At 40.6% G+C, this 133,294-nt stretch overlaps 3 protein-coding genes across 7 annotated transcripts in view; 1 reads left to right on the top strand and 2 right to left on the bottom strand.

The window, feature by feature from the left end:
- Positions 1-32,047: 32,047 nt before the first annotated feature.
- On the top strand, positions 32,048-73,203 carry LOC146371168 (radixin). Of its 4 annotated transcripts, none has more exons than XM_084954810.1 (15): positions 32,048-32,157; positions 44,536-44,633; positions 58,524-58,607; positions 62,810-62,905; positions 63,221-63,343; positions 64,961-65,112; positions 65,324-65,407; positions 65,496-65,642; positions 66,271-66,367; positions 66,473-66,636; positions 67,414-67,544; positions 69,379-69,539; positions 69,930-70,022; positions 70,125-70,334; positions 72,294-73,203. In XM_084954810.1, exons 2-15 carry the CDS (start codon positions 44,622-44,624, stop codon positions 72,456-72,458), a joined length of 1,719 nt encoding a protein of 572 aa, XP_084810936.1. In that variant the 5' UTR covers positions 32,048-32,157; positions 44,536-44,621; the 3' UTR covers positions 72,459-73,203. The 4 variants fall into 4 exon arrangements, with proteins under 4 accessions (XP_084810936.1, XP_084810938.1, XP_084810934.1 ...); XM_084954812.1 differs by having other exon boundaries at positions 32,049-32,152; XM_084954808.1 differs by lacking the exon at positions 32,048-32,157 and adding an exon at positions 32,164-32,382.
- A 1,047-nt stretch (positions 73,204-74,250) lies between these two features.
- On the bottom strand, positions 74,251-100,780 carry LOC146371169 (putative ribonuclease ZC3H12C). Its single transcript, XM_084954807.1, has 6 exons — positions 100,601-100,780; positions 82,520-83,345; positions 81,438-81,577; positions 81,050-81,284; positions 80,728-80,834; positions 74,251-80,555 (listed from the first exon to the last, which is right to left on the bottom strand). The coding sequence occupies exons 2-6, from the start codon at positions 83,230-83,232 to the stop codon at positions 79,039-79,041; spliced, it is 2,712 nt and encodes a 903-aa protein (XP_084810933.1). The 5' UTR covers positions 83,233-83,345; positions 100,601-100,780; the 3' UTR covers positions 74,251-79,038.
- Positions 100,781-122,242: 21,462 nt separating this feature from the next.
- Positions 122,243-133,294, bottom strand: part of LOC146371170 (interleukin-1 receptor type 1-like) — an 18,463-nt gene continuing 7,411 nt past the window's right edge. For both annotated transcript variants that reach the window (XM_084908420.1, XM_084908421.1), the window contains 11 exons: positions 132,654-132,720; positions 132,023-132,272; positions 131,681-131,870; positions 129,777-129,927; positions 129,459-129,527; positions 128,416-128,542; positions 127,969-128,117; positions 127,722-127,859; positions 126,322-126,483; positions 125,967-126,112; positions 122,243-123,123 (listed from right to left, as the gene is read on the bottom strand). In XM_084908420.1, coding sequence (XP_084764546.1) covers positions 122,875-123,123; positions 125,967-126,112; positions 126,322-126,483; positions 127,722-127,859; positions 127,969-128,117; positions 128,416-128,542; positions 129,459-129,527; positions 129,777-129,927; positions 131,681-131,870; positions 132,023-132,272; positions 132,654-132,717 — 1,695 coding nt within the window. In that variant the 5' untranslated portion in view covers positions 132,718-132,720 and the 3' untranslated portion in view covers positions 122,243-122,874. The remainder of the gene's footprint in view (positions 123,124-125,966; positions 126,113-126,321; positions 126,484-127,721; positions 127,860-127,968; positions 128,118-128,415; positions 128,543-129,458; positions 129,528-129,776; positions 129,928-131,680; positions 131,871-132,022; positions 132,273-132,653; positions 132,721-133,294) is intronic.

Consider the following 133,294-nt stretch of genomic DNA (forward strand, 5'->3'; position numbering starts at 1 on the left):
AGCCACGGTTGACTCATATATTTGCAAGAAAACTTTGTAAGACGTCAACACCAAAAGAAATATAGACAGAATCATCAAAACCTTTCACATCTGTACACTTATGGGCCACATGTTTTCCACTAATGCATGATGTGGAGATATACAGGCACAAGCTGATGTTGCTAGGGAGACAGGTTGCACAGCAGGTTGGGAGAATTAGTCAAAACACAGCTTTGTCGGACAAACAGAGAGGTTCAGCTCAGTGTTAGAGGAACTACAGGCAAAAACGGGTTTTCTTACTATGAGTTCTTAAAGAACTCATGAGTGGCTGATCTCTCTCAGCCATATCTAACAACCAGCAGGCACCCTAACACCTGCTGGCCCCCTGATTTTTGCAAACTTCTGTTATGGGGGTAACAGAGCAAAATAGAGGAACATGTTCAGAGCAGCAAAATCTTCTAAAGATATAATAAATCAACTTGTTTGATGCTGTGCAAAAGTCTTGAGCAACCCCTGTCACTGTCACTGTCTTTATGTGTCAGTAGAAAAATGAGAAATGGGTGCATTTATAGCATTTATTGAAATATGTGCAAGCACACATTGAAAGGACATTTAGAGCTTTTTTTGGGATGTTGGCTGCCTTTTGTTCTGTTTGATCCCGATGATCCCACACTGCTTCAGTAATGTTGAGGTCCAATGTGGAATTCATTGTGTGTTTTTCTATCCAGGTATGCTTTTACTGCACTGGCGTTGTGTCTGCGATCATTGTCGCACTGAAAGTGAAGCCTTTACCAACCAGATACTTCCAGCCTTTATTGCACGGATCAAAATCTGACAGCAATTTTCTGTGTTTATAATTCAAACTGATCGAGTAGTATTTGAAATTGCCTTTGTTCTTGTTTTTTCCTGCTGCTGCTGCTTTGTATTTTTATGCAATGCTGTTGTTCTCTATAATGGATTGGTCTACAAACTTTTAAGGGCAAGAATGCAGGTATTCTTGAGGTTTGTACTCTATTTTAGGTCTCTTGCTGGTTTTACAGGTGCAGTTTGTGCTCTCAGACCTTAAGTTGCTCCCGTAGCAACAGAAAGATTTGCTTTTATTTTCAGAAGGATGATAAAGGTTGTTTAACAGACGCTTGGCTTCTCCATGAGATTCCTCAGCCAACGCCGAACTCGATGCACAGTGAGGTCACACTTGATCCCAGTCATGAATTTCAGACAAATCAGCAATCAGTATGCTTTCCCTCCCTTTGCTATACTGTTGACCCACTCTGAAAAGCATGCAACTCCCTGGGCAGTAACCCTGGTGTTATTCCCACATATTGTTTTTCTGACACACATTCTCCAGTTTTGGTGAAGCAGTAACGCTGCAGTGAAAAGCAGGCGTGAGTGGACTCCCATTCGCTAAGACCCGCTGGACCCTGAATGTGATGTTGATTAATTTTCTAAAGGCAAAATACAGGATCACAACACAACTGCACTAACACAGCAATACAACTGTAGAAACCTTCACAATGCTTTATAGAAGCTGCTGTAAAGAACCAAGCATGTTATGGCATTGTTTCTCCCTAGCTGAAAATCATAAAATAAGATTGTGTGATGGTTTATGGGGCTAGGTAGATGTACACAAGCACAGGAAAACATTTTTGTTTGACATTTGTACATATAAATACAGCAAATTATAGGAGTAGCTTAGAAGAATGTAAGACCTCCGACAAAGCTTAGTTACATAATAGGAGAGAAGATTTATGGGGTCGGATACGGAGGGCTGAAAAAATGTGGTCAAGAGAGCCTGGTAAAAACACCTGGTAAGAAGTCAGTGAGGGAAAGGACTGGATATGTGAAGGCATTTGAGCATATTAATGTGTATTCCCACTGAAATACTGTACGCAAAGCTATTTCTCAAACTTAATATTTCATGCGGTCAGTGTTAATGACATTAGCCATTTTCTGCATGTTGCTGCGTGCTCAGCTAGCTAATGAGCTTGATTATGTCAGATTTGACTCAAACTGTGTATAAAAAATATACTTAGTCTCCAAAAAGCGTAAAGCAAGAGGGAAGATTCAAGGGTTAACTATGATAGGGTTAAAGTTGGAGTTTTCAGTGGCAAGAAGGTGGCTTTCCTTTTACCAGTGACAAGAAGCGTGATGCAAAGATGACAAGTGTTGGTGTGATTATTTGGAAATAGAAGAAATATAAAATCATGTTGGTCTGGAGCTCCAGGCAAAATGTTGCCTCGTGGAGTAAGGACTCGGAGGGCCATGAGAAAGGTGGTGGATTGCTCCAAAACTACACGGATAGAGCTTGTTTGTGATTTGAAGGCAGTTAGGACCACAGTCACCAAGAACACCATTGGTAACTCACTATTCTATAATGGACTTAAATGTTGCAGTGCCCAAAAGGTCCCAGTGCTCAAGAAGGCACATGTACAAGCCTGTCTTAAGTTTACCATCTACCTGGGAGAAAGGGCTTGACCTTCCATTGTTGGAGGAAAAGAAATGCTGAGTATGACCCAAGGAACACCATCCCCACAGTCAAGCACACAGGTGGAAACATTAAACTTTGGGCTGTTTATCTGCTAAGGGTGGACACTTGTTATTAATCTCTGGCTCTCTTCCACAGCATGTCTTTTATCCTGTTTTCCTTCTCTCACCCCAACCGGTCGCAGCAGATGGCCGCCCCTCCCTGAGCCTGGTTCTGCCGGAGGTTTCTTCCTGTTAAAAGGGAGTTTTTCCTTCACACTGTCGCCAAAGTGCTTGCTCATAGGGGTCATATGATTGTTCGTTTTTTTTTCTCTGTGTGTATTACTGTAGGGTCAACCTTGAAATATAAAGCGCCTTGAGGCGACTGTTGTTGTGATTTGGCACTATATAAATAAAATTGAATTGAATAAGGGTACAGGACGACTTCACTGCATTGAGGGTCAAATACATACCGTCAAGACTACAGCGGAGCGGTTAAAGAAGAATCACATTAAGGTCATGGAGTGGTCTAGTCAGTCTCCAGACCTCAGTGTTATAGAAAATCTTTGGAAGGAGCTGAAGCTTCGAGTTGCCAAGTGGCACCCAAGAAACCTAAAAGATTTAAATAGTTTCAGTAAAGAGGAGTGGGTCAAAATCCTTCCTAAGATGTGTTCAAACCTGGTGACCAACTGCAACAAATGTCTTACTGCTGTGCTTGCCAACAAAGGTTTCTCAACCAAGTACTAAGTCGTGTTTTGCTTGGAGATCAAATATTCTGTCTCCCAAAACAATGAAAGTACCTTAAGAATAAGACTGTTCATTAAAACTTCAGCAGGGGATCAAAAAAGTGCTTCTTCCATTCTAAATGGGATGCATTGCAAAAGGCAAATTATCCTACTGCTTATTAAAAGTAAACAGTTGTGTGATGTGTTTATGCGCTCAATCCCTAGTTTCATACAGTTTGATACAGTTCGTAAGTAATGGTCCTATCCAGAGTAATAATAAAATAAATCATGGGTGTTATGTTGGATTTGGGGGTTTTATTTGCAATCCGGTCTTTAAGTCTGATGTCGTTAGCAATGTCTGGGCCCAAACTCTGCTGCAGGTCCCTAAGTCACACGATCACTGCGGGATCACTGAGAGTTGAAAAACTGTCTAAATTCTTTCATCTGTAATAAAATGATCAGTGTGGCTGCTCTACCAGGTGTAACAATTAAGTTAAACATCCAGGCATCCATGAAAACGGAATTTATTAAATTTAACGGAGTTAGAAGTTAGCAGGAAGCTAGCTCGCTAGTTTCCATCTAAATATAATATAGCATGTTCTGACTGAGGGATTTCTGAAACAAATTCAAACATACAGCTCTGCTATCACTTCCAAGATAAATGAAGACAAAGTAAACAGCAGTGACGTTTGTAGGGTTACTGAAGTTTGGCTAGCTGGTATATAACAATGTGCTACGTGATCGCTAGCGACACAGCTATGTTAGCATAATATAAACAGTGAAGCTGGAGGATGAACACTAATTTTTTCCACTTGATAAAAGTTAACACGAGGGCTCCCGATGGTCAGGGACAAATGCAGTCACATGGCAAGGTGGCAGGCTGTAAACGGACCATTCTTCGGCCAGGAGAACAACTGAGATAATCCATCCAGAATACGAGGTTAGTCATTAATATACTGCTGCATGGGCTGGGCTGTAGTTACATCTAAGGTCTTAAAAACTGAGCTTTAAAATGATTAGCGGTAATAAAAACCGAGAGGAAACCGAGTGAAAAACAGTCACTGACTGTTTTTAGGGGCTTTTTGAGATTAAATAGAATAAGATACAAAGCATTAAAACATGTTAAAAACAGTCTTATTAAACGCAGGGTAGTTTGGGCCCGGAAGCAGGATTCATCACGTCATCACTTAAAGACCGGATTGACAATTTGCTACTGTATGCTGAGTCAGCACTACCTTGCATGTCGCTTCCATTTAAAACAAACCAACCAACCAACAACCAAACAAACAAAAAGCAAAATTATGACCTTTAATTCAGAAGTCCTAAATAAAATGGTTGAAGTCCCCCCTTGGCTGTGTGTGTTTTATATACACCCGTAGTCAAGCCCAAATGTGAAATAAAGAGCTAAAACATCTGTGATATTTGATTCTTGACATGCCACCCCCTCATTGTTGTGAGGCACCTCGGATGAAAGGCTCCATCATTAAATGGCTAAAAATGACCCTGCATCATTTTCCCTTTCATCTACAAAGAGTTACGTCTCTATTGCTGTCCTGTCTACAGCTCCCTTTAAGCAAGTCATCCTCATCCTCCCCGTCTCTTCTATTATTCTCAAGGAAGCACACATGTCCACTTATTGATAACTAACACTTTTTTCATATCCACAAACAACAAATAGTAAATCTGTTATTTGTCTGTGATATGCAGAAACCTCAGTACAAATCCTGTGCTGTTTTCCACATGCTGGGGTATGCATTTGTGTATTCCTGTACCCTTTATGTGGGTGCCAGGGGAGGTGGGTGGAAAGGCACATGAGTCTGACCTTTGCTGGCATTAAAAGAAACAGATTAAGCCCAACTTTCATCTGCCTCTTTGTCCACACCAACGCTCCCATCCGTGTTCCCCCATGAAATCAATAAAAAATGCTTTGAAGGCCTTTTTTTAAACTGCTATTGGAGGGGAAACCCCAGAATATTCTTTGTGAACCACTCTGTAAGGTGATCTTACTGTACATCATACAAGTAGCCTTCCACAGAAATGCTAAAGTTCTTCTTCACATATAGTTAGCTGTAGCTGTAGTCCATATGGAGTACAGAGCGTGACCCTAATATATAACATAGAGCAGTTATCTAAGTGCTTAGATAGTGCTTAGATATCCATGTCCCCTCTCTCTATAGATAACTGATAACTGATATTTATCAGGAGAGAGGGGGAAAGCTTGAGAATAGCCCTCTTTCTACATGCAGCATTTAAAATAAGCAAAGTTATTCAAAAATACTACAGTATACACTGTAACCTACAGCCTTCATGTGGTGTGCCTGGGGGATTCCCAAGTGAGTTTTTGAGAGAGCACCCAGAGCCTTAGCACACATTAAAAACTCAGTATTCAGATAAACTACTTGGTCAGTCCCAAATTTCAGTATTTTGCCGTCTGGATAACTTTGCTCCCAGCAGAACATAGTGGTCAAACCTGTAGGCCAGCCTGGCACCAGTTACATCAACACGTAGGGGTAGCCTAAGAAAAATAGCGGTCTGGTGGTTTGCATGAACAGGGTGGCCTGGTATGGACTCAAAATTCCCAGCCTTAATTATTGTTTTTGTCTGCCCCTGCGTGGAAACCTGAAGCTTTCGTTGTACATGCGCGGAAGCAGGGTATGGTTAGTGAAGGAAAAGTTTTGAAATGAAAAATTAGCATGACATTATTTATTTATTCTTCTTTTCTTTTTTTTGCATCTTCAAGCGCACCTTAAGGAGAAATCATTTATTTAGTTTTTCAACCTCAGTCAAAACAAATGTGAAATAAAGCAATTGTTAAAAATAAAACAACATTATCAAGCCAGAAAACCACATTAAAGGTTAAGTCACTGTCATTATCAGCAGCTATTATGACTTAACTATTTCAGAACACCAGCACAGCTGATGGGAAGCCTAACAACCAAAGGTGGCATCACAAAACTTTTCCAGAGGACAGCTGATTTCTCCTTTTAGTAATAAGCTCGCCAGCTTTGTTTTGCAGTTTCTATTTTTAACTTTTAACTGATCCTTCAACTCTTTGTTTTGGCTGGCAGCGAACACTGAAACATGAAACATGAGAGGGGGAGAAAAAGGGCAGGTGAGGTGGGGGTGCTGCGATGACCTATGAGTAAAACTGAGCACATCAAGAACCACTGATTTCTCCTGCCAAACATCAAGGTCTTAAAAGCACATTGTCCTCCCCTCTTCAACACCTACACCCCATGTTCCTCTCTGATGACTGACACACACGTGACTGATGTTTGTTGGCTGGTCAGTGCTACTCCTGTTGAAGGTATAAAGTGTGTTTTTATGGATTCACCTCAGGTATCAACCATCTTGCTTCTTTGACCCTCTGTCTGTTTTGGCCTTCCTGTAGCAGACTTCAGTGACCTCAAGCTGCTGCATGAGTTAACAAATGCCTTACAGTTGGGTCAATGATTTGTTGGGCACATTGTTTAGAGGTTTGGCTTTTGGACACCACCACGGTAGATTTTAAACAATCTACTGTGCAGTCTTTCAGCATTAATTCAATTTTAATTAAAAGGAAATTCAACACCTTGAATCTACTTCAGATGTCTGCATCATTTTTATAACATAACAAGGAAATGCTTTATCTCATGGCATCAATCCAGTTACTTTTGAGTTTCTAAAAGTTGGGGACTGTCTATCAAAATGTCTTTGATTCCTAAATGGTTATTCCAAAAACTGTTCAGGAATACATTTGGGCATTTATTTTCATTCATATTGTTCATCTTCTCTCCTTTTTCTTCTTCATCTATATCTTCCTCTCTTATAATTGCTACTTCACACGGAGCAACAAATTCAGGTAATGTATAGAGATACAGTGTTTTGTTTTGTTTTTTGGCTTGGGAAATCTTTTTGTAGCTTAAGCCTGCTTTAAATTTCTCAATAACTTTATCCCTGACCTGTCTGGTGTGTTCTTTTGACTTCATGGCGTTGTTGCTCCCAATATTCTCTTAGGCTACGTCCACACGTACCCGGGTATTTTTGAAAACGCAGATTTTTCTATGCGTTTGCACCTTTCGTCCACAAGTAAACGGCGTTTTTGGTCACTGAAAACGGAGATTTTTAAAAACTCCGGCCAGGGTGGATATTTTTGAAAACTCAGTTTTTGCATTTACGTGTGGACGAGAAAAACGGAGAAAATGCAGAAAACGCAGCGTCAAAGGTGTGCGCATTTTTTGACGTCACACTGTGCGCCACGTTATTGTTTCGGTTTAATGAATTTCTACAATACTGTTACTGTTAATTGTACTCTCTGCAGTGTTTAAATGCTTACATATACACACACAGTTACTGTCCCTCCACACATACGACTCGGTTCTGTTTCTATGCCCCATTTTTGTTTACTTTTTCCCACCGAGGCTTCTAGACTTCTGATTGGCCAACATTTCTGCACGGTTAGGAATATATCGCCACCTGTTGCTTTGGCATGTTCCTAGCAGCGTTTTCCTTCATTTCTGCCTTTACGTGTGGACGGGATTATTTTTTAAAACGAAAACGGAAAATCTTTGTTTTCAAAAATACCCGTGCACATGTGGACGTAGCCTTAGACAACCTCTGAGGCCGTCACAGAGCAGCTGTATTTGTACTGACATTAGATTACACACAGGTGCACTCTATTTAGTCATTAGCACTCATCAGGCAATGTCTATGGGCAACTGACTGCACTCAGACCAAAGGGGGCTGAATAATTACGCACACCCCACTTTGCAGTTATTTATTTGTAAAAAATGTTTGGAATCATGTATGATTTTCGTTCCACTTCTCACGTGTTCACCACTTTGTGTTGGTCTTTCACAATAAAATTGATTCATTTTTGTGGCTGTAATGTGACAAAATGTGGGAAAGTTCAAGGGGGCCGAATACTTTTGCAAACCACTGTACCTTTGTTCGACACCTAAGTGCTTTCTAACCAACATTCACACTATGATGGATGCATCAGACCTCCTGAGCTACAGCAACCCAAGATACAGTCAGGTATACATATGTGTGCATAGGTGTTTGTGTGGACCAAGCATCCCCATAGAGAACTTGGCTGTCAGGTGAGATGCAGATGAAGTGTGTATGTGTTTTATATGCCTTTACCTGCCCGCTATATTCATAACTTACAACCCCCTTACATAACCCTTCTTGTTTACTGCACCCAGGACTTTTCACAGACTGTAAAATGTCCAAAATATGAATGTGTTTCAGGCTACTTCCCAAGAAGTGACTCAGAGCTGGCTTTAAGGTGACATAAAACACCTTCTGAACCCCTTTTGGAGGTCTCCAGCTCTGTTGAAAGAGTATTTTTGTACAGGTAATTGAGTTTGAGAACCTCTAACATCACCCACAGTCATATCTGTTGAGTTCTGACCAAAAGAATAAGTTTACAGATATAAAGGTGAGGCTCTTTGTACTGCAAAATACTGTAGAAACAACCAGGATAAGTACTTACATCCCAACTATACGGAAAGGGGAACAAATGTTCAAGTTAGTAGAGCTGAAAAACATAATTTATAATGGTAGACGGCATATATGTAGGGATAGTAAGATGGATATTTAAGGCGAATATTCAGAAACTGTCTCTGTGCACAAAATCAAAGCAACTAAAAGCGACCAGTTTGAGCCTAGTAAACATCATTCTTTGCACAACAAGTAATTCCAACTTGAATTTGGAGACTTTAATGTCTTGTTGCAACATGACATCACTCCTGTGTATAAAGCCAGATCCTCAAATAAAAGTTTTCCCAGTTCTGTGTGGATGAACCTGACTGGTTGGCCCTCAGCTTTAGGCAGAACTCAAACCTCATCACTCAACGTCTGTGTTAGACCTCACCAACTCTTTCTGAAATAAATGATGGCTGATGAACAAGTTCAGCACCTGGGGGAATGCTGCTTGGATGTCGCCATATGTGATCACATTTTTCCAGGTTGTAAAATTGGTAATTTCCAAATCTAAAAAAGCTGAGCATAGAATTTCTCAAATAAGTTCAATGTGAGCTTTTATTTCCGGATTCACCCTGGTGTCTAGATGATGACTTCACTGTTTCTTCTCCTTCTCTGCATCCAAACTTCCAACATTTCCAATTTTATAAAAGATAACAGAAGAAAGTGCACACACAGCTGAAAAAAATCAAATGAAAAAACTGAAACCCGTACTGTCCATATCAGGGCATGCTGTGACTCCATGCTACATTTTGCTGGCATGGTTTGGATCTACTTGAGGCAGTGGGTCACTCCAAATCAGCACTAATTCTAAGATTTTTGTTTGTTTTTATTCTAGGACATGTTATACAGTGACTCGCATTTTTTAATCAGGACCAAAGCCCCAGCCAACACTTCACTTATCTCCTGTCTTAAATTTGACCTTTACCCTGCACCCAGTAGGATTATCCTTTGTCAACTTTGCTTCACTTTTCATTATTCCTCCCATGAGTATCACATCCAGGAAAGTTCGTCATATTCTTGCCTGTTTTTCGCAATCTATCAGGAAAAAATCACGGATGCTGTCGCTGCCTAAATGTTGCTTCTGGTAGAGTGTAAATGCCTAAGCTGCGTAACACACTAAACGGGTCCAGTTCAGGCTCACATTACATTCATAACTGAAAAGAAAGCACAGTACACACCCCCACCCCAGTCAAAATAACCAGCATTTGTAGTAACCAGTATAGATGACATCATGGTTGCATAACAGTAGTCAGCACAAAGGGGAAGTTGGTTGTGTAACCATAAATGTTTGTCAGTCCTGCAGCGAATAGAATGCAAATATGCTGGTTTATTTCAATGGGATTTGCCCAACACCTAAAAGCTGCTGCGCCTGTTCAAATATCATCATCACTCCTGTTTGTGGCCAATATGCTGAAAGAATGATTTTCTCTGCGCTTGGTCAATAGCAAATTGGTCTCAATCCCAAGTTGTTGCTCAATAATAATCGGGACCCTGGGTGTTGTAGGAACTGCTCTTTTAATGTGTGCTTATCACTGTAAAGCAGGGCTGTCTAATTTTCTATCGTGGGCCACATACAGGCCGGCCCAGTTTAATTCACTTTGTCGCAACCCACTAAACAGCAAAAAAATCTTATCTGGCACATCGCACACAAAAACAATTAACCACCAGATAGTTAGTGTCAGTAGAAAACAAGTATTTATTTTACAGTTAAGGCAAACCAACCAATTACAGGACAAAAATAAACAAACACAGGGAAGCTTTAAGCTTCAGGGTCTCAAAATGTTTTTCAAAAGTGGTTTCATGAAAATCTGTATAACGGTTTTAAGTGTGGACAAAACCTCCTGCATCCTCAAACACACTTTATAAGATGAGTCCCAAAGTGATGGAGCGCGAGAACAACTCTAACTACTTTTTATCATAGTGAGTATAAAAGAGAACTATTCCACACATCCTTTGTGTTAAGGTCACATTCATGAAGTAAAGAACTCAGGAAGTTATCAACAGTGGACCGAACCACTGCAAGGCGTACAAGGGGGGAGTCCATTTAGAAACCTTTGCTCTTTTAACCAGTATGAAAAGCAGTGCATGTTATTATTGTATTAGCATCCTCTCTCTTATCCAGATAACTTTGTTACCTTTCCACATAACTGAATGATTTAACCTAATCAAATAGAGACAGAAAAGTTAACTAAGCAAATTTTAAAAAACAAACAAACTTAAACTGACACTGAAAAAATGGTAAAAATCAAAATCTCCTTCCCAGTGTGTCAGAGGGGAGAGGGAATACCGATGTCTGATTTGTTTTTGTAGTTCTTCAATATTTTTTATGGCAAAACAAAGGACTACAATTTAGTTTATTGCAATAACACGCTTATCTTATCAGAACTGTCTAAACTTCTACCGTTTACATCATATAATGTGACGGTAATAGTTTTATTTATCAAAATGTCAGTCCATATCAGTATATTGATTTATTGCTTTCTTACAGCTCTCCCACATTAGGCATTGATACTGTATTTCAACAACAGTTACAGGACATCTTTAGCAGATGCCACAATAAGATGAACAGTTTTGAGTTTTCAGCAGCTCGTTAAATCCCTCAGAGGGATTTGTTTTACAATATACAAAAAAATAAAAACCATTCCGATCTGATTCATATCATCATCATTAAGTAAAAAGCTTTGGTCCAATTTGGTTTATATGACAAGCTGAACAATAAGAGGAGGAAAACTAATATTCAGGCACATATCCATCACTGATGGGAGTATAATCTACCATGCTGACCCACTTTCTGGTTTTTGCTTTTCTATTGGCTCACAGCCCAGCAGTTGTCGGGGGAGACAGAGTTCACCAGCTGTCATTCACCGGCCTGTTTGCTGGGACACAGTTCAGATTATCCAGTTTATCCCTCGCAATACTTATTTTGAAAGGACGTAAATCTGTCCTCGTAAAATTTTAGTGTGAAGACTTTGTTTGAGGTTAGCTCCAGGTTAAGGCTGGGATAAAAGGTTAAGACAATTAATGTAAATAATGTAATGTCTACTTAATTTATGAATGCTGTGTGTGTGTGTCTGAGAGAGAGATTTCAAAGGCAGAGGTCCTGTAGGTCTACCTCATTAACCCTGCGCTCCGTTTGGCTGTGCACATTCTTTTCCAAATATGTATTTTGAGACCAAAGAAGAATCTTGTAACAAAGTTATATTTAATTATATAATTGTAAAGTTTTGTAAATTTAAAGTCTTAATGCAATTTGCAGTTGATAACAGCAATGACAGCTACACAAACCTGAAGATTTATCACTAAAGCACACAAAAAGAGTCACCATTCACCCCCTTTGACAGGTTTCTTTTGACATGGCTGCTTTTTCACTTGTTTTTAATCTAATCATAGTACCTATGAATGACTCAAGCAGAAAAAAGGTACCGAACTCAAAGCATGAACCAGTGAGTTGCTAAAGCACATCATGTGTTTCCATTTCTTTTGCTGAAATGAAAAATGCCAAAGATAACACAATTTGACATAAAAGAGTATTTCTGCAACAACAAGATCATTCCCAAGGTGCTATTAGCTAAAAACCTGGCATGTCTCAGTATGCTTTTCATGTGTGTCCTTAAAAATTGTGAGGAAAGTGGACATGTGCAGGATAAAAGAAGAAGCAGACCTTAAATAATATCTACAGTAGATTAAGAGTGACTGAAAGTCATGTCCTTATGAAATAGGGAACAGTCCAGTAAAGACCTGATGCAAGAACTGAGAAATGCATCTGGTGCTTCAGTTGATCCATCTACTGTTCGCCAAAGCCTCATCAGTCTCAGTCTCAGTGGATGGGTGGTTTTCAGAAAGCCATAGCTCAGAAAGAGAATGTTAAATTGCACAAGAACTGGACTGAAACTCAGTGGCAACAGGTCTGATGGAGTGGATGAAACAAAATTAGGAGTTTTTCCATTCAAAACATTGTCAATATGGGATGACCACAGTTCAGGGGGATGGGAAGCTCATCTTGTAACCGGAAGGTTGCCGGTTCGATCCCCAGCTCTGTCTGTCTTGGTCGTTGTGTTCTTGGGCAAGACACTTCACCTTCCGCCTACTGGTGATGGCCAGAGGGGGCAATGCCACGATATGGCAGCCTTGCTTCTGTCACTCTGCCCCAGGGCAGCTGTGGCTACAACTGTAGCTTGCCTCCACTAGTGTGTGAATGTGAGAGTGAATGAACAATGGAATTGTAAAGTGTTATATAAATGCAATCCATTATCATTATTATCAATATGTATGAAGAAGGTCAGGGGAGAGGTACAACAATGAGTGTTTTCAGCCATCTGTAAAACACAGCAGAGGCTCTGTTAAATCAGTCTTGCCTGAGGCGTGTGCTTAAAAGACAATAGCAATGCAACATGAGCGTGCTGTTCTTCTCCTTCAAACATGCAGTGTGCAAAAATCTAAAAAGCAAACAGACAAGTGAGGGCACCTCTGCTATCTGTTGTAAGCCCCTCCCAACAAACAAAGACATGACCACCTCTCCTATGTACTACAACCATGCTGATTTCTCACAAAGACACATCTATTCCAGGTGAAAGTCCTCAGCAGACTGTGCAAAAGTCCTATGTGGACTGCTTTTTCTACCATTTTAGTCTCGTTGATCTGATCTGTGATTGCCCCCCCTGTGACTGGCTGATTTTCTAAAGCCTTAAAAAACAAGCTCACTGGAACGCTTGAAGTACAAATCTGCTGATATGTGACTGTGGGCTTTTTTCCTGAACTGGATAGGTGAACATGATGGATGGATGAATGGATGAATGGATGGATGGATGGATGGATGGATGGCTGATGGATGGATGGATGGATGGATGATGGATGATGGATGGATGGATGGATGGATGGATGGATGGATGATGGATGGATGGATGGATGGATGATGGATGGATGATGGATGGATGGATGGATGGATGGATGGATGATGGATGGATGATGGATGGATGGATGGATGATGGATGGATGGATGGATGGATGGATGGATGATGGATGGATGATGGATGGATGATGGATGATGGATGGATGGATGGATGGATGGATGGATGGATGATGGATGGATGATGGATGGATGGATGGATGGATGGATGGACCCTTTTTGGTGCAGTATTGTGTAGAAAAATAGTTATTTACTTCCATTAAACTGAGCTGATGGCAAACATTTATACAGCTGATGCCTTGAGGCAATTTGCACACAGTAATCAATATGAACAAATAAAAGGCAGAAGTAAAAAAAGATACAGCTTAATTTGAGGAAAATTATCCCTTCAGATCTATTGATATGTGTATTCTCTAATATCTTTTATTAGAATGTCAGTCATATTAAAGTCTTATTTGACATAAGAATGAATTTTTCTCCCAAAATGAAACTTAAAGCAGTCAGTAGAGACAATGAAGATGTGAATATTGTGCTTTGGTAGTGATGTTCTGTAGATTCATCGATTTTGAGGATTTGGACATAAGTGAAGATCGACTGATTGTAGATATTTTTGCGCTTAATGAGAGGATTTAGTGGAGGCATCGCATGACAAGTTGTTTCCTAGTTTTGCAGCAGCCAGACACTTTGATAGGTCAGTGGCAAAATAAATAAATATTTGATCCAGTTATGCAAATCATCTTGGCCCGGGACCAGAATGCAGCTCACATGACTTGTTTTATATCCAGCACACGGAAGGAGCCAAATGAGGCCCCATTCAACTGCAACCATCGCTGCTGAACATCTGCCATCTTGGATCGAATAGAAGCACAGGCCGTATGCATCACCTCCCACTTCGCTCTCTTGACAAAAAATTGGATGCCGCATTGTAAAAATGGAAAATAAGACAAAGCAGGTCAAGGCGAAAAGACAATTTCAGCGTTCTGTGAAATACATTCCTGATTAATCGGAGCACCTGTTGTGTTTGAGGAGAAGTCAGAATGGCAACTGAGGATAATTTCAAAGTAAGCAACACAAAATCAGAGCTAGAAGAGAAAGAGCAAGTGGAAAAGGGAAATCTGAGGTGTAAATGAAGACATAGAGCCAAAGAGCTGCCAAGATCAGAAAGTTCTACATTTACTTTGGTAAGAGCGTGATGAATTTGAGTCCTTTCATTGAGGTCTTAGGGTGAAATCACTGAAGTTAGAATTCTTTTTCCTTCTGAGGCAAAGTATCATCCTTCACTCTGAAAGTTATCCTCTCATAACACAACCACATTAAAATGAGAACATCATTATGGACTTGAGATGAAGATTCCTTTTCAAACTAGTGTTTTGATATCAGCTCCTCAGCTGAAAGCGCTTTGTAATGAAGTGAAAGGGGAAGACAAAGACAAACAGAGGGAACAGAGTAAACACTGTAACAGGCTTAATCGTGATCCTGATTAGATTCTGTTTTAAGAACAGAGCCAGAGAGGGAATCAAACCATCTGAAAGCAAATGTTGTTTTTGGCAGACGGAACAATGGTTATAGGTTTCCAAAGAGCGGTGAGAGAGGGGACTGTTTATTTCACACAACTTAAAGGAAAAAAGCTCAGATTTTTGTTGTATAGAACCTGGAAAACTTCAGCATTTGTGTTTGCATTTTTGTACAAAGTGTGGTTCTTACTCTTGTAATATTTTGCAGTTATGCTTCATATATTTGAGAGTTCAAACTCTCATAAAATGTCTTTTATCTTTAAAACTTTGTTTAAAATTCTGCTGCCTTTGTTTTTATCGGTAGCATTTAGTACGTGATACTGGTATATGGGGACTATATAAGCGTCACATTATAGTTTGCATCCAAATATCAGGTCACATTTGACCTGCTGCTCATTCCTGTGCAATATCCCATCTGCCCTCCCGTCATATTTCTTTTCAAGATTTTCTTATTTAATCACTAGTGTACATATATTTATATTTATAGATACATATATATTTAGTCATCTTTTCTCTTTTACCACGTCTCTCTAATATTTTGCTCTTTACTATTTTTCTATTTTTTTATTATTTTATTTTATTTTATTATATTTTAATATATTTTCTTCTACTGTACCATGCTGCTGAGTGACTGCTGCTCGTCAAACACATTTCATTGCAATGTTGACCCTGTGCTAACTTGCATATGACAAATAAAACTGAAAACTGAACTGAACTGTCTGACCCCACTTTTACATTTCACAGCTGTTGTCCCCAAAGTGCATTATTTTTACTGCACTACAGACGTCCTAAAGTAGGTTTAAATAGATCAAAGAAAAGAAAACGAATATATACAAAAATAACGCTTTGTTCCCTTAAAAGTAAATACTGCCCTGAGATTGAGCTGGCTTGGCCGAGGTTTGTGCTCATCATCTTTCCTGGTATTGTTCATTATTACCTTCCCAGTGGCCTGTTTGTATTTTGGCTTACTTAAAGTCTGTCATTTTAGCTTTTCCTTGGATTGAGTTTCCATATTTCTTGGTTAGCTGATGTTTAGTATTAAGTTTCTGTTGCTAATCCACTCTGTATGTAGTTCTATTTATATCATATTTTGCATTTGGTTCTCAATGGCTAAATTCCTAGTATTATTTGTCTTATTTTCTTTGTTTTGTTACTCTCAGATCATCCTTTAGTTGGTCCCTTTTGAGTTTCCATTCAGTTCCTCCATCTGTTCCATCTTTGTATTTCTATGTGTCCCTGTCTTGTGCTCCTCTCTTTCCTATGTGTCACATTAATTCTGTTTCCCCTCATTCTGCTGTTTCGTGCTTCCTGTTTTATTTTGGTAAGGGTTTTGCTCTGTTTAATTTTTTGTGCCTAATATTTCCAGTAATGTGTCCCACCTGTTATCCCCTCATTATCTAATGAGTGCATTCATTGTCTCTGTGTTTGTTATTGCATCATCCTCCATAAGTGCATGAACCCCAGCTCTTGATTCTGTATTTCCTGGCGATTTCTTATGTTTTGGTTTCCCTAGCTCCATTCCTGTATTTTGATCTAATCACCAAACCCTGTTTTGTGTTGGACTTCTGCCTCGTGTGCCCTGCATATGAGTCTGCAATAAACAGGTCACACAGCCCACTTATGACAGCAGAAGTGGAGTTATTCATGAGGAACTCATAAAAACGCCAACAGAACCAAAAAGCAACACACTCTGTCATCCAAGTCTCTGTTAGCAATGATTTGGCAACTGATTTAATCTGCCTCATCATCCATCCATCATCACTTTACGCTTTTAGACATTTTGATTCATACTTAGCATATAATGCTTGGGTTATGACCTAAAATATACATTGGAAGTCACAGAATGCTGGAACATTAAGATTTAACCACCTAGATTTAATAAGGTCATTTCAGGTTCAAGTGAATGTCTTTTGAAGAAATACCCTCAAGGCGTCCCGAATATATCACAGTCACAAGATCATAACGCCTCCACTTGTTGCTGCTGGAAGCATGGAGGCATAAAAAAAAGCCCTCTGTAAAGCTGGATCCACATATTATTCATCAGAGTTAGTGGAAACTGGGAACAACCCCAGATTTCTTTTTAACATTGTAGCCAGGCTGACAATGACTCAGAGCTCTGCTCAGCTTTTTATTCCCTACTAGCGATGACTTAATAACCTTTTCTCCAAAAATCTTTAAGAGAAGACAAGTTTTGAGATGAGAGGCTGGCAGCATGCGTTTACTTGATCAACATGTCTTTTAGACTGGAGTGCTCAGTGATGTTTTAACCTGCATAACCACTTTCACATTAAATCTGATTGATCACTTTCATTAACAGTCCTCTGATTATCTTGATGCATGCTTCCAGTAAGAAAATCACTTCCAATTCTCCCACTGAAAATGCTACGTCCACATGAACAGAATCAACTTTTTGAGAGTCCTCTGATTAACCTCTGATTCAAAATCCTGCAGCATGTCCTCGTGTTTCAGCCTGGTGCCTGACTCTATTTGTAAAATGCATGAAAATGCTGTTGCAAACCAGCTGAGTTTGCTTTGTGATTTGTTTGAAAGGTTTCAGAGCAGAACATAGGCCAGAATCAGCCCTGCTTTAAGTCACCAGAGGTCTTTTGAAGGCCTCACACAATTTGTCTCTGTATTTGTTCTGCTAGATCTCAGTGTTTCATTTGACAACATTTTATTACAGCGACTGGAGGTTATAATCAGGCTGAAAGGAATGGCACTACGCTGCTCGAAGACTAGAGTAGAAGCACAATCATATACACCTTCCTTAAATTAACCCAGCCTAAGCAAAGTTACTGGCTCACAGCAATAGTGAAAACATGGAGGTGAGTTAAGTGCCTAAACCTAACAGGAGCAGATAAATTCCCTCCTGGTTCTCTATCATGGCTTAAAATTGGATTGCATGGTTTTTTTTGCTTAAATGGAAAAATGACACAAAGTCTTTTTAAGGTAAATTGAGTGTTCATGATCATCATGTGTTCTTCCACAGCATGTCTTCTATCCTGTCTTCCTTCTCTCACCCCAACCGGTTGCAGCAGATGGCCCCGCCCCTCCCTGAGCCTGGTTCTGCCGGAGGTTTCTTCCTGTTAAAAGGGAGTTTTTCCTTCCCACTGTCGCCAAAGTGCTTGCTCATAGGGGGTCATATGATTGTTGGGTTTTTCCTCTGTATGTATTATTGTAGGGTCAACCTTAAAATATAAAGCACCTTGAGGTGACTGTTGTTGTGATTTGGCGCTGTATAAATAAAATTGAATTGAATTGAATAGTTTAGATACTTCTGTTTAACCAAACAGCCAATCACAGGGCTCCAACTTAATGTATTAAGCCTTGTAGATACAGTGAAGAAAAACCTGATGGAGTTCCAACTGAGCACAAAACATGGATAAAGAAAAGTGAATACAGTAACTTTGAATGGCACGGTTGAGAGAGTGATCTAAGTGTTTCAGAAGCTGCTGTACTACCTGGATTTCCCAACACAACTGGGGTTTACTGTGAATTATCCCAAAATATCATCACTGAACAACTGAACAACCCAGCGAGCAACAGCTCTCTGGGGGAAAATGCCTTGTTGATGTCAAAGGTCAGAGGAAAGTGGCCAGACTATGTGACAGCGAGTTCACTGTGCTCAGATGTTCTCCACAGTCAGCAGATCTCAGTTCCAGAGAGCACCTTTGGAATGCGGTGGGATGTGAGGTTCACCTGAGGGATGTGCAGCTGACAAACTGGATGATGTTGTCATGATATTTATTAAAAATCTCTTAAAAATATTTCCAGCATCTTGAATCCATGCCATGAAAGATTAAGCCAGCTCCGAAGATGAAAGGTCTACCAAGAAACTCCCATGGTCTAACTAATGACGAGTTTATCCCTGATTAATCATGGAACCTGCTGGATTTGAGGGAGAAGACAAACAACAACTGAGGAAAATTTCAAACAAAGTAAGCACAACAAAATCTGAGGAGGACGAACGACCTAGAGGAAAAAGAGGAAAAGAAAAAGGCACATGATGAATGGATGAAAGGAAAACTTATGCTCAACTCTGGCTCCTATAATTACTGTGGCAGCGACTGATGGTTTTAAATCACTGGAATTAAAATCAGGTTCTCTTTTTTTAGATCTATTTTTTTTTAGTAGCGAATAGCTTTGGAAAAATACAAACAATGGCATGAAATCTGACCAGACTTTAGCAATCTCCACTCACAAACGCTCCCACAAAGAAATGCTATTTTAAAGCAACTCTAAACAAAAATACTGCTGTTTACAACTGCAGTCACAATTCTGAGGAGGTTTACCGGCAGTCTGAGCTCACAATCAAAGTGTTAAAGCGTATGTTTACAAGAGTGAAATATCATCTTTCAAGCTGTGTATGGCTGTTTACATCTTAATACTGTGAGCATGAATATCCCTGTTCACAAAAGTCAACAAACACAATAATCGAATCAAAACGGGGGCACAACAGAGCTAAAACACGCTCATCGCCACTGACTACTCAGTTAAAATTTCCCTAGACAGCCACTAGTAATTTAACACGTGATGTTATATATTTAACTTTAATAATTCCACATAGATGTTAAGAAGGTGAAAATTTTGCATTTGTCAGTTAACACTGGGTAAGAGACGGTATTCTAGACACTTTACTGACCTACATCAGGGCAGTATGACGACATGTTTCTGCCTCTATCTAATATGCATATACACAAACCCATTCACACTCATGGTTCAAGCAAAGTGCTGACTTTACTGGGAAACACACACACACAGCCCCAACTCGTCTGAAGATTCCCAGAAGAGAAGACGCTAACACTGCAATACCAAAATAGGTCAGAGATTCGGGGCAGCGGGGATGAGTAAAGTGTGAGAGCATGACAAGCTGTCAAAAATCAAAAATGGGGACGTGTTTCATCTGGACTGTTTTCTTAGTTACAGGTCATTCTGGGATAATTATATTTTGACTGTGACTGGATTGTAAAACAAACTGAACTCACTGTCGGGTCTTCAGAGGGTAACTTCAGACAGCCTGTGTGCTATTAGTAATGCACTAATGTTACACTAACCACAGACTGTATATAAAAGATAGACGTAGCCAATTGGGGTGTCCGACACTGGTCAGTGAACTCTTGTATTGATACCTCGGGCAGAGAGTGAAGATTTTGGTGTTTGGAAGTGAGTGACTGAGCACTGCATACTGACAAAGCAGCAGCTAATCAGTTACAATGCATACTCTTCTTTGTTGTCCTGCTTTGACAGGATAACAAAGTAAATAATATGGACAAATATTATGATCATCTGAGGCCATGGACCCATTAGGAACGTGTTTCGTGAGATAGCAGATCAATGGAGATGAAGGGCTGTTTTCTCGCAGGCTTCTATACAGTTCTTTTTGTAATTGGAGGGGTCGCCCCCTAGTGCCCATTGGAAGAAATGTTTAGGGTACTTCCAACCTAGGAGGCCATGCATCTTTTGTATATGTTTCAGGATACCTACTGAGTGCATTCCTTAGGCCTTCAATTGTTACACTCTTACCAAGATAAACAGCAAAACAGAAACTTCCAGGTTAGCCAAATTAAAATGAAGAGAAAACTGAGGCCACATACAACAATAAAATATTGCCTGTCACTGTTTTCCTTTTTTTTTTTTTTTTTAATTTTTTGTTACAGCGATCAAAGTTTGCTTGGTTATACATATGGGTATTACTGTTATCTACTGAAAGACAGGGTTTCCTCTCAAGCTTCTTCCTTAGTAGGGAAACTCTGAGTTACACCTCTCAAAAAGAGTCGTGTTGAATTATTTCTCCTCTTCTTTACTTGCTTATCTCCGTGTCTATTTCACTCTGCTGCTATGTGTTTCTCTTCTCTCCTGCTTCTTGTCACTGTGAGTTTTTATTTTATCCTCACTTTATCTTCATTCTCACAGCCCACTACTCAGCCCCCTCACTCCTCTTCCCAGTTTCTGGCATGCACTCTTTGATGTTCTCATTCCTCCATATAAAGCAATGGAAACACTGAGGGTCTCGGGCTGATGATGACACATGCCACTTGTCACTGTGACTGGCTGCATGGGAAAGTGCTCCTCCGGAGAAAACTGAGACACTAACGTTGCTATACCAATATGTTGGGTCCATAGTGTAGCTCACAAAGTATACACTTGTAGTTTAAAACTTATGATGTTATCATTCTGCTGCAGAAACAGATCCACAATCCTGACAGCCTGCTGTAAAACAATGCCTTCATGGTTGGATTGCACTAATTTCATTCATTTTGCAACATGCTGACTGCTGAGAAATACAGACCAAATATTTACTAAGTGAGTTTATGTCCTTATTGCACATTATAATCTGCATCTGTATGGGACAGTACTGAAGAGCAGCCACGTCAACGAGAACCAGCTCAGCACCTTTTGCTGCATTCAAAAAAAATAAAAGCTCTCATTAGCTTTCAGATATGGATCAGATCTCACAGTCCTGATTAAGAGAAGATGCTAAATTCACTCATTAGATACACCGGTTCAACTGCCTGTTAATGCAAATATCTAATCAATGATCTGCTGGGATTTTCCTGCACAACCGAGGGCAGCATTTCTCTGGATGTAAATGCCATCTTCACGCTTTTAACTGATAGGAAGGCAACAGAACTCAAACAACCCCCCAGCTACATGTAATGTTCAACATGTCGAACCTTGAAGCAGAAGCATCAGAAGCAGGAAAAACAGGAAAGATTAGACACTAGAAGATCGGAAAAGTGTTGAGTCTGATGAGTCTGAATTTCTGCTTTAATAGTTGGATCACAGGGCCAGAGTTAGTAAACATGAAATCATGCATCTATCCTGTCTTGTGTCAGTGCAGATGTAATGGTGTGGGGGGCATTTTCTTGGCACACTTTGGCCCCATTAGCACCAACTGAGCATTGTTTAAACCTAGTTTTGAGCCTAATCTTAAAAGTAGAGAGGGTGTCTTTCCAGACTGAGAGCTGGTACCACAGAAGAGCGTCCTGAAAGCTGAAGGCGCTGTCTCCCATTCTACTAAAGATTGATCGATCTAATAATCAATAGTATTAAAGGTGTAACATTTGTTCAGTTTAGCCTATTTTTTTAGTGAAACTATAACATCTATTTTACAACTTTTCACAACGTTTAATGCAGGTTATGAAGCTGAAAGAAGGTATGTGAGACATCTGTGTAGCAAATTTTTAAAAACCACTCTGTCTACAGGAAGGGCAGGGTCTACTTTAATACACTTCATTTCAGCCTTATTTACCTATTTATAATAATTTCTTATATTATTGCTCATTTTTCTGTTTATAGTATAAATAGGTGCTGGTGGAAACTATGCTACTGTTGGGCACAGGAGAGGAAAAAGGTGTGTTCACAGGCAGAAAGGGAGAAAGAAAGCAGCAAAGCGTATGCAAGATTGAGGTGCCAGAAAAGGAAGAAAAGAGGAAGACCACATGTAAAGAAGATGAAGAACATGCAGAGGGTTGGTGTGACAGAAGATGATGCAAGGGATAAGATGAGATGGAGGCAGGTGGTCGACCTCATGGTCTTATTATCTTTTGCTGTCAGTGTTCCAACAGTGGGTTTGTTTCCCTGAAGAGACACAACTGTCTCCCTCTCTTTTGCCTTTCTCTTTGAGTTTTACTATGTTGCTAATTAAGGCAGTTAACCCACACTGACTGCTCTCTCATTTTTCGTAGTCCCGGTGTTTCAACTTAATGGTAAATTTGCTGTTACTAGGCGATTCAGTTTAGAAAACTACAGTAATTATTCTTATTGCAGTTAAGCCCACAATTTGATTAATCCACCACTTTTCCAGCCAGAATCCCATTATTCCACCTGCATAATATTGCTTTTGGCATTCATCTTTACACTGCTGAAAACACTGAGTCACCTTGCTGGCAAAGTCAAACTCTGTGTTTAGTATCCAAGTCTATGTCGCCCGAGCTCGACACCCCAACTAACTTGAAGGTTGTGTATATCTGATGAGAGTGGAGGAAAAGTAAGAAAATACATTTATTTTCGTGGCCTCTTTTCTGTGAGGTGGTGCGTGGTGTTGTGGTCTACAGCGACTAGCAACTAAAATGTTGTAAACGCCAGAATCAGGCTTCTTCTCGCAAATGCAAAGTGGTCCTGTTGTGTTACTTAAATAAATCTAGTTAAATTGGTCAATTTTGTAAGATTAACATATTCTAATTCTTTGTCATAACTTCTTGAAGGCATGAATACTTCAGTGCAATTTTTGGCAGTAGAGCAGTGCTCCAACATGGTATCTCACCAGATGAGGAAATAAAAAACATTGGGTTTGGGAGGGGTTTCAGTGGCTAACTACCAGAACTCTTAGCTAGAGGTTTGCTTTTGTTGTAGGGCGTTTATTTACTTTCTCTTTTTGAAATTCTATTTTTTACTTTGTGATTGCTTAGATTTAAGATAAGAGGAGTGTAGGTTAAAATGCACCGTTTCACGACATTAAGCACATGTTGCAAAGTTATCTTGTTCCAATATTTAACAAACTTTTTCACTAGTGGTTTGTTATGGACACAATACCAAGTAAATACAGGGCCAGTACTGCTGATGCTGATACTTTTAACCTATAAAGGCAGCTGTAGGGAAGAGCAATGTGTCATGCTTTATGAGATGAATCATCATCAATTTGCAGGTTTTTATGACCACTAATTGACTTTTTACTTTCCACAATACTGAGTTAGCATAATAAAAAGACACCTTTCAGTTTTTTTATGTATTTTGAAACCAGGAATTTAAACCTCCCTGTCTGTAAAGAACGATAACACAAATGTGTTATCGAGTATAAATAAAACAGACGTGACGGTGACCACAAAAGGCTCAGTCCTTTTTCATGTTGTGCGTTTGAGGTGTTATGGCACTATATAGATCCAATATCAATTCCAGTGTTCATATTGATATTATTGATATTTAGATCGATCCACACACATTTTCATTTATTTCCCACAGTCTACTTTTTTGCCACTAAGATAAGTCCTGCAAAAGTGATGACAACAGCTGAGTGCATTTGTTTAGGGTCCTGATGCTGCCGAACTCAGATACTGCTACTGTCCATCGGACAACTCTTAAAGTCAAACAATAAAACAAGCATGACACCCAGCTCGTTCACTGGGACACTATGGCCCTGAACGAGTTGTGCTATTTGGAGAGTCCTGGCAAAGTAGCCACACGTTTCAAGGCAACAGTGTTCAAACATGAGTGCATTTTAAATTATTGTATTTTGTTTTGTGTATTTATTCAGTTTTCACTTTCTATAGTCGACATTTCTTCACTCATACTTGGTTACTTCTGCACACAAATTTAAATTAAATTCATATACATGAGATAAATTCCAATTTGTTCAGGTAAAAAAATCAGTCTTTCATGTACATACTGTAAAAACATTAATAATGGAGTTCCACAGGGTTCTGCACTAGTACCTATATACTTTTTACTTTAAACATGCATTCCCTGGGAGATATTATTAGGAAAAGAGCATAAATAATAAAAGATTCAAAAATACTTTGATTTTAGGTGGTAAACCATAAGAAATGAGAAACATAAATGCCTGTATGATTAGAAATGTTCTACTCCTCAGTCCCCAGTACAGAGAAAAATGGAAAATTAACATGAATTAGCCCTATAAACACTTTAGAAACACATTATATAATTTATTCACAGTGTTTTCGGTTTCTGTAAACTTTACCTGCTGCATAAATGCCAGAAAAATAAATCCTGGTGAGAGAGCATTCAGTCCCATCAACTTACAAGGGCAAACCACCTCCATGTGTAAACACACTGGTTTGTTATACTGTACTCTTAGGTAACATAATGAGGACATGATGGAACTGTATGCTGTGTTGACTCTCATATCAAACAAGTCAAACCTGTGTTTGCTTTAAACTTCAAGGAATCAATAGTAAAGGAATGCCAAATGCAAACATAAAAAGTAAACTGCTCAGCACCATTTATTTTATAGGGCAGAAAGACCCACACTAATACTGTATGTGACATCAGATGGTGATATGCTGCTCCCAAGTGGTCATGGGAAAATTCACTGGGCAGATTTCAAACCAGTGTTTCCTTCTGAAATGACTGAAAGAAGAATGTTTTAATGCAAAAGCACCTTATAGTGCTGTGAAAAAATATTCCTGATTTCTTGCTTTTTTACATATCTATCATGCCATATGTGACAAATCTGAACTTGTTTAATGATCTAAAATTTTGCCTTTACTCAGGTATCTTTGCCTAATGTTAAAATTTGTTTGATGATCTGAAACAAATATACAAAAGACTAAGAAATCAAGAAAGGACAAATACTTTTTCACAGCACTGTGTGTAGTCCACTTTTACTGAGGTAATACATTTAATTTTCCAGCAAAATTAATATCCCAATAACTCTGGCCTGTGTTTAGTTCAAGAGTTTAAAATTAGGTCTCATTTGATAAGTCAGCTGTTGGAGACATTTGCCCTGACATTATTTTTTGTAATTTCTTTCAGTTAGTATGTCAAACTCTATGAATATGCAAATTATCCACCTTCTCTCTTCTGACAGGGCTCTAGACTAACTTTTTGCCATGGGCGTGCCGGTACGCCTAACTTTTTAAAGTTAGGCGTACCGGCACAAAAGTTAGGCGCACACAAATTTTATAATAATTTATATAATATAATGTGTTTTTCTGGATACACTGTGCTTTTTCAGCTTTCAAAGATTCATCAATCTTTCACCGTGTCAGAGCACTGGCTATGAATTTCAGAAGGACCAGGCCTTAACTTAACAGAAAAGTTAGCAATAGTTCTTTTCCTATTACAGCTACATCCACTTCTGTCGTGCCTAGGCTGCTCACTAGGGCTGGGTATCATCACTGATTTCTATAATCCATTCGATTCCGGTTTTCAAAGTCCCGATTCGATTCAACTTAGCCTCAGACAGTCAGAAATATTATAATTCTGATCACTTATCAGTACTGACTTCATCAGAATTGTGAACATCACAGCAGATGCCTTTGTGTGAAAGTAACTGAGAATAAAACAGAAAAACATGAAGGAGATTTTCCTGGTCTGGCTTTTTATAGCAGATAACCTTAAAAATATTCTACAATGTTCTGCATATAAAGTTTAAATTTCTTCAGTATTGAACAACAGAAAAAATAGGCTTTCTTGTCCGAGGTCATTTAAGTGAAAAAAAAGAAAAAGAAAAGAAAAAGACAGCAGCCGACAGCGCTGTAAACAACGGTAGACTGGTGGGTAATAAGCGAATGAATAATACAGAAAACAGAGATTGGAGACGGGAAACTGTTCTTGAAGTACAGAGAGAGATAGAGAGAGAGCTGTGCATGAAGTGTGATTTTAATAGTCGTGGAAGCAAAACAGCAAAATTCATGACGACATTGATCAAATGTGAAGCGCAGTTTGCTGCTTCTTTTGCTGCTGGCTCGGTGAATTTTGGTTGGAGAGAGACAAAACCTGCAGCTCAGAATCAGCGCAAGAAGACGTAATCACAGCGCGGACCGGACGCATCAGATTCGCTAAGCTCCGACAGCGTGTCCGTCTACGGGCCGTCGGGTGAGAAAGCGGAGAAAGACAAAGTTGATTCTGATGCGTCGGGTCCGCTCCGTGTTTACGTCTTTGTGTGGAATCCGTGTATCTGCTCTCATCTGCTGTTTGGTTGTTGTTGAAATGGTTTTGTGAGCTTTGATCTGAGAATCTGGCGTTTCTGGCAAAACACAGTTATATTTAAAAGTCGATTCAGGATTTAATGAATTGATATCGCTTTATTCAAGCTACTCACCTCCCACTTCCACCTGCACTTTCAACTGGACCACGGCCAATCAGAGAGGTCCCGCCCCTTACTATCTCTGATTGGTTTAGTCCACGATAGGGGCATAATGTGTGTCTGTTGTTGACCACAGGGAAGGTTGCAGATTTTTTTTTTTTTTTTTTTGCTACCCGAACAGTTGGTCGCACAGGTGCAACCAAATATTTTTTTTTTAGTCGCACCACTGAAAAATTTGGTCGCATTTGCGACCAAATTGGTCGCACTCTAGAGCCCTGTCTGATAATTGCTTTTGATTGCCAACCCCACAAAAGTTACCGTGCTTCATTAAGGGTCAATGTCAATCCACAGCCTTAAAGGAAACAACGGCAGGAGAGGAAGGGCTCATAGTTTGCAAACCACAAAATACAGAACATAGAGTGAAAATAGAGTTTGAAGAGAGGAGGCTCCAGCCTGCAAAATGCACAGTCACACAGTTGTGGTGCCAACAAAGCTTGCCCTTTAGTGAACATTTCACATAGACTGTATCACTCAGAGGGACATTGGGAATGACACCAGCTAACTAATCTTCCAACAGATCAGTCAATGTGGGGATTTATGATGTTCAAAAAGGGGTGCCCAAAAGCTGGAATGAGTGAGATGCAAATCAAGAAATTCCTAACTTGTATGAGTTACAGGAGGTAGGAATTTGAAGCAATTCAACACATTTGCTAGCTGGATAATTTGGATTAATGATGAGAATACTCATCTCCACTATGTCTCCAGTACTAACGAGGACAAGAGTTGATTATCAAATCAAGAGGATGCATGCATGCTAAGCTTGAGCTGCTTAAAGATAAAAGGGGTTAATCAACTAGCACTCCCTGCACTGCTCATAAGCTGTGTCTTTTGGCTGAATGGGACATAACTAAATTCCTATGTTCACCACAATGTATGCACCTACTAGCACTCGTTCCTAGCAGAGTTTTGGTGGGGAAAAGTGCATTGAGCACACTGGAAACTTGCACCAGTTCTTTCAGGAGTTAGAGAATGGTGAATGGACTGGTTCTTATATAAGGCCTTTCTGCTCTACCTGAGCACTCAAAGCACACGCCCATTCATACAAGCACTTTGTGATACAGTTAAGTGCTTTCTATCTAACATTCACGCTAATGGTGGTGTCAGAGACCATGGCATGCAGACTGGACTGAACCACCAACCTTTTGATCAGCTGATAACCTGCTCTACCTCCTGAGCCGCAACTGTTCCTGTACAGAAGAACTGCAAGAAATGGGCAAAGAATATAGGTAAGGACAGTGGCCAAAGTTTGTTTTAAGTCGACACTCTTCAGTAGTTTTTAAATGGGTTAGCTGTGAGAGGCTCCAATAGTTTAGGCTCATGTTCTTTCCTTACAAAGTCAGCAGTAAAGGTTCTGACCATGATGGAATATTCCAATACACTATAGAAGGCTTTGCCTAAAGAAATGAGCTGCTTAGCTTGCTTTGAGTGGGATGGTCAGACACTTTCACACCTAGAAAAGCAGTAAAAGATGATAAGTGTCCTCGGCTGTTGCCCAGGAAAAAGTTTTGCCCCAACAAGAATTAAGGTAAAATGTTTTGGCTTGGTCTAAAGCATTATAGTCACTGATCAAGCAGTAGGGAATGCTGAGTGGTAAGTTTCTGGATCATGGGAATTGTATGTGGAGATAGCAGAGGAGCAGGCACTGACTGAGTGAGGAAACATGCTTAGTTTGGGTACGGACCCTCTGCGCTGTGACTCTCTGAATCCTTGCAATTAGAGTCTTTTCAAAACACAATAATACTTGGGGGGAAAAAATTAAATATTTGAAAGACATAGTTGATATTTTCTCCCTCATTGGGGTATTAAATGAACCAACAAAGACTGCTGGTGAGTGTGTAATCAGTGAAAGGCCTGTTCTAACGTACACTGTACTTCAAACTTTGAAGCACATTTAACTTGTCTCTGAAGTGCTGATATGAATGATTGTGTTCTGTATGCGCAATCTAGTCTGTGTGATTGAATTTGAGTAAGACTGTAAGATCCTGCTATATTCTATAGTCTTCCAGCCTTGTTAATCAGTCATGCTTTTAAAAGCCTTTCATAATCTCAGCGAGAGTTAAATATTTGAGCAGAAGTTTTACTTTGTTCTTTTAGATTAACCTTATTGAGCAGAGAGGCTCATGAATGGATCGGCACCTATGGATCTTACTGGATTTTTTTCCCTGCAGGTAAATTTCCTGCACATTCTGCAGTAATCCTCACAAAGGAAAATTAGGCCCTTGAGTGAACCTCGTCTTGTAGGCTTAGTAATAAAAGTAAGAGGTTAATGCAGAAATGTAACACCACAGTTTTAACTCAGGATTTAAACGGGGTTACTAAGGAGGGAATTTATTAATTCATTTGATATTTTTTGGATTTTTTAGAGTTCGAGAGCGAAGAACACTTGGGTACATGAGGACAGGATTTTTGAAATTCCTGTCATTATATATTGTTCTGTGTTTGCAAACACCTAAACATTTGTATTAATAAGAATGCAGTAAGTTCTTCACTGCAAATAATATAATGTATACTAACCAAGGTCTGCTTTCCATGTGTGAATTCAATGCACATTTTTCATTTATTACTAATTATTTTTTCTTGTCTTAGTTTTTCCAGTGTCCTTTTCTCCACTTTTTGCAAAAAAATATGGGAAATTGTAGAACCTATAGGTTTACTCAAATTATTTAATTAATTAATTAATTTTTTTCTCTTGGTCTACTGATGCAACTAGATTGTGGCTCTCCATCTGAGCTTTATAAACAATCTGTTCATTTTTCTATTAAGTGTGTTTTATTTCTCTTCCACCTTTAAATGGAGATCCAGATTATATACATGTAAACAAAGGTTTATGCTATATTAGCCTTCATCTGTTACCAAACACAGCAACAGGAGCACCCTTTAAAACAGATGTTTCCCTGGAGACTAACAACTTGTGCTCATAAACGTACGCAACCATCGGGTGTCAGTGTTGTACAATAAAAAAAAAAAATCTCAGTAGTCCCTTAAACTCTTGTCTCTTTAACAATTAAAACAAGCAAAGGACACCTAAATAACAATTGCACAATCAATGTGTTACATAAATGACATTTTAAATAATCAGTCAGGTAAATTATGTTTCCTTAAGTTGTGCAATTTATGTTAAATGCAGGCTGGGTGCTATATATGCATTAAATTAAAAAAAAAATGCAAAAAAGTAAAGGATTTCAAATTCTGAGTTAAAAACTGAATCATTCAGCCAACAAACTTTTAAACATGGCTAACAAAGAGATGAATCATAGACTGATTTTGAATAGAATAGAGCTGCATGTCAGATATTTATGAGAAGCCTATTGTAGTTTTGGATCGAAAGGTTTGATTATCTGTGTTCCAGACTCATTAGTTCAGTTTGCAGAAGACCTTAATTCACATGTTACTGGAAGAGAATCACACTGTGTCATGGAGCGCACTCATGAGATTACTGTAATCCCATTTAATGTACTACATTACTTCCTAAAACTGCCGAGTGAACAAAACAAAACCGTGGTGAGTGAAAGCGAGAGGACACGGCCTTGAAGAGGTGAGAACAAAAAAGAGGAACCATATGTGGGAGGAATGTGAGCGCCATCACAATGTTAAAAGTATTGAACCTCTAATGCAGAAGAACCAAAGACCATTTGTTCTTCGGTTCTCCCTTTATGACCACCCATTTTTGACAGAGATGCTGAAATAGGCCAAAGATGCAAACTGATGAATCAGCCCCCCTAGAGATATGCAATTATAATCTGGCCTCCATATTCAAGCAGTTTCTTTCACTTTCTCCTTGAGGCTGACATCTGACACAGCCGTGATAGCACACATTATAAACTTAATGAGCAAATCCGTCAGATCAGAGGCTCCTAATAGCAAAAATGTACACCACTTCCAGAAAGCCATTAGTCAGGCTCTAATTGGATGTAAACAGCAATTGATATCTGCTGATATTATCCTTGTGTGGGGTTTTTTCTTTTCCTTATTACAACTTCAAGTTTAGGCAACCGAGAATGCCAGTGACTCACAGCTCAAAGATGACACATCTCTCCTCTTCATAACCACATGGACTGTTTCACAACACGGCTATTTTCATAAAGCCTTCATTTCCAGGCGGGGATGGATGAATGGTGAGCTTTTTCAGGAGATGCAGATGGGCACTACCGCCTGCTGAGGTGGAAGGAAAACTCGACAGACAAGTGTCAACGATATTGTTCTACTTTCACTGAAGGCACGTATCTGTGAGGTCAAATGTTTTACGAGTGTCTGTGATACCACTGCAGCTCTGGAGTGAATCTGCTACTTCATATGGGTAATATAGGGACTAAACAACTAAGGAGGCATATGTGTTGTAAAGCAGTCCCACCGCCTGCCTTGTGCCTTCAGTCTTACTCCAACACATTCAGCATGAATCCAGCACTTATTTTTGACACTAAGGTCCGCCAGCAGTGTCCTGTTTCGTGTTTGATGTAAATTAATGTGTGCCCCTTGGTCATCCTCAACAGACTCCTTTCATGACCACACCTTAAAAATACCGCCTTAAAAACCAACCTGTTAGACTGATTTATGTAGAAGAATTACATGAAAATGTAAAATTGCTGATCATTGGCCAACTGATGTGCCTTAAAGTGAGTTTTTCATCACTTTAGCTCACCAGCAAGGGTCAGCAGGGCACTGCAAAAATAAATAAATAAATAAATAAATAAATAAAAATACAGGTGATGTAAAGAACCAGAACCACTATTTGCTGAATGCATGCTACACTAGCCATTTCACTTTGCCATTACTCTGCCACTGTCTCAATCTGAAGTTGATTTCTAACGGATCTGGAGCACTGTGAAGGAGTTAGAGCTGCATGCTCTTCTTCTTTTCATGTTTCTAATTTAATGACCATGCCTGCAAGATTTACACAAACACTGAGGGTTCCCATAGCAAACTGTTAGCACGTTTAAAAAAAAAATAAAAATAAAAAATGAGTCTACATTCGTTAAAGCTTTTACTGCTTTGGTGCTTTTAGCTGAATGTCTATACAAACACTTTTACGGTCACACACTTGCCACATTACATAGCAGCAGGGGGGCACTTCTCAAAATAAAACGTGACCCAACACATTTATCAGAAGGGTCTGTGAGGTAATAAAACGTCTCCTTTTTTGGAGGGTGGGGTGATAAGCTCCTGAACCCCAGTCCTACATCCCACAGCTGGGCTGCTCTGCAGAGTTTCAGTCGCACGGTGTGAGGAGGAGGGGTGGGTGAATCTGCAGGACTCTGCTCACCACGCCTCGGTACGGTGAGTTTGTCAGCCATATTGACTACCTCTTCTCCGGTCGTGGGAGACTGGCGGAGGAGTCTCCCTCCAATGAAGCCTGTATCACTATAGCTACACTCTCAGTACGCACCGTGTCCGGGAACGTGAAACGGTCTATTTTTAATCGCTGTGGATATATAAAGTACTGCTGCCTGCTGGAGGGGGTGACAGTTGGGACACATCCTCGAGCGCAGCTAGGCGTTAGAGGTGAGTTTGACCGTCTTCATCTTTGCCTGTCGTCCTTCTTTTCCTTTAAGCCGTCCAAATGAGAAGGGATTTATTTTCTTCTCTGGGCTGCAGAGCGGCAGCTGTGTCTTTATTTGAACACTCTGGGCCGCTGAGGAGCGGCACAACTTATTTTCTAGCGCACTTTGACTGGCAGGTTAAAGGCGGCGTGCCCCCGGTTTGGCTTCACCTCGGTTTCTAACAGGCTTCGTGCACGTTTTAGGACGGGAGGACGGGTGAGTAAGCCCGTGTCGCTTTCCTCTGAAGGGCTCAGTGTCAGTCGGTGTTAGGCAACAGAAGAGGGTAGTCATGGCAATTAGTTGTCATGTCTACTTTGAGATTCAAGCGGAATATATATGTGAGCTTTCACGAGCTCCTCTGAGCGCTTCGATAATGATTTCAACAGCTACCCGGGAGAGCTTGAACGTGCCCGCCTTTGCTGTTGAAATTCAGGCGAGGTCCTGTTCATGTGCTGGAAGGGACTGATGCTCTGGTGGGGAAGAGGAAAAAAACGCTCGCAGCGGAAACAATGTTTCTTGCGCCGTTTGCAACTTTTGTGGTGCTGACAACGCGCCTTTCTTTCTGTAACAATGTCGAAAACAGCCGCTGCTGAAACACGATTAGCACATCGTTGACACTGAACTGTTAGCAGGTGCAGATACAGCATTCGGGGACTCGTGTGTTGCGGTCACCGCACTTTGAGATACTTGCGGTCGATTTAAATTCCGCTGTTTTAGCGCTGCCTCCAAGATTATACAGGCGATACTGTAACGTAAAAACAAATAACAACTTCGATTTAAGTCTGACTTTTTTGTTTATCAGCAAGATGAGGATATGTTAACGTTGGCAACCTTGGCCTTAGTTTATCATTTTCAAGTTTAGGCGCTAAGCTTGAAGCACGCGGACCAGTATGGCTTTTGCACATAAATAACGGTTTTCAATTCAGTCACGGTAGCGCGCGCGCACACACATATACAGGACGCTAGCGGTCCATCTGGCACAAACAGATGCTCTGTCGGCGTCAGGCAAATTACGAGCTGCTGATAGGCACAGCGAGTGAATTTATTGGCCATTATTCCCATCGCTCAAATTCTCCTGTTGCTCTCGAGCCCGCCCACTCGTGGGACCGAATTACAACTCATTTGAGAAGGAGGCTCTCCGCACCATGACATCAGATACCCTTGACTGCTGGTTTTAGATTTCTCTCGGCTGCGCTATTTTTTTGTAACCTGCTGAATAATCCCACGGCACAAGGCCACAAAAAGAGAATGCTAACGCTTGTCCTGACCACACGTCCATATAGCTGTTAATTCCTGAGAAATGTTGCTGTAGGACCACTTAAATGCAGAAGAAGAAAGCTTTACAGCAGAAGTTATTAATGAAGGCTTGAAAGTACATGCTTACTCATTGGCTAATTAAAGAGACTTGTCATTACGATTAAACTTCGTATTTGTAAATAAACCCTCACTGTATCAAAAATGGTAACAGTGAGATAAATGTAAAGACACTAAAATGGCAATAACAGCAGTATCCCTCCGCTATTTTAAGAAACAGAATAGGCCCTGGTTTTCTTTATTCTTAAAAAATTTAAACCAACTTGCACCAACCAAAAGAATGTTCATAATAAGACAATTTGCCAGCTGGAAGAATTTAGACAGAGTATTCACACACCAGCTGTCAATGTGAAACTCCTCTACTATGTTATGGCTATGGCTGTGTTCGTACTTAGTGCAGTTTTCCCTTATCAGCCTTGTTAATGAAAATTTAGACTTTTCTGGTGTTTTGTTGCTATTTCCATTCTATCGTAGTTTATGTAAGCACTTTAAAAGTTTAGAGACAGTATTTACATTGGCTGTTTACATTTCTTCTGTTAATTATAGATGCAGGCATCTATAATCAAGTCTAGTTACATCTAAAACAAAGGAGAAATGTGCCAGAAACATCTATTATTGTCATTCAGTGCATTGTGAAGGTGCATTCATGCATGGGTAACAAGTTCAAATGGTCAGAGTTGAACCAGGAACATGCTTTGCATTGCAGCTGGAATTTAAGTTTAACACTAAGCAACAAAAGTAATGGTGACTCTTTAACTGTTCAAGTGGAAAAAGAGATCAAAAATATAAAACACAGTGAGTTATTACTGTTGTTCTACTTTTTTCACAAACATAAGGCTGACAGCTTGCAACATCTTAAGTAATATGCCAGAAATATGCCTTTCTGTCTCATGTATGTTGGTGTAATTTGTCACATCAGTTGTTACGTTGGAGCATATGTAGTAGTATCAGCTGGGAACAGGGAGCCAATACTTTAGCTTCAGAGGCCTGTCGCAGACTGATGCTATCTAGTTTCTCTCATTTCTCCCTTATTTATTGTGCCTCAATCTCATGTCCTCTCTTTCACTTTCTTTGCCTTTATCTGCTCTGTTTCCTGCACACTTTAATAAAGCTGGTTTAAGTAACTCAGTGCGTGAAGAATTCTGACACAGAGGTTACGGTTTTGGAGGGACAATAAATGCAAACGTCCTTCATGCACCTCTGTAAATAAAACGGGCTGGTTTCAAATTCAGCCATAGTCATTACACATGCATCTGGAGCTAGTCTTTGTTTTTGGCTGATTAGCGTGGTCTTCTGCGGTTGGCTGTCGAGATTCAGTGTTATACTCCATCCCGTCCCCCAATCCTACCCATTCTCTGCCTCCCATTTCCTCCAACTGAGAGGAAAAAAAAAAAGTCAGCATGTAAGTTTGGAGCGCTTGGAGTTGATTCCAAAAAAGCTGCTGTATGTGCCATAAATTTTATTAGATTTGACAAACTCATGAAAATTCACACCTTTTCAGTGGCTTGAAAGGAGTTTGTGTTAGCTCAGTTAGTTTCAGAGGTCACACCTGGGACAAGCCATTTGCGTTTTATCGCAAAGTCTCCCCTCCTGACATTCACAGAGGGGTCAATTGGCTCTTTGGTGGTTTAAGTAAAGCTTTGTTTTCTAAGCAGTTGGTGCCGATTCCTGCTGTTGTAACAGCTGCTCAAAGTTATGAGTGTGTCAGCCCTGGCACTTAACAGCAGGACATTTTGTGGCTTCTGCAAACACACATGTAATGACAGAGATTTACCAACAGCAAGTATTTCACAGCAACAGTCGCCCTTTGTTTTTTATGTTTAAGCTATCACTATGTAAATTGACAGAATAAAGGAAACCGGTGATGTTGTTAAGAACCGTTGAAAATAATTGAACGAGATCCAGCTCCACATTTCTGAATGAGGTTTCATTACCCCCCCTCCCCCCACCACCACATATTTTATTTTATTTTATTGCCATTTTTAAATGGCAAAGAAAGTCAGAACAGTATTTCCCAATATGAATCACAGCCCAACTTAACATGATTAAATAGCAAAGGAGGGACAAGTAACAGAGGTCTGTAAAGGCGACTGGAAAATCTATAAAAGTCTGTAAATTTTTTTGATATTAACAGTTAGGGCTGTGCGATCTCACCAAAATCTCATATCCCGATATAAGAATTCTATCGTCCGATAACGATATAAATCACAAAAATGTAACATTTTCTGTAAATTCTGTGAATCTCGGGCAGCTCGACTTGCGTGAAGTGTTTCCAGCTGCGCGTCATGTAGCTGGAGTCGAGTGTTTTAACCGATGCATGAAACTATACATTTTTAGACGGCCGCCGTTTTCTTTGTTACACGGCGTGCTGCAGGGAAAAGCATGTTCTAACGTTTGAGTCTAAGGTTTATTTTTTAGCACCTGGCAGCTCTTTTTTACTTCTCATCCGTAAATAATCTGCTCTTTCACGTGATTCAGTTTATTTTGAAAAGTCTCAACAGGATCTTGAGCTTTATTGTGAAAGGTTTATGTGGAACATAAACAAGCGGACACGCGATGGTGTTACCGTCGTTGTTGCTAACCACAACGCGTAAAAACAGGCGCTTGTCCGTCCATAGTGTGGTTATATTAAATGTAAGAGAAAGAGAGAACTTTAAGAAATTAATATAGCCACTACAGTGACCATCAAAACGGTGAAAAAATATTGCCGTAAACGGTTTATTTTGCGACACCACGAAACAAACGATAGATGTTTTTATATCGTCATCCGATATATATCGTTATATCGAACAGTCCTATTAACAGTGTTGATATCAACTGAGAAAACGAGAGAGATGAAAGAAAGCAATGTTCACGTTGAGAGAGGTTTCTTTTTGCATGAATGGGGACCTGAAAGCTATATCTTTTTTTAAGTGACCCTGTGGTTTCACTAAATATATTGCATCACTTTTTTCTAAGCCTGTCTACACAGTGCAGACCTGCGTGTGCTGTGGGTTTTTTCTTTTTTCGAATGACTGGCTTTATACTGTTTCACAGAACACAGAAGTAAAACCACTTCAACTCTCTTAGCATTCAGTGTCTTCACTTATCTGCTGGCTGCAGGTATATGGGTCAAGTGAAGCTTTGAATTCTTACCGACTTTCTCTCTCTTTTTTTTTTTTTCTTCCATCAATTCACTGTTGTAGTCCTTCCTCACTGTCTCTCAACCTCGATGTGAAATAGAAAGACACAGAGCAAGCAGAAGGTGTTACAGGGTTGGAAGAAAATTGCACAAGGTGACTCAGCTGATAAACTCATCCCAGGCTTTAGATTTTGCAGTCTACCTGCTTTAAATTTAAGTTTTCCAGGCAAGGGACTTACGCTGATAATGGTTCAGTTTCTTCTGGTTCAGTCTAGCTGTTATTAAATTGTAGATGAAGTTATTTTAGATCTACGAGACACTTTCTCATCTTTCCTACCTACAGCTGAAAATAGTTTCAACAATGAATTTGTTGCATTGATTGTAATAGGGTTTCCAGTGAAAAAGCTGTTAAGGCCAGCAGGAGCGGTGGGACTGTCTGAGTTGTTTATGCATTTGTGGTGCTGATACTGATATCTGTTTTTAGGGTGCTTAAAAAAAATCCAACATCAATACAAATTGGTCAGTATTTATATATCAGTGCTTCCCACAAGTAGAGCTCTGTTGGATCTGGTTTGCACTGTATGTTAACAGCTGCCCAAGTTTGTTTGGTAGATAATTAATCTCACTGTTATTTAGAAAGTTCAGTTGCTGCTAGCCTGCTATCACCTGTACTTTCTATCTTGTGATTTCCATAGCTCTCTAGTTAAGTGGCTGTTCTGGTGTTAGTTTGTGCATATACACTACTTACATATAGATAATTCATAGGTCCAATAAATATATAATTTCAGCATATCTGGTATGCTTAAGAACCAATATTGGAAGTAAGTAACATTTATTAAGAGCTGTACACAAAAAAGTAAAATTAAAAACATTAAGTGCCATAATAGCCAATAAAAAGATAAAATAAGACACAATTAAGAAAAAGATTTCTAAAAGACAAACAAATTAATAATAATAATAATAACAATGACGATGATGATGATAATAATAATAATAATAATAATAATAATAATAATAATAATAATAATAATACAATAAAATCAACACAAAGCCTGTTTTAATAAAAGTTTTTACTGCTTTTTAAAAGCGCCCACAGGATCAACTAGATGTAGTTGTGGTGGTAGACTCTTCCATTGCCTCGGTCCCACAGACTTAAAGGCTCATTCTCCCCAGTCTTTAGTTGTGTACAGCAAACAACTAACAGATTCTGAACCTGTGAAGATGGCGAGGAGCAGTGTATATAATCTGGACCTTGGCCGTGTCTTATTTCGTATGTTAATACAAGGATTTTAGAATGAATCTTAACCCTGTTGGGAGCCAGTGTAAAGAGTATGAATGCTAGTGATGTGGACTTGCTTTCTAGAAGATGTTACTAGCCTGGCCGCAGCATTTTGTATTGCTTGGAAGTGTGAAAGTAAAACTTTGTCCAAGCTGGTAAGCAGGCCATTACAGTAATCTAAATGAAAAAACAAAAACGATAAACATTATTTTTCATTTCAACTAAGGAGAACATAAGTCACAGTTTAGAAATGTTCTTTAAATGAAAGAAACAGGACTCGAGACAAAGATTTTATATGCAAGTCGAACCCCAAAGAAGAATCAAACATTACACTAAGATTCTGAATGCTGGACTTAGCCGTTGAACAAAAAACGTACGAGTCTGACTCATTTTAGGTTATAGTTCACAAGGAGCTATAATTATGGTCTCAGCATTGTTGGTGTTCAAAGCAAGGTAATTGATAGCGAGCTTATACTAATCTGGGTTAAATAAGATGGACTAGGGTGGATAAAGCTGAATGTCATTGGCATCGAAATGATACGAAACGTAATTAAAAGATTTTAGATTTCCACATAATGACTGCGAGCTACGCTAGAGTTTCCTCTGACTCCACCCTGCCTAACCATAGTTCACCATCTTTTGCTATCCCAAAAGTGGTAGAGATATATCCCGGACAGGCAAGTGTACTCAGTTACATGTCCTACAGATAGTGCAGTATTGTAGATAATGGAGATCAACATTCTCTTCTGGAGAAATTATGAAATGACACAATTTCTTAATTACAAAAGATTTTTATCGGCACAAACTGGAAACCCTGATGTATCTTTGATGGGCAAATATCAGCTGATATCAGGAAACCAATGTACACTACCAGTCAAAAGTTTGGACACACCTTCTTATATAATGATTTTCCTTTATTTTATTTACATTGTAGATTCTCACTGAAGGCATCAAAACTATGAATGAACACGTACGGAATTATGTAGTAAACAAAAAAGAGTGAAATAACTTAAAACATGTTTTATATTTTAGATTATTCAAAATAGCCAGCCTTTGCTTTGATCACTGCTTTGCACATTTTTGGCATTCTCTTGATGACCTTCATGAGGTCGTCACCTGAAATAGTTTTCAACACTCTTGAAGGAGTTCCCAGGGATGCTGAGCACTGATTGGACCTTTTGCCTTCACTCTCCATCTCCATCTCCATCTCATCCCAAATCATCTTGACTGGGTTTAGGTCAGGTGACTGTGAAGGTCAGGATATCTGGTGCAGAGATCCATCACTCTCCTTCTTGATCAAATAACCCTTGCACAGCCTGGAGGTGTGTTTGACTTCTTTGTCCTGTTGAAAAATAAATGTTGGTCCAACTAAATGCAAACTGGATGGGATTGCATGTCGCTGCTGGATGCTGGGGTAGCCATGCTGGTTCCATGTGATTTCAATTGTGAATAAATCCCCAACAGTGTCACCAGTAATGCACCCTCACCATCACACCTCCTCCTCCATGCTTCACGGTGACTATCTAAAAGACATGGTGGGTCGAACCAAAAATCTCAAATTTGGACTCTTCAGACCAAAGATTTTCATCAGATGTCCATTCCTTGGGTCTTTTGGTCCAAACAAACTCTTCTGATTGTTGCTTTTTCTTAGTAGTGGTTTCTTAGCAGCTATCTGACCATAAAGGCCTGATTCACACCAGTCTCCTCTGAACAGTTGATGTAGAGATGCTACTGGAACTCTGTGTGGCATTTATCTGGGCTCTAATCTGAGGTGCTGGGAACTTGTGTTTTCTGAGTCTGGTGACTCGGATGGATTTATCCTCAGCAGCAGAGGTGACTCTTGGTCGTCCTTTCTTGGGGCGATCCTCATGTGAGCCAGTTTCGCCATAGTATTTGATGGTTTTTGCGACTGCACTTGGGGACACATTCAAAGTTTTAGCAATTGTCTGGACTGACTGACCTTCAGTTCTTAAAGTCATGATGGACTGTTGTGTCTCTTTACTTATGAAATCTAAAATTTGTCAAACAGGGTTGTCAGCTGTGTACAAACCTGACTTCTGCACAATGCAATTGATTATCCCAACCCCATTAAGAAGGCAAGAAATTCCACAAATAAACTCTGACATGGCACACCTGTGAAGTGAAACCATTTCAGGCGACTACATCATGAAGCTCACTGAGAGCACATTCAGAGTTTACAGTGCTGTCATCATGGCAAAGGGTGGCTTCTTTCAGGAATCTAAAATATAAGACAGAGTGATTTATCAATTTTTTCTTTGCTGCATAATTCCATATATCTTTCTTCATATATTTGATGTCTTCAGTATGTATCTACAATGTAGAAAGTAGTTAAAATAAAGAAAAACCATTAAATGGGAAGGTGTGTCCAAACTTTTGACTGGCAGTGTATCTGTGAGCCTCAGTTAGCCACACAGTCTTAGTGACTGATCAGCAAAACCACACATTGACCTCCTGTGACTAAAGATAAAATGTATATTTCCTGACCAGCTGGCGATTGATTGAATTTTATTTTATTTTAATGTTTTCAATGTTGAAATCTGTTGCAAAGATGGTGCTCCACCAGAAACCTTTTGTTTGCTTTAGTCACTAGCAGACTTGTGCGGTCACTCCGTTTGTATCGATGACACCAACTTACATGCAGACCATATCATCATCATTTGCTCTCTGACCTGTAATGAAACTTGAAAATGTGCAACGCAAACTGGAAATGGAACATTTGCCTTCAAAGTAAAAGTTGCAGTGGTAAGGCGCAACTTTTACTTTAAAGCTGGTAAGCAGATACAATTACCAGCTAGTTTCCATTTGGGATTTTGTGATATCAGGGGTCACCGACCTGTCTCTAGGCCTGCGTAATTGGGGCTTTAGGAGTCGATGTCAATGCTATCAATCACTTGCCAAACGTGGAATACTGAATTTTTCCTCAGGACTGAAAATGCCAGATTTTCACTTGGTGGCTTCTAGTATTGTGACTGAGCCTTTGTACGGGATGCTCTTTCAGTCTATTTACCTGCTAGAAGATGACCTCACTCAGCAGTATTGTGTAATAGAAACCTGAAACTGGTCCTGTCAGAATAGAGCTTTTTTGTGATATGAAACTTTGGCTTGGGGGTGCGTTCAGTTGCTGTCACAACTGTCAGTAATAGTATTGTCCTAGTTGATGTGGCCAAACTACAGCTGCTGCTACTGCTGACAGTACAATCAATCTTTAGTAGTCTTAAATATGTTCCTGCCCTCTGAAGTTGCCAGTGTTTCAAACAGTAACATTAGTTTTGCTCACTCTTCTTCTAGAATAATGATTTAAACATGATTCAGTCCTACATCTTCCTATTTTAACTAGTATTTTTTCAAGCGGTAGTCTAGAGGTCACTCGTATTACAATCTTGGCTTAGTTGAGATGCTTCTGCACCTGAAGAAAGAAGCTCATCTGGCTTCCAAAGCTCTCTTTGAACGAAAATGTATTCCGAGCCAGGTAGACCTTTAGGATTTGGGCCTCATAAGACGCTGATGTGATTATGGAAGGCTTGACTGAGACTGAGCAGTGCATTGATTTGCAGGTCATGTTGTACAGTTTTCTGACACATCAAAGGGACTTTTTAAAAGTGAGAATTTGTAAATTTACAATGCTCTCAGATGTGACTATAAAATTTTCAGTTTGCCTCAAGACTATTCAAATATGTAGAAATCCTTCTGCCAGCCTTCTAATAGGATGGAAATATGTAGGGCAGTTATTGACCACATTAAATGGATCTGCAGTGACTTCTGTAAAGTATTTAACTGAGGTTAGTTAGCAGTTCAATGTAGTTATCCAAGTTAAATATTCTTTAAATAATTTTGTACAGTTTTCTGTTCAATAGCCTAATCCTTTAAATGTGATTATTGTAAAGAATGTTTTATGCAGAGACATGTAAATTCTTGGCTGAAGTCCTCACAATAATTTTCTTTTAGTCTTGAAGGCGTAGGTTTGTTTAAATTCACTCACTAATAGTTAGACAAACAAAGCATAGCAGAGGCTGACTGCACTGATAAGTCAATTTGAGAACACACACTTTGAAAGCAATTTCTTTTAGAGCTAAACACCATCTTTATGATATACTGAATGTTTTATTTGTCCCAGTTTACAAACCAAACCTAGTTTCCATCATTATTTCGAAAATAAAAACAAAATGAAGAATTCTTCCATAATTCTTCTTGGATGGCTTCTTGTGGTCATATTAATGAGTGTAAACCTTTCCAGTAACTCTGAGATATTTAGAGAACCAAAATCTTTCACTTTGTTTTTCTTGTCAGACCGAGCCTAAGCCTGTGTCTGAGCCTGGTTTAATGCTATGTGCTGACACTTGTGGAAGGTCTATTTCTAGCCCCACACATCACAAAGATCTGGCACCTACGGGACACCTACTAACTGCTCTCCTTACATTCTAATCATTTTAGGTAACAAGATGTACTAGATAAACCCACACTGTCCAGAGAACATAACATTTGTCAGTAAGCAAGTTATGATTTGTCATAGAGATCATGCAAAGGGCTTTGTAAACCCCCACCACCCTTTTTGTCCCCACTTACTGGATTGTTTCTGTTTCTTCTTTCTTTCCCTGATTTTCTCTATAACTAACCACTGTCCTCTACCTACTCTATGGTTCTCATTTGTTTTTTATGCTGAGTTTAGGACTGCTCCTCTGTTACAGCTTCATCTGAACACTGAGGAATTCTGCTGTAGTCAAAGGATCTCAGTAACATCTGTGTGTGTACAGTATGGTTGTTTGCTAAGTGTTGCTAGTTTAGTTTGTCCCTTTTTCATTCCGTACTTGCAGTAAAACATGAAGTTAATAGTGGTTCAGTGATTTTTGTGATGTAATCTTATATCAAATGGCCAGTTTGTCCTGTTTTGACAGTGTGACCATGTCAGCAGTGTTCTGTTTGGAAAGGTTTGCATTTCCCCTTATTCCTTATTAGCCCGCAGCAACTGATAAATCTGTTTTGTCAGGGCTATTTTCAGTCAGCACACACATGGTTTAGAAAGAGATGTACGTAAAGGATTATTGAAGAGGCCTAATCCCACCTTTGCAGGTAATATAACAGTTCAGTCACACAGTTATATTGTGTGACTGACTGCGGTGTAATGAAACATCACATAGTCGGACACACAAAGTAAATATGTTACAATAAAGAATTGTAACATCACATTAAACAGTAACAGATTGTTTGATAGACTGTTAGACAGCTATGTGCTATATAGTTGTCCAGATAACAGTTCAAATATATAGGTTAGGAAACTCCAGTGAAGACTGATCTGTACACAAGGTCTAAGTTTTAAAGTGGGGAAAAATAAATATGTGCAGTAGTGCATGCAGCACCGTAGCAGCAGAGAGTAGTGAACTGACTACAGCTCGTTCGTCTGCAACGAAGTTTCCTAACCAGTAGGAATTCAGAGGAACACGGCGGTGTGGAAGGTAGCACTGATGCCTTACAGCAAGAAGGTTCTGGGTTTGAATCCAGAATCCAGTCTGGGCCTTTCTGTTGATACAGCCGTGCAGCACGTTTCACTTAACTGATGACAGGATTTCTCATTCGGCAGCTTCCTCATAGCTCTCACACATCCTTGCTAGGAGGAGTTTACATGCCTGAGCATAATGAAAAGCACCTTGCGTACATGCAGGAAACTCACTTCAGTTGCTGACTTTTAGAGAGCAAAAAAATTCTTGAGTTGGAGGAAACCCCGTAGGAACAGGGAGCACATGCACACCCCACACAGAAAAGCCACCCTCAGAAGCCTGGGTATCTGAACCCAGAACTCTGTTGCTGCAAGGTGGCAGTACTAGACCCGTGTATTGGTCGGGCTCTAGCATCGAGTGTGTGTCAGCAGTGTTTTTGTAGCCGCGGTATTAAAAATGACTAGGTATGTACATTTATAGTGAGGAGATGTGAATTCAGTTAGTTTATGTATGCACAGTGTGACTAAAATGTGGGAGGTTTATCTGTTACAGCAGATGCTGTGAAATCATCCATCCATCCGTTTATCCATCGTCTTCCACCTATCTAATTCAGGGTCGTGGGGGAGCTGGAGTCTATCCCAGCTGTCACAGGGCTGTGAAGTGTATATTAGAAAAATGACCACGTAAGGAAGTGGTTGGTATAGTGAAAGGAAACGCAGTGCAAACTGTTGTCAGCATGAACCCAATCAGCAGATCCTTTGTTTTTATCTTTCTGTTTTCTAATCATAGCACTGTTCTGTCTTCAGCACAAATGTATAATTGCACTATAAGAGAACCAAGAAATATAGAAGAAACACACTACAGCACAGCCCTGGGGCTACGTCTACCTTATGTTGTTTTTTTCTCTTATTTGTTGACATTTGCTTTCATTGTTGCTTTGTGTCTCAGGCGCTGGTGCCCCGGAGTGAGGCAGGAAGACGGAGGACGACTTCTTTCTGTTTCATCAGCAGCAGGGGACAGGAGAGCGGAGAAAGATGCCCAAACCGGTTAGTACCTACATCAGGAATTAATGGTTCACTTACAAGAGTCATGTCATAGTTACTCCCTGTATTGCTATTCTTAAGTCCTGCAAGGTTTTCCCAATCATCAGATTGCAGGGTTTTGGGGGAGTTGTTGCATTGATTTAGATTTGTATCTTTTATTTTTTTAAATTCTGTGCTATGGGCAAAGCAAGGATCTAATTGCTCATGTCTGCAGCATGTAAGGTTCCTGAAGGTTTGGATTTGCATTTTGCAAATGATTATAAAAGAAATGAATGACTTGAGGATGTTAGAAGATGGCAGCCCATTCAGTTAGCTCTAAATTTGCCTAGCTAATGCATTTGCTGGACAGTGGGTTTGTCTGGGTTGTTTCACACTTATGCACACTTCTGATTTCTGGGGCTAGAATAAAGACAATGCAAAATGTAGGTTTCCTGTATATGTGAACAACCTTGAAGTTTCAGGGGCTTTCACACATAAACACCAATTAGTTTGTTTGTTTTTATCACAGCGAGTCAATTCGTCTCTTACAAATATAACATTCAAGAAGATATTAACCACACAACCTGAGGATCATCAATTTATATACAGTATCTGCTGAGCTCTTGGTTTTTCCTCTATTGAATACTCAGGCTAAAGCTTCTGTCTGAGAAAAATGGTTGGCTGTAAGCTCAGGATGGGTTTTGGGTTCTGGTTGGAAAACCGAAACCATTGTTCTTTTCCTTTTCCTCAAGTGTAGCTGGAGGCAGTAGTACTGGTGACATGAATTACATGAGTCTAGACTTTCTTTTCAGCTCTACTAGTCAGAAGTAATGCTTTGTAGGACAACAGAGTTTTGGGATAACACACACGCATGCACAGAAGCACAACAGTCGTCCACTTTGTGGGATTGTCCTGTCTGTTGAGGGGGAAAAAACCCACAAAGAGGGCTTTCTCTGCTCTATTTTTAGACTGAAGGACACTGGGAGCTTTCATTTTGCTGTGACACAAACGTGTAGAGGCTGAGATTGCACTGCCGCTTAAATAACAGGATTATATTTTGATGGCTGTGATGTATTTTCTGTCTATTACTTTAATATTACTTTAGAAACACAATGTAAACTCGTCAGCATGATATAAACAAAATTAAAGGCGGTGATTATGAAGAAATATAGAATTTTATTCCAGATTTAAATACTAACCAAGATCTAACAGAACCAGATGTTTAGTAAAAGTCAATTGTGGTTTTCCAGCCTTAGTTTGGTGAACCAGCTCAATGCATCACTATAAACCACAAGCAAATAATAATAATAATAATAATAATAATAATAATAATAATAATAATAATGGGTTCAAAGCAGATTACAGATGGAGCAGATAGTGATCATTAAAAACTAAAGCAAAGGCAGGAAGCTGGACGTTACGGGGCTTTTATGATCCTGCTGCACGTACACGCTGGCTGCTTACACGGTTTCCTTGAGCCAGAGAGCGACAGGACTGAACCCTTGGCCCATCAATCTCGGTAATGGGGAATTAGGCCAGACACAATTCCTGGAAAGAGGAGATTGTGGGGGGGAAGCAGCAAGAGGATGGGAGGTGAAGCATGAGACACAAGGTAATAGAATAGAAAGATGATGAAGAGATGCAAAAAGATGAAACGGCTCATAAGAAAAAGGATAAAAATGACAGAAGAGCAGAAGACGATAAAATGTTCCTGTCCATAAAGATGCCTTCGGAGGGTTTGTGATATGAAATAATTTGGGGTAGTGTTACAGGCTTTTACAACAAATTTGAATACTTACGTAAAGAGGTTAGCTCTGCGAAACAATCAGAGATGGTGCTGAGCCAGATCAGATGGGAATTGCTGGAGAAATTGTGTGGTGGGAGGATGGAGACAGCGCTATGGACAGATAGATGGGGGGGAGGGGTGCAGGAGTGAAGGAGAAATTTGTAATGAAAGTGCAGATTATTGAAATTGACCATCGGGAGTGAAAACAAAGGGATAAAAGAGGATTTGGGAGAGGACTGAGTGATGGGCACTTTGTTCACCTCCAGTCTAGAAAAACGACACCCAAGCTACCCTTGAGGGGAACTCCCACTCTGGTTACATTACAATGCACTTTGACATTAAGCCTAGCGGTTGAATAGTAAACACATCAGCCCTTTCACTGCTTCATTTATGCATTCTGGTTTCCTGAAAATGCTTAAATGTCACTTTGGATTACAAGCTAAAGCTGAGTTCCCCCTGAAGGCATACCTATAACCATTGAGCACATAAGCTAGCCTGACTCCATCAGCTCCAAGCTAATAAGCAACAAAAGAAGAAACTGTAGACGGGAAAAACGCATCAACAACTGAGGTGACCCGAAAGGTCTGCAAAGCATTTGTCTTGTTGGGGCACAAAGAAAGACCCTCAAAAGGCAAGACAGGCTATAAGCTAGCTAGCCCCAGGAAAGCCATTAAAAAGTGAGTTTGCACTAGATCGTAATCCTCCCTTAAGCAGTGTTTTAATGGCAAGTACACACCCCTAACCCAACATGGACGACCCCTGCTACTGACTGCTTCCTTCCTGCTTCTTTCATGTAGGTCAAAGGGGGTTGTACAAAACAAGTCTGTGTTAGGAAGCAGCGCAGAAATTGATTGCTGTAAAAACAGAGGGTGAATTCTTCAAAAACAGTAAAGAGTATGCCATGAAATTTTCTTTTTTCTTTTCTCACATTTTCACATGTTGTACTGTGACTGAGAATTTTATATTCCCTCATCAGATAACCTTGATAATGAAACACAATACCACACCCTACCTTCACAATAATCTTGAGCTTGGATTTGGTTGGATCTTGACTATAAGGACACTTGAACTAAAGTAGGGCTGCCACAAATGATTATTTTGATAGGCGACTGGTCACCGATTATTTTTTCAATTGGACGACTAATCAGATCATGCATCCATTGAACGTAAAACGTACAGCTTATTGCACCAGCACGCATCTGCTGTTATATAACTATCATTAGCTTACAGCTTTAAGTGTTTAAGGTATGTGCTAACTAAAAATAAAGACAAGATGATAGTTTATTAAATTTTAATGAAATTTGCAGATTGTTTCAGTGAAGTTTAATAAACTCCTTGCTGCCTAAAATATAACAGGACACCGGAGTATATTCTTGAGCATCTCACACTTCTGATAATCAGCTGTCTGCTTGACGTTTATTCAGCTGTGTAAAAACTTTAACTTTAATCTCAGCCAAACCGATTTACTCAGGAACAAATAAAATACTGAAAAAAGCCAAACAATAACATTTTTAAGTTATCTAAGTGACTTATATATATTTAACCTGAGTAGCGAAAGACGGCGATGGGTTTAAAAACGATTTGCCGGGAGTCCGGTGTTCTCACTGGCTCTAGTGAGCCTTGCCCCCGGCTAACTATCGAGCTAGTGGGTAACAGACGTCTCCGAAAACGTTGGAGCGCTTTTGAAAATATGTGGTGTCTTGATAAACTGAGCAGATATTTGAGGTTTACACAGCTACATTCTCGCCTGAAAATATGTTAAATGTTTATTTTGTGACCCAGAAAGAATAATAAGAGTAATATTAAAACTAACTAGCTGCTGCCATTGTTGGAAACTGAGCTGGGCCACGCTGTGAATTCTGGATAGGTTGGGCCACGAAGTATACACCCGACCCATCCTTCAAATCTGGGGAAATGAAGGACGCATTTGTCGGAGTCACAGGAGGATGCGGTTCCTGAATTTGGACACAGCTACGATACCGGACACTGCTTCTTCTTCGGGGTTTAACGGCAGCTGGCATCCTTGTACATGCAGTGTTGCCATCTTCTGTTTCAGTCCGTTATTACACTCTTAAATCCTACTACTTATTCCTGCGTCTTTTGTGATCTTACAAAGCTTCAAACGATGCGTCGACTACTAAATTAGCTGTCGACGATTTTGATAGTCGACGTAATTGTGACTAGTCGACTAATCGTGGCAGCCCTAGACTAAAGCAACATCTGAGATCAAGCTGAATGCGACCTTGCATAATGTAAGTTATTACTGTTCAAATCCCAAGAACTTTTATGCAGCTTTTAACAGAACTTGACAAACTTCTTATGTTCTGCAAAATCACTTTTCTGGTGATTGCCTAATGCTAAAACTCAGAAACTAAATGTTCTACATTTAGAGACATTAATCTTTGGCCGCCAATGCCAACTTCTATTTCTTGCAGTACATATAACCATCAGGAGTCTAGACAATGATGTAAGCTTGATTTGTTGGTGGTAGGGCTGTTCGATATAACGATATATATCAGATGACGATATAAAAACGTCTATCGTTTCATTTTACGCTATCGTTTGTTTCGTGGTGTCGCAAAATAAACTGTTTACGGCAATATTTTTTCATCGTTTTGATGGTCACTGTAGTTTTTATTAATTTCTTAAAGTTCTCTCTTTCTCTTATATTTAATATAACCACACTAGGGACGGACAAGCGCCTGTTTTTATGCGTTATCGTTAGCAACAACGACGGTAACACCATCGCGTGTCCGCTTGTTTATGTTCCACATAAACCTTTCACAATAAAGCTCAAGATCCTGTTGAGATTTTTCACATGAATCACGTGAAAGAGCAGATTATTTACGGACGTAAAAAAAAAAAGAGCCGCCAGGTGCTAAAAAATAGGCCTTAGACTCAAACGTTAGAACAGGCTTTTCCCCGCAGCACGCCGTGTAATAAATACTCATAAATAAAACAGCGGCCGTTACAACTTATGTCTAAAAATGTATCGTTTCATGCATCTGTTAAAACATTCGACTCCAGCTACATGACACGCAGCTGGAAACACTTCACGCAAGTCGAGCTGCCCGAGATTCACATAATTTACAGAAAATGTTACATTTTTGTGATTTATATCGTTATCGGGATGATAGATGTCTTATATCGGGATATGAGATTTTGGTCATATCGCACAGCCCTAGTTGGTGGAGGCTTGCAGTCCCATGGCAGTAAATCAGTTAAAAAATGTCTACCCTTTGTTTTAATATACTGTGTGCATGTGTCATTATTTATGACACATGTTTGATTGTTTGCTGCCCACTTAAAATTAAAAAATGAATTAAAGGGAAAAGACTCCCTTTCGAGGTTGCCGGGTTGAGGTCTTGATCAGTTAGACTGTAGCCACTTTGACATTTCAGATGTTGGGAGCCTGGCTTGACTGTGATGTGCGTATCGTGTATCATTACAGTCGACATGTTTGTTTTACCCATCCTCATCTGCCGGGTCGAAGCCAAAAGTTTAGCTGCTCACAGAGGCCACACGCAAAGCCAGCGTTTGTAGAGAGAGTCACTTCTCTCTACTCATTTCACTTGATGATCATTTTAATGAAAATATTTGAAGTTTCAGCGACATGTCTGCCTGGGTGAATGCAGAATGTGTTGTTTACTTGTTTGCTGTGTGTGTGTTTGTAGGAATGAGCAGGCATCAGGCCTTTTAATCTAGGGTGTGAGATGCAGCAGGGGATCGTACATTATTGATTTATTGCGGCGTTTTGCACATGTTGCCCCTCCTGGCGTTGGTGTCCCTGAGGGCTAGGGGCTTGTAGAGAGGGGGCAGTGAGCCCTCGCTGGAGGCTATAAATATTTTACACAGCCATTTTCATTTATATAATGGGAATTATCAAGTCACTAAATCTAATTAGAGGGAGGGTGTGAAGATCAGCACTACTTCCACCTCCTCTCCCCACCCTACATTCAGTCACTGTTTCAGTGCATTTACCAGCTATATTTTCAAAATTTGTAGATAAAACATTAACATTTTAATTGTAAACTTTTATTTATTGTGATCTACAACTTAGTGATTTGCAGAAATAATCATAAGATGTGATTTTAACCATCCAAACGATTCAGTTGTATTTCAATGGAAGCTTGGTGTGGTGTAAAAACGGCAACGTTCCATTCAGCAGTTTTATGTATGGACCTCTCTAATGTTGCTGGGACTGAATGGGAGGAAATCTCTGCAACCAGTTTCCAGAATCTGGAAATCTTGCAATCACTCGACAAAGCTGGATGCCATCATACTGATGGTCATCATTAGTGATGCACTGATATACAGTATCTGTATCGGCCAATACTGACGATGTTGACTGACACCAGTGGCAGATAGTTTGTGTCACATTTATTGTGAGCTGGCAAAAAGTAAAAAAAATTCTCAAAATTGATGCATATAATGGTTTCAAATAACTTTCAGCTCATCCACAGACTGATGAGCTAACACTGTGGCAAGATGTATATCTGTCTATTTGCAATTCACAAGAATTACTACTACAATAGTAATACAATAATACTACTATAGTATTGATCAGAAATCCATCAAACTTACTTTACAGTAAATTCTCACTGCCTCTCCACTGATTAGTACTCAGATCTAACACTTTCGAAAACACATTCTCAATATTGATACATTTATTTATACATAAAATAATAAAGAAAGAACTTCATGATATAAGTGAAATACATTAAGTGGGGCCTTCCAATCCCCATTATGTTACCATTAGTAATATAGTTAACGCTCACTTTCACATGGTTTTGAACAAGGTTAATTTGTCCCAGCTGTGACTGTTAGTGAGCCTCCTTCTCAGGGGTTAGTTTGTGCCGCACAGCCAACCAAATGAAGCTTACTGTAGGGCCAACCAATCAGGTTTTACAAAGAAACCAGTAAGAGGCGGGCAGTATAGCCTCAACATTTTACAGACTACATTTTAAGAAAATTTGCAGTTATATTTCTGACAGTGTAGGAAAAAAATACTGAATGCTTTTATTGACACTCAGCTTTCAGGCAGCAGCATTTATAAGTAAATGAAGGATTACTTTTCCATCCTTGTTACTGAGCTACTGTTACTGATGGCATACTGCCTCATATAAAGTGTAAATCTAATGAAACAAGGTGCCTGTAGCTTTATTTTATTATAGTAATATAATGCTCTGTCAGTAGTATTGCAAGTGACACAGCACAAGTCAAATATAAGCACAAACTGTTAACTGGAAGGTTTTAAGTAGAAGCACAAAATAGCTGCTGAACACTGTTATATACTGCCTAAATTCATACTGGTTATCACAGAAGGTATGATATGGGATGACCCTATAAAGGATATATGTGATGGAAAAAATTGTATGTTGTGGCTCCACCACAAATTTTGTTTGTATTGGTAACCGATGGTAACCAAAGTATAATAATAATTTGAGGGAAAAGGAAGAAAAATCCACCTTTTATTTTCTCGCTGTTTCCTGAGCTGGAGGAAAGTATTAGATTTGTGCTGCCCTTCACTTTTTATTCTTGCTTGGATGTATTGTTTTTTTTCTGCATCACTGCAGGCAAAGCGATATCTTCCATGCTATCCTCTCCCACTTAAGACCACATCAGCCCTCATTACTGTGTAATTTCCCAGCGCTGATGTATGGATTTTTACTGTGAATCCATAATACCTGACTTTGAGAGCGAAAATACAAACAGCCATTTGAACAAACCCGAAGCAAAACACACTAGTCATTAATGTGCTGAATAAAAAGAGGTGTGGAAGAACAATGGGTCTAGGAAAGCAGAACGATGAATGGAAAATGGGTGAGGCAGAGGTGAGGAGATGAAGCTTGACAGAGGGCAGGTGTTAGATGAGATAAGTGGAAAGATCATGCATGATGATGAAGCGCTGAAGGTGGCAGCATAGCCCCCGGTTGCCTTTAAAGCCTCTGTTAACCAGCTTAGCTACCAACAGCTTTTAATTATGGCTGTCTGAGAGTGTTCCTCCCTCACACACACTAACAGTCAACAGGTGGGCTGTATTGCGTGGGCAGCCTGAGCCTGTACACACTAGCCTACTATTTAGCTGTCACTACTTGTTATGAATAACATGCAGGGACTGGAGGATGCTGGTAAACACTGGAGCTACAGGCACACGGGATCCATTTCTCCAGAGTCTCCTTAGATGGAATCTTATTACAAAAACTGATATAGTATATAGTGTTTCGGCTCATCTGCAATGCAAATAAATATTTCTGCTCTCTGTAGCTCCACTCAACTTTATGGATCTTTCTCTTCATGGCTGTTTTCACACATGCCCTGCAGACCTTTACTTTTCTGTATAGTACCTGACAGAGATGCCCCCGAGAAGACAGATGCCCTGTGTATCCAGATTGGACAATAAACTGTCTTTAACCTTCTTTAAAAAGCCACATGAACCCCATAGTTTTCTGTTCTTGCTCAACTCCTAAAGCTAGGAGATATACATTTTTTCGGTAATATGATTTTTTTCAAGTGTTGTAACAGATTGCCGCTGTTACCTTATGCAGTTTTCTGTGTTCTTCTTTTTTTTGTTTGATGTTGTCTTTACTAAAGTATGTCCAAATAACAGACACGCAATTTTTATTTGGTACAAGCTAGTAGAGCTCAGTATTTGACTTTTCCTCCATGATGTTTGCATGTTAAAGCCTGGAACCATGTGACGACACACACATGCTAGTGTGTTTTGAAGCAGACAGTACATAGTGAGGAAGTATTAACAGAAGTTAAAACAAAACAAAAAAGCAGAAATAACAAACATGGGAACAATTAGTTCGATTAGAGGATCTCAGTGTTGGTTTTGATTCAAGCCCTAGTGCAGGTAATTCTAAATTCGCAGCTGAATACCAAACAGACTATTTCTAGTAGTGTCATGTGGACTCTATACTGGTCTGTGCTACATTAGAGAATTTCCATGTTTGGTCAATGTCACAACCTGATTCTCCAGGCAAAGTCCAGTGTTCATTTGTGGTAACGGTGTCTGGTCCCATATTAATGGCTGTCAGTCAAGATATCATAAAAAGCTGTCCCCAGAGACATGCTGATCATGTGGATGGAAGTCATAAGGTTAATATTGTTAACAGTCTACGTCAACATAAACAAATCCATGAGGTGTCATGTTGCAGTCAGGCATGATTTTCTACAAAGAGCTACTTTTGTTGTCGACCAAGTGAAAGCAAAGGGATCTTCCTGTGCCATCACTCAAAGCTGTGCTTGTGAAATTTACTCATGAATTTTGTAAAGTTTACATTAATAATGTATTTATTTATCATAGCTATTTAACTTTAAACATGTTTGTGTCGTAACAGGTTCAAGCTGTGTTTCAACATGTTGTCTGACTACAACAAGCTATGTGACTGTTAGCGCACACACTTGTGTGTACTTAACGGGAGTCCTGTTTAGAATAGAATATAATGAGTTTATGACATAGACAGTAGAAAAACTGACACGCTGATTGCATAAGTCTAATTTTGATGCCATGACCTGAGCGTTGTTGTTGCTGCGTGTATGTGGAACAAAAAGATGTTATGTGTTTCTCTAAGTTTTATCAGCTGGAGTGAGTCAACAGTAACAGAATAGACTGTGGTCAGTAAACGGCTGAGACCGCCTGTTTTATCTGTTAACATAGCTATCAGCAAGAAGACATGGCATGGTTCTTCATCAGTTTGTCCCACTCTCTCTCTGTCACACACAGACACACACAAATACAAATGTTAAAACAGCTCTTGCTCACATGCATACACACAAATCTACAGCTGGAGTCTCATGTACAATATAGTGAGCACTTTATATAAAGAGTTGTTTCAGGTATTTTTTTTTCTTTGCAACTAAAAATGGCAAAACATACATCGTAGCGATTTCTCTACAAGTCAGCCTGTTAGAATGTGGTGGTGTTGGGCTGTTGTTGTTTTGTTTTTTACTGTAACTTCATGTCTTTGGACTACTGGTCAGACACAACTTAAAAAAAAACCCATATTAGTCAGTGATAACTTGAAGTTGATATCTGCACAATGCATTTTCTGAACTAAAACATGTGGGAGAAATAACACAAACAATCATTTTTAGCGTCGCTTGTTTAACGTCGGTTTAGCGTTTTCCTCTTTTACTGTTGCCTGTCTGTTGAACCGATGAGCTTTTCTTTCATCTCAAGAGAGGACGATCCTTTCTAGGCCACCCTGTCAAGTGTTAAAATCCCTCATTAGGACGCCCACATGGCTTTTTAGAAAATTACATTAAAATGTGCCACTGGGATGTTGCTGTGAGGTATTATCATGTGGAATACATGGTGTACAGTGTGTGCACGTCATATGCCCCATATGGCTGCACTCTCATACATACGCACAGATGTCAGTCTTGTTGTTAAACGCATGCACACACACATATATACACACCACCATATGGTAGTGTTCCCATGCTGTCCCCGCATCTACTGCACAAACACTGTCCCCTCTTCAGACTTCAAACACACTTCATTTTTCACAAGCACATTATCAATACATTAACATGAGTAATTATATTTAAAGTAACAGCTACACAGTAACAGTGTGAAAAGCTATTTGGGTCTGAATTCCTGTTTATCCAGTTTAATGACAGAAACTTGATCAAAAATGATTGTGGTGATCAATAACAGTTGAGTAAGGGTTTGGTGTTAAAACTGTGAGGCCCAGTCAGTGTAGCAAACATCCACAATCTTGTGCTGCGGTCAGCCCGACAAAAATGAGGTAGCTGGTTATGTGTCGCAGCTGTGTGCGTAGGAACAGCCCCCTAGCAGCTGTTGGGTAACGAGTCTCGTAAGATCAACCTTGGATGCAATGTCAGACCAAGAACATTAAATGATGCCCTCATTTTCAAAATTATTTGAATTGGGACCTTTTTTTATTTCTTTCTGCATGTGATAGGAAATTCATTGACATTAAGAGTCAGTAACCCACGCCCAGTCTTTGTGTGTACTGCTTTCAAACTGGCACTTTCACAGTTTCTGATCCATCAGCAGTGTGGTTGGGACATAGTTCTGGCATGTGGACAAGGCTTACGGGAGTGTTAGCTGCTGTGACTGTGCAACATGCTGATGCAAAGGATTCTCCTGGTTTTGGTGGGGGTGTTGCCATCGACAAGAAAAGTAATTCAGTTGTTCAGATGCCAGAAGTGCACAGAGGCTATTGGGTTATTTATCATGCTTGTAGCTGAGACATTGTAGAGTCAGAAATGGAGTGTGTAAATAGTGAGTAATTAAATAAAAAAATAAAAATAAAATAAATCCATACAGTGAAGCAGCTGCTCATTCTGTCCTACCTCCGTATGTTATGAGTATGGTCCGTACTGTCTTAGAGGAGTCGCCTAAAAAGTGTGGACTGCGGCTGAGTGGTATGTAGTTTAGCACAGTGTGGGGTTTTTTGTTTTTTTCAAAAGAGGAACTCACTTTGGTGTGGAACTTATTGGGAATTTATTAGTATCTTTGCAGACAAAAAGATGCAACACATTACAGGACGAGAGGGAAAAATATAGAGAATAATATACACACTTTATTGTGTGTGTGTGTGTGTGATAGAGGTTGGGTAGAGTGCTTTTGGTTTTATCTGCAGAACAAGTGTGTGTGTGTGTGTGTGTGTGTGCCCACTGTCTGTCGAATATTTTTCAGGTCAGTAGAGCTGTCTGTGATTTCTTATGATTGATGCACTCAGTTCACCGTAGGCATCATCTCTTTGTCTTTGTGTGTCTCTAAATATTTACACACACACACACACACACACACACACACACACACACACACACACACACACACACACACACACACACACACACACACACACACACACACACACACACACACCTTACTAGTTCCTTATGCAGCAATTTTATACTTGAAGTGCATTTTATTGCTTTCGTTGTATTCATTTATACTTCAGAGCTGATGCAGGATTGACAGAACTATGACAATAAGAAAAACTCCATATGTCCACACTGGCAGATTACAGTAGGAGTTATTGGATAGCATAGTGAGCAAGCTAGATACAGTTACATTCTATTACATGTAGTTTCACAGGGGTTACTGCAAAGCAGACAGTTGTTAAGGTGGCTGCAGTGTTTGCATTTCTGGGAAGGTATAAGTTAAGCGATTGCATAGATTTCTTATAGTAGTATAAAACGGCATAAGACTGGTAGTTTTTACTGTATCATTGTTATCGCTTTCTCATCTCCTCTGTGCCTCTCTCACTCCCCTCTCACTTTCTGCCAGGGTTACTTGAGGACAGTGCCAGTTGGTGGTTGGTTTCACTGCAGAGAGGGTTTCATACTGCGGCACAGGGCATTATAATGTATTGCACCTCGAGTGGGAAGAGAGGAATAGATGCACACCAAGAGAAATGTGCGATTGCATATTTATGTACTGCATATGAGTATGAGTTCATTACTATTAAAAGTGTCTGGAAAGGATTACTGTAGGGCAGAGTTGTGGTTTTGAAGGCTGATCTGATCTCTGGATTTCTTAGTCTTTTAAAACATGTTACTGTGTTAAAATTTAAAATGAGGTGAAATTTCCTGAATTCACACAGAGACGGCGTGTTTTCCTGAGATATCTGTCTGGGCTTTTCTTATGAATAGCACTACATCATAACTCATTGAGGAAGTGACGCATTCTCCAAATTATTATGGTTGTTTCTTGTGCAAACTTCCACTCTTCTACGCTGAAGCACAGATGTCCAGTGAACCCCAAAGATCCAGGAGAAATGGTTCTTATTGTAGTTTGAGTCATTGTAGTTTTCACTGAGTACCCCCCTTTTTTATTTTTATTTACGTTACAGTTAAATCGGAAACCTAGTGACAGGTCTTGGTAAAAGTGGAGTGAAAACTTCCTCTAGTCAGTTTACGGGAAGCAGCGTAAACATGCTGCACCTAATATGGAAGCTGGCTCTGTGTGTGTGTGTGTGTGTGTGTGTGTGTGTGTGTGTGTGTGTGTGTGTGTGTGTGTGTGTGTGTGTGTGTTGGGAATATTTATAGAAGTCTGACAGGGACTCACACACAGCTGCACAGGCAGTCCCACCAGCAGACTGTGGAGCCTCAGATCAGTCCAGTTTACCCAAACTGCTTATATTTGCTTTCTTTCAATACAGTCTTTAGATTTTCACACGTTGTTAGGAACTTTCACATCCTGTTTTTAGCAGTTCTGCTTCCTCCACACATTTATTTATATATATATTTAGGTTTTTTTTTTTTTTTAAATTTACACTTAGGGTTCCCTTTTTTTCTAAATGTAATATATTAATTTCTATTACATTTCATTTAACCTGTTAAATGTGTTGCAGCTTCCTGTACACGCTTCCTTCTCCTTCCCAGTTATATAGCACTTGTGTTGGTTATTTAAAATCACTGATTCTGTAGAGTGACCTCTCGACAGTTTCTAGATCTCCTTTGCCACCTCTTATTTCAACTCAATGATCTCAAATTAGAATTTACTGAAGGGGTTTTCCAACACTCTGCATTGCTGTCAGTGTCACAATGGTTACAAGGTGTGGATCATCTTTGACCAAATACAGTGGCCATCACTGCCTTTATGCTGCATCATGGTCGTCTGTGGGAAACATTCAAACCACATAAATCAGGTTTTACATTTTCTACAGTATAAGTCTTCAGCTGACACTCGCAGAACATGCTGGCAAGCTGCACAGCTATAGAAACCCATGCCATGAAGCTTCTGGTGCACGTTTTTTCTGCTGATGTTAATGCCATCAACAATGTCACTATGCAACTTCACGTGGTCTACCGCGTCATATCTGAGTTATTGTGGTTCCTAAACACTTCCACTTTGCAATCGCACCACTTACAGTGGAATATCTGAAAGGGAGGAAATTTCACAAACTGACTTGTTGCAATGCTGGCGTCCTATTACAGTACCACACTCGAGCTCTGTGAGCTCCTGAAAACGACCCAATCTTTCAAAAATGTTCGTAAAGGCTGACTGCATGGCTAGATGCTCGAAAACTATATCCCTGAGGGTAACATCCCACTGAGTATGTCTGTCTTTTATATATCGTCCGTGTTCAACAAGTAGAATTAAGTAAACCATTTACTGATCCATTATTTGTGTTTCACAGATCAATGTGCGCGTCACCACCATGGACGCTGAGCTGGAGTTTGCCATCCAGCCCAACACAACAGGCAAACAGCTCTTCGATCAGGTAAGAGTCGCATACTGTAAACACAAAGATGTAAGTGTCGTATTTTTAATTTATTCCGTTTTGATCTCAGATTGTGAGGACCAAATCTTCTTCTGCAGCTAGAAGGGTTCAAAATGACTTTTACTGTTAGAATAGACACTACAGGTATTTTAGACTATGTGACCTACTGAAAGACTCATGGATTACTAATGAAATGCAACACTGAAACTAAGTGCTGGTGCGTGTACCAGGGCGTGCTTGGCTGGGTTCGGGTTGGTACTGGTTCTGTACAAAGAAAACATATAAAGCACTCTTTGTTCAAAAGAGGAGCTTTCAGGAGTCAGCAGATGGGTGGAAGTATTGTGTGGATGGTGTGCATAACTGTGTACATGTGTACACTGTCTGGGAAGTAAAAGGGCAGCTTTCAGTGTCGTTTCATGTCAGACTACAAAGGGTTGTTGGGGTTGCGGTGGAATACTGTGAAGACAAAATGCGAGAGAGACACATTTGTTTTCTGCTTTTGTTGTCGCTTTTGTTTTCATCTTCTGTACAGCATGAGGGGAGTAAGGCTGTGTGTTTGTAATAGATCTGTTTTAATAGCAGAAATCAGGACTTGTTGCAGTCTAAAGCTGCAGATCATATCTGTAGTATTTGTGCAATATACACACTCAGTGAAACTGTGGTTTTGTTTTTGTATTTGTGTGTTCTGCTTCCTGCTGTGGATAGCTGAGCAACCACGTTTTGTTTCAGAGCTGTCTATGAACGTGCCTTTGACCTTTGGGTACCAGGATCCATAGAGAAATCAGACACATAAACGGATTTTCCTAACATTTGTTATGCAGTTATTTTTTACTCATTCATATTCTGACTCTGATCAGCTCATCTGATTGTTTGAAAGGATGATGACAGTTGGTGGTTGTAGCTGACTCGTGGAAACCACTGCCAGCTTCTGTTGACACTAAACATTTTAATCTTGCAGGAAATGCAGGTGTAAAACTGCGTGACGTTGGAATATTAACACATTAGTTAATTTTGTAGTTAACATGAATTGGCTCTTTTTTTGGTGACTTCACCAAATATCTAATATCGCTTTTCTTTCTATGAAACGCACAGACGCACCAAATCTGAACGTTTCAGCTGCCTGTGCCTATGCATCGCCATAGCAACCAACTGTCAAATGCCCAGTGATTTGTGTGTGTGCGTGCACTTGTGCTGCATAGTACCGAATCTGCCAGAGGATGCTTGTTTACAGTCAGCGTACAGTGATATGTGTGTTCAGTGTGTTTGTGTTATATTCACGCTCATAAAAAGAATACCAAATATTCATTTGTTTGAGGTTATTTTGGTTTTAAAAGCGACCGAAAGTAAGCAATAGACGGGACGCCTTGTAGCTTATAAATGAACAAGCCAGTGGGGATAAAGTATTGAATGATGAGATCTTGTAGCATGTGAGTGGCTTATATAGCATTGGTGTGGGATATTTTGGCAGGTTTCAGACATGTGAATGAAGACACTGATTCTTTGTTCTACATGACTCAACAGAGACCAAACAATGACAGGTCTCCACAGGGCTACATTCAGTAGCCATACAGATGAGCTCCTTGTTGTCTGTGTGCCTTTCAACTCTAAAAAAGGAGGTAGCACCACCTTGTGGTGATTTTGAGCATTTCACTAGAGCTACTTTGAGAAGGCTTCAAACCAACATCGGCAAATTCTTATTAGTACACACTTAAAAAAGCTTTAAAAATCAGTTATTTACCTGACCCGAATTCTTAATATCAGTGAAAATTCGACCCTTCACACATTATAGCACTCATTCAGCTAGAAATAGATAAGATGGTGGATATTTGGAGTAGTTATTGTGATTATGTTACATGAAAATACAAATCTTAATTGTTCCAAAATGAAGATAGCTCCTGTCTTTTCTCTTTGTTTTCCTCCCTTTATTATTTCAAGGCTTGTTATCGCCGTGTTGTCTGTTCTGGTAATTCCCATCATTAAGGGCAAAGCTGTTACGCAGGCAGCCAAGGTATTACAGGTGTATGGATTTAGCCAATGTACAGTCAGAATTCCTAGAAAGAATTCTGCTAGTTTGATAAAATAGGTTTGTTCAGTCCAGAGATGCCCAATTTCTGCTGTAACTTTGCTATATGTAGGAAACTACCTTAATCTTTATTTGATGGATTTGTTTTGGTGATATTTCTAAACTTTTTTTTTTTTTTTTTGTTAATAAGAAGAAATATCCCAAAAGTTTGAAAATTACAGTGTTACAGTAACCAAAGTGTGGAAAAACAACTTTGCACAATAAAAAGAAAACCAAACCTCAACTGGTACTAAAAATGTTTTTGTTTTTTTGGTTTTTTTTAAACTATTAAAAAGGAGCTTTTTTTGTGATCTTCAAAAGAAAAAAAAAAACAGGTTTAAAGTGGAAAAGACTTTGTATCTGTTGCTGTGGGAGCGGAGCTGAAATGAATGTTAGACAAAGTGTTCAGCTGCTTGTTGTAAATGGTGCAGAGCGTGGTCTGGATCCACTAAATATCCACAGCCACAGTCATTCCAGGAGTCCAAACAGTGTGATGATTCAGACTGGATTGGACCCATAATGACGGCAAATTCCCTCATGAGGATATGAATGCATTCAAACAGCTAAAAGGACATTCCTTCATGTTAGACCACCTCTCAATTACAGCTAGTACAGTCCCTGCACATTTCAAATTAGCATCCACAAGAAGTCCTGAAGCCACACTGTGGTCCAGGAGTGTGGCAGCATCTCACTACAGTGCTCCATGAAGCACACCAGTCTACACACTGTAGTACTGTGCAGTATTATAGTCCTCGCTGCAGACAGCAGAACTGTCAGAGGCGATCAGCTGATAAAGATTGTCTGTACCAACCTCGGTCATGGAGATGCTGACATGGTTGTCTTTTTGTAGGACTCAGATGTTGTTCTTTTTAAACCGTCCGTCATATAAAGTGTGATTGATATGCATAGCAACAACTGACGTGCTTCAGGAGCTATATTTCTTCTGCATCCTTTATAATCTTGTGCTATGAAAACTGTCCAGTCTCCCTGAGATCAATGAAATGCAGTGTGGCTATGTTACCTACAGTACAGGAAGTCACATGTCCAGGAGGCAAACGGAGGCAAAGGCAAATGACATGCAGCACAGGGAAAAACTGTGCTGCATGTCCTGATTCATTCGCAGTGGTCCAGATTCGCATGAATGAAGTGAGGGCTTCATTGATAAAGAGGCTGCAGAGCTCACTATAAATGGCTCACTCAAACACACACACAGGATGATAAAAGGCCACATCATGATGGAAAAGCTTTTCAGACAAACTAACCCAAACATGTAAGCCTGTGATGGGTGATGATCACACTCGCTTGTAAAACTGCCTGTGTGAGCAAATGTCTTTATCTAGCCTGAAAGTATGAGAGTCCTGCTCAGAGGTCCAGGCAGCTTGATCGTCTTTCCCCGTCTCTGCTACACTCATCATTCCTCACCTCTCATCCTGAAGTCTCTTATCCACATAGCTGTCTCCTCGTACCGCAGTCCCACTGGAGGCCCGCTCTGTGTAGGCGTATGTGTGTGTGTGTGTGTGTGTGTGTGTGTGTGTTTGCAAATGTAATTGATTGTACCGTTACCATCGCAACGATGTGGGTTTTTTTTTTTTTTTTTTTTTTTGGATGGGCGTTTGTGGGGGCTTTCGCTGTTGTGTGTGCATGCGACATGGGTATTTTGCTTGTTTATGTCAGCATCTCTTTTATTCTCTGTGCGTGAGAAAGAGTTAATTACATGGTAGAAGTGGCGTGCTATTGACTGTGTAAATCACCTTAACATCTGAGAGAGTGTCTACAATCCCCTCTGGGATCATCTGTGTCTCTTTCTCACGCTTCCTCTCTGTGTGTATGTGAGACAATAGTTTGTGAATGACAAACAGAGAATTGTGTTTGAGAACAGGGAGGAAAGACGAGGGAAAATATTCAGTTTCACTTTTTAATGATGCATCGATTTGGTAAGATTGCCGTCGGTACATGATACCAGTGAGATGACAGAGCACTTTTACTTTATCTGACGTAGTGTGTACAATTTGTGGTCTCAAATCCTGAAAGAACTGAAACTGCAAGTACAGATAACAGTCATGCTGACTACAGGTGTCGGGGAAATTTTGAGACTTTTTGAAGAGGAAGTGGAAAACATAAGATATATTTGTGGTTTCAGGTGGTGAAAACAGTCGGTCTGAGGGAGGTCTGGTTCTTCGGCCTGCAGTACACAGACAGCAAAGGCTACGTGACGTGGCTCAAGCTCAATAAGAAGGTGAGAGGCCCTAAGAGAGGCTGCTCAAAACACAGGAAGAAATCCATCACTCAGCGTAGCTTAAGCATGCTTATGTTTATATTCTTTGTAACAACTGAATTTATTCTCACATTAAGAAAACATTTTAATCTTATGACTCCTTGTAAATGGTAAACATTCATCATCCTGTTGTTAATACTTTATAAAACGACGTAGAGGATGGACCATGAACACTGAGATCTGTTTTTAATGTATTTTCAGTTTAGTTTTCTCAGGACTTTCATGTCACATGCAAAGGGCAGATGATGAAGGCTTGTGTTTGGGTGTTCCTTCCAGGTGACCCAGCAGGATGTCAAGAAGGAGAATCCGCTGCAGTTCAAGTTCAGAGCAAAGTTCTTCCCGGAGGATGTTTCTGAGGAGCTCATCCAGGAGATCACACAGAAACTTTTCTTCCTGCAGGTACTGTGAACTGCTCAGGCTGCCAAGCTCATGTACGGGGTAAACCTGCATGAAAACTGAGCTGGATTTACAGCTGTAAAGAGCCTTTCTCATCTAAGACAATAATTACACCTTTTTTGAGCTGGTGTCCAATAATGTGGCTATTGTGGTTAGTATAGATCATACTTACCGGTATATTTGCTTTCTACATCAATTATGGCAGTAGATGGATCAACATATCAGCAAATAAAAGAGTACGTATGGTTGCCGCTGGCTTACATTTATTAAATATAATATTGAAAGGTGGTTTGATGACGAGCTGAAATACTTGGAACGTTTCAGATATGATTTCTTTGTTTTCCTGGAGTTTTAAATCATTATTTATTTCCCTATCTGCATCGCCAATGTCTGTCAGCTAAATTGGGGGTTTTTGTTTTTGTTTTAATAACCATGTTTAATGTGCATCCCCCGCTGTTGAATAATATTGACAGAAACACTATTCTCTGAATCCTGCTGTTTAGTGAAAATCCCTTTAATTCCTCTACATTCATATAACTATAGCCCACCCACTGACTGTTGTCACCTCCAGTTTTCTGATATATCAGTACAAGGCCTCAATTATACCCTGTTGTGGTGCACTTGCCTGCCAGTTTTTCGAGACTTCACTTTACAATGCACCAACTGTTCATGCAGCCTAGGCAGTGTACTTCCATCCAGGTGAAACAGGAATGATTACTCAGCTGTGATGTTTCCGTGTCCGCAACAGAGTCCTGTGTTCCATTTGCATCGTAAGTTGGAAGGCGGAACTGGGAAGTGACATTACTCCCAAGTTCAGCACATTCCATTAGGAATGTCAGAAAAGCAAGAATAAACAAGGTTTGTTTCAGTGCTTAGCAAAGGTAAAGGTAGAGCCATTAATGAGGCACATGCATGGATAGAACCTGGCCAGTGTTCTGCATATGACTTATTTAATTTATTAATTTATTATGGCTTATGTCTCAAACACACATATGTAGTAGTGCAGGTTACAAGTCACAAATGTTTACATACACTGCCGCCATTTGGACTGTTAAGTTAGGGTTGGTGGGGGATCACCAACTTCTGAGTTGGAAGTCCGACTAGAAAAGTTTACAGCAAATTCTGACTGGGAACTCAGAAATTCCTTCTTTGGACTTAAGATGGAATGCTTTGCATTGGCTTACATCTGCCAAAGATGATTTGGCTTGTAGCGCCAAAACACAACAGCAGTCTGCTCAAGGCGCTTTATGTTGTAGGTTACAAACCCTACGAGACACCCTAACAATCAGATGACCCCATATGAACAAGCCCTTGGCAACAGCGGGAAGGAAAAACTCCCCTTTAACAGGACAAAACCTCCAGCAGAACCAGGCTCAGGGAGGCGTAGCCATCTGTTGGGGTTAAACAGAGAGGGACAAGATACATGGGAGAAAGCCAGAGTGTGAAATGAATGACTAATTAATGATATAAATGTATTTTAAAAAATCTTTGGACTGCATTACTATTTTAGTTCAACTCAGTTCTGCTGGAAAAGCAGAATTTTCTTTTTTTACCCATGAATCATGGAGTTAGAAGATATTGACGTTTGTGTGTTTTTGCTTATATGTGTCCTCTGAGCAGGTAAAGGAGGCCATTCTGAATGATGAGAACTACTGTCCTCCAGAGACAGCCGTGCTGCTGGCCTCGTATGCCGTTCAGGCCAAATACGGAGACTATAACAACGATATTCACAAGCCTGGCTACCTGGCATCTGACCGGCTACTGCCACAGAGGTAAAATCAGTAGACATAATATGGTACTCCATGTGGGTCTAATGAAGTCCCACATTGAAATATCTGATTCCAGAGTCTCTCTTTGTTAAGAGTAAAAATGTGTACATTTTAGCATGATTCAAAGCCCAGGAGTGCTTGTTGTGTTATTGTTTTCACTGTTAACTCTTGCGTTGTGTCTCTTGTGTCCTTTTCTCCTCGGCGTGTCCTGTAGAGTTCTGGAGCAGCACAAGTTGACAAAGGAGCAGTGGGAGGACAGAATACAGACGTGGCACGAGGAGCACAGAAGCATGCTCAGGTGAGTGTATTGTGAAAGTTTCATGGTTTTAAGGCCACTGGCTCCTGCATGTTTCTCTGCTAACTGTTTTCTCCTATTGTGTGTGCAGGGAGGACGCGATGATGGAGTATCTGAAGATCGCCCAGGACTTGGAGATGTACGGCGTCAACTACTTTGAAATTAAAAACAAGAAGGGCACAGAGCTGTGGCTCGGGGTCGACGCCCTGGGACTCAACATCTACGAGCATGAAGACAAGTAATAAATCTACACATTTACATGGATGTATACTTGTTGTGTTATTCGTGGATATCATCATTGTTTCTTGTGATCAGTGACTCAGCTCAGTATTTGTTTGACGGGCATCTTTGGTTGTTAAATTTTGCTCCAGAATAATAAGGGGTTTTTAAGTAAGTGATCATGGGGAGAGAATGTTTGAAATCATTCATGTAGCGGATGAAAACCAATACGTCATTTTAACCAAAGAAGGAGCTAAATGGAACAAAAAGAGACGTTTTCTGTTCGACACCTGCTCTGTTTCATTTGGGAAAAAAGTGGAACAGAGATTGATGGCTGGCATACATACACTAATGCAGTTTAGAACTTAATTACACAAGAAAACTTGATTCAGTCGTTTGTTTAAATCATTAAATCCACCTTCTAACACTTTTTTGATATTTAGTCCGAGTATGTAAATGAGGCCTGGGATGCACTGACATTATTTCCCTCTAATGGTTGTGAACAGTGGTACACAACTGATTGTTGAATCAAAACCAGGATTTTAATGGGCACCCATCGTCTGAAAGCCACTGTTGTTTTGAAGTTTTATGTTTACCAGCTCATGCGTTTATCTTAAGTGGAGTAAAATCTCTCTCTGCTGCCTCAGGTTGTCACCAAAGATCGGTTTCCCCTGGAGCGAGATCAGAAACATTTCCTTCAATGACAAGAAGTTTGTCATCAAGCCCATTGACAAGAAGGCTCCAGTAAGTGCTGATGAATTCATACACGGTTTAATGTTTTGTTTTTTTCCCCCCCACAGAAGAATAAAATTTTTACTTACTAACCTTTCTTATGCCGGCTTCCCCCAGGACTTTGTGTTCTACGCCCCACGGTTGAGGATCAACAAGCGTATCCTGGCGTTGTGTATGGGAAACCATGAGCTGTACATGAGGAGGAGGAAGCCTGATACTATTGAGGTGCAGCAGATGAAGGCTCAGGCCAGGGAGGAGAAGCACCACAAGCAGATGGAGAGGTGTGGAGCAAAAAGACCTATTAATGGATTTATTGCATGAAGTTTATATCTAAATACATACCAGCAGTTTTAAATGGTAGTCATTTCCCACCAGTCTATCCTGTATTTCTCCTAGTACTGCACGCTTTGTATGACAACTACATAAGTGACAGTACGCTACTAACCCTTTCTGACCACTAGGGGGCAGTGCTGCTTTGAAGAAAATCACAAGGCTGAACTTTACTTTTTTCTGTTAACTGTAAATTTCCACATATTTCTATTTGGTAGCAGGTGATGTGGTGATTTTTATAAATGCCATCAATGTGTCCAGCATTGGTTTCACTTTGTGCTGAGTTTTTGTGTGTGTAGGTAGGTTTTACTTCACAAATTGGTAAAAGTGTCTTTTATTGACTACATTAGGATTTTTGGGTTTTTTTTGTAAGTGATTCTAAAACATATTGTTTTATCATCTTCAGTCTGTGTGTGACAATATTATGTGGTTGTTATGGATAAACCGGTAAATTTGGCATAATATTGCAAGAATGATGTAAGCTGAGTAGTCAGTCGATCTGAGTGTGCACGCAGTGCCTGAAAAAACATGTTTTTGTGTGTGTCAGCGGGTTCACATGAACAAAGGAACCACAGCTTTCTGTGGGAAACTGGGTTAAATGGTTAATTGATATGAAGCTGGAGACACAGCAGCAGGGAGCCAGACTCAACACAAACCTTTAAAACCTTCCTCTTGAGTTTTGTCCGTACACAATCATGTGACGTTTGCTTTCTTTGTGGTCTGGACAGGGCACAGCTGGAGAATGAGAAGAAAAAGCGAGAGCTTGCAGAGAAAGAGAAGGAGCGAATAGAGCGAGAGAAGGAGGAGCTGATCGAGAGGCTGAGGCAGATCGAAGAGCAAACTCAGAGAGCTCAGAAAGGTACGTCTCCACCCACTTCACTAGTGTGTGCGCGCGCGCGTGTGACAGTGGGGTGTACTACAAACGAAGCTCAAGGAAGTATTACGGCTGTGCTTTGTTTGCTTTAGCTGGCTCAGTAAAACCTAAGCCCCACTCGGAGATAACGGCTGTCATGGTGATGGTTATCAGCTTTCTCTGTTTAGCTCTCTGTCTCAGGCTCTGTGCACGCTCGCATTAAAGGGGGGCCTTTCACCTCCTACACTGATCACAGATGAAGATGGTAAAATGGTGATTAAAAAACTTTAGAGAACAGAAAACACTAAAATTTCAGACTGCTGCAGATCAGACAAAAGATCTGGTGATTTAGCTCACAGAGAACTTAGATAACATAACGTAAAAAAGTGTATGCATTTAAATTATAAAGCTTGCTGACCCACAGTCAGAGGACAGTTTGTTGGCACATCAAAGTGAAATTAATTTGATTGATTTAACAGGTACTCTTGGTGACAGTCTGATCAACTTTCTAAGCTGTGGTCTAGCAGCTGCAGTTCCAGCTGTGTAAAAGACACATAGTAGCAGATTAGAGTCGAGTATAATTATATTTGGACATTTCCTTAGTATTACGTCACAACAATGTGATTGGTCACATGCAATGTTGAACCTGGAACAATATTTATTATGATGATGTGGGAACAACACCAACTCGACGATATCAGATCATCTGATGTAGCCAGGTAAAAACAAACCGACCAGTCACTCTCACCTCGTACTGCAGCCCCTTTGTTCGTCAGCCTGTGAGACGTAGATATTTCCTTTAGTCCTGGGAGTCATTACATGTTTGTAGCCACAAGTCTTTTATAGTGACATAATTTATATTTATTTATGTCATTTCACACATAACTTTAATTGTGGTTTCAGTACTGAACTGATAAGAGACATTTGGTAATAATGTTTTAATCACTGAACAGGGAGCTGTTTTTCATTCCCTGGAGGTCAAATGCAGTTTCCCATCCTGAAGTGAGGGTTATTGTGAAGTGTATCTAATCTGATAATCTGCACACCTACCCACAAATTTGCGTTACTTGGCTGATGTTTAACATTTGGGAACTGCTATCTAAGACGGATCAGCATCTGTGGTTCATCATCTTATTACTAATTTTCTGAATTTGCATAACATAGAAGCTGCAGTGCAGACCGCAGGCAGCAGCAGGCTGTACTGGCGCAGATCCCAGAAGATTAAGAACAATTCACACCTGGAGTGTTTTTAATCTAAGAAATGCTTGAAGCATTGGATTCACCACTCTGTATCTGGACTGTACAGGTACAAATGTGGAAGTTTAAAAAATGAAAAATAAACACATTTTAAAGAACTCGTGATGTGACGTTTGAAAATATTGGTCTGCTGCAGTTCTTTAACTTGGATTTTTTTTTTTTTACCGGGTAAACATAAAATGTTTTCGGTTCATCATTAAAAATACATGTTATTTAAAAAAAACTTTATATTTGTTGACGACTTTACATCCAGGGTTGCAAGTAAAGCTTAAAAGTAGATGTGAGAAACATTTTAGTTAACTCATGTTGACTTCAGTTTTTTTTTTTTTTTTAATAAATGGATTTCTGTATTAAGACTTTAGATGCCTGCATAAGCTGAAAGGTGACTCCATTTAAAACACTAAAACTAACCCTGGACCAAATAAAAACTAAATAATCTGAGAGCAAAAAGGGGCTAAACTGACACGATCAAATCCACTCTGGAAACTGAACTGAATAGAAAACAAAAACTCAACAAATCTGAAACTGTGGTCACTGCATGTTAGCGATGCATATTGAGACGCTGATATGCGTGTGCCTGCAGAGCTGGAGGAGCAGACCCGCAGAGCGCTAGAGTTGGAGCAGGAGAGGAAGCGGGCGAAGGAAGAAGCAGAGCGGCTGGAGAGGGAGAGGCAGGTGGCGGAGGAGGCCAAGGCAGCGCTGGCTCAGCAGGCCGCTGACCAGATGAAGACCCAGGAACAACTGGTACCTGCACACGCACGTGGATATTCATTCATTTATACTGGTGCTGTGGTCCAGGTGTAGATGCCACCAGATCTGTGAAAAACCACGTAACAGTTTTTTGTTATAGATTCATGTTTGACCAGTTCAGTGATTATTCATCATTTTCCTCTTTTATTCACATTTAGGAATTTTTTTTTTTTTTTTTTTTTTAACAAATAAATACATAATGTAAAAAAAATTGTAACCATGTAGCAAAGGCTGTGTTTCTCCACCAGAACTATCCCTAAAATATGAGAATTGCATCATTATTTCTGCTTCATATTATTTTGCATTGCAAATAGCATTGTGTGCTTGAAATGTCAGTTATGTTTGTGATAAGTTTTTGCTTGGATGTGTTATTATTTTCAACAGGCTGCTGAGTTAGCAGAGTTCACTGCCAAAATCGCTCTGCTTGAGGACGCAAAGAGAAAAAAAGAAGAGGAAGCAACAGAATGGCAACACAAAGTAATGTAACCCCTGCCTGTGTTTGTGTGTGTGTGTGTGTGTGTGTGTGTGTTTGTGTGGTTTTCATTACTCTTTCTAAGTATGCATGTATGTTCTTTCCAGGCTCTGTCAGCGCAAGAAGACCTCGAGAAGACCAGGGAAGAACTTAAGACGGCCATGACATCTCCACCGGCGCCAGAAAACGACGAGCAGGATGAAACGAACGCCGAGGCCAGTGCCGAGCTTCTCAGCGACGGCGTCACCAGCCACCGCAGCGAGGAGGAACGAATCACTGAGGCGCAGAAGAACGAACGTGTTAAGAAACAGCTACAGGTAGAAATGAGCCTGAGTTTCTGGGGGAGGGATTCTTCCAAAGGTACCCACTCACTGGTTACTTTGTTAGGTCCCACTTGCTGGGCAACTGCTTTAATCCTGCACGGCAAAGATTAAACAAAGACCTCGAAAAATGCTCAGAGATTTCTGTCCATATCGACGAGACAGCATCACACAGTTGCTGCATGCATTAATGATGTGCGTCTCCTGTTCCACAACATCCCAAAGGTGCCCAGTTGGATTGAGAGCAGCTGGTGACCATTTGAGCTCAGATATCTTCTTGTCGTGGTCATTGTTAGTTTCCTGATCTTAGCTCACAGGAGTGTCACCCGGTGTGGTGTAGCCCATCTGCTTCAAGGTGTGAGTTGGCTGTGTTCAGAGATGCTCTTGTGCATACCTTGATTGTAACAAGAGGTTATTTGAGTTACTGTTGCCTTTCTAGCAGTTTCCAGCAGCAGGCCATTGTCTGCAGGCATCAACAAGCTGTTTTCACCCAGAGAAAATGCCGCTCACTTGATATTTTCTTTTTTGCTTTTAAGAAGAGAAAATATTTTTCTGTAAACCCTAGAGATGGGTGTGTGGGGAAAATCCCAGTAGATCAGCAGTTTCTGAAAGGCAGACAGCCCACCAACAACCGTTTAATGTTCAAAGTCACTCAAAGTCCCTTTTCTCTCCCATTCTGATGCTCAGTTTAAATTTAGGCAGGTCATCTTGATCATGCCTAAATGCACTGAGTTGCTGAGATGTGGTTAGCTGATTAGCTATTTGCACGTAGTAGTTGAGTAGATGTACCTAATAAAGTGTCCATTGAGCTGTTTTAGATGCACACAACAAAAACTGTATGTGTGTGTGTTTTCTCTGCATTAATGAGAACTCCTTTCATCAAACATCCAAGCTGGCAGACACGTACACACTTGCTGCCAGTTTGCTACAACAGAAACACCACCTGAGAAAACGGGTTTCTACAAGACCGGCACATCAGTCGAGTTTGTCAGTGCAAATGCAAAGCCTCCAATCCCACTTTTCAACATAATCTGTGTATCTGGCATCATTTGCAACTTCAGGACTGTCCCAAAGCTGAAAGGACTAAATAAATAATGCTTCTTTCAGTTTATTAGACAAAAGCCAAGAATCGTACAATTTGATGGGGTTTTTTTGTTGTTATTAATAAATTTCTGCAAAACTTTGAATGGACTTCTTTATTCAGTGTGGTGAAGAAAGCGAGGAAGTACTGTGTATCAGTCGGTCGAGTTTTTGATGTTTCTCAACACATGCAATCATTGGAAAAACAAAGATTGCACTAATTTTCTGTCCTCATTGGCACTATCGTACGATCTGTGCATCTTACGGTGAAGCGTTGGTGGAAGGACTGCATCCTTTCTGAAACCACTGCTGCGTAGACACTGTGGCAAAGTTATTTTCCGGTAAAGCTGCTAAAAAGATCTGTCTGAATTTTGTAGTTTAATCCGCAGAAAGTAGCCTGTGCAGTGAAAAGCTCGTAAGTTTTCCTGCTGCACATTAGAATATACGACAGATTTGATTGCAGCTTCAGTTACAGCGGCGGTTTGTCTGAATCCAGAGCAGCTGTGAAAATTAACACTGCCTTTTATCTGCAAATCAGGTGGAGCATAAGCCAGCCTGGCAGGTTGTTTTCTTTTATCACTCAGATGTACCGATGTCCTGTTGAACGGCAGCTGTTAAAAGCTTTTCATGCTTATTATGATATGGGAGCAACCACAAGCTGACGGCTGTCAGAATTCTGCATTTCTTGGCCGTTTGTTGATCTTTACAACAATGTGTCTTTGTGTTTCTGGTCTTTAAAACTTGACTGAATAAACAAAAGCCAAAATTCCCTGTAGGAGTTGATATAAATTTAAGCAAATATTTATTCGAGCAACGATGGAGTCTATCTTAAGTGAATTGTGTCTCACCACCTCCCTCCCTTTGTCTTCCGTCCAGGCTTTGAGTTCGGAGTTGGCGGAAGCTCGGGACGACACCAAGAAAACGCAGAACGACATGCTACATGCCGAGAACGTCAAAGCGGGCAGAGACAAGTACAAAACCCTACGGCAGATCCGCCAGGGCAATACCAAGCAGCGTATAGATGAGTTTGAGTCCATGTGAGCCAGAAACGTGGATGGACACGACACTGAAAAGAGACCGTTTGGTCTCATTGCCATGTCAACGCCTCACTCTCCTTGTAAAGCCCAAAACCTGCTGCCACTGCAGGATATCTTACCTTTTCTCTACCCCGGAGAAAGATGGGATAGCGGGCTTCGTAGCTTCAACCTCGCCAAAGCTCTGCCTAGCAGCGGCTGGCCAGCCACATACTCAGCTTTCTGCTTTTTAGAGCTCTGCCCTCGCCTCGATGAAGCACACGTCTTTTAATCAATCTGGACAAATAGCAAGCAACGTGTCGTCTCCCTGTACATTACTAGCAATTTAAAATGCTTGCATGTTTGATAATTAAACAATATCGCAACCTTTAGACAAAACGTGACTGTTCTGAAATGGTTTCTTTTATTCAACAAAATAAAATGATCATTTGTAGCTATAGCTTATTGATGTTGGGAGTTCGCTTTAATCTGTACCTTTATTTTGTCTTCAGCAGAACAATTTAAATTTTTTTTAAACTGCTTTACTCGTGTCATTTCTTTCCCTTTCACTGTTGTCATTTTGTTTTGGTACAGTTACGCTGTCGTCCACATTCAGCAGTTAACTTGTTCTTTAACAGCTTGCGTGCTCACAGAGAGCCGTTAGCAGGCAGATAAGCAAACTAGATTTGCTTGGCGTTCTCTTTCCATTGAGGCAGTTGTTTCAATATATATTTTGTCTCACAATAAAGAATGAATTTATATTTCCAATAATACACCTATGGTATGATCTTGGTCCTGACTCTTCCGTCAAACAGAATGAGTCTCAGATTTGCACCTTCAGTTATTTTGGGTTGCCATAATACTCAAGAACATTTAAATTTGCTGCTTAAAGCCTATGTGTCATGTATGCCACTGAATTCAAAGGAACATGGCATCATACTGTCATGTGGAAAACTTATTAATTGGTGATCAGCAGGATGTGGCCTGAGCACCTCTATAGAAGCAGAAGTGTTGGGAGTTCGCTGCTGTGGTGCATTTAGCTGTGGTTTAACACAGTACCATAATCTTCCCATGAGTGGATGTCCCAGCAAAGTGAAAGCCAAATATGGTTCATATCATATCACCATAAACACGTCATGCCAACTGTCAAGCATGGTGGTGGAGGTGTCATGATTTGGGTTTCATTTGCAGCTACAGGAGCTGAACACCTCGCAGTCATGAATCATGAAGTCAAACTAGGTCATCAAGACAATGATCCAAAGCACACCAACAAATCTGTAACAGAATGGCAAAAAAATGAGTAAACTAATGTCTGCAAACCTCAATGGATTGAAGCTGTAAAGAAATCCTCCACAATATGACAGAAATTTATACAGAAAACAGATCAGTTATTGCTACCACAGGTGGTTTTACAGATACTGAATCATGGAATTCACTTAATTTTTTCACGGGGTCGCAAAGTGGAAAGTTTCTTTTTCATAACTTAATGGAAACATTTCGCAGCACTTTTTATTGCTTCCTGCCACAGCTGATAGATCATCAAAAAACAGGAAGAGTGATGCAAGTAAACACAACTGCAGTAGAGCAGTGATGTCACTTCTCTCGCTGTGTCCAAAATACCCAAAAGAAAAACACTCTTCTAAAATCGGTGTGATAAGGTCCATCCAAAAGCGATCATGCAGGTTTCTGTGGCATCTGTGGTTCAGTGTAGGCACATTACATTTAATACAAATAAAAATGTTCATAAAGGAAAATTAAAAGATTCTTATTTCAAATCACACTATACCAAAATACAGCATGTACACAGACCAGGCAGGATGTGAAAGCTTTAAGTGAGGCTTTTATTGGTCACTTTTACATCACTCACAAGAACAGTCAACATGTCTCATTCAGCCACATTTTCCCTGATCCTGTAGGTATGTCACATTTGTTTTATGTGCTCTTGTTTTGGGTTTCAATCTCTAAAGCTTAATCGAGCACAACAAATGTTTGGTGAAACCGACTCTGCAATGGTGGTTTTATAGAATAAAAAGTTAAACTCATACAGGGGCGAAAAAGTGAAAGTACTGTACATTAAACCAAAAATCAAAAAAGTTGTTGTGAAGCACAATTTTAATCACCTTAATCAATATAGTGATGAGTGACAACATACAGCGCTGGTCCACCAAATACAAACAAAACAGCTTCGATGTCAATTTTCCACGTCTCTGACACTCATCTGGAAGGATAGTAAGGATAGTTTCATTCTTCCATCAGATATTCCCGCATTTAGTGTTTTGATGATGGTGGTGGGAAGCATTGTTTAACATGCAGGTGGGGTTGGAATCAGGTGATCAACTCATCAATGCCATCTGAACTGAAATGTTTTGTCACAGGATAAATATGACGCCCCAGAACAACTGACGCTTCCCTCCAAGGGGACAAATGCAACCCAGAAATTCCCTCCTCCCCTCCTTTTAGGTTTTCCTTTTAATTTGTTAACTCTATGTATGAATCAATACTGTGATTTACCACCATAATCCTGGATCACATTATAAGAAAGAACCACTTTATTCCCTAGCAGAATATACAGTGAAACAGCAGCAATGGTCTAACACTTTTTTTCCTTTTTAATTTTGGTTTAATAAAAGCACCACTAGCCCGAGAGATGAGCAACAAACAGCCTTTTCCTTGGCTGTGGTCCCTGAAGAGATGGCACTTACTTATTTCTGTAGCAGAAATGAAGCTGTAGTAAAGCACACTAAAAATAAACATGTGAATAAACTGTGATAAACAGGGACTGTCGGCATTTTACATTTTTCCTATCGATAAAACACCTAATAAAATACAAACACACATCATGATTTTAGTCAAATGAGCAACAAATGACAAGTTGCTCGTCATCGGTTAATACAAACCCCACATGCAAATTCAAAATGCAAATAAAGCGCATTCAGACTGAACAGGAGGCAAATCTGAGTTCACTACGCACATACAAATCTCCTATTATTACTTTGGTTGTCAGCAGATTGGTACTATTGTGTAGTTTGCAGGGAAAATGCTAACTACCACCTATGGCATAGAAAAACTGCAACCGAAGTTGGTGTGTTCCATGCTTACTGCTACCAACCTGATAGGAACCAAAGCAGTCGCAAGGAGGTTTTTGCCAGCCAGTGGTGGAATATTTATTATGCCCTGGTATCACTTGCTGATCTCTAGGCCTGTTTGACTGGGGCTTTAGCAATCCATTTGCATCCTCCTTCAGAAGCTACTTGCCAACTGGTCAAGGACTACTCATTGCTCCCACACAACCTGTGGTTGCCAGAAGTTGCAAACCAGTTCCAAGGACTGTGTGACTGGGCCTAGAGAGCCAAAATTGGGACTAATCATGGCTATAATTGATGGTAAAATTGTCTCCATGATTGTCATATATAGATGACCATTTCAGAAATAACAGGGCAGCTTAAAGTACTTTATTACAGTAATGATAATCCAGGATATGCTAGTTGTCGAGTCCAGATTCAAAACACTAAGATGGTGCAAGAAAACGCTTGTGCTTTTCAATGGGGTTTTGCTACTCAATGCTTGACGTCACGGTGGCTAGGTCCATCTCTGATACTGTCTATTATTTCAGATCTTTTCCCCATGAACTGATATGAACCATCTTAGTTGTTGCAGAATTCTCCAACATATTTAAATTCAGGATTCTTGAGAGCCAGGTTCTTCTTTTTGATCACTGCTAGCTAAAGAGACAGAATTAAAATGGACATATGCATAAGATGGAAAAAAGAAGAGATTTAACTGTAGTCATTCCAAATGTGGCCTGTATGTTGCTAGCTAAAGAACATTTACATCTGTGTAGTCAGCACATTAGCTATACTTAAATTTAAGTATATAATTCAAGACAGAAATTTGCTTCATGTTCAGTCGGAATTCACTTTTTCAAGCAACAGCTATGAAGAAATCCATTCACAGCATGATGTCACGACATGATTTAACACACACTTACTGGGAAATTTTTTTTGAGAAAAAAAAATACACACATTTAGAAAAATACCTTTTTAAAAAGTTTGTAATACTAGAAAAATATTTATTTGTACACTGAATAAAGTTGTTAATATTTATCAGAATGTAAACACAATAACTTTAGAAGTTTGTTAAATTATACTGTAGGGTGTCTTAACCCATTTAGCAAACACTAGCACATAGTGCCAGACTAGCAGGGTTACCACAGACTTAGCCTTTAGCATCATAGCGGATAACAATGTAATGATAAGAGAAAAAAATGTAAAAAAACAAAACAAAAACCTGACAGACTGTTACTCACATTTGTTCATGCCTTGCATACGACTCTCCAGGGTTTGAGAATAAAGTTTTTTGATGTTAGAAAGCTCCACAGAAATAAAGAAATACATTTTCTGGAAAGTGTTTAAGAAACATTTGTAACATTCAAGCTAGCTACAGCGTTTGCTGCTCCCATGGAGTGTGATGCCAGGAAACTTTAATAACAGCCAATCACATTACAAAACAACTTTAACAAGCTCTTTCTGTTATAACACTTTTAACCCTGATCACTTTTACTGTTTTATGAGCGTGTGCCAACTTAGCCTCTAGCTAACCAGTGTTAGAGGTTTCACCATTTCTGAGCTAGACTCCACCTTGCTTTCCGTTCACCGACAATACACACAACTATATCCAAAAAGTGCACTTGAGACTTTACTGCACCCGGAAACAGGGAACAAGAATCCCCCTTACATAAAAGCCGAACTACCACGGGCGACATATTTTGCCACATGAAAATATTCAACTGAAAACTTGTTCTCACATTTTCATATAAAACAATGTTTATTTTAACCATATAGGATACAATTTGTATCAACTAAGAGAGGTGTCATCAGGCTACTTGAAATTAAGCTAACCAGGCGAGAGAGTTAGCTTTCCAAACAGTTCCTCAGGTAATAAAAATAACCTCACTGGCAGAGATAGTAAAAATAAATTATCATAATTTCATTCAAAAACACACAGCTCCAAGCAAGCTGCATTAAGAAGACACAACTTAAAAATAATTTTAAAACACTAAAAATATATTTTAAATCCCCCCCGCCCCCCGATTTTTGGGAGAAAACAGGCAATTCACAGAAGTCACCTTGGGCACTGCAAAATTATTATGAGTATAAATATATAAATAAAAAAAATATGGTTAAAAAAGTAAGGATAACTTATTTTAGACTGACAAATGATGCTAAAATAGCTGAACAATCACTGGAAGCCTATTTGAGCCCTGCTGGCATTTAAGGAGGTCTGTGATGGTCAGGATCAGTTGAAGTTATTAAAAACTATTTTTATTGTCTTTTTTTAACAGAACCACAGACTTTGAAACCAAACATGAATATCTCCTGAGAAAAAACCCCTGCAAAGTAAAAAACTACCACGGTCCACCATGTAGTTTAGTGGTGATGTAGTGATTTTAAGGTTATGATTTTTACCCGGTGCCTGTTTTGTTTTTTTATTCAATGTCCCATAAACTAAAAAAAACAAAAAAAAAAAAACTGTGGATCTGTGCAGTTAACACAACTGTATGCAAAGCATCAGAGGCAGATAAACCCTCCACCACTGATAAACGAGACCCCGTGTCTCACATTCACACACATTAAGTATAATAAATTAACACATAATTTAAATTAAACCAATACCAACAATCTCTGTTCCCCATAAACATTTCCAGTTGCCACACTTTGAACCTGATTTAGCACACTGATATTGTTTAGTGATGGAAAGGAACAGCGCGTGATGAACCGTGAAGTCAGCTGACAGGGCTATCCTAACAGAGGAAATAACTCTCATTCAAAAGTGAACAACAGCTTGGGGTTTTCAAGTGGAGTTTTTGCTATCTTCTTTTGTGGGTGCTGGTTAAGTTTCACTTCCTTGTTGGGGGAAATCCACAAAATCTCGCAACAACTGATCTGCCACCTGTCAGCACAGAAAGAAAGCCGTTTGTTGGGCTTACTTGAGCGTCAACTATGGTCGGGCTGTATTTGCAATGTGGCAAATACATGCGTGCCACGTTAATGCTGAAAATGTTAGAGCTACATACCCGATGTTGTCATCTCAGTGACTAAAAAAAAATTAGAAACAGAGAAACAGCGCAAACGGCTATAATTATACCCTGATATGATTGCCAAAAGAAATGATCTGAAGAAAGCAAAAAAAAAAATAACAAAAAGTGCAATAAAACTAAAATAATTTTAAAATTATATAAATAACTTAAATGTAACCAATAAATAAGTTTAAAATCAACAATACTGCCACCCTTGAAACACCTTAAAAGCTTCCCTAAATACAGTGCTGTTTTGACTCATAACAAAAAAGATGAAACATGCAAATGCCCCCCTACCTTTTCCTATGTTACGTTCAGAAGTAGCAGGCATATTTCTAGAAAAAAATTATGGCAATTTTGGTATTTCTCTGTATAATAATAGCATTAAAAAGGCAGGGTGTTAACAGCTGAAGGAGTCTCGTATCTTGTGATTTTGGTTTCTGTATGCCCAACCTGACTTTTTTTATTAAGCTTACAGAGGATATACCCGCAAATACGAGTTTAGTTAAGATGAAAACTTCACTGTGTTTATTCAAGAACTGTGCTGTGACTTCTCCATTAAAATGGCAGCTGCAAGCTCCTGAGCATCCGTCACATGTGGGTTCCTGGTCATTACCATCCTCACCAAATCTGGAGGGAAGATGCCGCACAAGTTAACAAACACCCTCTCCCTAAGGTCCTGGTATCGACCAAAGGCAGTTGGCTTTGCGTGCTGGGTTGCTGAGGGCATGTGGCTCTTGTGGGTAGGGACAGATGGAAGAGACTGCTGTGAAAGCGATGGAAGACCTGGTATTAAAAGGCCATGTGGTGATGAATGAACTTGCTGGCCCCAAGGAGAGTGTCCTTGGACTTGTGGAAAACTCTTATAGGAAAACAGATCATAGTAAGGCTTAGGGGGTGGCTCATAATTAGGGTCCCAGTTCTGCTGGTGCTGAGGTTGTTGGGTTCGCACAGAGTAGTTTCTTCTAGAATGAACTGGTGAGCCTTCACACACTCTGTCCTGAAGCCCATGTTCCGGCCAAAGGGAGCCCACCATATTGCGGCCTCGAGGGAAGCTCTGAGACTGGGCGTGAGTAGTGGGTGTTTGGGGTGGATGTTGTGGATGAGGTGGTTCACCTGGAAAATTGGCGAGCAGCTGAAGCTGTTGCTGGGGTTGGATGTAGACGGAAGCGGTGTTGACGCGATGTGGCGAAATGCGAGAGGCGACAGATGCTGGAGTATCTTCTATGCCAAAATCACGTTGTCTCCAAAGTCCTTGAGGATGGACATAGCCACGAGGAGAATGCTGGCTCAGACTAGGAGAAACACGGCTTGCCTGGTGGGGGTACTGGCCAGAGTAGTGATGATGATGGTGGTGGTGGGGATGATGGTGATGGCACTTGGGGCTATCATCTAACACGGGGTCAGGAGAGAAAGAATCTGAGCTGACACTGCTTTCACTGCTACAATCTGAAGCCAGTGAACTTGTGCCGAGCTCACCTGGAAAGAAGCATTCAGGAGTCTGTGGCACTACAAGACTGAGTCCCGAATAAGCCTTTACCACAGAGTTGTAGCCCACCACTGGAGAACTGCATCTGTAATAAGATTCAGCTTTGTTTGGTCCTGAAGCCCCGGCAATACCCAAGCTGCATCCAGTACTTCCAGCAGGGTGTTCCCATCTTTCCAGATGTCCCGATGAAGGCGGTCCCCCTGGAGCAGGATGTCCTACAATGTTATTGCTACAGCTGCCACTACTGCTGCTGTTTCTCCTCTGTTCCTCCACTTTGGAACTGACCTGAGTTTTGTCCTCCGAGAGCTCACTGAAGGAGCTCTGAAGGCTCCGATTTGGCTGTTTCTTTCCGGTATCCCGAATCAGCGGGGCCTCAGCCATTCCATCTGATTGACCATTTTTTTGGCTCTTCGCCATCAGGGCATGTTCCAGCAGGCCTCTTGAAGCTACTGATGAAATTTTGGCACTGGCACGGAGTTCATCTGCCACAGCTCGCTGGGGCTGACTACCCCTTTCAGGGTGATAAAACTTGCACTTGTGGCCATATGTGCACTTTTTTCCTAATGGAAGAAAAAATATGAAGATTTTTTTGTCATTGTACTGGAATAAAAAGCATTTATTCTCGTACAATTTTTTTTATCTAATTCCACTATGCAAGAGCAGACATCTTCTGCAGCATAGCTGATAAGCATGCATTTGATAAGAAACATAACTAAACATTTTTTTTATTACCATAAGGACATGGCTGCTTTCTATGTTCAGGAATAACAGGCCTCTTTCTCAAGAAATTCTCAAGACTAGGTCCATGGCGTCCCAGCGGGTCATCAGGTGGCATGAATCTAAATATACAGTTAACAGACTGAAATTAGATGCAAATATTGAGTTCTTTCAAACACAGACATAAGTTGAAATTCTCCCTTTTTTTTTTAACAACAAATTGGTTAGAGTAACACAAAGAGAGCATAATATTTAGTATGTTCAAAGGTGCAGGGAAACAATGACGTTAAAAGGAAATCCAACAGATTTGCTTCTTGTGTTGGTGCGATATGCTTACTTGTCATTTACAAACGAGTACATCAGCAGGCGCTCATCTATAAATTTCTTCCACTCTGGCTTCTCATTCGCTAAGTCACGGTAGTTGTCGTTTGAAACAATTATACCATCTGACTCGTAGGCCAGTTTGACGATGAATCTGTCATCGTAGCAAACCACACGACGTCCCTGAACGCGTCGCGATGGAGTGAAAACCAAGATCTTTTCTTTCTCCAGACGCCGCAGGATCTCTTGGTCTGAACAAGGAGAGGTGCAATAGTTAAATATAGAGAGAAAGACTAGAGTTAATGGATAATAGGAAATGCTTCCAAGAGCAGGATATTAAATCACATCCTTTACACTGTTGTTATTCTGGGACTTTCAACTGTGACAACGACTGTAATTTTTACCTGTGATAAGAGCATCAGGTCGCGACTGCTCCTTTCTCCAAGCAGGGACAAACACTGTGATGTCACGGTGGCCTCGCTCCAAGAACCAATCAACTGCTAGCTTGATACCTTGGCAGGAAAAAACTTCCTTGTTCCCATGACTACACAAACAGAAGGCAAGCATCAGCCACACAGCTAAGATTAAACTTTTCCTGTTTGCTTGTCATAGTCATACTGTCAGTACGGCAGGTTTTTCATGTTTTTTGAATTATAATCAAGTAACACAAAAAAAAGCTTAGAAGTCAAACTCTTGAATTAGGCATCTGAATGTAGAGTATCCTCAGGTTGATATTGTTGATAAAGATGTGTTTTGCATTTTACTAATGATTGTAACCATCTGAGGTTTAAGGTTGTAAATCCAACCCTCAGAGAAAGAACTGTTTTTTTTAAATAGTTGTCTTCCCTGACTGCTAAGACTTTGAAAAACAATTTAGCAAAAACAAAAATTACATAATCGTATTACATTTTCCCACAATGAACAATTGTTTCACTTTGTGTCACTAATTACAAACCAGTGATACAAACTACAAAGGCATAGCATTAGTTCACACAGGCCACAATCTCAAGCTCAGCTAGAATTAGCTGATACCCTTCTATGCATCGAATTGGCAATATAAAGCACTGCAAGCCACTTTGCAACCCATCTGTATTCCAACTCGTTTCTTAGTAAATCTGATTAAATCAATCTTACACCTGTTTTCACCGATGTCTCCTCTATTGCATGCCGGGGTCTTGCTGCTTGTCTCAGCATGTATAGGATGTAACATGTAACTAACATTAATAGTTTTAAACTGATATCTTCTTAAATGGTTTCGGTAAAACCTGGATTTACAAAAATTCAGAAAACTAAACAATGCATGTTTTCAACAAATAAGCATTTCTCTAATGTGTTATATGGCTTTCAGCGTAGCTATATATGTTAGGCTCTTAAGCCAGATAATAGCTAATATAAAGTAATAAAGCTACACTCTTTGTGAGGTAAAGAGGTAGATACATGAAAGCAGAACAAAACCCTAGTATATTCCAAAGCTTCTCCTCCTCACCTCATGGCTACATTGCTTCCATCCACAACAACAGGTCGCAGGTTTTCTTTGTCTTCTAGCAGGTGGGACGGACACAGTAGCCGAGAAGAATCCAGAGAGGAGTTGGAGGTGGAGGACAAAGAGGACGAGGGAGACTGTGAGACAGCTTGACCTCCTTGCTGATCCATCTCTATTTTGGTTCCCAGTTTAACCAGCTCTCCCAGTATATCATTGATAAGTGCGTCAGGGCCTAGTTTCCTCAGGACCAGCAACACTAGCTCTTCGGGGTAGCCTAGTTTGAGAGCGAACTCCACCTTCGTGCGGCAGTGCGTGATAGGGTCAGTCAAAGATGTTTCCGGGGGGTCTCCAGGAGACGTATTTGGTGCCAGGTCCAGCCTGACTGGCTGAAAGACTGAGGACTCCTCCCTTTGGTGTAGGTGAAGCTGATCGTGGTGCGGTGTTTTAGAGTCAGAACCAGACCCAGTCTGGAGCCTTTCATCTTCACTGTCAGAGATAGCACTCTCTTCAGAAAAGTTACTGCAACTGCTACTGCTGCTTGAATGAATGATAGAGCTAATGCCTCTGCTTCCAGCAGTATTGCTGCTTTTAACAGTGACACCCGCTCCTAAATTCCCAGCCTGCCGTTCAGCACCTTCCACGTGTAGGTAGTCCAGATCCAGCCCTGGGCTGAGGATGTGGCCTGTCCCATCCTCCAGATGGTCCTTCAGGCCCATGAATCCTTCTCATACATCCAGCTCCACTACCTCCGTGACCTCCCAAACACCTGACTGACCCCACTGTTACTACTGATACTTAACTCACTTACTAACTAGTCCTGTGAGGGTACCTGGAAATTAAAACATAAAAAGGAACTGGTTAAATTCTCAGTCTATACTCACTTGTCATGTGATACCATCACATGAGGACACAGGGCACTACACTGCATTTATGATCAAATACAGAAACACTCGTGGTCAGTACTCCATTGACTTCTACATAAAAAACAATTGAAATGTCATAAACATTATAAACCAAAAATTCTGTTTATCTAAAGTATGGCCCAATGATAATAAAAATTCTCCCCAGCAGCTGTAAGGGTATTTTATTCTGCTTCTTCCTCCCATCTCAAGCACGCCTCTTCTTCATCAAAAGGAAAAAAAACGCAGGGCCCAAAGCAGCAACACCTCCTCTGCCCTGGGATGCGTCTTGACAGAGTCTGTCTGCTCCAATAGCTAATTTGCATATTAAGTTCTGACTGCAAGATTCAAATGAGAAGCCTGCTGATGGTACACGCTTTATGATGCTTAAAACATGCAGGCTGAAAACTATCTTTACCAACTTCTACTGATTTGCATTTTAACAGTGATGAGCTGTGTTGTCAAACAAATAACAGCTCTGGGACAAAATGCTAAACACCCGAGTACCGAGCAAGTGAGGGGAAGCCAGCACAGACGTAATAACTGTGCAGCACGGGCAATTTTCATCTGCTAAAGAACAGCAGCACTGTCAGAAACACTGTTAAATCATATCCAGCCTTCTACTTAAGGCATTTTTAATTCTTCAGTTTGATACTTTACGATTTAAAGCACCTCATTTTATATATACAGAGTACAAAACTTGACTCTGTCATATGCAGGTATTCTTATTCTTATTGACATATGCATTTTATTTTGTGAAATACATTCATTCATTGCTGCTTCACACCAGTAATATAAATAAAATAAAATAAAAGCCTTTTTGAAGCTTTTTTGCCCAACAGGCAGATTTTCCGCTTGCCTAATCAATGCATGCACTAGCTGTAACTTCTAAAATGGGCTTGACATTGTTTGTCTCCTCATATTGTGGTGCATTGACTTCATACTCAAACATAGAAAAGCGCTTCTTCTTGATACATCATTTCAAAACAAATATGAGCAAAATTCATTCATATGCGTTTAGTGATTGCATTCACTAATGGAAACCGAAATGAACGTGACGACGTGACGTTATAGTAATTACAAAGATCTACAAAGTTTGTGGCAAGTCATTGGACACGTTTTGTGTGATAACTCAACAGAGTGCGTTAACTTTCTGTCTCACTGAGTAACTGAGAAAACCCACTACAAACATGATTTTATTGTTAGCAGCCCTGTTTGGCACATCTGTATCCTCAGAGTAAATGTAAGAATAAGCTGTCATACAGAATCAAACGCATTTTTAACTGCTTGGCACATTTTGTACATTCAAAATCTAAACGTGCAGCAAGAAATGGTACAGCCAAAATTTTCAAACATGAGCAGCCAACAGGAGATTAAGTATAATTAAGAATAATTTATGAAAAAAGCCATGGATATATGTATGATAAATTAAATCCATTTTGACTGGACAAAGCTAATGTTAAGAGGCAGGAGGTGCTGGCCGTGACATGAGTCAAAAAACACAACATTTTCCACTTATTTCAAATCTCCGGCCACTATCTAGGTGGGGCGTCCTATCAAAATCATAAAAAGAGGGCTCTTTCTGACACAAACAAACGTTACTGTTACAGCTGTGTGAGCTACCATGACAAAGAAAAATTACAAACTGCCCATTAACACAAACACAGTACATGTTTTATGTTTTCCAGTTAGTTTACTGATCACCGAAAGCCCAGAAGAAATCCTCACAGTTGGACACAAACTACATTACATAAAGCTGTACTTCTATTTAAATCCACAAAATAAAATCTCAAGTAATGTTTATGAAATTCAGTCAGTGATACACCAGCTAACACTGCAGTCAGTGTTTGTGTTTATGTGGCCTTCCTGAATGTTTCTCAGTTCCATCTGTGGTAGCAAATGAGAGAAACCCCTAATGCTGCTCAGAGCCTCTGAGTGTGGCCTGCTGGTTGTGTGGGGGTGCACAGACTGGCTGAAACAAAGAGTGATCTGTAAATTGTTCAGTGACCACTTTAAAAAAAGAAATTAAATGTCTTTGTTTACTTCCAGTGTATTCACACAAAACATCCACTAAATTACCGATGCTTTTGGTTGCTATAACCTCATTTTAAGTTGACTTTAAATGTTGCTCATTTCCTCAGAAATACTATATGTCTTTTTTTTTGCCTGTCCCGTTTGGTTCCTTTGCCATCAGAATTATTGTCTAAAGGCGAAGAAAGATGCCCAACAGATTTACTTTACCAAAATGACCATCCCAGCCTTGCCGTAATGGTCTATTTGATTCACCTTTTATTGTTTATTTTATTTCTTTTTTATTTTCACTTGCTAGATATGGGACAGACTTGAATGAGGAAAAGAAAGGGGAGAAAGGAAGAGGGGGGAAAAACAGCGGAGAAGAGGGACGGGGATAAAGGGCAAAAAAACAAAAACCAACTAAATAAGCAGACAAAAAAAAATACATATATCAATCACCTGGATCACCTGTTGAGAAAGAAAAAAGAAAACAAGCAGAAGAAAAGGAAAGCAATACAATAAACAACATCACGATGATATATGGGAATATAACAGTAAATACTAAATATTAAACATTATTGTGCAGCACGTAAGATCGACAGCACACAGTGTGCTTTGAGGTAGGAGCCAAAAAGGTGTAGTTTGTGTCTGTGAGCACCCGTGTGTACACCTGTGAGCATGGACGCGCTTGTTTTTAAAAGGTTCCTTCATGTAATGATCTGCTAGAGCATAGGTGTCAAACTCTGGCCCGCGGGCCAAATTTGGCCCGCAGCCTAATTACATTTGGCCCGCGAAGCCATACCAAATTACTATTAGAGCTGGTCTACTGGTATTATACAGCTAATATATATATTGTTTAGTATTAAGCTTTGCTTGTTCCATATTCAGTTTTTCAGCAAAACGTGTTTGAGTCCATAAGAAAAGATTCATTCTTATATCTGGAGGAATAAATATATTTCAATAAATATTAATTAATGTTAGCCCGCGACTTTGTTCCAGTTTTGAATTTGGCCCACTGTGCATTTGAGTTTGACACCCCTGTGCTAGAGGGTGTGGGGAGAAATACTATATGTCTGGTTCCATATTTTTATTTAGCATACTAAATAAGCCTGGCATATTTTAAAGTTCAAAATAGTACCTTTATTTGATAGTGCTGGATATTTAATATTCTTAAATCACACTTACATCACCCTCACACAGCTAAACATGAACATTTGAAAAAAAAAATAAGAAATAAAGCTGTCCAGCGCTCAGAGCAAGCCACCAGCTAGCTGCTAGCAGCCTCGGTATGAGCAACGGAGGCAAGGGAAACATTATGGAGATGAGTGAAAAAGAGAAAAGTTATAAATATATAAAGATACTGAAAAATAGTGTAAGTACCTGACATTAGTTTTCTTAAGTAAATCTGCTGCACCAGCTTTTGTTTGGTAAGGTAAAATATGTTGGATAAAGGTGGTTTAAAGCAACTCTTTCATTTTTGCACATAGCATGTAGTTTTTAGATATTTAAGCAAGAAAAATATCCTCTAACTTACTCAAGTTTGGGGGGAAATAAGTTATATCCAGTGAAGTTTAATATTTTACATTAAAAAATGCTGTTTGTTTGTATCAGCAGATCACAAAAATTGTACAACTGAACCAGCCAAGAAAAATAAAATCTATTTACGCTGGGCCTAGTTCCTGCCCTTCATAAACAGCAGGTTTGTACACCAGGTGGGTGGGGCTTCTTCAGCCCAAGCTGCATGCCAGAGATGACTATTTCATATAATATCCACTCTCACTGACATACAGATCCAAGAGTAGATAAAAATTCTGTGAATCAGAGCGTGAAGCCTCATGTTTGGTTCATATTGAACATGAACATCCACTGTTCTAGCAGAATATATATGAAGGAAAGCAAGAAAAAGCATCATATACAAATTACCCGTTAACCTAGTTTAGTCTTGTTGGCTTCATGCATAAAAAAACAAACAGAGCCAAGATCTTTCTTTGAGGGTACCTCAAAGGTACAAAAAATGTATCTTCAAACAGAGGCATAGAAAAAGGAAGTGACAGTTGAAAACCAGTCATATGATGACCTGCTTCAACACCCCACCTGTAACTGGTATGATGTGGACAGAGTGGGCCTGCTTCAGTTTTTAGTGATAACAGTTCACATCACAAACAAATACCAACAACTGTGTGTTTGCATGTAAGGTTTTTATCTGTGGAAATACCCACGGAGGGTACTTCCAGTGCATGAAACTGCCCTGAGATCTGTGAGAAGTGAACGGGAATGTTATTTACAAGTTTGGTGCATCTTCTTCAAATGTTGTTCTTCAAAGTACGATGTCAAAAAAAAAAAAAAAAGATTTCTGTGAAAGAAAAATACTCTGTTATGCTGCTCTGGACAAATAATGCTGATTTTTTTTATGTGCTGACACAAGGTGAACAAATACTGTCTGGTAGCATTGGAAGACTTCAGTTCACTTCATGAAGCTGCTCCTCATACAAGACTGAACATTTATTTCAAAAGATAAATTTTTTCACCAGTTGTTTGCAAATCACTTCAAAAGAGCTACTTCTGCACTCTGTATGCGCTCCTATTTATGGTTATAGTTTAAAGAAGAATTTCTCAGATCGCACGCTAAAGCACCGGAAAGCAGGGGCCTCTTAATGTCCCGACCCCCGACGTCTAAGCTGCACCGCCGCTGTTTTTCATCCTGAATGCCACAAGAGAGCCGGAATAATTTAGTCCAGCAAAAAAACAAAAAAACAGAAAAAAAAAAACAAAAGAGGCACAAAGGGGAAGAGAGCGAGAGTGAGTTTGTGTGTGTGTCGGGGGGGAAGAAGTGTGTCTGGCGTGCCGTCCTTCAACAATGCAGCTGCCACACAATCTGTCCTCCTGTGATGGGAGTATTGTTCTCTCGGCCCGAGCAGCATGCACAGACGGAGGCTGGGGCTTTTTTTTTTTTTAAACCCATTCACCCCCCACACCAACACATCAACATGCAAAGCATGCCTGCTTATGCATCAGCCGCGCGGACTTCAGTCGCAGGATGCCAGACGGAATCTCTGAGGAGTCAGCAGAAATGTGAGAGTGACACAGCAAGTGTGAAAACCCACTCATAAGGCAGTCCGGTGACATGTGGTGTGATCTCTGCACTATATACGTGTGCCGTATGAAGGAGTGTGAATACACAAATGTATTTGCATGGAAGTTTTTGGGAAAACCAAGAGGAAAAAAGAAACTCCAATAACTCACGAGGAATGCCATTAGCTGTTCCTCCTGTATTTCTTATAATATTTCAGTTCCATTTTAATGTTACTTAATACTACACAAAGACCTGGATGACAATTAAGCTATTATAGTTTGTGTTTCAAACATACTAAATATAAATACATAAATAAATAATATCGCTGGTGGATTTGTACAATATCTGAAAATTTCCAGTTAAACTTTGAAGCACTGAACAGCAGCATCTATTGCTTCATTTAGTTTTATAAGTGTTGATGCTGTGGGTGTGGATCATAAACCAAGAATGCAGTTCAAGAGTCCTGTACAGCAGCAAGAAGTGCTACAAAGGAGACTTTTGAGTACGTTGGAAGGTGTTTGTATATCTGTCAGTCTTTGGTAACACGACAGCGTCACCACAATGCAAGATGCAGTCGCGATAATTCACAGGTGTGCAGCCGACATGAAAATAAGAGTGGGTGCCTTCCAACAGCTTAGTGGTTTCAGAGCTGGCGTGATCCCTACACATGCTAAACTTTAGTTTTGAATGAACTTTCTGTTCACTGCTGTCTATCCGGAATAGCCCATCTTGAAGTACAGAAAACAAGCAATTGTCTCCTGATTAAACGTGGACTTGGTTGCAGGGAGGAAACTCAGCCTATCAGATGACTGTATAGTGTTAATATACACGGAGAGAGTTTACATAGTTTTTATATTTAGTTGCAGGGTGAGTTTTTTAGCTTCTGCCACCACACAGTGTCAAATCACCAACCTTTTTGTTCTTTTCAGTATGAAATATCAGACAGGTGAAAAAAAATGCAATTCCTGGTTAATACTGGGTTTTTTTGAGCAGCCATATATTACAAGATGAGCTGCAGTGACAGATTAGCTTAAACCATTTAGCTGAGCAAGCATAGCCATTGATTAGTCTCCTAAAAAACTTAATTACATGCATCAAAATCTTGAAGAACTGTAACGATCCTTTAAGTCCCACTGGATAAGAAAGAGTCTCACAAACCGTCAGCTACCATGAGTTTTAATTTTGAGTGTGTATTTTATTGGAAAGAATAACTTGTCCACCAAACTTCGGTGAGTCAGTGTTTCGTGGAGGGGAAGCTGAGAGTCTTTCCATACTGAGCAGATGCTGCAGTCTGCACTTCGTTGACCTACCCTGCCCATCCTGACAGTGGTCTGTGCGTATCATTATATGTGTTGTGATCCCGGGTTAGCCCCCTTGGGTGTGGGGTGGAAGGATGAGCTCCCCTGAGGAAAGACCCCAACCAGTCCCTCAGGGCCACCGCATGGCTGCCATTTGCCGGCTGAGTACAGCAGTGACCCAGTCTGCCACGCCAGCGACCGGCTGGGAGGGGGACAAAGAGGGTGCGGAGAGTGGGGGTGGGGGTGCATATAGGATTGGGGGGAGTGGTGGTGGGGACAACAGATGCCTGCTGAAGCCACAGGGGACCTCCCTGAAAGCATCCTGTTCCTACACCCTCCCTGACTGCAACTGGTGGTGTCCAGATTCATCCTCATTGATACATATCACCACTGTCTGTCATGTGGCTTTTTTTGGTAGTGGGCAGCACTCGGTTTCACCTCTAAGCTGTGCAGAGTCTGATTCTGCCTCCCTCGCTGCTCAACTAAAGGCCATCATACGGAGACATTTAGTGGTCCAGACCCTGCTAACGTTCGTCAGCACATATGATAATCTATAATTTGTTTACATTAATTTAATTGAAGTGAAACCTAACCAATGACCCGTCGAGGGGGGAAACCCAAGGAATCCCCCAAAGAGCCCTGATTTAAAACCACAAACGGCCTTGTCTTAATTTCACTTGTGAGCTCAGACTGCGATGCTTATGTATACGACAACCTTCCAGAGTGAATTGCGCTGTCCTAAAAATCACACTCAGTAACTAACAGGTATTATTTGTCTATAAATGTCCCCGTTTGAGCGTTACATCAACAAAGACTGTGCAGCTTTAACTGTTGTAGTATTACAGCACGTCTGTTCACTGGTCACATATGTTTATCATTAGGTTATATGGTTACAGAGATTTCATGATAAAAAAAGAGTGAAAAAAAACATCAAAATACTGCAGATAATCCAGGATGAAGTATGACAGCAGTGTTATCAGCGTCTTTAACGGGCAAACGCGAATCCAACCTAAACGCACAAAAGTAAATTAGTAAGACTTACCGAACAGTTCCACGAGAAACAGCAAGGCAGTAAAGCACAGAAGAACCGAGAACTCCTACAAAGTGTCTCCTGACATGCTACTCTGGATCATATCAGCAACAAAGCTCAAAGTGGGAAAAATTTTAAAAAAGAAAATGACCCAGTAAAGTGGTGAGGACTAAGCCCAGGAGTATGGCCCGATTTCCTTTTAATGGAAAAAAAGGAAGTTAAATGTCTTGTATCCACTAGAGAACTGGAGAAAGCTGCCAGTCCAAGTGGGGCTGAGCAAAAAATGAGTTTCCCGGTCGAGTCTGGCAGCAGTCTTAAGTGATCAACCATGAAGTTCTCCTTTTTTTTTTTCTTTTTGTTGTTGCAAAGCAGAGTGATGTGTCCTGAAGCTGCAGGGCTAGCAGTGTTACTGACAGCAGATGGAGTTTAAGGCACCTACCGTCCCCTCCTCACTGTGAGTCTGCCCACCAATACGAGCACAGAAATCTCCTCGCACAGCTCACTTTCCTCTCTTCACCAAATCTCCTTCTGTACACACGCCAATCACCCCCCTCTCCACCAATAAAAAAGGGACTGTGAGATGTAGTAGGGTAACTCCACCCCTTCCCAACCCCTCCCAAACCTCACAGACACACGCACACATCACCAGACCATCCGCCGACCATCAGCCATGAATGGACGAGAAGGCATGAGTTGACAATAGAGGGGAGGGGGACACAAAGGAGGGCCCTCAGTGGGCAGCTGCACGCGGACACACCGTCCTTAGAGCTATTACACCCAGACACACACGCACTCACAAACACACACACACACACAAACAGATACACAACAAGAAAGAATGAGTAAAAAAAAAAGAAAGAAAGAAAAAACAGCACCCAGAATGGAGCCCTGTGTAACACCTGGCTCGGTGGAGACGGCTGTTGCCTTCTACATCTTTGTTTCATGGTGGGAGGACTGGCTTGACTCAGACAATGAGACAATTATGTTAAAAGTAGTGTGTGCTTCCCAAAATGGGTGTCAGGAGTGTGATCGCCTACGAGTGCGTATGCATCTCTCTGATGGAAAGTTAGCAGGTGGGGAAGGAAGCTGCAGTGAGCAAAAGACACCAAACTAACGCAGTAAAAAAAACAAAAACAAAAAACCCCCAGTCATTACAATCAGGAGGAATTTTTCAGTCTCAAAGGAGGTCGGGCTGGACTTGAACAGCTCAAGTTAACCAGTCATTTCACATTTAGATAGAAAAAGATTTATGATTTTATTTTTCCAGAGAATAATAAAAACACATTTTAAAACATCCTGTAAACAAACGTAATCTTTAACAATTTCTGTGTGAGGTTTGCAAACACCTAAGGGGAAGATTGTGCTCCACGTTTCTGAGCAGATTAAATTCCTTTAATCTAAATGTAGATGTCAGCGAGGGAATGTTTATTGACATATAAATAACAGACTGTATTCCAGAGTCAAAATCTGAAAAGTTAAGCCAACTGGAGGTATCCTTAATGACCAGCAGGGGGCGACTGCTTTAGTTGCAAAAAGACTTCCAATTGCGTAGAAGTCTAGGTTAGAAAAAAGACCCCTCAGCTCCTTTCATCAGCGACCACGGTTCAAACATTCCTGATCATTTTATGGGCTCAAGTGCTATTTTCACATCACACTTTTTACACGTGCACATCATCTATACACATCTGGTTAGCAAAAAGCAAAAGATCTCAGTTAGATCCTGGGAGTAGACAGGATTTCATCCAATATAAAAAACTCTGCCAAATCAAACATGGTGGAGCTACCTGCTGTGGCAAGCCCTTGTAAATAAGGGAGCAGCTGAAAGTAGCTTTGTTGTTGAAATTTGAGACGTTTCATAATCGAATTTCTGAAATTCTTTGAAAAAAAAATCTCAATACCAAATCTCAGGTCTTTAAATCCAAATTGAACCTCACGTAGTGGAACTTTGACCTTTAATGGCTCTTTGATAAAATCTGTCTTGTCTTGTGTAGAGTCATATGTGGCATGTTTCCATTTGAAATGCAGTCAATATTGCCAGCAGACGACAGTCAGGAAGATGTTCCAGCTAAGCCCACACAGTCTCAGTGGAAAGTCATTTATGTGGCGTGCCACTCATAAAGCTACACTAACAAGACACTCGGTTAGGTGCATACTACTAGTCCCAGGTTTGATCGTATTTTGCTTTGAGGACTTCATAAATTTTTCATGACTCTGCAAATTGAATTCTTGTCAAATGTGTGTGGGAATGTGGGAAATATAGAAGTGCGCTACTGAATTGCAATCTGATGTGTACGTCTGTGTTCTTAGTTGTTGTTTTTGTCTGATCGGGGACTAAAAATGAAAAGTAGCCCTTTGGCTAATTTTGTGGATGCACAGCAGCCACCTGCTGTTCAAACCGTCTGTTTTTGTGGGGCAGCCAATTAGAAGAAAGCTGGCTCAAAGGGTGGGGCGTTAATACTGAAGGGCTTCAACCTCTACACCAGGAATGTCAAATTTCATATTAGGGGTCAAATACAGTCCACTTTGATCTTCAAGGCGCTGGACCACTGAACTTCCCCTTTCTATCAGTGTGAAGAAGTTTAACCACATATTAAATCTTTGACACAGCTTAATATAAGAAAAGGAAGTGCAACTCCAACAGTATGTCCTAGATTTTCCACATAATATAAGAAATTTTCAATATGACGTTTTTAAGAGATGTGAAAAATTACAGAAAAAATTACAGTAGCTCATTGCTCAGATTGTCCCGTAACTATAAAATAGAAAGTTTCCATTAATTCACAGAAAATGTTATTTGGAGACCCATTGTGAAAAAATTGTCTATAGTCAACAGTGAAAAAACTGGAACTTTTCTGTTATTTAATTGTTTATCTTGCTTAATTACTGTGGTGCAATATGAATGATCATGTCTCTGTAAGCAGAAAATGCTGAAAAATGTAACTAAAATATGTTAAAAAGTCCAAAACTTTATGCCCTCCTTCACATTTTCCAAAGTGTCCATTGCACCAGATTCAAGTCTTTGCCTGGCCAATTCTAACCCCACACCAATTCTGGACCCCGGACCTTATGTTCGACACCCACGCTCCACCAATACAAGATAAATAAAGATTACATTGAACTTTACTTTATCAGAGCCCAAAAGTAAAAATGAATAGGTCTCCTTTCATTTTCTTAATTCTCTTAATAAATAAAATAACGAAAATTATTACAAAGACAATGCTTTCCCGTAGCTGTTTCTAGTTCGTCTGTCTTCCCCCATCTCACATACTTCTTCCCAACACCATCCACAACGTGCATCCCCCTCATTCTTTGTCTCAACTTTTCTAAGTGACCCTTATTTTTTGTTTTACTTTTCGGTTGGCCAGTTAATCTTCTGTCTTTTGTCTTCCAAAAACAAAAAGAGAAAAAATATATAAGGCCCCCCTTTGCTTGCTTAGGAAAAACCCATGGTAAACAACTTTACATGTGGTAAACATGGTTCTTAATCCAGGAAAATTACTTTAAATTACTTAACATGAAAAGCGGCCAAACCTGGCTCACCTGGAAAGTCCAGGCCATGCAAAACTGTTGGCCTGCTCCCATTGTTGTCTAAAGCCTCAGAATTTATCCCTCAGGGTTGAGCACTCACTATGTTTTTACAGTAGGCATCACTGGTTCTTTAAATGCAAATCTGACCACATCAAACAGTAATACCTGTTCTGTGTACGCCCATGATAAACACAGGCAGCATAATGGTGTCACTCCCTCTACAGGGAAGACTTTAAAAAGATGTAGGTGCAGAGTTTGTGAAAGTTTCGAACAAAGAACCCTCTGAGTCATCACAGGCGTTAACTCTGAACCTGTCCCTTAAATTATTTTATTTTATTTTATTTTTTAAATGTGTGTCAGTTAGACTGATTTTTTTTCTTTGACTGATTTGAGTTGGAGTCATCACCGATGATGACTGAAACCTCAGATGGATAAAGGTGTGTTATGTGCTGGCATCTACATATCTGGTAGTTATAGTGTGAAATGTGGACTTCTGCTAAAGAAATGCTTCATTGTATTATCCATTGTCTAAGCCGTTGGTTCCCTTATGGTGTGAATTGTTACTGTAGTGTCTACTGTGTACATGCTTTGAACACACTCATTTCCTCAAAAAACAAAAAAACTCTGTCAAAGAGAGCCCCAGTCCCTTTGCATGGTTCCTGGATGATGGGAAATTCAAAGGCCCTGAATGACAGCAAGGATCGTATGCGGCGTTAGCCATCATGATTCACCAGCACAGATGATTGGCGATGACCTTTAGAAAAGAGAAAAAGTATCACAAAGGCAACTTGTCTTAAAGTACATCTAGTCTGGGGATGTCAACAGCCCCTACGCCAAGAAATCTCTGCGTTATTGTAACTTTAAGCGCCTTGGAGTCGACTGTTGTTGTGATTTGGAGCTATAAAATAAAACTAAATTGAAATCTGAGATTTATCCTCCCACATCTTTAAGGGAAAATAATAATTCAACCATCCAGAGGCTACTGATATGTGCCGCCCTCCAAAAAGCCTCCAAAAAAAACATTCCCTGACAGGATTAACTTTATGCCTAAGCTGGATCCTAGATGTTTGGCTTTCACAGGGGAAAAGAGGCCAAGCATACGTAAAGAAAGAAACCTCCACGGATGACAATGGTTTAATTGTTTTAAACAAGGTTTAATTGTTTTAAACAAGATTTCACTTCAGCAAAGTTTTTTGTCTGTTATTGCTTCTGTGTTCCCTGCAACAAGTGCCAAGCTTAAAAACAAAGAGCAGAGGAGACCGGCTGTTCCACCCATTTCTGAAACAAGTGACAGTTCACACAGCTACAGCATGTAGGTGTGGCTCTGCAAAGCTCTGTTTAGACACTTGGGGACAGTTGGCGAACTCTAACCTTCACAACAAACTAAAGAAGCATTTTTAAAAAAACACAACAAACATCCCTTCAGATAAAAAGATGCTGCATCTGAACAAAAGGCAACACAACTTTGACCTGGATTATGTGAAACTGTTTGAGAAGGGAATTTAAGCCTGATATGCGCCAGCAAAAACAACCGACTCAAACGGGCTAAGAGAAAAGCAATCAAAAGCAGAACTTTGTGTGACTATTTACTGCAGATATGAATACACTGTGACTACACATTTTGGGTTTTCCCTTTTAAACCTTTGCACACAAAATGTTTGAAAGTGACTGCACAGATTTACTTAAAAGGATGCATCTTTTCAATATGGCACACTTTTCTCACATAAGTCTTTCCAATTCACCATAAAGAAAAACGTCCGATTAAATTATCTGAAACTCCTTTTTACTTGGAAAAACAAACTGCTTAGTTTCAAGTGACAAAAGCATAGCTAAGTATATCATATATCTGTGTATGCTGATTGGATGACTCACATGTCGGGGGGTTAGTAATTAGTAAAGTAAAGAAGAGCTCCTAACTTAACCAGCAGTATCATGTCTTTTAATTCCACAGTCTGATTTGTTCAATTATCACGTCACAGTTATTTGATTATCAGACTGATTTTCCTCTATAGTCTCTATCATCCACCCCCACTCCCCGCTCCCCTATGACTTGCAGTGACTCCTTAATTGGGGCTCAGCTGACAGTTTTTCCCCTCGGGGGAGCAGGCGCCATGTGGACCATCTGCTTCAAGTCGCAGGATGAACAGGTGTCCTGCTCCCGGCCGCCTGCCCGCACCTTACCAACCCTGTCGAAGTGTAGCACGGCACAGTGTTGCGCGGTGTAGTAGCCGCCGCCGCTGCTGTGTACACAAGATAAATCCGAGTAGTTTTGTTTGACCTGAGCAGCATTTCTGCCTCAGACAAAGGAGGAAGCATATGGAAGCGCTACCTAATCTGACATAAAGATCACAGCCATGACAGTAAAGCCTGTTACTGCACGTCTGAGTCAGAGTTGTTTGGTTGATGCATCTGTTCTTAAAAGCATTTTGAAAATTGGGGTTTTGTGTTTTAATAAGCGATTTCTATATTGTGTCCATAATCCAGAAAATCCATATTTATGTTGTTCGTCTATATTCTACCCAGCTTTGGAACAGGATCTCACTCATGTGTGATAGTGGGTCACTACAAAGTGGTTCCTCTACAAAGGATTTCTATGGTTAGTTTGCACTGAGTCTTGTTGAGTTTAAAATTCAGATAAGGAAATACAGACAAGAAGAGAACATATCAACTCAACACTGAAAACCACCATGTAAAACAGCACAACTGGATGATATAACTATGGGTTAATACATGTCCCAACCTATATCTGGATGAATAATAACAACAACCGGTGATTGAATCAATATCAAAAGTGGCCTGCATTTCACAGGTACACATTTCCGATCTAATTCACCTAATTCTGCACCATCATATCCCACACCTTTACTATTTAAAACTACTTTTTTGTAAGACTAGGACTGTATTAAAACACATTTTACTCCTTTTCAGCATTCTGCAGTATCGAATGAGTTCCAACGGGAAAATTAAAACTTCAACCTGGGTAAATTTAAACTTGAAACTTTTAGAGATGTCTGTTATAATCTTTGATGCTGCACCAAACATGCTGGTCTGTGTTGTGTGCGTTTCACTTCAGAGTTCTGGAGCTCTGATTGCAGATTACTTTAAATAGCCTTTAACCTGTCTACACCACCCTGAGTACCTCCATTAAAAGATTATTTTAATGTCCTTGAACAGTGAATATCTAGTTGAGTCCTTTTTACTCTAAAATCAATGATCTAAGTAATCAAAACAAATAAGGACAGAGCAAAAAGGATAGAAATAAGTGTGGGTGTAAAGGTAATCCATGCTGAGGGCAGAGTAAGTGCCAGGAGATCTGCAGCAGATCTTCAAACAGTACACTGGATAAACACTGATCCAGGCTGCAAGGATTACTCCAGCCCTTTAACAAGGCCTGAGGGGTGGAAACAGGCAGGGGAAGAGGTAGTCCAGCTGGTATCAATGACACACACGCGCACACACACACAATACTATGCTAACAGGCTCTACACATGCTGCTACCTATGAAGAGGGAAGTCAAACAAACCAGTGTGTGTCGGGTGTGTGTGTGGGGTTTGTGTGTGTGTGTGGGGGGGAATGGGATGGGGTCACTCAGGACTTTGAAAGAACAATAGGTTGGCCTTCAGGCCAGTGCCCTCTGGGTCACTTAAGGAGGCAGCATGAAAACATGTTAGTGCGCACACACACCACCTGCTGTTTCCTGCAGGCTTGTATTTGGTGTAATGGAGATGGAGTGATTCTGCAGCCACACATTACTGAGATTTACCACATAACTGAGGCCAATAAAACCTCCATGGCAACTTGGCTAGCATCTTTGGAATTGTAGTTTTAAAAAGCACATTAGGGCCGTAACTGAGGATAATTTTCACTGTTGGTTTGTCAGAAAGCGGTTAAAGACTGAAACATACACTGGCAATATATTACTGCATCAGATTGAACTGTTTGCTGGGAAATTACAAACCAAATTATAATGGCACACAACACACGACTTGGCTACCAGCAAAGCTCGCCAGGACTCGACAGAGAAATATCAGCAACTGACACTGATACAGGTCCTTTTTGCCTGCAGGCTAATATCAGTCAAACAGTCGACAGCGGTGACCTGTCAGTGCACCCCTGTTTCTAAAGAACTGAAAAGCGATAAGAGTGCTACAACATCCATATTTCTGTATTGCCAATGACCTGTGGCAATTTTCAAGCTGCTACCTGCAGAACCACTTCAATGTTCCAAGTCTTTTGATGTTTATGGTAATGCTAGCGGGATTTTGAGGAGCTCTTTTTCACTTTTTTCGAGCACTCTGTGAGAATTAGAAGAAAAAATATGGGAATGATCTGAAGCAAAACAAATTTCTTAATGCTACATAAAGTGAATCAGGCACATGTACATGGTATTTCACACATAAATTCACAGCTCTGTGATTAAGTCATGATGGATCGTCCCCACAGGGCCTGGCCTATTGAGCACCGTTGTGTGTGTATGTGTCTACAGGGCGCTTTAGCAAATAATCAAATTTACATATATGCCTGCACATCCTTGCATGTGTGTGTGTGTATGCGGGGTCATGTGTCTGACTATGTGCAGGTGTGCGAAAGTGTGTGTGTGTGTTTGACATCAGGGCGAGTGCCGGGTCAGAAGGGTCACAGAGAAACAAAAGCATGGAGCAGCTCCAGCAGCTGCCGGGCCAAACGTCATCCACAGAGACCTCTGGCCTTACCATCACCCTTTCTTTTCAATGGGAGCGTGCCGTGGTCCTACTTCTGCTAACACATGCATATTTACACACACACAGACACACACATGCTCTGCCTGGCGGGCCACAGTCATGTCTAGAGCTCAGTGCAGCAGGCGAAGGAGGTAAAAGGTCATTTAGGGACATATGCAGAGGATGTATGGGTGCAAATCAAGTGTAAACCTCTGTGGATGAAAAAGTGAAGATTACTGAAGTGCAAAAAAAATGAAGTTTCTCTAAAAGTCACACGAGTCTGCCTCCAAAAATTAGCCAGTCTTCATAATTCAGCATCAGCTATGCTTAACGGTTTGATGTAAAACTCTCTATAGTCTATTCCCCCCTTCATAAAATCATCTCATGCACAGTTATTATATTTTTTTAAAACTACAACACAAGCAGCTAATTCAAATCACTGAGCTACATCTCTTTACTTGCGGTGTTGGTGCCTTCTGGAGCATTTTTAACTGCAATACCTGAAAAAAGTTACGGTCTGCTGTGTGGTACATCCCACTCATGAAGTTTGTGCTTCAGTTGCTTTTTAAATTCTAATATTTTACACATATGTTGCACTCATGCAGTTTATGGCTGACATGACATTATTAGCTGATAATGTCTAAAGATGGCCATTTGTCGCAAAACACAGCACTCACCAGAACCTAATAATTCAGGCTTCCTTCCTTCCTTTATTAACATTTGCTGTGCCCATCTGCAGTGTATGGTGCAAATGCCCAACATGATTATAACTCAAATCAACAACTACAAGACTCTTAAAATTATGTCACAAATTGTGTAGAAAATCCATGACCTCTTCACAACCGTTTGCCTTTGTGCCACTGTGTCACAGATCAGTTTTTCCAGTTCCTGCTCAATTCATCAAGCTCCCAGCTTAGATGACATGTTTGAGCACAAAGGGTTTAGTGAGAAAGTTTGTGACAGTGTGTTTGTATGTGTTCACGAACAAGGAAACTGAATATACTTAATGAGGAATTATTTTAGTAAGTAAATTTTATCCCAACATTAGCTAATTATATTGTATACTGCACTTATGTCTGCAGACTATAAGCTGCACTGAGCATGAGTTCATTCAGCACTATCACTTTATAAAATAAATAAATATTTGTTTGTTTGTTTTTTTTAAAAAAAACCCCAACATAGAATAACTATACACCTGTCCCATATATCTATTAACGATCTTTGGATATGTCTGTGATGCTACACCGACTTCATATTGATTTTACTGAAGTTAACATATGTCCTGTGCATACTGTATTCTTGGTTCCAGTTTTTATAATGATTTAGTTTACTGATATCTTCTGTTTTCCCTAAATGTAAACTGTGCCGAGAATCAGTAAGGAATCTTTTGGTGCATTTTTGTTCAGGCAGTGTGAAAAGATTCATATATGATCCTTATTATATGTAGTATTTCATGATATAGTATTTCATTTCTTATGCATGTCGTTAATGATGACTATTCATTACTGTATATCTTGTTGAAAACAAAATAATGTCCACTTACTTTATCGTAGCATCCTCCCGTGTTGAATTAATTCTCCATCACATGTTACGACAAGTGTCCTTGTAAAAACTCTCATGGTAGTGCAAAGTTTGCATGCTGACGCTGCTGCTCTCGGGATCTCGTGGTTGTCAGAGAGGAAATCTACAGAACAGCCGAGCAGTGAGCGTTTCCTTGTGACTGCCTGAGAGTCTCCACCTAGCGGCCATGATCTGCATCTGCATGAAATCTGTTTCTTGCACTTTGCTCCAGAGACGATATTGCTACGCCTCACAGTCTATTGTGAAAGCATATTCACAAAATATGTCACTTTATGCTCCAGTTTGTGCATTGAATGATTTCACACTATTTGCACATCAAAGCCTACTTAAGTCTATTCTTAGTGACAATGTGTTGTACTTTTCAGTGATGATCTCAATATTAAGTGCTTAAAATTTTGAACTGCTTTGTTATTACATGTAAAGTGTGTTCTTGAAAAAAATGGGCAAAATGTTTGAATTTCTTCTTTAATTTACCACAGACAAAAAGAAAAACAACACTCCTTACAGGGATAGTCTATGAAGGAGTTTCAGACAGACTTGACACTTCAACCATTATTTGGAAAACCTTTCAATACCTAAATTCTGGAAACATGACTACGTTTCCCCCCTAATACTATAGGTACTAAAGGCAGCACATATATTGCATACAAACAATTTTTGAAATGGAAAGCTAAAAAAATTTAATGGAACTGTCTAATATTGTAAGATAAAGACATGACAATATTAAACAAAACACAAAAACCAAACAAAACACAATCCCCAAAAAATACAAAACTGAAAAAGGAAAAAAAAAAGCAAAAAAAAAAAAGCAAAACCCAATGATCGAATGTGACCAAGCACTTGGCAACAGTGGGAAGAAAAAACTGGTTTAAAAGGAAACTTCCAGCAGAACCATGCTCAGGTTGGGGCAGCCATCTGCCAGGACTGGTTGAGGTTTTGCGTAACTGTAATTTGAACTAAATGCCAATTTAAGTTAATTTTTGAGATTAGGGGTAAAATAGAGCACCTGGTGTAAAGCAAATGCAACATAATAAAGCCAGACTTCACACAGTATACTGACGTGCTAACCTTCTTTCACGAAGTTTAGGTTCGTTACCATGTTGCCCAGATTCAAAATCAGAGATCTATGTGATTTCTTTGAGTAATTGCTCATAAAAGGTGCTTTCTGAGTCTGAGCTTACCCACCCTGTGCTTACTGAGTCTGTGAAATTGCTGAGTTCTGTTTTTAGAGCATCTCATTGTCTGCATACATTCTCGCATTGCTCTTGCAGAGCCTCTCATTTTCTCTTTTGGTTTATTCACTTCTTTTTGCAGGATGTTGTTGTGCTGTGTAATGTTCTTTTTTTTTTTTTTTTTCCAGCTTGGAGAGCAGAAGTTAAAATCCTGAGGCTGTCGATCTCTGCTCTAAGTTCACTATTCTGCTGATGCAAAGTCTGTTCCTTAACAAGCTTTGACCGCAGCCCCTCAAGCTGTGAAAGCACAGAAAAAGTCTCCTACCAGTTAAGATACCAATACAGAGTATTATAAGTTGCCTTAACAGCCTTTAGATCATATAATCCATCCATCCATCCATTTTCATGAACAGTATCAATTTCTTTAGACATATTGTTATTTTCTTCTTTCTACTTTCTTTCAGTTTATTATGGTATAGTTTTGCCTCCAATCTTCATCAAGAACAACCTGTTTGGAGACATCAGCATGCCTTTTATAAAGCCTTCTGCTGCATGCCTGCAGGACTTTTTCTTCATTTTCCAGTGCTCTTAAAGCTTTTCTAATTTCTATGCGATTATTTCGCTCACATATTTGAGCTTTCAATTTCTCATTTTCTGTTTTCTCATACATGTTATGAAAGCCTTGTTTTGAGAGGTTAAAATTGCGATGTTTAGGGTTTTTTTTTTTATGAGAGAGAAGACAAATATGTGCCAATTATAGGTTTTCAAAATTTAAGATATCGGGGTAGGACAGTGGCGGTAAGTCGTCTGGGTCTTTACTCCACTGCCGTATTTCATATGGGTCCAGATTTGCGATGCACTCTATTTTTTTCAAGTACCGCTGCTTCGCCTCTGGACGCAATCGGTCTCTATACCGTCCGTTTTCTTTTGAGCTGCTTTTAAGCATGTTTCTTGTCGTCGTCGTTCCAACACAGTGAGTTTGTTTTGATTCGTAGACCCCGAAAATGGCGCCGCGCTCCCACAATGCATTGCGGCGTGACGTCAACTCCAAAGCCCTATAAGAGTAATATTAAAACTAACTAGGGGAGCAGCCAAGATGGCGACCGAGGTAGACGCTCTTCTCCGTGGCTAAGCAGGATTTTGCAGTTTTACTTCCCTTTCAGCCGTCGTTTTTTCTCTGAATCACGAATGAGTTATTCTACTGACTGTTTATTCAGTACACGTATGTGGCATTTCTAAGTAACGGCTTCCTGTACCATACTTCAAAGGACTTTTTCGCGACCCTAGCCTCTTTGCAAAGCGATAGCTCAGCTAACAGCAGGAAAGCTCTGTTACCTCAGCGATGTTTCCAACAACTCAGGGTAGCAAAAGGAAGGAAAAAGAAACACCCATGAAGTTTAAAAGTCTAACCAAAGGAGCAACCAAGGATATGGAGAGAAACACAGGTGTAGCTGGCTCAAAAACCAGCCCCAAGAATGCCGTGACTGCCGAACATGACTACAACCGCAGCAAAAGTCCTGAACTGATGCCACTGCCGGACTCGGACCCCGATACTCCAGCCAGACCAGATGGTAAAAAACACAAAGGTGATATAACTCTTGCTGATGTGCAAAACAACATTGCTACTTTAATTAATGAGCGCTCAGATAATCTGGAGGCTATGATCAGCAAGAATACTGTTAACATCGAGGCCATGAAGAAGTCTATTGACTTCATGTTCTTAGAAGTAGAATCTTTGAAGAATGTCACCAAAACCGTTAAAGCTACTTGTGAAAAAAACAGCAGCAGAATGTCTCAAGTAGAACTGAAGGTCAACGAAGTTGAAAGATACCATCGGAGATGGAATCTCAGGCTCTCAGGTGTCCCTGAGCAGAAGCAAGAAGACATCACCAGAAAAGTACTTGACATCTGCTGCACTGTTGCCGGGGAAACAAGTGCAGGATTCATAAACAGCATTGATGTAGTTCATCGCCTGGGCCGCTACAGCGAAACTCAGAAGAAACCAAGGCTGGTTATCATTCGATTTGTGACAAGATCAGCTCGTGACTTGATCTGGAGAAAAGCTAAAAACTGCTCCTTTCTGAAAGAAAACTACATGAGGTTCACTGAAGATCTGTCCTCTGCCGACAGAGCAATTCGAGAGAAGCTTTGGCCTCTTATTGATGCTGCAAGGAAAGAAGGAAAAAGAGCTCACTTTGCCGGGGTCCGTGTGATCATTGAAGGGAAAGAGGTGCACCCAACGCACACTTCGCCTGAGGATCAAGCTGCACCTGCGTTGATGGAGGTTTCATGCCCTCCTTGAGGTATAAAGTTACAGATGTCAAAGGAGTTATTTACAATTTTGAGGTTCAGGATAAAAGTTAATACCAGTTCCATGTTAACTAAGGGAAGTAAACTGTTCATTATTTTGTGTTAAAGCCGCACTGTCTATATCACTTTGTTCTCTCAATGTCAGGGGTTTAAGAGACACTGTTAAGCGAAAAGCTTTGTTTTTGTTTGCAAATCAACAGAATACTGACTTTGTTTTTTTTCAAGAATCACACTCTGTTATTAAGGACTGCTTTTTGGAAAACACAGTGGGGCAAGGACCTATGGTTCTCACATGGATCAGAAAGATCGGCAGGAGTTATTACTCTGAAGAACAAATTTAATGGGAACGTTATGCACTCTGAAATGGACTCAGAAGGACACTATGTGTTAATGATTGTCAACATTGATGGTACACTTCTTCTTCTTGCCAACGTGTATGGTTTTAATTCTAAGTCTGATAATGACTTCTTATTGGATGCCCTTGAAACACGCTTTTTGTTCTGGTTATCCAAATACCCGAATCTCCTGTTATTAGTTGGAGGCGATTTTAACATTGCTCCAGATCCTTCACTAGACAGATGGCCACCTAGCTCAAATAACTCTCTGTCCTGTTGTTTAAATACATTCATGCAAAAGTTTCATATAATAGACATTTGGAGATTTAAAAACCCTAAAGCCAGACTATTTACATGGAGTAACAAATCCAACTCTTCTAAATCCCGTATTGACTTCTGGTTAATCTCTGATTGCTTAAATAGGGATTATGTTATAGCCAATATAATGCCAACTCCACTCACGGACCACAAAGCGGTATCACTTCAGGTCTTTTTCAATACTAATGCTGCCCAAACTTGTAGGAGCTGCTACTGGAAACTTAATAACTCCCTTCTAAAACATGAAAAAGTGCTTGAAGATATTTTGTCATTAATCAAACATTTCTGGGATAAAGCCCTAACCAGTCATCTCTACTGTCAAAATTGGGAACTCTTTAAATTTGAAGCCGCTAAATATTTAAGAGAGTATGGCTCATCTGCTGCAAAACAGAGGAAAAATGAAGAAATTAATGTAATTACTAGGATATCTGCTCTCACTCAGATCCCACCAGAGAACCTATCTGAAGAAGACAAAACTGACTTAGCCTTGCAACAGAGTAAGTTAAATGATATCTATAAACTGAAAGCAGAGGGAGCCTTTGTGAGATCAAGGAGAAGATGGTTAGAAGAAGGTGAACAACACTCATCCTATTTTTTTTAAATTAGAGAAATCTTGTTCTAAACTTAGTTCTGTTCGGAGACTTAATATTGACGGTATTATAACTGATGATCCCCGAAAAGTCTCCACCTATTGCTCCAATTTTTATAAAAATTTATACAAGTCAGAGTTTGATGAGAGTGCTGCTCTGAACTTTATGGAACAAATCCCTGATGTGCGAACAGTTAAAGAAGATCAGATGAGTTTCTGTGATAGGCCGATATCTATTAGTGAAGTGCTACCTGCTATTCGACGTCTTAAACTTAATAAATCCCCAGGAACCGATGGCTTAACCTCTGATTTTTACATTACTTTTGCAGATCAACTGGCTCCATTTCTTCTTAATGTATACATTGAAAGTCTTACAAATCAGTCTCTTCCCCCCACTTTATCACAAGGTCTGTTAACCCTAATCCCAAAGCCAAAGAAAGATCCCACTTATATTGACAATTGGAGGCCAATTTGCCTCCTTAATAATGATTATAAGATCCTAGCTCAGATCTTTGCCAAAAGGCTGAAAGCTGTTTTGAATGATATTATTGATGAAACTCAGTCTGGCTTTATGGCTAACAGACACATATCCAACAACATTAGACTTGTTTTTGACCTAATTGATTATGCAGATTTGTGTAGGGATGATAGCTTTATCTTATTTGTAGATTTCTGCAAAGCGTTTGACACGATTGAACATGGTTTTATTTTTCAGGCTTTGGACAAATTTGGCTTTGGCACTTATTTTCAGAATGCAATTAAAACAATGTACAAAAATGTGAATTGCTCCATCAAACTACAAGCAGGTACATCACCTAGGTTTAACTTGAACCGTGGTATCAGGCAAGGCTGCCCCATCTCCCCATACTTATTTCTCATTTGTGCTCAACTCCTCTCTGATTATATTAAACGCAGTCCTCTGAAAGGTATAACAATTGCGGATGAAGAAATATTCATTAGTCAACTTGCTGATGATACCACTCTCTTTTTAAAAAATGCTTCACAGGTGCAGATGGCTATTAACACAATTAATGCCTTTTCTTTAGCTTCAGGACTCCACCTAAACATTGGCAAATGTGAACTGCTTGCCCTTAGAAATTGTACCAATCTATCTATTGCTGGCATCCCAGTGAAAGAGTCTGTCACTTACCTTGGTATAGTCATTATTATGTGAACACCACCCTCCAGTTGGACCTGGGGCTCTCCATGCCCCTCGTCCTTCTTGCTCCCTCGCCTTCGTTCTCATCTGCCTCGCTAGTGAAAGACCAGCTATGTGGCCTGCCTATTACGCGAACACCGCCCTCCGTTTGGACTTCAGACACTCCTTGCCTCCTCCTCATCCTTGCTCCCTCTACATCGTTCTCAAGAGCCTCGCTAGCGTACGCTTAGGTCTGCGGAGGGCGGGTTACCTGAACACAGCCTTCCGTTTAGACCTCGGACCCTCAGTGTCTCCTCATCCTCCTTTCCCTTTTTTAAAACATTTTCCTCGCTCTCACGCGCCTCGCTGGCGAGCCCTTAGCTTTGGGGAGGGTGGGTTTCGCGAACACCACCGTCTGTGAGGAACCCAGTACCTCCTACACACACACACACACACACACACACACACACACACACAGGGCTCATTGTGTGTGCGCCCGGAGCAGCTACGGGGGAAACACATGGGACAACCGACCAGTTTGGGGCCATGGTTTATTCAACGTGTATTTTCAGTGTGGTTTAACTTGCTAATCTGATCTGAAATACTTTCCTTAAATGTGCCTTAATTTCACCTCTTTTTTATTTCTTCTTTTCTTAGCTTACTGAAAATGTTGGCGACCAAAGGCCGGATCCAGGGTTGTGTGCTGCTTGTGGTACTCGCTTTATGTGGACAAACTGCTTGCTGTCAACATCAATACAAGGATAACAAAAGAATAGCCTAGTGTAACGTAGTGTTTTATGTTTTTTTTTCTTTTCTAGAATGATTCAAATGTTACTATCATTTCCCCAACCCCGCAGGCTCTGCGACCCGTGAAGAACTGAGACTCCTTCTGGTCGGTAAAACAGGATCGGGAAAGAGTGCATCCGGAAACACCATCCTGGGGGATGCGAACGCTTTCAAAGAAGACGTTTCGCCCGAGTCTGTCACCGACGGCTGTCTCAGAAAAGAGGCAGAGGGCGAAGACGGAAGAAATATCGCTGTGATCGACACTCCGGGGCTGTCTTCTGGATGAAATAGATGAAATGGTGGATTTCAGTGGAGGAAACCACTACACCGACGAGATGCATAAGGCGGCCCAGAAGAAACTCGAAGGAGAAAGGCTGAAGAGGAGAAAGGAGGAAGAACAAAGAAAAAGGGAAGAAGAGGAGAGGATCGAATTGAAGGAGCGGTGTAAATTCTTCCGCCTCGCTTCCCTGGGATTATTTGGCACAGGAGCGTACTTTACATCTTATGTTCTCATGGGGCTCGGTGGAGCCCTTGGATATTCTCAGTTAAAGACGCCGAGCTTGACGGTTGGGCGTCTTCTTTACTCGTCGATACCGTGAAAACTGCGTAGGTGTATCACCTACTCGACCTAGTGATCAACGAGTACCGCACCGAAGCATGCAACGGGTGCAAGACCAATCACCCCAGCCAGAGACAACACGAGTGTCTGCGAGTCTTGGTGTCAGGGTCCCTGTGCCTACCCGGTCGGCTCAGTATGGCTACATATGTTTTTCATTTTGTTCCTGCTCTCTCTCCCTTCCTCTCTTTCCCTCCTCCCTCTGCCAGGGCGGAGCTCACCTGTGGGCTTCTGCCCTTGGTCCACGCACCTGGTCGCCATCACGCACCTGTGGCTCGTTACGAGAGTGTTCCAGCTCCTTTATAAGACGGCAGCTCTGTGTTTCTCTTCGCTGGACCGTTGCCGACCCGCATTCCCTGGACCAACCCCTGTGTTTCCTGAGTGATCGAGTGTGCGAGGAGTGGAGTACGTCATCGTGTTTTCTGTGGAGTGTGGAGAGGAGCATGAGGAGTGGACGGAGTGCGTGTGGACTTTCAGCGTCTTTTCCCTTTATGTGTGGACCCCCGGAGCCCGGCTTCCCCCTCACCTCTGTAAATAGATCACCTGGTGTGCTGTAATAAAGATTCTTGTGTTTCCCAACTCAGAGCCTGCGCGTGTGTCCGTTCCGTCCCGCTGTGACACTTGGAGGATGACTTTTACGCTGAACATTATTACAGCATCAGGAAAAGACTCCTCACGCCGCGTTTCATTCCTTCCATTCAACGTCTCCTGATCATGTATTCACAGCCACCGAAGGCGCTGTACAGCACCGAGCACCTGAAACACGGACAGTTTGTTGATATTGTAATCAAAAATACAGCCCCGGGGGGGAGGGGGGGCATTTTAAAAACGCACCCTCCCTATTGCGCATGTCCCTAAAAGGTATGGCCTTCCAGATTGCCTCAGTTGTATCGTGAGTGTAATTTCAAATAAAATAAAATAAAACTCAGAAGCGTCTGTGTGTTGTATTCTTCTTCTTCTTCTTCTTATTATTATTATTATTATTATTATTATTATTATTATTATTATTGTGATTATGCTTCATTTTTATGTACTGGGGTATCAATGACCCCCACGCTGCCGCAGCAGCTTCTGTGCGTGGCCCCCAAGTGCTACGTTTTCTTTCCCGATCCCCTGACGAACCCATTAGAATCGCTCTGGGGCACTCTTCGACCCCAAATGATCGTTCTGTTTTTTTCATTTTCATTCACCTGTCTCTACTGAGGGTGGGGTACTTTGGGACCCCCGGGGTCTGGGGCTGCCCCGAAGGGGAGCACAAGGGTTAAAAACAATGATACATTGTAGACTACGTACACAGGTATTTCTGAAAACTGAGATTTTTCGTTTTTTTTAAAAATCCCATCCACACCTCAACACCAAAAACGAAGGAAAATGCTGCCAGGAGCATGCCAAAGCAACAGGTGGCGATATATTCCTAACCGTGTAGAAATGTTGGCCAATCAGATGTCTAGACGCCTGGGCGGGAAAGAGTAAACAAAGATGGCGGCGCAAAGAAGCAGAAGTGAGTCCTATGTGTGGAGGGACAGTAACTGTCTGTGTATGTAAGCATTTAAACACTACAGAGAGTAAAATTAACAGTATTTTGTCTAAGTCCGCCATTGTAGAAATTAATTTCACCGAAACAATAACTTGGCGCACAGTGTGACGTCAAAAAAGGCGCACACCTTTGACCCTGCGTTTTCTCCGTTTTCCTTGTCCATAGTAAACGCAAAAACGGAGTTCTTGAAAATCTCCACCCAGGCAGGAATTTTTAAAACTCTCCGTTTTCAGTGGCCGAAACGTGGACGAAAGGTACAAACGCATAGAAAAATCTACGTTTTCAAAAATACCCATACATGTGGACATAGCCTAGTCAAGTGATGCAATCATGTGATAAATTGTGACAGCCCCGTTAAAGATTAATATCAGTTTGTACATGCTCCAGATAGCTTTTCTTCAAATTCTTTAATTCTAAATCGCTTTTGCAACTTTGTACTTTTGTATTACTTGCAGCAACAACTCCACCTCATTGTTAGTCCATTTAAAAAACTCGTCGCTTTTCCTCGACATTTTGCCGTGACATTTCAAAGAGCCAGAAAGTAAATAAACGGCAGACAGAAATGAGGCAGGTCGAGTCACCTTGCGTTTCACGCATGCGCAGTACTGGAACGTAAGCGTTTTCGGCCGTTTCAATGTGGACGCACAACTCTGTGAAAACGGTAGTCTGGACACGGAGCGTTTTCAAACGAAAACGCCTTTTTCAAATTTATCCGGGCTAGTGTGACGTAAGATCACAGGCCGTTCCAATGACGTCACCAATCACCACACTTCAAAGCACAAAGCCTGCGTTGTCACAGTAACGCATTCTGCGATAGGAGGTCATATATAGGAGTGAACTTGACTCTCACACAGCCTGAACTGTCTGCCTGTCCTCATGTCTGCAATGCTGCTGTCTCCTGTCACCCTGCATGTTTCTAAGGTTAGTTTTCTCCATATTTATGTTGTTCTTGTAGTTTTTGTCCTCTGGTTTTTGTCCTTGAGGTTTGAAAATATATATATGTGTGTGTGTGTGTGTGTGTGTGTAAATATATATATATATATATATATATATATATATATATATATATATTTAATTTCCTCATGTGCTTGATAACCATTTTTTCTCTCTCTTTCTTTCTCTTCTGTTGTTGTGAGTGTGTGTCTATGTGAGTGATGGTATTTATTGTTTTGTGTCTTTCAAACAGTTGCCATTCCACACCTGTATCCAGTCATCACACTTCAAAGCACAGTGTGTGATGTCACAGTAACACATTCTGTGATAGCAGGTCATATATAGGAGTGAAATTGACACACACACACACCCTGGACTGGCTCTCTCGATTCGGTTGAAGACGGGTTTGTATGTATGTATGTATGTAAATGTTTTTTGTCCTCAGATGAGGTTTGAAGTGTCTGTGTGGTGCAGCTGGTCTGGTCTGTCTCTGTACAGTCGAGGCTGCACCCACCTATAAAAGGTGGAGGCTCACCAGGACATGCACACCTCACAAGTTCCCGGCTCTCTCGACTCGGTTGAAGACGGGTTTCTTGGAGAAGGGGAGGGCAGTGAGGCACAGTCCCCCGTCCCCCGACGCCCCTCGCGATGCCCCTCGCGATGCCCCTCCTTCTTCGACTAACCCTCTGCAGAGCAGCCGTGAGAGCCAGGAACTTGTGAGTTTTGTATGTCCACTCAGGCATCATTCATACCTGGTCTGTAGGAAGTTCCTGTCAGAAGGAGGGGGCACCGCGAGGGCGTCGAGGGGCGGAAGGCGGTGCCTTAGTGCCTCCCTCCTTCTGACATTGTAAAGGAACCCTAACTTTATTATTTTTTTAATAGTAATATATATATGTATGTATGTATGTATATGTTTTTTGTCCTCAGATGAGGTTTGAAGTGTCTGTGTGGTGCAGCTGGTCTGGTCTGTCTCTGTACAGTCGAGGCTGCACCCACCTATAAAAGGTGGAGGCTCACCAGGACATGCACACCTCACAAGTTCCCGGCTCTCTCGACTCGGTTGAAGACGGGTTTCTTGGAGAAGGGGAGGGCAGTGAGGCACAGTCCCCCGTCCCCCGACGCCCCTCGCGATGCCCCTCCTTCTTCGACTAACCCTCTGCAGAGCAGCCGTGAGAGCCAGGAACTTGTGAGTTTTGTATGTCCACTCAGGCATCATTCATACCTGGTCTGTAGGAAGTTCCTGTCAGAAGGAGGGGGCACCGCGAGGGCGTCGAGGGGCGGAAGGCGGTGCCTTAGTGCCTCCCTCCTTCTGACATTGTAAAGGAACCCTAACTTTATTATTTTTTTAATAGTTAGATATATATATGTATGTATGTATATGTTTTTTGTCCTCAGATGAGGTTTGAAGTGTCTGTGTGGTGCAGCTGGTCTGGTCTGTCTCTGTACAGTCGAGGCTGCACCCACCTATAAAAGGTGGAGGCTCACCAGGACATGCACACCTCACAAGTTCCCGGCTCACTCGACTCGGTTGAAGACGGGTTTCTTGGAGAAGGGGAGGGCAGTGAGGCACAGTCCCCCGTCCCCCGACGCCCCTCGCGATGCTCCTCCTTCTTCGACTAACCCTCTGCATAGGAGCCGTGAGAGCCAGGAACTTGTGAGTTTTGTATGTCCACTCAGGCATCATTCATACCTGGTCTGTAGGAAGTTCCTGTCAGAAGGAGGGGGCACCGCGAGGGCGTCGAGGGGCGGAAGGCGGTGCCTTAGTGCCTCCCTCCTTCTGACATTGTAAAGGAACCCTAACTTTATTATTTTTTTAATAGTAAGATATATATATATGTATGTATGTATGTATGTATGTATGTATGTATGTATATGTTTTTTGTCCTCAGATGAGGTTTGAAGTGTCTGTGTGGTGCAGCTGGTCTGGTCTGTCTCTATACAGTCGAGGCTGCACCCACCTATAAAAGGTGGAGGCTCACCAGGACATGCACACCTCACAAGTTCCCGGCTCTCTCGACTCGGTTGAAGACGGGTTTCTTGGAGAAGGGGAGGGCAGTGAGGCACAGTCCCCCGTCCCCCGACGCCCCTCGCGATGCCCCTCGCGATGCCCCTCCTTCTTCGACTAACCCTCTGCAGAGCAGCCGTGAGAGCCAGGAACTTGTGAGTTTTGTATGTCCACTCAGGCATCATTCATACCTGGTCTATAGGAAGTTCCTGTCAGAAGGAGGGGGCACCGCGAGGGCGTCGAGGGGCGGAAGGCGGTGCCTTAGTGCCTCCCTCCTTCTGACATTGTAAAGGAACCCTAACTTTATTATTTTTTTAATAGTAATATATATATGTATGTATGTATGTATGTATGTATATGTTTTTTGTCCTCAGATGAGGTTTGAAGTGTCTGTGTGGTGCAGCTGGTCTGGTCTGTCTCTGTACAGACGAGGCTGCACCCACCTATAAAAGGTGGAGGCTCACCAGGACATGCACACCTCACAAGTTCCCGGCTCACTCGACTCGGTTGAAGACGGGTTTCTTGGAGAAGGGGAGGGCAGTGAGGCACAGTCCCCCGTCCCCCGACGCCCCTCGCGATGCCCCTCCTTCTTCGACTAACCCTCTGCAGAGCAGCCGTGAGAGCCAGGAACTTGTGAGTTTTGTATGTCCACTCAGGCATCATTCATACCTGGTCTGTAGGAAGTTCCTGTCAGAAGGAGGGGGCACCGCGAGGGCGTCGAGGGGCGGAAGGCGGTGCCTTAGTGCCTCCCTCCTTCTGACATTGTAAAGGAACCCTAACTTTATTATTTTTTTAATGGTAAGATATATATATGTATGTATGTATGTATGTATGTATATGTTTTTTGTCCTCAGATGAGGTTTGAAGTGTCTGTGTGGTGCAGCTGGTCTGGTCTGTCTCTGTACAGTCGAGGCTGCACCCACCTATAAAAGGTGGAGGCTCACCAGGACATGCACACCTCACAAGTTCCCGGCTCTCTCGACTCGGTTGAAGACGGGTTTCTTGGAGAAGGGGAGGGCAGTGAGGCACAGTCCCCCGTCCCCCGACGCCCCTCGCGATGCTCCTCCTTCTTCGACTAACCCTCTGCAGAGCAGCCGTGAGAGCCAGGAACTTGTGAGTTTTGTATGTCCACTCAGGCATCATTCATACCTGGTCTGTAGGAAGTTCCTGTCAGAAGGAGGGGGCACCGCGAGGGCGTCGAGGGGCGGAAGGCGGTGCCTTAGTGCCTCCCTCCTTCTGACATTGTAAAGGAACCCTAACTTTATTATTTTTTTAATAGTTAGATATATATATGTATGTATGTATATGTTTTTTGTCCTCAGATGAGGTTTGAAGTGTCTGTGTGGTGCAGCTGGTCTGGTCTGTCTCTGTACAGTCGAGGCTGCACCCACCTATAAAAGGTGGAGGCTCACCAGGACATGCACACCTCACAAGTTCCCGGCTCACTCGACTCGGTTGAAGACGGGTTTCTTGGAGAAGGGGAGGGCAGTGAGGCACAGTCCCCCGTCCCCCGACGCCCCTCGCGATGCCCCTCCTTCTTCGACTAACCCTCTGCAGAGCAGCCGTGAGAGCCAGGAACTTGTGAGTTTTGTATGTCCACTCAGGCATCATTCATACCTGGTCTATAGGAAGTTCCTGTCAGAAGGAGGGGGCACCGCGAGGGCGTCGAGGGGCGGAAGGCGGTGCCTTAGTGCCTCCCTCCTTCTGACATTGTAAAGGAACCCTAACTTTATTATTTTTTTAATAGTAAGATATATATATGTATGTATGTATGTATGTATGTATATGTTTTTTGTCCTCAGATGAGGTTTGAAGTGTCTGTGTGGTGCAGCTGGTCTGGTCTGTCTCTGTACAGACGAGGCTGCACCCACCTATAAAAGGTGGAGGCTCACCAGGACATGCACACCTCACAAGTTCCCGGCTCACTCGACTCGGTTGAAGACGGGTTTCTTGGAGAAGGGGAGGGCAGTGAGGCACAGTCCCCCGTCCCCCGACGCCCCTCGCGATGCCCCTCCTTCTTCGACTAACCCTCTGCAGAGCAGCCGTGAGAGCCAGGAACTTGTGAGTTTTGTATGTCCACTCAGGCATCATTCATACCTGGTCTGTAGGAAGTTCCTGTCAGAAGGAGGGGGCACCGCGAGGGCGTCGAGGGGCGGAAGGCGGTGCCTTAGTGCCTTCCTCCTTCTGACATTGTAAAGGAACCCTAACTTTATTATTTTTTTAATAGTAATATATATATATGTATGTATGTATGTATGTATGTATATGTTTTTTGTCCTCAGATGAGGTTTGAAGTGTCTGTGTGGTGCAGCTGGTCTGGTCTGTCTCTGTACAGTCGAGGCTGCACCCACCTATAAAAGGTGGAGGCTCACCAGGACATGCACACCTCACAAGTTCCCGGCTCACTCGACTCGGTTGAAGACGGGTTTCTTGGAGAAGGGGAGGGCAGTGAGGCACAGTCCCCCGTCCCCCGACGCCCCTCGCGATGCCCCTCCTTCTTCGACTAACCCTCTGCAGAGCAGCCGTGAGAGCCAGGAACTTGTGAGTTTTGTATGTCCACTCAGGCATCATTCATACCTGGTCTATAGGAAGTTCCTGTCAGAAGGAGGGGGCACCGCGAGGGCGTCGAGGGGCGGAAGGCGGTGCCTTAGTGCCTCCCTCCTTCTGACATTGTAAAGGAACCCTAACTTTATTATTTTTTTAATAGTAAGATATATATGTATGTATGTATGTATGTATGTATATGTTTTTTGTCCTCAGATGAGGTTTGAAGTGTCTGTGTGGTGCAGCTGGTCTGGTCTGTCTCTGTACAGTCGAGGCTGCACCCACCTATAAAAGGTGGAGGCTCACCAGGACATGCACACCTCACAAGTTCCCGGCTCTCTCGACTCGGTTGAAGACGGGTTTCTTGGAGAAGGGGAGGGCAGTGAGGCACAGTCCCCCGTCCCCCGACGCCCCTCGCGATGCCCCTCCTTCTTCGACAAACCCTCTGCAGAGCAGCGTGAGAGCCAGGAACTTGTGAGTTTTGTATGTCCACTCAGGCATCATTCATACCTGGTCTGTAGGAAGTTCCTGTCAGAAGGAGGGGGCACCGCGAGGGCGTCGAGGGGCGGAAGGCGGTGCCTTAGTGCCTTCCTCCTTCTGACATTGTAAAGGAACCCTAACTTTATTATTTTTTTAATAGTAATATATATATGTATGTATGTATATGTTTTTTGTCCTCAGATGAGGTTTGAAGTGTCTGTGTGGTGCAGCTGGTCTGGTCTGTCTCTGTACAGTCGAGGCTGCACCCACCTATAAAAGGTGGAGGCTCACCAGGACATGCACACCTCACAAGTTCCCGGCTCACTCGACTCGGTTGAAGACGGGTTTCTTGGAGAAGGGGAGGGCAGTGAGGCACAGTCCCCCGTCCCCCGACGCCCCTCGCGATGCCCCTCCTTCTTCGACTAACCCTCTGCAGAGCAGCCGTGAGAGCCAGGAACTTGTGAGTTTTGTATGTCCACTCAGGCATCATTCATACCTGGTCTGTAGGAAGTTCCTGTCAGAAGGAGGGGGCACCGCGAGGGCGTCGAGGGGCGGAAGGCGGTGCCTTAGTGCCTCCCTCCTTCTGACATTGTAAAGGAACCCTAACTTTATTATTTTTTTAATAGTAATATATATATATATGTATGTATGTATGTATGTATATGTTTTTTGTCCTCAGATGAGGTTTGAAGTGTCTGTGTGGTGCAGCTGGTCTGGTCTGTCTCTGTACAGTCGAGGCTGCACCCACCTATAAAAGGTGGAGGCTCACCAGGACATGCACACCTCACAAGTTCCCGGCTCACTCGACTCGGTTGAAGACGGGTTTCTTGGAGAAGGGGAGGGCAGTGAGGCACAGTCCCCCGTCCCCCGACGCCCCTCGCGATGCTCCTCCTTCTTCGACTAACCCTCTGCAGAGCAGCCGTGAGAGCCAGGAACTTGTGAGTTTTGTATGTCCACTCAGGCATCATTCATACCTGGTCTGTAGGAAGTTCCTGTCAGAAGGAGGGGGCACCGCGAGGGCGTCGAGGGGCGGAAGGCGGTGCCTTAGTGCCTCCCTCCTTCTGACATTGTAAAGGAACCCTAACTTTATTATTTTTTTAATAGTAATATATATATGTATGTATGTATATGTTTTTTGTCCTCAGATGAGGTTTGAAGTGTCTGTGTGGTGCAGCTGGTCTGGTCTGTCTCTGTACAGTCGAGGCTGCACCCACCTATAAAAGGTGGAGGCTCACCAGGACATGCACACCTCACAAGTTCCCGGCTCTCTCGACTTGGTTGAAGACGGGTTTCTTGGAGAAGGGGAGGGCAGTGAGGCACAGTCCCCCGTCCCCCGACGCCCCTCGCGATGCCCCTCCTTCTTCGACAAACCCTCTGCAGAGCAGCCGTGAGAGCCAGGAACTTGTGAGTTTTGTATGTCCACTCAGGCATCATTCATACCTGGTCTGTAGGAAGTTCCTGTCAGAAGGAGGGGGCACCGCGAGGGCGTCGAGGGGCGGAAGGCGGTGCCTTAGTGCCTCCCTCCTTCTGACATTGTAAAGGAACCCTAACTTTATTATTTTTTTAATAGTAATATATATATGTATGTATGTATGTATGTATGTATGTATATGTTTTTTGTCCTCAGATGAGGTTTGAAGTGTCTGTGTGGTGCAGCTGGTCTGGTCTGTCTCTGTACAGTCGAGGCTGCACCCACCTATAAAAGGTGGAGGCTCACCAGGACATGCACACCTCACAAGTTCCCGGCTGTCTCGACTCGGTTGAAGACGGGTTTCTTGGAGAAGGGGAGGGCAGTGAGGCACAGTCCCCCGTCCCCCGACGCCCCTCGCGATGCCCCTCCTTCTTCGACTAACCCTCTTCAGAGCAGCCGTGAGAGCCAGGAACTTGTGAGTTTTGTATGTCCACTCAGGCATCATTCATACCTGGTCTGTAGGAAGTTCCTGTCAGAAGGAGGGGGCACTGCGAGGGCGTCGAGGGGCGGAAGGCGGTGCCTTAGTGCCTCCCTCCTTCTGACATTGTAAAGGAACCCTAACTTTATTATTTTTTTAATAGTAATATATATATGTATGTATGTATGTATGTATGTATGTATATGTTTTTTGTCCTCAGATGAGGTTTGAAGTGTCTGTGTGGTGCAGCTGGTCTGGTCTGTCTCTGTACAGTCGAGGCTGCACCCACCTATAAAAGGTGGAGGCTCACCAGGACATGCACACCTCACAAGTTCCCGGCTCACTCGACTCGGTTGAAGACGGGTTTCTTGGAGAAGGGGAGGGCAGTGAGGCACAGTCCCCCGTCCCCCGACGCCCCTCGCGATGCTCCTCCTTCTTCGACTAACCCTCTGCATAGGAGCCGTGAGAGCCAGGAACTTGTGAGTTTTGTATGTCCACTCAGGCATCATTCATACCTGGTCTGTAGGAAGTTCCTGTCAGAAGGAGGGGGCACCGCGAGGGCGTCGAGGGGCGGAAGGCGGTGCCTTAGTGCCTCCCTCCTTCTGACATTGTAAAGGAACCCTAACTTTATTATTTTTTTAATAGTAATATATATATATGTATGTATGTTTGTATGTATGTATGTAAATGTTTTTTGTCCTCAGATGAGGTTTGAAGTGTCTGTGTGGTGCAGCTGGTCTGGTCTGTCTCTGTACAGTCGAGGCTGCACCCACCTATAAAAGGTGGAGGCTCACCAGGACATGCACACCTCACAAGTTCCCGGCTCTCTCGACTCGGTTGAAGACGGGTTTCTTGGAGAAGGGGAGGGCAGTGAGGCACAGTCCCCCGTCCCCCGACGCCCCTCGCGATGCCCCTCCTTCTTCGACTAACCCTCTGCATAGGAGCCGTGAGAGCCAGGAACTTGTGAGTTTTGTATGTCCACTCAGGCATCATTCATACCTGGTCTGTAGGAAGTTCCTGTCAGAAGGAGGGGGCACCGCGAGGGCGTCGAGGGGGGGAAGGCGGTGCCTTAGTGCCTTCCTCCTTCTGACATTGTAAAGGAACCCTAACTTTATTATTTTTGTAATAGTAAGATATATATATATATATATATATATGTTTGTATGTATGTATGTATATGTTTTTTGTCCTCAGATGAGGTTTGAAGTGTCTGTGTGGTGCAGCTGGTCTGGTCTGTCTCTGTACAGACGAGGCTGCACCCACCTATAAAAGGTGGAGGCTCACCAGGACATGCACACCTCACAAGTTCCCGGCTCTCTCGACTCGGTTGAAGACGGGTTTCTTGGAGAAGGGGAGGGCAGTGAGGCATAGTCCCCCGTCCCCCGATGCCCCTCGCGATGCTCCTCCTTCTTCGACTAACCCTCTGCAGAGGAGCCGTGAGAGCCAGGAACTTGTGAGTTTTGTATGTCCACTCAGGCATCATTCATACCTGGTCTGTAGGAAGTTCCTGTCAGAAGGAGGATGGACAGTGAACATTTTAAGCCCACTCGGCAGCGACAGATGGCCACCCCTTCCTGAGCCTGGTTCTGTCGGAGGTTTCTCCCCGTTAAAAGGGAGTTTTTCCTCCCCACCGTCGCCAAGTGCTTGCTCATAGGGGATTTTTTGGGCTTTTTTTTAAAACCAACCGCTGATAAGTTCACTGGCATCAAGTTTAGGACTCTGCAAATATTTAAATGGATAATTCGTCATCAAGTGAGGAATGATCCATTTAAATCATATTTGAGAGTCACATATATTTGTATATAAATATGATTTGTTGGACAATAAGGCCAATCACAGACTAATTTGGACAATTGGGAAAAATTAAATAAACAAAAAAAATTGGATAAAATGCATGTGTCATTGTTTCATATTGATTTCAAATAACATACCATTTGATTTCAACATATTTTTGTTACACTTGCAGTGGTGTTATTTTGTTATGATCCTGTTCATTTTAAATATAAATATAAATCATCTAAATAGAAATGGAAAACAAGAAAAATTAAAAATATAGCTTTACTTATCTGAAAGTTATTTGTCATTGGAGCCATCATTCCCACAGTGGAAACACATTATTTCATATTATGTTCAATTCAGTAGTTAAAAGTATAAAAATAATGTCTATTTTTAGTTTACTTTGTTAATAAACACATTTTTTAGTATTTTAGAAACACTAACATCATACATATCCAAATATGAAGCAATGTTTTAACTCCCATTTACATACAGACCTGTGGCCAACTTTATAAACCATTTTGAATTTTTTCCAGCTGAGGCGTTCAAAATAGATATACTTTTGATTGTCACAGTGTTATTTGGGCAGTTGCCTGCCTAATATAACATAACATCACCACAATATTTTACATTAAATGAGGAAATGTATCTTTGTTTCCTCAGCTAAGACTGCTTGGCTGCTGTAGTTTGTGTTTATGTTGAGAGTGACATCTGATTTAAAAGCAAGAAGCAAAAGCCACTGAGCACCATCAGTCAGCACAGAGGCAATGCTACAAATTTAAGGAACGAAGGTCAATTCTTTGTGTGTGTACATGCACAGAGCACATGTGCACACGGTTGTGCAGATTAACTCACAGATGTATATGACAACTCACGTTTGTGGCATTGACATTGTTTTCCAATCTTAAATGTAAAACATTTAAGATTGGCAGTTTTTCCTCCCCACTGTCGCCTAGTGCTTGCTCAGAGGGGATCGTTGGGGTTTTCTCTACCCTGTCTTTTTCCTTCTTTCTATCCCTTCTTTTTCCACCTTCTACCTTTCCTTTACCCTCTTCTTTACCCCCCACCCCTTTTCATTTCCTCCATCATCTCCCTACCCTGTGTTCACTTTTTAAAACACAGGGTAGAGAGATGGGGGGGACAATAAACATAATTTGTTAAATTTAACATGTGTCAGATCAGTGTCTTCATTCAAGAATAATTCATCTTAATTATATCACTTTAAGCATATTTGCACTGCACAAGACACTTACAAATGTGGATTGCACAACACTGGACATTATATTTCTTCATTTCCATTTAATACTTGTACAGCTGCTGTTATTGTGTGTGTATATATATATATTTATATTTCTTCATACATTCTTATATATTTCTATACTGTGTATTGTGTATTTTGTTGTACAGTTATTTTATTTTCAACTTTAATTTATATATTTTATCTTATTCTTTCCCATTTAAATTTACCCTTCATTCTAATTTGTGTTGTACAGTTATTTCATTTTTAACTTTAATTTTTATATTTAATTTAATTTAATTCCTTCCTAGTTAAATTTACCCTTTTTAATTTTCATATTTATTTCCTATCTTATTCATAGCCTTTTCTTTTTTCTTTAGGTCACGAGCAGTTGTGTAAGCATTTCACTGCATATCGTACTGTGTATGACTGTGTATGTGACAAATAAAATTTGAATTTGATTTGAATTTGATTTAAAAACAAGAAATGGGTAATAGTGTATTTTTGTGTATAATATTCATACTTTACTCGTTGTATCCAAATCCCAGAAGGAAGAAGAAGACAAATTAAAAAAAATAATAATAAAAAAAATAAAACAAAAATATATTTCTCTTTCTTCCCAGGTCAGTTTTGGTTTTAAATCCTGATTTGTATCAACTACCAGTTAACCCATATTAGTTCCTTTCATGTTAAGTTTCTTTTAGTTGTTCTAACTCTCTGATCAATATAAGTCCACTTAGTTCCAAAGCAATGGCACTTTTGCACAGCACTGCATGTATGGCATCAAGATATAATTGAAACCCACTGACCCTGGGAGTTGTCTGGCTTTTTAATGGATGGTTTTAACACCATTCAATACATCTGCAAGTTACATCGGGTGCAGACATTCATGTTCCCTCCATTATTCATCATCATCTTTGTCACTAGTTTGCTTGCAGTTATTTTTATTCATTAAATTAAGCAAAAAACTAGACTAACCAACTAATCTAAAACTAAGAAACACTAAAATATTACCTTAAATTTGAAAACCGGCTAAAAAAAAATATCCCCATTCAAAAATGTCAATCGACAATCACATTGGCTTAGTGAGTGATGATGTCACAAGGACGCCTTTAGAATCTTAGATCATTTGAACATTTTGCATAAACAGGAGTGAGAAGTAGCAATTTTTAGTCGGTTTGTTCGCAGCAGTTGTTTTCTCAGCCTTCAAATGTTCGACCAGAGAAACATTTGAAACATTTACAGAACAAAATTAAACAAACTGAAGAAGAGAAGCTTCAACTAGAGGAGAAGAGCAGACAATGGAATAGAAGCAGAAAATAAACACTTGGAAGAAAGAAAAGACCAACAAACTAAGAATATGCAACACCAGCAGAGGCGTAATTTCCAGGGGGGTTAGGGGCGTTATGACCCCCCCAATAATCAGACCCAACCAATATAATCCCCCCTAATAAAATTATTTATTATCTTGCATTATCTTGTTAATTTTCTTTACTCACTTCAGGTATTACCAGCAAAATAGTTGCATGTTTAATAATCTGGGAATTCACCCAGATTTATTTATTTAGACAGAGATCTTGACCCCCCGATGTTCAGCACAAAGTTACGCCGATGAACACCAGCCTGACATAAACATTATTAATGAAATTATATGTGGTTTTGAAAAAAGTACACTAATATTAAACATTTAGCAACAGCAACGTAGTCACAATGTGACTTACGTGACTTCTGTGGTTTGCATGCAGCAGTCACCTTTTATGATTCTATTGTCCCCTCCCCCCCCCATCTCTTTACCCTGTGTTCTTAAAAGTGAACACAGGGTAAAGCTCTTCATATTTTTGGCCACCAGATGTCACCAGAGAGGACTGTGTTGAAAAGCTTCGAGTAATGCCGGGGCAAGCCGTGTGTGAATTATTAACGGACCCAAGATGCAGACTGCTTAAGTTGTGAGTGAGCTTTATTAACAGAAAGGTGAAACAAACAGGGACGAGGTGGACGAAAACCAAAACCTAAGAGTAAACTAAACTGGGAAAAGCTAAGCAAAAACAAACCTGAAACCTTGAGACGTGAAACAGATGCAGGGAGAACAACGCGGGGAGAATGCACAGGAAAGTGGAGGGGAACAACACAGACGAACCAGCAACTACTACGACAGAAGACACGACTAAAATACACTCAGAGAAACACAGGGAGATTACACACAGGTGGGGGACACAGCTGGCAGTGATTAACGTGACGAGACCAGGGAGGCAAACTGAAAACACTCACATAAGACGCAGACCTTCACAATAAAACAGGAAACACATACACGTAATGACACAACACACAAACTTAACACAGACTGGGGGACACAGAACATAGGAACATGAAACGTGAAAAGGGAGAGTACGAGAAACCCAGAATAAACAAAACCACAGAATAATAATAAACTAAAACATAAACACGGATTCACAGACTCCGGACCATGACAAATGGCTTCTTGGGATTTATAAAAGATAAATCCTGATCATCCTTTTCTTACATTTCCCAATATATGTACAAAACATTAAACAAAACGTGTTGAAGGATGTATTAGATAATAGTAGACTGTGCACATTTTTTGACAGGTGTGGCAGGCATCAGGTATCTCACTCTCTTCCAGAAGCGAGAGTTCCATGCTGCAGCGCCTCCAGAGCCCTCTGGCCACTTCAAAGGGGCACTCTTACGAATCAGGTGCTGCAAGCCCGGGGGGAGGTGTGTGTATTGCTGTGGCCCCGTGTCTCCTAGCTGGATCAAAATCACACTCAGTTCCCTCTGGACCAATGCATGGTGGAGCCCCACCTGGTAAATGATCAACAACACTTTAGTCACCCTTTCACTGTACACTTAGTATTTTTATTTACATAAATGCTATCTAGTAGTGCTGCACATTGAAAAAATAGAATAAACTTAAGTATAAAAATATGATGCCATGATACACATATAAGTAGAATCATTTGTTTTCACAACAATCAATCTATTCCTTATTAACACAGCAACAGATGCTGTTGGCGCTTTATAGTCTAAGGTAAAGATCCTATGACAATAGAGAGAAAACCATAACAATCAGAAAATTTCCTATGAGCAAGGATTTTGTGATAGTGGGAAGGAAAAACTTCTTTTTAGCAGGAAGAAACTGCTAGCAGAACCAGGATTAAGGAAGGGCCGCCATTTGGGGGTTAGGGGAGATAGGAGAAAAAACACGGTGTGACAAGAGCCAGATTAATAAGAACTGATGATTAAATGCAGAGCAGTGTATGAACACACAGAGAGTGAAAAAGGGGTAGTTAGATGGACAAAATAGTTTTTCTTATATTTTTATGGCTCAGTAAAATAATCTCAATTAAACCTGCAGGTTAACTAATTTGTGTATGTGATCGAGCTTCATGGATACATAAAGCTGGGTATCGTCTGCAAAATAATGAAAACATATGCTATGCTTTCTAATAATGCTGCCTAAGGGAAGCATGTATAATGTAAATAGAAATGGTCCCAGTACAGAACCCTGTGTAACTCCATAATTAACCTTAGTGTGTGAAGAAGCCTCCCTATTTGCATGAATAAATTAAGATATGATATGTCACTTACCTTTGCTAGTGTCAAGGTAAGTGACGCCTGATAACTGCAATGCCTTTTCTAAACTTCTTAACATGTCACCCACATTATGTTAATAAAAAGGTTCAAACTAACAATTAAATTAGTAAAAACTAACCATAAATTAATGGAACTGAAAGGAAAAATTCAAAATGAAATTCAAAATATTCAATTGTGCACCAACTATTCAACTATGTGTAACTGCTATTACTGCTTGTTTGCTTACTTACACCAAAATAAAGTTGATGGTCATCGTGTATAAAGCCATATGGAGTGGATGTATTGAACTTGTAGCACATGGCCCTGGTCCCCAAGTGGTACTTATTTAGCTGCATCTCAGTTTCATTTTTTCCCTCTCTCCTCCATCTCTCCTTTTTATCTGATCATTAAATTTTTTTCAAATGTCTGTTTCTTCAAATAGTGTCTTTGTGGAGAAATATAGTATAACAGCCACACATTGTCCCGTTTACCATTATGTTTATTCTTTTCCTATATTTCAGTCTGTGTGATATGTCTAATAGCCAGGCATCCTTAATTGGCCAAACCTTACTGAATGCATACATAGATGTAAATGTTTGCATGGACACTTTATCTCTGTATCTGACAAAGTTTGCAAGGACCAAAAAGTTGTAATTGAATAAAAATGTAATGGTAACAGTGTGTGGAGGTTATGCTACATTTCTCCACAAGGATTTTTTTCCCCCTATGTGCACTTGTTTCCTTAGATTTGCTGTAAAAATATTGTACTTTTCCCACCGACGGTATTGTACTAGAGTACCAGTATCTTACATCATGCAATACCAATAAATTAGAGTACAGGAATATAACTTATTATATTTACTTGACTACTTTACTTGCACTATATTTAAGTGCTGTACCATATTCTGATTCTACTCCACTATATTTTGGATGCAAATATTACAGTTTGGATTCCACTTGTAGGTATTTTTTAAAATGATAATAGAATCTAAAGTCAAATTCCACACAATAGGTATATACTATAAGTATTTAAAATATATTGTGCAGTTATATTGATTATACACCCTGTGCACCATTAAGCTAATTAAGTAGAAGTATAACTTTTCAATACTTTTTTCCACACTGTAAAACAGTTATCCAACACAAAATTATACTTGTGCAACACAACTTTTCATGTAATAAATCTGAAATGGGACACAGGGCTGCACAGGATTCTGAAAACTTTTGTCATTAGCCAGCTCAAAATTTCAAACAGACAAATATGAAAGGAACAAAAATGTATGTAATTAAATTAAATTGAAAAGAAGTGTGAAGTGGCTAAATCTGTCATATTTTAAAGAAAGATAATTAAGCAAAACAAATTTGCCTACTGTGGAGAAGATAGAGAGGATGTTAGGACCAAGGCTCTTAAACCATTATCCAGTGGCAACAAGTGTACTTCCTCTCAGGACCTGCCTCCTGCCCTGTTCGCCTCCTACAAAGCCAGGAGGAGGAAAGCCAAGCAGTTGGCAAGGTCCTCACTCCATGTCTAATGCTTTCTACAGCAAATTATTCTGCACTGAATTGATCTCTGACTAAATATTCCAGTTTCAGTGAAATTAAATTACATTTTATTTATATAGCGTTAAATCACAACAACAGTTGCCTCAACGCACTTTATATTGCAAGGCCCTACAATTTCTTGTGGACCTCCTTGTGTGCCTTGTTCTTGGTTCCACAACTCCCACCCCCATTTAAAAAAGATGCTACAAAGGCCCCTGCTCACGTTGCCTGCAAAGCAGAGAAAGACAGACAGAGAAAGTGGGAAACGCTGGATAAGCGTATTTATGTGAGTCTCTTGGTGTGCAAACCTGCCAGGTTTCTGTGAGCCAGAGAATTCTGATGTGTGGGCTGTGACAGCATAAAAGATGAATATAGCTACCTCGACCCCACTCACTGGTTTGTGAAGTCCAATTTTAAAGCCTTTGGATGAGCACTTTGGGTGCTTTACAAGTCCTTGAATAATGATTTGTCAATCACAGGTCATTAGGCCAATGAGCATACTCCCAGGCAGTCCCTGTCTCAGTTCTCACCTGCCAGTCAAACCCTCCCATCACTGAGGTTTGGGGTGAGGCAGGCCATCGCTCTGTCGTCATGGAGCCTGATCCCAGATCTGGTGTGAGAATGACCATGAGCCTCCTGCTCTGATTCATGCATTTCTCCACCAACTCCAGACGATCTGTTGTGGTACAACAAAAAGAAAAAAACAACAACAAAAAAACAGGTACATGATGGCTCTTTAAATTAGGCAGCACAACACTGGTATCCCTTTAGCACTTAAGCTGGGCTACAAAGAACACTGCAGACAATAAAATACCTGAATCACAAATACAAAATATATTGGTTGTTGATGTCCAAAATTACAATTAAAGCACATAAAACACTGACCTTCCCCTGGTATGTCATCCCTCCCGTGGATAAAGAGCCGATATCTGCACTTATCCTCGAGGACAGAGGGCAAAGTCTGCGTGATAAACTGAGAGAGTGTGTCCTCAGTGATCTTGTCCATTGGTGTCTGGTAGACCACATAGGCGTCATATAAACTTGTGTCTGGGAAACAAACAAACAAATCAGTGGAAATTGATGTGTACTTTCTTTGACAAGGTTTTCTCAGGTTTTTTTTATTAATGTTTCTTCCTTATCGGCTCATTGTGATGTAAAGTGACCCTGTCACCACAATAAGTCATTTGTGTTTGAACAGTTGTGGTCAGAAGTTACAAACACTCATCATTGACATGAATGTGTCATTTTTAACTTCTTTGAACCTTTCTTTTTCCAGGGTGGAACAATTGTACAGCATACATCTTTAATGAGTTAAAACATACAAAAAAACCCAACAACAATTGGGAGGACAGGTTTTAATTCATCCCACAAATGCAGAGTCAAGATTATGCATACAGGCTCAAATATATGATAATACTACCACTAATATTTAGTAAGATGCCCCTTGACCAGATGCTTTTAGCAGCCCCCAACAAGTTTCTGACTCAATTCTGGATGGATGTTTGACCACCCTTCTTGGCAGAACTGGTAGGTTTAAATTTGTGATATCATCTCGCTTTTGGGCGTCACTCACAAATTTTCAATATGGTTGAGGTCAGGCTTTGGGAAGGCCAATGTAGAAACTTAATATTCGCCTGGTTTAACCTTTCCAAAACCAGTTTTGAGACTGTGGAATATGCACACATGATAAATGGCTGCTAAAAACTGTGTATATATTATCGCTCCAACTGCACTTTATGGACCCTTGTGTTGCTGTAATATGTGAATTGCCACAGTGTGGGATTAATAGAGTCTATGTCATGCCATCTCAAAAGCTTTCTCCAAAAGGCATTTGGCTTACTTGTTCACCATAGCCAAAGTGAACCAGCATTTTTTATATGTTGTTTGAACCTTCAGAAGGAACCAGAACACTTCAGGTTTATTTATTTGTTATTCAATTTGGTTACTCTTGCATTTTTCTTATATTTCTAATTTGTCATATTGAAAACCACTGGATACCACTATTTTGTAGCAAACAAGCTGATGAATATTTTAGGAAGTAACTTTTGTTTTGACATAATGTTTCAGGGTCTATAACCACAACATCTTCCTCTCTTAAGTCTTGGATGTGTTAAACTGGTGCAGTTTTCCTTAAAGTATAGCACTGAAGCCAGGGAGCAGGAGTAGCAGCTAAACTGGCTCGGTCTATCCTCTGAAACTGACTAATTAGCATTGTACTTCATTCCTTTACTGTTGGTACAAAACTAAGATAATAAAGCCCCCAAGAAAAATATTTACTCTCTTACCTTTATTGCTACTGCTTAGTGGGAAGTAGGGTCTGAAGAACAGGGCTAAGTCAATGGCAAAGTATTTGACCAAAACAGCGACAAAAACACCAACGAATAACATGCATACTCCTCCAATGGCAAGTGGAATTATGGATTCTAGGAAACACAAAATTATAGTGTAAAATAACATTTCCATGCTTCGCTAAAAGTCAACAGACATTTTTGTTAGCAAGGCTAAAAAACAATCAATGGCCCTGTGACTGACCTTTCCTCTTAAGAGTTAAAGTGGCATTCTTTGTTCGGTAATAGCTCTCGCCAAAACACTTAAACTTCTGTTGAAAATCCTTAGCAGACACTTTTTTAATGGTGAGGATTGCAGTGGCAATGGTATTCTTTGAAGGTTCCTCAGTTGCTCTAACAAAGAAGATAAGAGTTTGTTTTGTTAAAGAAGACAAAGGGTCAAAGACAAAGTTCAGCAGAAAGGTTCACTGCAGACAAATGAGAGGAAATACATAACAGTTACTATTTAACATATTTTCAACAGATCTTTGAGGTTCTCTTAAGTGTGACTCTTAAACAATAGCACTTAAAGAGGTCATGTTAACTTATTCTGTAAAATACCTTAGAAGCACCTTAAACTACATGTTGAAATCCACTCAAAAGATTAGCAAAACATTAAGTGTACATTGTGTAAAGTATAAAAGAGGCTTACATTTTGGTAGTTTGACTATAACCATCCCTGTTTTTGAAAGGAATTCCATTGATGTACCAGCTGGCATTACAGTCATGTTTCACATTAGTCCCACACAAAACTGAGCAATTCAGCTTAATCTCAGAGCCTGGAAGGAAAGAAGGAAGGATGAAGAAAGAAAGAGGACGGGTTAACCCACTGGAATACAGAGTAAGATGCACGACAAAGGCGCACATTCCCCTGAATGCACAGTCAGTAAAACTGGGCCATTATTCTTTCCAGAGTTTTTATATATTCCATATGACCAGCTATGGAGTAGTAATAGGATGCCTTGAAAATCTTTCCCGATGGCCACTCGTATAACACCTCCACCAGTTTATCAAACCCCAGCCAATCGGTACCAAACATCAGGGGGTGCAACACAGCCGTAATTCTATGTTTATTCCTGTATTTAGTTTCCACTGGCACTATAGGATGCCTGTAAGCCCTGATTGCAGCAACACTCCCTTAAACGGAAGGTGGCAAACTTGCAAGCCTGCACCATTGCCTTAAATGCATCCAGGAAAGTCTACAGGTCATCCACCTCCGTCATTTTAAATAAGACCACCTCAGAGAGTGGAGGTGACAGTGCTGGAGAAACCGCCACTCCTTCCTGGGTCACCAGGTACATTGGGCACCAGTGTGGCAGTTGCTCCTGCCACTGTGAGCTCTCCCCAGGAAGGGCAGAGGGCTGCATTTTACAAACAATTTTATTCACACAAAGCGTTACACACAATCTTTCTCTCTTTCTGATTTTGGCTTTGTCTTGTTTCTGGCCCCCACACCTACTGCCAGAGGAGAGGTTAATTAGACAGGTGTGCTACCCTACTCATCAGGCACTGGTCCCCAAAAACACACTGCTCCACCTCCCCCTTCTTAAGTGATGAGTCAGTCACTCCCTGTATGGATGCAACTTTAGTCCTGCTAAGTGCTAACTGAGTAACTTTCAGAGGATCACTGTTATTAACCAAGTATTTGCAGTGTTATGACAGCAACATGTTGACATGAAGATGAGATTTTATTACCTTCATCAGCAAACTGCTCCTGCGACTCATCAGCTGGGGTCAAAATTTCTATGTAGTGCACAGCTTTTTCTGCAAGCAACCAAAAAGAGTGAGCCATTTTTCATCCTCTAATAGGACATTTGGTATGCTATAATATGGGTATTGTTTTGAAAAATCAGGAAAACCTGTGACATACATACAAATCTTTAGCTCTGGCTCATTACTAAACATGTTAAATGTACAGGCCATTACAATTTCACTTATATAGTCAAGTTTATGTTGGTGTCGCAATGTGTTGTGTTGGTATCCAAAACTAAACACCAAAGAATGCAGTTTCACCTAGAAGTATAAGTTCCCTGGAACCTGACGTACTGTACACCTTATTATTGTATGCCCAGGTACAAATACAGGTGTAGAGGCCCTCGTGGTCTTTGGTAGCATTATGCACTCTCAATTCGACTTCATGCTGATCTTCAATAAGAGTATAGTCCTGCACCGAGAAGGGCACAAATAGGGAAAGCAACACATTTTACTTCAATGAACGTGGTCTGTTTTGTAAATCATCACAATGGCCCTGTCGTTTACATCATTGTGGCTTAGTTTGTAATTGTTGTATTGTAAAAGTTTAGAGGTTATTAAAGTAGCTCCCTTTTTATTAACTTGTAATCAGGTTCTTGCTATAGCAATGAAACCAACACTTTTATCTTACATAAAAATGTACACTGGTATTAACATGGACAATGTTTAAAAAGTTAAATAACATTCCTTTGTTCAGAAGTCAAGCAACATTTTAATGTCATCAACTTCCAGGGCCAGTGGAATCATCTTTTGCCCCACTGGTTTCACTGGTTAGTACTGGTACTTATTACCATCAGCAGTCAGTTCTGGCACCTCTTAGCTTTGCAGCTTGATGCTGGTTGGCAACTAGCTCTTGCACCTTTTTAGCAAAGTATCCAGAGTCATAAACCAGGCAGGGTCATACCATCAATTAATCCAATGGCCTTGATCCAAAAACGATTACCGAAAAGTCAGAAAAATCCTCCCAAAAAAAAACGTGTATTCAAAATGGCCAAGCACCAAATCATTCAGCATAACAAACAACTGGCAAACACACACCTTTATAGGGGACATGAAATGCTACACATATAAAGACTAATTTACACCACTGAGCCGACATAGATGTAACACTATCTATAAATCTGGATTTAAGTTTTAAAAACATGTTTAGTTTAGTCCCATCTTCTGCCAGTATGCTTTGTGGTTGTTTGTTTGTTTGTGGCTAATAGACATTAGCTTATGTTAGCTAACTAGTGACAGAATCGTTAACTCCGGGGAAAATAATAACATTACAAATTTAAAATGACAAAAATCAGTTTAAGGGGATCACATTTGGGCTGCAACAATGAGTTTGTTGTTAAGAAACTGTGTATATACTGTCTACTTTCACTGTCTGTGTCTTTAGCAGTAAGTCGCTATTCGCTGTTTGGCTAGCAGCCAGCTGTTAGCCATACTGTTCTGGTTTATAAAGCACTTTAATAAATGAGGACAGTGTGGAGGAGAGCCTGTTTGAGTCACCAGACTCACAAGCTGAAGTTCACACTAAAGCCTTCACTTTTCCTCACTTTTAATATGAAGTAATCCAGTCAGTGAGATGATGTGAGAAAAACACAAAAGGTTTCAAAAAGCGTGGCATCTCTTCTTCTGAGTCCTTCTTTAAAACTTGCTTTATAAACCCGAACATTGCGGCAAACAGCTAGATTTTTCCGTTTGAGTGCAGCTAGCCAATCAATGAAAGCCAGTTACTGCTAAAGAGACAGAGGATGAAAGTGGACAGTTTTTAAACATAAAACTCATTGTTGCAGCCAGGGACAGCACAAATGTAATTCCCTGAAACTGTTTTTTTTAGTTCTAGTGCAGTTATTTTCCTCTGAGTTTTGATTCTGTCCCTAGTTAGCTAAGATAAACTAAAGTATCAACTTCTATACTGACATAAGATGACGCTGAACATGATTTTTAAAACTTTATTTCTTAAATCCAGCTTCACAGTCACACATCTATGTCCGTTTTTGAAAGCAGGGCTCCATGATGTCACTTAGCCTTTATATGTGTAGTGTTTCATGTATCCTTATTTAAAATGGCAGAGGTGGATGACCCGTAGACTTTCCTGGATGCATTTAAGGCAATGGTGCAGGTTTGCAAGTTTGCCAAACAAACAGGAAGCTGGCCTGGGCTTTTTGGCCTACCTTGTACCAGGTGATGTTTCCTTTGAATGCACTACATGTGCTTTGGACTCGTTCTGGACATGGGACCTTTTTGCTCTGGTCAGAGTTTTTGATTTCTCCGTAGTTTAACATCTTGCTTCCTCTGTAACTTGCATTGAACACTTCAATTTTCACACGGTGGTTAAAACATTGTCCTGAAGACTTGATTTCCCTAAAAGTGAATCAATGAGTGGGAAGCACATTAACAAAAAAAGAGACAACAAAAGAAGAAAATTGTTTTAGAGTTCAAGAAAACCCAGACCATCACTAATGTTAGATGCTAGATAGAAATTTTGTAACATATTTCGTAGAGATGATTCTTACCAAGCAGTGTAATCTCCAGAATCAGAAATGTTGAGGTTTAAGAGAAACAGTGCTTCGCCTTGGTAATGCACCCTGGCTTTCTTATCAGAGGACATATTCTGAATTTGGGTGCTATATTTGTACCATGTAAAATTTTTATTGTTGAAGTTTGGTTCTAAAATAAAAGGTACATAAAAAAGAGACTCCCCTTCAAGAACTGTAATGCTCTCCTCATTCATGGTCTCACATTGTGATTTGCCAGAATCTGAAACTGAGGGAGAAGCAGATGGAGGTGATGATAAGTGCAAATGCAAATGTGAAAGGTGTGTTGCAGATGCTACAATGCTGTACGATGAAATGAAAAAGTTTATGAAATGTTCCTTTTCTTTTTTGCCTTAATGTTTTTCAACGATTTTTATGGCCTTTCTGTCTTGCCATATATTTTTACCTTCTACATTTTGGCTTTGATGTTTTGCTGACCCATCAATGATAACTTTTGATATAACTTTTTCTACAACTTGCTCAAAATTGTCATGATATGTACACATCAGCGGCCTTTTGAGCCTGATTAATACCGGGTGTGCAGCTTCACCATGGTTTCATTGCAAGGTTAAACCGCACATGCAGATGAATCATGTACTGTATACACCACCTGATTTCCATTCTGATATGGATGTCACCACTGCAACAAGAAAGAGAAGCTGGAAAGCATCCATTAGCTGAGAGAGAGAGAGAGAGAGAGAGAGACAAAGGACATTCAAAGCCAAACCACACTGTTCTGAATCATGTGATATATTTCATATTTAATTACACTAACTTATTAACTTGCTTTACTCATACACTGTCAGCCCTGCACATAAGCTTTTACCATGGCCTCAATAGCTTAAAGTGCTTCTCCCTGTCTGTTCCACAGATAATGTGACAGTTCAGTGATTCTTGAGATAAGGGACAAAACATGTCCGGCAGATAAAATCCAATTTTGCGGTTAAAAATGTGCATACAAGTGTTAACCCAACTGCCTAAAAGACAAACCAAGGCAATTTTTTATACAACAAAAGTATGATTTTGCATTTTTTTATACATATTTATTTATTTTAAATGGTACAATACATTACCAGTACCTTAAAAATCCATTGTCCAGAAGCAGGTGTGATAATATTAAAATACAGAAAAAAAAATTAAAAGTAATGTAAAATTAAACATCATGGCTCTCGTCGCTAAGTATTTAATTCAATACCTTATATAATATCAAAATATGCAATTGAAAATTTATTTTTACATATTTTTTAAGTG

Source organism: Perissodus microlepis, chromosome 16 (genome assembly GCF_051167445.1).
Source record: "Perissodus microlepis isolate ML-2025 ecotype Zambia chromosome 16, ASM5116744v1, whole genome shotgun sequence".
NCBI lineage: Eukaryota > Metazoa > Chordata > Actinopteri > Cichliformes > Cichlidae > Perissodus > Perissodus microlepis.

Excerpts from the sequence above, each read along its gene's own strand:
- LOC146371168 (XM_084954810.1), top strand. Across the intron at positions 58,608-62,809 it reads GCAAACAGCTCTTCGATCAG|GTGGTGAAAACAGTCGGTCT; the intron begins GTAAGAGTCGCA and ends TTGTGGTTTCAG. Across the intron at positions 70,335-72,293 it reads GTGTTAAGAAACAGCTACAG|GCTTTGAGTTCGGAGTTGGC; the intron begins GTAGAAATGAGC and ends TCTTCCGTCCAG.
- LOC146371169 (XM_084954807.1), bottom strand. The coding sequence starts at position 83,232 with ATGGGCCTGAAGGACCATCTGGAGGATGGGACAGGCCACATCCTCAGC. Across the intron at positions 81,578-82,519 it reads GGAAGCAATGTAGCCATGAG|TCATGGGAACAAGGAAGTTT; the intron begins GTGAGGAGGAGA and ends CTGTTTGTGTAG. Across the intron at positions 80,556-80,727 it reads AAAGCAGCCATGTCCTTATG|GAAAAAAGTGCACATATGGC; the intron begins GTAATAAAAAAA and ends TTCTTCCATTAG.